We start from the raw sequence: 144,179 nt of genomic DNA, 5'->3' as shown, positions 1-144,179 counted from the left end.
ATGGAATAACAGACGGATAGGACTGGAGAGGTGAGGGATTCTGGGAATGGATGGAGTGATAGTAATGTGTCTCTCCATACACAGGATTACACAGTAGTGAAGAAGTCCTCTAGTGGGCGCTGTAGGGCCCCTGGGTGTGAAGGATGGAGAAGAACCCTGAGCCCAATCCCGGGGCCCCTGATACATGAGGAAATGGAGGAAGAGAAGATCCTAGAAGTCACCAACAAGATGGTGGAGCTGCTGAGTGGAGAGGTGAGACTGTGGCTGCTGGGAATGCTGGGACATTATACAGTAACACCACTGGAGGGGTGGGGGGATGACTGTGTGATCATTGTGTGTGTCAGGTTCCTATAAGGTGTCAGGACGTGGCGGTCTATTTCTCCATGGAGGAGTGGGAGTATGTAGAAGGACACAAGGATCAGTACAAGGATGTGATGCTGGAGGATCAGCAGCCCCTCCCATCAGCAGGTAATAGACAGGACTATATACACACCTCCTCTCTGTATTATCTGGATGGAAAGAATGAATTCAGTCTCTGTATGTGTTCCCTCCAGTCAGATCCAGTAAGAGAACAGCACCAGAGAGATGTCCCCGTCCTCTTCTCCCACAGGATCAGGATCAGGTAGATGGAGATGTTCCCTATGATCTGTACATCCCACCTGATTTCTCCTACAGTCTGTTGACTTTTACAATGTTTCTCTTACATCTTATGAATCAGGGGGAAGATGGAAACAATATTAATGCTCCAGAGACAGATGACAGCAGTGATGAGCAGTATAAGGAGGACATCACTACAGGGAAGGATCTGAACTTTATTAATGCTACAGACATAAGGACAAAAAAAGAAGAGGCAGAGTTAAGTGGTGATGAGCAGTTTAAGGAGGACATCACTACAGCAAAGAATCTGACTTACAGCAATGTTACAGAAGTAGTGGAACAAAAAGAGGCACATATGAGCAGTGATGAGCAGCATAAGGAAGTCATTTTTACAGGGAAAGATCCGAACAATCTTCAGGTTACAGACATAATGGTTAAAGGAAACAAAGAAGACACGGTTGTGAGTGGTGATGAGCAGTATGAGGAGGACATTTCTACAGGAAAGGATCTAGATTATAGCCATGCTACAGAACAAAAGGTACAAGAGGAAGAGATGGTTGTGAGCAGTGTTGAGCAGTATAAAGAGAACATTCCTACAGAGAAAGATCTAAACAATATTAAGGCTGCAGACATAATTATAAAGAAAGAAGAAGAGACAGATGTGAGCAGTGATGAGCAGAATAAGGAGGATATTTCTATGGAGGATGATCTGAATTATATTAATGCTATAGGCATAAGGATAAAAGAAGAACAGATGGATGTGAGCTGTGATGAGCGGTATATGGAGGATGTTCCTATGAAGCAAGATCTGAACTACGTTATTGCTACAGATAGAAGGGTAAAAGAAGAAGAAGAGACAGATGTGAGCAGTGATGAGCAGTATAAGGAGGACATCACTACAGGTAACCGCCCAGGTGAGTAGTGACCACTAAATGCAGAGAACACTGTAGGAAATTTTGTAATTGTTAGGAATTCCTATAATAGTAGATAGAGGAGACAATAACTGGCGCTCAGCCTCCCCCTCCATGTGGAATGACCTCTTCAAAACGTGAAAATAATAAAGTCAACTTACCCATCCTTCTACCTCCGTAGCATCACCCCGGGTCCTGCTGACCGCCACTCGATGTCATTTGTGCCCGAAATTCACACCACGGCCCTGCAGAGCAATTGCCTGCTCAGCCAGTCAGTGACTGATTAGCTGAGCAGGCAATCACTGATTAGCTGAGCAGGCAATCACTGATTAGCTGAGCAGGCAATCACTCAGCTGGGTATGTGACATTGCAGCTGGATGATCTGCAGGTGGCCAGCGGCTGTGATCTGGACCTGGGAGTGGCGCTACGAAGGCACAAGGACGGGTAAGGCATGATGGAAACCTTTATATATGTTATAGGAGGAAGAAGGGAAAGGAGGACATGATGGGAACCTTTATATATGTTATAGGAGGAAGAAGGGAAAGGGAGGACATGATGGAAACCTTTATATATGTTACAGGAGGAAGAAGGGAAAGGGAGGACATGATGGAAACCTTTATATATGTTACAGGAGGAAGAAGGGAAAGGAGGACATGATGGAAACCTTTATATATGTCACAGGGAGGAAGAAGGGAAAGGAAGGACATGATGGAAACCTTTATATATGTTACAGAAGGGAAAGGAGGGCATGATGGAAACCCTTATATATGTTACGGGAGGAAGAAGGGAAAGGGAGGACATGATGGAAACCTTTATATATGTTACAGGAGGAAGAAGGGAAAGGGAGGAACATGATGGAAACCTTTATATGTGTTACAGGAGGAAGAAGGGAAAGGGAGGACATGATGGAAACCTTTATATATGTTACGGGAGGAAGAAGGGAAAGGGAGGACATGATGGAAACCTTTATATATGTTACAGGAGGAAGAAGGGAAAGGGAGGACATGATGGAAACCTTTATATGTGTTACAGGAGGAAGAAGGGAAAGGGAGGACATGATGGAAACCTTTATATATGTTACAGGAGGAAGAAGGGAAAGGGAGGACATGATGGAAACCTTTATATATGTTACAGGAGGAAGAAGGGAAAGGGAGGACATGATGGAAACCTTTATATATGTTACAGGAGGAAGAAGGGAAAGGGAGGACATGATGGAAACCTTTATATATGTTACAGAAGGGAAGAAGGGAAAGGGAGGACATGATGGAAACCTTTATATATGTTACAGGAGGAAGAAGGGAAAGGGAGGACATGATGGAAACCTTTATATATGTTACAGGTTACAGGACTAAATAAGGGTCAGGAGGGAAGTGTCTTTAATGAAAAAAAAAATGAACTCAAGAACAAGAGGACACAGTGAGGGGTTACTGGGGGAAAGATCAGAAGCAACGTGAGAAAATATTACTGTACTGAAAGAGTAGTAGATGCATGTACAAAACTTCCAGCAGATGTGGTTGGTAAATCTACAGTAACTGAATGTAAACCTGCCTAGTATACATATATCTATAATGTCACAGTCTGGTAGAAGTCTCTTGAGTTGGGAAACTATAAAAATATTAAATTTTATAAAAGTGTATTACTTAAAAATGATCAAACCATCTTTCTTCTTGGCAGCTGAGTGTCCCCGGAGATCAGAGGGACATCAGATATCTCCAGATATTACAGCAGATGGTCAGATCACACAGGATACATATGAAGAACCTTCTATTCCCCCAGATATACCCCCAGCCCCTCACAGCATAGATCTGCCATCTCATCCTGTTATACACGTCCTGGCTACTGATTCACCAGAGATTCTCAAACAGATTTTCAGGACTGTTGAACATAAAAGCGCTAAGACAGAAGAAAACCAATGTCCATGTTCAAAATGTGGAAAAATTTTCACAGTGACTTCAAATCTTGTACTTCAGAGAACTCACACAGGGGAGAAGACATTTTTATGTTCAGAATGTGAGAAATGTTTTACTCCGAATTTGCCTCCTGTTGTACCTGAGAAGGTTTATTCACTAACCAAGCGGTTTTTATGCCAAGAATGCGGGAAATATTATAGTAGCAAATCAAGTCTTGCTAAACATCAAAGAATTCATTCAGGGGAGAGGCCGTTTTCATGTGGAGAATGTGGCAGACGTTTTACCGTGAAAAAAAATCTTGTTGACCATTACAGAACCCACACCGGGGAGAAGCCGTTTTTGTGTACAAAATGTGGGAAATGTTTTACTCAGAAATCATCTCTTCTTCTACATCGGAGACTTCACACAGGAGAGAAACCATTTGTATGCCTAGAATGTGGAAAAATATTTACAGTCAAATCGAAACTTACTGTTCATCAGAGAACTCACACAGGGGAGAAGCCATTTTTATGTTCAGAATGTGGAAAATGTTTTACTCAGAAATCACATCTTGTCCTACATCAGAAAGTTCACACAGGAGAGAAGCCATTTTCATGTTCAGAATGTGGGAAAAGTTTTGCTCTGAAATCCTCTTTTGTTCTACATCAGAGAACTCACCCAGGAGAAAAGTCATTTGTATGCCTAGAATGTGGGAAATCTTATAGTCACGAATCATATCTTGCGCATCATCAAAAAACTCACAAAGAGGTGAAGCCATTTTCTTGTTTGGAATGTGGAAAATGTTTTAAAGTGAAAGCAGAACTTGTTGGACATCGAAGAACTCACAAAGATGAGAAGCCATTTTTATGTTTAGAATGTGGGAAATGTTTTAATCAGGAATCTACTTTTGTTCTACACCAAAAAGTTCACGAAGGCGAGAAGCCATTTTTATGCACCGAATGTGGAAAAGTTTTTAGCCGGGAGTCATATCTTGTAGAGCATCAAAGAACACACACAGGAGAGAAGCCTTTTTCATGTTCAGAATGCGGGAAATATTTTAGTCAAAAATCAACGCTTGTTCAGCATCAGAGAATTCACACAGGGGAGAAGCCATTTCCATGTCCGGAATGCGGGAAACATTTTAGTCAGAAATCAATTCTCCTTCGGCATCAAGTAACTCACACCGGGGAGAAGTCATTTCCATGTTCAGACTGCGGGAAATGTTTTACTAGAAAATCATATGCCATTCGACACCAGAAAGCTCACTCGGGGGAGAAGCCATTTTCTTGCTCAGAATGCGGTAGATGTTTTGCTCTGAAATCAGATGTTCTTCGACATCAAAGAATTCACACAGAGGAGAAACAAAGCAGCGCAGATGAAACGCCGAACGTATTGGACACGTCAACACTGCAATGAACACCCCTTGATTTTCTGCCCAAAGGTGATGTTAAAGGTTTAAAGTGACGGCGTATCTGTCATGTGAGACTAAGGCTGAGACCAGAAAAGGCCGATCAGTGCTAGTTTGTTAGTGCTACATTGGGCCACGTGGAAGGGCCCTTATACCTGTGGACTTCAATGAGGGGTTGGCCTTAGGTGAATCCATAACGACTTTCATATTTAACATTGTACATGGCTTTGAATAAGAGTTTGATTTTTTTTTTCTTCATGTCACACCCAGCTATATAAAAAAAAAATTGTAAATCTAAAGGAAAGATGCTTTCCATTTTATTTGTTGTATTAATATATTGCTATAAGAAGGTATAATCAGCTTCTAATACTGTAATAATATTTTATTCGAGAATGTTGCTTGTATATAATTAGCGATCCGTTTTCTTGCACGTCATCCAGATCTTTATACTCCTAAATGTTTTTTTCGTTTTAACGCATAAACTTGACTTTCATTGAAGGAATAAAGATCCAGTAATGTTACATTCATAGATGTAATTTGTTTCTTTTACATATCTTCATTATAAGGTTTTATAATTCGTGCCAACACCGTCTGATTGGCATTTCCATCACTCGTACTATTAGGGATGTGATATTTTGTATATTTAGTGAAGCCATTACAATACAATTACAGACACGGAGAGATGTTACATTCTGTAAAGCTTAGGTAAGTAACACTTGTGCTAGGTAAGTAACACTTGTGCTATGCAAGTAATTCTTTTCATACCTTGGCCAATGAAGTACTGACATGAGTCTTAGTGGAAGAACACACGCCCTCAGGATAAATATACTGAATATAGGAGATCCACCTTACCCATCAGTGTGTTAGTGTGGTTACTTTTAATTCGGAGCAGACAATCAATATGACAGCCCTCTTGTGGTGCATCCATTACTATGCCCTCGACCCCGTGGTCACATAAAAATCCATCCGTAATCATAGACGGCCATGTGTTTCCATTTACACTGGAAGATATGTGGGGGACTAGTGACTATTTTAATTCCTCCACCAAAATGTGATCATCCAAGGAACGAGTGTTTTCACGTTGCTGATCTCTTGACCTTTCACACGGGCAGACTATCTGCCACAGGTTGCACCATAACAGCAAGGCCTCTATCTGCTATTAGTGTAACTATCATTTCAGGATGCAGTGTCCTGTGTATGAGGAGCAGAACTATATCCATTCTATCACTAGTTTAGGCCATGACTGTGCTCAGGCACAGTGTGTATGCAGTCTCAGGCCTTATACTCATCTCCTGTAATCTTCGGATCCGTATTTCTGTTCTCGAGTTGGTGCACATTGATGTCTATTGGGCTATTCACACGATCAGTAGATTACAAGGGTGCAAACCAATGCTGAAAAAAAAAATCACGTCGTAGTGTGGACCCAGATTTTTTTTTTTTTTTTTTACGGATTCTCTCATAGAAATCAATGGGAACCGCTATTTTTTACGGATTGTAACTTTTCTGAAGTCCGTGAAGAAAAAAAGGGTTGAGTCATTAGTCACACGTTGAAAGGTTGTGTTTCTTAAAAAATGCCCAATCTCTAATTTTTAGCGGGTGGATAGGGGGAGAAATCTACGGACATGAAACAAATACTGAAAGGAGTGCTCCGGCGCTGATTAAAAAACAACAACAATCAATCATAAACATAGTTTTCCCACTAAAGATCCCTCCGGAGTCTGTCCACGTTTGAATTTCCCGCTGTTTGCAGGTCCTTGAAGCTACAGTTGGTGGCTTAATTTTTTTTCTTTACTTCCCGGTTTGGGGTTTCCCATGATGCACTTTGTCTCCTGTGATGTCTAACTGCCTCTGTAAAACTGTTAGATGGCTTACAGCTTGTTCAGCCAATCAGCTGGGCAAACTGAGTCATCTGACAAAGGGAGGCTGGCCTAACAGGGCTTAGACCCGCCTCCCTCTTGATGACGTCATTGTCACAAAATGGCTGCCACAAAAAAGCCTGGGTTCAACAGCCATCAGGTAAGAATGAGTTTTGTGTTATGTTTTTTTTTTTTTTGCTGATGCACAAAAATGAAAGAACGTGGTTAATAATCTAGTCACTATTTATGGACTGCTGATAGATCGCGTAGGGTTCCATTGGTGCGTCCGTGGAGGAATTTCAGTCTGCACTATGGCCCTGTACACAACTACGGATGTGTGAATAGGGCCATTGAAACACATCTGGGGAGATTTCTCAAAGATGGTGTAAAGTGAAACTGGCTCAGTTGCCCCTAGCAACCAATCAGATTCCACCTTTCATTTTCCAAGAGTCTGTGAGGAAGGAAAGGTGGAATCTGATTGGTTGCCGGGGGCAACTGAGCAGTTTCACTTTACACCATGTTTGATAAATCTCCCCCATTGATCCTATTTTCTGTCCAGAATTGCGTACATGTGAATAAGGCCTAATTGTGAATCCAGTGTTTTCTGATCTTCCTCGGTTTTCATGTACAGTGCAGACCCATCTTCACACTGCTGTAGACGGCTTTCCCTTGATAATGGACATGATGTGTGTGTATGGATGGCAGCCTTGCAAGTCCAGAATAAGGCTATGTTCCCACTATAGAAACATAGCAAAGAAAGGCGTCAGTCTCGAATTATTGATGGCTGTTATAATGATACTGGGGGTCGTTCTGCCGCAGAATAGAGTCTGACTCTATTGGTGTATGATCAATAAGTATCGGCCCGGATTTCTTAACATTGAGGTCAGCACTTCTGACCAAACCCTTACTGTATTTGCTGAAATGCAGCCGGAGACGTCCAAGGAGCTTCCACCATGCTTCCCTTTTACCTGCAGACCCTCATCAGGGTACAGATCTCCAGCACTTGGGTGCACACTCCGCCTCTTACAGACTCTATTGCTTCTATTTATATGGCTTTGTAGCTGAAATTCTTCTGTGAACATGGGAAACACTTCTGGATAGATTTCCCTGAGCAGTAGATAGGTGTACCTGGTTTCTCCCAGTTATAAGCTGAGGACACTGCTTGAAAAGCAGTGATGGGTAAATAGAAGTATGGCTATAGAAGTATACAGTAGTTCACTTTGCTGGTACGGTTATACACTGCTGATTTTCTGCTGTTACAGAACTACTATGTGCTCAGTCTTGTCATGGTTTATGACCAGTGCCACAACCTCACCTTTGTAGCAGAGTTTGGCTATTCCTCGCCCACTTTTAAAGGGGAATTCTGGGAAAAATGTCAAAAACAGACAGGGGTGTGGGGAAACATAATAAAGAAGCTATGCTTACCTATCCCTATCCCCCATAGCACTGCTCACAGACCCCCACCGGCCTCCTGCAGCTGCTGCATCATCATGTCCTGGCACAGAAATGCCTGCTTAGCCAGTCAGTGACTGCAGCGGGAAACCGTTGCCATCACTGACTGGCTTAGCGGGTAATTAGTGCCGGGATGTGATGATGCAGGGAGCCACAAAAAACAGCAGCCCGGTGGCTGCGGGGACACGGGAATGGGTAAGCATAGCTTCTTTATTGTGTTCCCCCACACTTCTGCCCACCCTTGATTTATACATTTCCCCGGAGTTCCCTTTTAAGCCTCTACTGCTGCTGTTTCTGTTAATGGCTATGTTCACACATAGTGTTTCTGTCAGTATTTTTTTCAACAAAATCAGTAGTGGAACTGAAAGGGTAAAATTATAATGGAAAGATTTGCACAGCTTCTGTGATTTCAACCCAGTCCTGGTTTTGGTTTAACAAACCCTATCTGTATGTTGTGGGAGGAAACCGGAGTACCCGGAGGAAACCCACACAGACATGGAGAGAACATACAAACTCTTTGCAGATTTTGCTCTTGGTGGGATTTGAACCCAGGACACGAGTGCTGCAAGGCTACAGTGCTAACCACTAAGCCACCGTGCTAATATTTTTTCTATTTACGTTTGGTTATTTGATGAATATGCTTCTATTTCTGAAGGTGCACACCTGCCTATAACTTTTGCACAGTATTATAATCTATTCATTACCATTCCTGGAGATCTTGATGTTCCTTTCGAGGAAAAATTTTATTTCCCCATCCAATTCTGGAAGGGAACAACTTCTTCAAATTTTGGTTTTCCAAGTTCCTGAGGTTTGAGGTATGTTCCTCAAATTCTGAGTGAGGCATTATCAGTCTCGGGTGTCCTAGCTAAAATAAGGGCCCGTTCACACTACGGAAAACAGGCGGAAATTCCGAGCAGAAACCCTGCCCGCGAGACATCCCATTGAAACAGATAGCAGGTGGGACTACGAGCGGAGTGGACAGGCAGGGGTTCCGCTGGGAATTTCTGCCTGTTTGGACCCTAAGGTGCTCATACATTATCAGTGTCGGCTGGCAGTTTTCTCTCCTGTCCTCCCCATACACATGAATGATTTGCGTGGCCAAATGTTCCCTAAAAGGAGGGATAAGCCACAGCCAGACAACTCTGACGCCGGCTTATCCCGACAAGAACAATAGGGTCAGGCAGTGAAAATCCATCATGTCCGACTATTATCTTTTTTCTTGACATCATCTGTTGGTTGAGAGTTGGGATGCCCCCATACACCTTATATTGTTGGCCCAACCTGCCAGTGGCAAGTTTACTATAAGGAGTATAATATCAGATCTCTTATATTACGACTGATTTCACCAATTGTGCCAAGGGCTTTACCCCCTTCACGAGATCTGTTCCACTAGTTATTCACTAGTAGGTTCATGGTGATTTGCCATTGATGGCGCAGTGCTGAAGGGCATTATCCCCTTTCTCCATGTAATTAAAGGTCCAGCCATTCAAAAATATGACAGCGAGAAGTAGGACGCAATCTGTGGCAAAGTTCCCAAAAACCATTCTGACCTCAAGAGAATGCCGCAGCCCGGCTACCTCACCCAGGATATCCTGTCAGCAAACCCACTCTAGATCAACACCATGTCCGCAATTGGGAAATCCTGCAAGGGGGGAAATGGAGTGGAAGAAGCAATATGATATAATCCCAAAAGAAGAACCATGATGGACCAAATGTACTGTGTACACATACAGCTCAGCTACATGTACATTACACATATATACAGCTCAGCTACATGTACATTACACATATACAGCTCAACTACATGTACATTACATATATACAGCTCAGCTACATGTACATTACACACGTATACAGCTCAGCTACATGTACATTACACACGTATACAGCTCAGCTACATGTACATTACACACATACAGCTCAGCTACATGTACATTACACATATACAGCTCAGCTACATGTACATTACACACGTATACAGCTCAGCTACATGTACATTACACACATACAGCTCAGCTACATGTACATTACACACATACAGCTCAGCTACATGTACATTACACATATACAGCTCAGCTACATGTACATTACACATATACAGCTCAGCTACATGTACATTACACATATATACAGCTCAGCTACATGTACATTACACACATATACAGCTCAGCTACATGTACATTACACATATACAGCTTTAAGGCTGGGTTCACACTACGTATATTTCAGTCAGTATTGTGGTCCTCATATTGCAACCAAAACCAGGAGTGGATTGAAAGCACAGAAAGGCTCTGTTCACACAATGTTAAAATTGAGTGGATGGCCGCCATATAACAGTAAATAACGGCCATTATTTCAATACAACAGCCGTTGTTTTAAAATAACAGCAAATATTTGCCATTAAATGACGGCCATCCACTCAATTTTAACATTGTGTGAACAGAGCCTTTCTGTGTTTTCAATCCACTCCTGGTTTTGGTTGCAATATGAGGACCACAATACTGACTGAAATATACTGTGTGTGAACCCAGCCTTACTATGTACACATACAGCTCAGCTACATGTACATTACACATATACAGCTCAGCTACATGTACATTACACACATACAGCTCAGCTACATGTACATTACACACATACAGCTCAGCTACATGTACATTACACAAATACAGCTCAGCTACATGTACATTACACACATACAGCTCAGCTACATGTACATTACACATATACAGCTCAGCTACATGTACATTACACACATACAGCTCAGCTACATGCACATTACACACATACAGCTCAGCTACATGTACATTACACACATATACAGCTCAGCTACATGTACATTACACATATACAGCTCAGCTACATGTACATTACACACATATACAGCTCAGCTACATGTACATTACACATATACAGCTCAGCTACATGTATATTACACACATACAGCTCAGCTACATGTACATTACACACATATACAGCTCAGCTACATGTACATTGCACATATACAGCTCAGCTACATGTATATTACACACATACAGCTCAGCTACATGTACATTACACACATATACAGCTCAGCTACATGTACATTACACACATACAGCTCAGCTACATGTACATTACACATATACAGCTCAGCTACATGTACATTACACACATACAGCTCAGCTACATGTACATTACACACATACAGCTCAGCTACATGTACATTACACATATACAGCTCAGCTACATGTACATTACACATATACAGCTCAGCTACATGTACATTACACACAGGGCTCTGCTGCAGGCATATATAACACACACATACACAGCTCTGCTCCACACACATCACACACAGACAGCTCTGCTGCATACACATCACTTCAGCTCATCCAGCACAGCAGAGTCCTGCATACACTGAGCAGCAGCCCCTGATCATGTGACTCCTCCTCCTCCATGTGACTGATCACATGACTGTGACATCATGGCAGGTCCTGGAAGCACAGGGGAAGCACACGGCTCCTGTACAGCTCTGCAGGTGGAGGGAAGGAGCTGGGGGACAGCGGGAGGATTAGTCCCTTAAAGACTGGACCTTATTAGGTATGAAGTCTTTTTACTTTCTTTTGTCTTTTTTATTTATTCTGATATTATTATAATTTGTAAACAATTTTAACAAACAAAAAGACTGCACATATAAAAGCTATCTGCAAAGTTACATACCGCGCATAATGAATTGAAGTATGGTGTAGGCGCACAGGTGAATGAAACACAGAACAATAACGGAAACATAGGACCAAGCCCACTACAATAGTCCAGACAAAACAGCTGGGGGCGGGGAGGGTGAGAAAGAGAAGAGGGAAGGAGAAGACGAAAAAAACCAAAACAATGCATCCCTCGTTGAGCCACCAAAGTCTTATGTTCTTCCAATACCACAAATCGGTCCCAGTATACCGACATGTGGAAAAACTTAGCTGAGCGGTCGTACATCTGTAATCTCCTCCATGCATCTGATATTTTCGACTTTCCTCAGCCATAAGGATATAGGAGAAACAGACTGCTGAACTCGGGGAGACCAGCCAAACAACAACACTGCCGGCTGCTAGTGAAAGCGCTCAATGCAGTGAAGTCCTGGGTGCATTGCCCCCTGGGAAACATGAATATGCAAAAGACCCAGTTCCCGGAGGAATATCTGGCTAGTCCTGTGTTTTGAGACTCTTTAATGGGGCTCCACGGGCTCCTCTTTTGCATATTCATAAGGATATAGGAGGGGTATCTGGGGAGCGTCACATGGCTGGTATACATGCTCTAGCTTCATTGACCAGATGACGTAGGATGGTGGTATGTCTTCACTGAAATCTCAGAGATGTATAGAATGTGGGGAAGAAGGGTAACTGAAAATCTGTGAAGATGGAGGCTAAACGCCACACCTCCTTCCAGAAATGGGTCAGCTTTGGGCAACTCCAGAAGGTATGCAGGAACGTTCATTCTTTACCGTAATTCCTCCAGCACAGTGGTAAGACCTCAGGAAAGATCCTGTGAAGAAGAGTAGGGACCCAGTACCATCTGGTAAGCACTTTGTAACTGGCTTGCTGTAGGCAAGAGGAGGAGTGAGTGAAAGCAAAGATATGGAAGACCTGCCAATCCGAGAAAGAAGCACCCAGATCAGCCAGTTTCCCATTTGGACAAACATGAAGGGCAAGGCTGCTCCGGTGAGGAAATCCGGCAGATCTTTGAGTACAGAGGGGGGAGGCTCATGAGGAGAATTTAACCTCCTTGGACCAGTGTCTAAAGATGGAGTCATCTAAACCAGGAAAGAAGGCAGGGTTGCAAAGAATGGAAAAGAGTGGAGAAGGATGCAGGCGATGAACCCCGATGTGAGGTGTTTGTGGTAAATTTTTAGAGTAGAAATTATCGTGGGGTGGCACCCCATGTATTGCGGGGAAGAAGACAACCAGGAAGCCTCAAGGAGTGAGATTGAGGAAAGGGGGGATTCCCGTTTAACCCAGAGTTTAGAGAAGGGTTTCTATGCCAATCTAAGACTCTGACTCTGCAGCATTATATAGGTAAGGGTTACATAATCCTACCTCTTTAGGGCGATAGAAGATTGATTTGGCAGCCTGGCAGATTTATGCTCCCAGATACATTTTGTGAGAGTTGTCTGAAGGAGGGCAATGGTATAATAATTGAGAAGGCTTAAAGTAGATAAAGTATAGAGGGAGAATGTTCGTCCTAAAGATGGAGCAGAGGCCAAACCACATGATTGTACCCTTGTGTCATCTCAGCAAATCCTCAGTGATAGATTTGAGCAGGGGAGGGAAGTTTTCAGCAAACAGCGCCCCAGAATTGGCGATAAGCTGCACCCCTAAATATGTTAGTGAGGTTTATGAAGTGTTTTTTTTTATACTTTCAATGATACCTGATATATCACATTGTTTCCTCTTCTTTCCATTAATCTCCCAACACTACAGGATCCTCTGCTGATATCTTCTATATAAGAGACCGACCCATCAACCATGGAGAGAGACAGAGACAAGATGGCCGAGAGGATAATAACCCTCACCCTACACATACTCTTCCTGCTTACTGGGGAGGTGAGGGATTCTGGGAGTGATGTCATCATGACATCATTCTTATCTATGGAATAACAGATGGATAGGACTGATGTCATCATGACATCATTCTTATCTATGGAATAACAGATGGATAGGACTGGAGAGGTGAGGGATTCTGGGAGTGATGTCGTCATGACATCATTCTTATCTATGGAATAACAGATGGATAGGACTGGGGAGGTGAGGGATTCTGGGAGTGATGTCATCATGACATTATTCTTATCTCTGGAATAACAGATGGATAGGACTGGGGAGGTGAGGGATTCTGGGAGTGATGTCATCATGACATCATTCTTATCTATGGGATAACAGATGGATAGGACTGGGGAGGTGAGGGATTCTGGGAGTGATGTCATCATGACATCATTCTTATCTATGGAATAACAGATGGATAGGACTGGAGAGGTGAGGGATTCTGGGAGTGATGTCATTATGACATCATTCTTATTTATGGAATAACAGATGAATAGGACTGGAGAGGTGAGGGATTCTGGGAGTGATGTCATCATGACATCATTCTTACCTATGGAATAACAGATGGATAGGACTGGAGAGGTGAGGGATTCTGGGAGTGATGTCATCATGACATCATTCTTATCTATGGAATAACAGATGGATAGGACTGGAGAGGTGAGGGATTCTGGAAATGGATGGAGTGATAGTAATGTGTCTCTCCATACACAGGATTACACAGTAGTGAAGAAGTCCTCTAGTGGGCGCTGTGGGGCCCATGGGTGTGAAGGATGGGGAAGAACCCTGAGCCCAATCCCGGGGCCCCTGATACATGAGGAAATGGAGGAAGAGAAGATCCTAGAAGTCACCAACAAGATGGTGGAGCTGCTGAGTGGAGAGGTGAGACTGTGGCTGCTGGGAATGCTGGGACATTATACAGTAACACCACTGGAGGGGTGGGGGGGATGACTGTGTGATCATTGTGTGTGTCAGGTTCCTATAAGGTGTCAGGACGTGGCGGTCTATTTCTCCATGGAGGAGTGGGAGTATGTAGAAGGACACAAGGATCAGTACAAGGATGTGATGCTGGAGGATCAGCAGCCCCTCCCATCAGCAGGTAATAGACAGGACTATATACACACCTCCTCTCTGTGTTATCTGGATGGAAAGAATGAATTCAGTCTCTGTATGTGTTCCCTCCAGTCAGATCCAGTAAGAGAACAGCACCAGAGAGATGTCCCCGTCCTCTTCTTCCACAAGATCAGGTAGATGCAGATGCTCCAGACATAATAGTAATAAAAGAAGAAGAAGAGACAGATGACAGCAGTGATGAGCAGTATAAGGAGGACATCACTACAGGTAACCGCCCAGGTGAGTAGTGACCACTAAATGCAGAGAACAGTCACACATTCTCCTCAGTCACCGGCTGTAACTATTCTGTATGGAATATTATAAGCTCCGTGTCCTGTCAGTCTTTTCAGCTATATACGGCCCTATTTAGCCAACATACAAAACAACTTTTAAGACAATGGAGGACATTTACTATTGAGTCTATAACGTGCAATTTTTCTACAGAGATTTGTACTGTTTTTTACCCAACCGAATAGGACTAATTTAACAAAGTTTTCATACATTTGTGAATCTAATTTTCTCAGACTATTTGAAAAAAATTGCGCAAAAATATTCACCTGGCACTGACCATACGTAGGCCTGCATAAGTTTAAGCGACATTTTAAAAAGTTGCAAATGATAATTTTTTTGCATTAATCCTGGATTATGTGAATTCTTGGTTGAATACTCAAAACAGGCAGATTTAAAAAAAAAAATATTTTCCCGTCGAATACTGGTTTACAAATGGACCAAAATGGGCGGAAAATCCAATTATTCATCTATAAATAGGCGCAAAGCCCTTGATGAATGTCCCCTATTGTTTTGCTCATCTTTTGTAGTGACCATTACGCTTGTTCTTCTGGGGATTATTAGAGATTATATTATAGTGAGTCCGCAAACCAGATTGTAAAATGCTTAAAGAGAATTCACAGAAAAGTGTCTGATAGGTTAAGAGAGGAACATGTGTTAATAAGTGTAGATTACAGATGGATCAGTGGTTAGCAGCACCCAATGGGTCGGGAAGTTTTTTTCTCCCCATCTATAACCCCTTTCAGCACCACAATGTACACCTAATGGCACACGCTGCAGCCCATCGCCTGGTCTATGGTTGTGCCCACTATCTCGTACCTGCTGAGGTACAGGCACACAGAGGAGGAGATCCTGCACTGTCTCTGTGTGCAGCCTAAAAATCAGCATAGAGGCCACAATAAAGCTGTAGTAAGCAATCCAATCTGTGTAAAGATCAGGGGTGAGATCTCTTTCAGAGGTGTCCCTCTCAGCCTGTGCACCCAGGCTCTCTCCCTCCATAGCTACAGTCTGGTAAAAGCTGTATTACAAGGCCCAAAGAGCAGTGTAAGCTCACTGAGTATATTACATGGCTCAACGATCATGTAGCAAGGACTGTATATTTCATTAGCAATGTCCATGCAGCCTTTTTTTTTTTACATAGAAAATATTAAAGTTTATACTCCTGCAGCCTTTTCCCTGCGTGTTCTGCTTTGCGCAGCCGCCTCTGACACTTCTGTCCCCTTCTCTTCAGTTAGGGCCCTATTCCACGGGACGATTATTGTTCGGTTAATCGTTCGGAATGAAGAGATAATCGTTTGGTTGAATAGCTGTTAATGATTAAACGACGAACGAGAAATCGTTAATCGCTTAATGAGACCTGGACCTATTTTTAACGTTAATCGTTTGCATGGAATAAGACGTTGCTCGCAGTAGCGACGAATGCAATATTGACGACAAGACGAGCACAAGAGCAATCATAAGTAACGATCAAACGATCATTCGCAATACGGTCGTTTGAGATCCTTTATCGTTAATGATTATCTGAACAATAATCGTCCTGTGGAATAGGGCCCCTACCGACTCCCCTACGGACGTGTGAATACAGCCTTAGAGTCATCAGCCATTGGCTATGCATTGTTATTTAACATAGCAAAGCATGGTCGGAGTCCGATGATAATTGAATATACATTTTGCGGTGTTTGAAATATGCTTGAGTTTGTAGTGCCATAAGTTTTATTAAGATATATATGTTATAATATCGGCTTTCTTCTTGGCAGATGAGTGTACCCGGAGATCAGAGGGACATCAGATATCTCCAGATATTACAGCAGATGGTCAGATCACACAAGATATATATGAAGAACATTCTATTCCGCAAGATATACCCCCAGCCCCTCACAGCAAAGATCTGCCATCTGATCCTGTTATACAAGTCCTGTCTACTGATTCATCACAGGCTGTAGATGACAATAAAACTTACAGTAGGAATGTTGAATATCAGAGTACACATACAGAAGAGAATCCATGGTCATGTTCAGACTGTGGGAAATGTTTTACTGTGAAATCAAACCTAACTGAACATCTGGGAACTCCTACTGGAGAGAAGCCATATACATGCCTAGACTGCGAGAAGTGTTTCCAAAGTAAAGCGTGTCTTATTGAACATCTTACAATTCACAAACAAGCAAAGCCATTTATATGCTCAGAGAGTGGGAAATATTTTCGTCGCAAATCATATCTGGTTCGCCATCAAGTGACTCAAACTGAAGAGAAGCCACTTTTATGTTCAGAATGTGATAAATGGTTCACTCAGAAATCAGCTCCTGTGCTACCTCCAAGAATTCACAGAGAGGAAAAGCCATTTCCCTGCCCAGATTGTGGGATATGTTTTAGAAAAAAATCCCATCTTGTTATTCATCAAGGAATTCACACAGGGGAGAAGCTATTTTCATGTTCAGAATGTGGAAGATGTTTTACTTTTAAATCCCGTCTTATCCTACATCAGAGAACTCACACAGGGGAGAAGCCATTTTCATGCCAAGAATGTGGGAGTTCTTTTATTCAGAAATCAGATCTTGCCAAACACGAGAGAATTCACACAGGGGAGAAACCATTTTCATGCTCAGAATGTGGCAAATGTTTTAATTGGAAATCACATCTTGTTGATCATCAGAGAACTCACACAGGGGAGAAACCATTTTCTTGCCAAGAGTGCGGAAAATCGTTTACTTTGAGATCAACTCTTACTGAACATCAGAGAACTCACACAGGGGAGAAGCCATTTTCATGCCCAAAATGTGGGAAATGTTTTAGTGTAAAATCAACTCTAGTTAGACATTTAAAGACTCATAAAGTGAAGAAATCATATTCATGAACTATATATGGAACGTCTTATAAAATCTTGTTCTACATCAGAGACCTCACTCAGGGGAGAAGCCACTTTCATATCTAGAATGTGGAATATATTTTTCTTAGAAATCAAAACTTTTTAGACCTCAGATAATACATAGAGCTGATCAGTTGGGTGCTTGGGGTTGGATTGATGGAATATGAAAGGCAAATTCTGAAAACTGTTATACACCGTAGTGAATTAGATAAAATTATTTACACTTCATGAAATTTTGGCGCACGGCCTGTTATCTGTATTCATGTACAATAAAACATAATTCATAGAACTTTAGTTTTATTTTACTACTTTTGTTTATAATGATTTTGTATAAGGTTTTTAGAGAAGCATAAAACATGGTATAGAATGGAGAATGGCAGATAGAATCCTAGCTGATAAGAAAGTAGATGGACCCGAATCAGGTCAGAAAAGTTAGAGAATAAACGTCCTGGTCAGCGGAAGATCTGACTTTTACTTCATAGACTGTAATAAAGCGATAAAGTCGGATTATATTGACACCCTGGGGGAAGATGTTTGCAGTGGTTTACAGCAGTGAGACCCAACACAGAGGGTTAGGGAATGTGGTACAAAAGCATATGAAAACAAATGAAAGAAAACAAAACAAAACATAAAGGTGTAAAAGTGTATAAAACAACTAGATACTCATATAAATAGCCATATAGTCGTTGTACTGCAATGCTTCAAATATATAATCAGCACAAAAAGTGGTAGAACTGGTCTTTTGGTTTAGACCAAGAGGGGGATTCCCATCATCCTCTCACTGACTTGCAGTAGAATCACACAGTGAAAGCAAGCAGATGGGGGTAGTAGTCCTGGCTCACTGGACTGATCCCACTCTGTTGTTACAATTCAAAAGTCAGTTCGTTTGTAGATTACGATCCAAAGTAAATGAACTCCTTGTGTGGAGTGTATAGTTATTAGACCAGTATAATAGATATCACTAATCCCTGGTGTTCTGTCTGAGATGTACTGCAAGCACTGGATCTGAGATGTACTGCAAGCACTGGATCTCTCTGGCTCTATCACTGTTTGTTGTCATAGGGGAGGATTTATACACATTCACATAGTTTGGTGCATGTGCGCCGCTCACCCATACAGGATCTGCGTCTTCTCCGGGGTCACCGGCGTCCCGGTCTGCCCACGGTGAATACGGTGACGTCACCAGTCTTGTTCCTGGTCTGTGTCAAAGCGTGGCTCTGCTGCCAGTAGTGCAGTAGACAAAGTCACTGTTGAGCCAGCTCCTCCCAGAGAGATGGGGAATAGATCCAGGGGTATGTTCAGGTGACTGTTGAGGGGTGTAGGCCAATGTTAGGTGGCTTTCAGACGCGTTTCGAAGCTGCTAGCTTCTTCCTCAGTGGCTGTGAAATGGTGCTCACACCGTAAATTCTTTTTACGAAAATCACCTACTCTATGTAGATAGATCTTGATAGCTCTGGATACGTCCAATAAAGACAGATCCAAGTCTTCAGATGACTCAGCAGGAGAAAATACAGGCAACACTATAGGCTGGTTGATGTTGGCAAATGAAGCCACTTTAGGCAGGAATCCTGGAAGGAACCTAAGGATAACCTTGTCTTGGGAAAAAAAAAATCACATATGGGGGAGTTCTACTCTCTTAGCAGAGGTAAAGGCTAATAAAAAAAGAAACCTTCTATGTTAAAAACTACTTCCTCCAAAGGCTCAAAAGGAGGAAGACACAGGCGTCTCAGCACAAAGAACAAGTCCCATGAGTCTACCTGTCTTACCAGGTTAGGCCTTACTAAACCAAAAAAAACACAAAATTGAGTATTGTAGCATAAATTTATTTCAAACCATATTAAAATACGAAAAAAATCTAACAAAAATTAAATCAACACTAAAAACAGGGCGGCAATCCTGGAGAGACATCATATGTAACAAAAAAATGTAAGAACAATTCATGAAAAAGAACACTGAGACTGGACAACAAAGTGCTAAGTGCAAGATAGTAACGCTGGAACAATGTCCTAAGTATATGATACAAGTCCGTCCCACCCCATATCCGAACTGCATATATTACCAACAAGTCACAGGAATCAATACACTCTCCAGGACGCCACCACCCCGACGCGCGTTTCGTGTCCTTCGTCCGGGGGTGATGACATCCTAGCAGGGGGGGCCTTATATACTCCTATCCTCCAATAGTGTCTCGGTATTTAACAATCACCTGTGGCGTAGTAGCGCATGCACAGGTTAGGCCTTAGTCTGGTTACAGCCTTTACAAAATTTTTCACCTCCAAGATCTGAAAAAGACGTAAGTTTCGGTGTGCAGAGAGAGCTGCTATCTGCACTTTGATGGAATTAGGTTTTAACCCTTTATCAAACGCTACCTGTAAAAACTCCAATAGCTGTGGAGTAGAAGTTTAAGTCCATCAATACTCTTGCCCGCACACCAATCTTGAAAAAATCTTCCAAATGCGTGCATAAGATTTATTCGTAGTGCTGCTACGAGCATGAGACAGGGTATACAATACCTTCTCTGAAAAAACAGAGTTTAAAACGGTCCCCTCAATCTCCAAGCTGTCAAGCTGAGGCTGGATAGATCCCTGCACAGGTGCTGACCCTGGGATATTAGATCCGGATGCAGAGGTAACCTCCAAAATTCCCCTCTGCTCATATTCATGAGTAGGGTGAACCATTACCTCTTCGGCCAGAAGGGAGTTATTATTATTCCTGACAAATGATCTAATCTGATCTTCGTCAGAACTCTGGGAATCATTGCTATGGGAGGAAAGATATACGCCAGCTGGTATGTCCATGGTATTGTCATTGAATTCACTACTGTGGGATTGTACGCCCTGTAAAGGGAACAGAAACTCCTCAGTTTGGCATTGCTTGCTGATGCCATGAGGTCTATCAGATGAACCCCCCATCTCTGGGTTAACTGAATGAACACTCTCCTTGAGAGAGACCATTCCCCCGAAACTGTAAGGCCTCGACTCAGTCGATCCGCCAATGTATTGTGGATACCCCTGATATGAATTGCAGAGAGTCTGGTTATTTTGGTTTCTGCCCAACAGAAAATCTTCTCTAGCGCCTTGAGAAGAGATGGGGATCTGGTACCTCCCTGTTTGTTTAGGTACGCTACACAGGCCATGTTGTACGTCCGGATTCTTACTGCTCTCTGTAAAATAAGTGGAGGAAAATGAAGAAGAGCTAGGTAAATCGCTCTGAGCTCCCTCACGTTGGAGGGTAGAGCGGATTCCTGTTGGCTCCAAGATCCCGAGGTTGTGCTGTCTGACAGATGAGCTCCCCAACCTGTTCCTGAAGCATCTGTCGTGATGGTTACCCAGTGTGGTTCTGAAATTAAAACTCCATGTTTGACTTGTCTCCACCACATTAGGGAATGTCTTGTTTGAGTAGATAGAACATGCATCGCATCCAGGTCTTCCAGTCTTCGGTTCCATATTGTTAGTGTTTCTCTCTGAAAAAATCCCATGTGCCATAACGCCCATGGCACCGCATCCGCAGCTGAGGCAAGGAGCACATTACCGTCCTTATGGATACCTGACGAGGAGGGATTAGGAATTGCGCTCCCACCTGGATGCGTGTCACACTTGGAGTTGAGAGAAATAATCTCATTTGGGTTGAATCTATGAGGAACCCTAGAAAGATCTTGGTACTGGATGGAACTAGGTCCGATTTTTCTATGTTGATGTACATGTAAATTACATATACATTACACACATACAGATCAGCTACATGTACATTATACATATACAGCTCCACTACATGTACAGCTCAGCTACATGGACATTACACACATACAGCTCTACTGTGTATACATATGCAGTGTCCCAGAGCAGGTGTGGCATCTGATGTTTCCTGCCCACCTGTAATTATTTGCACTCTGAAACATATTCCCTATTTATATCTGTATTGTATACTTGTGCCTGCACTATCTATTTTATTCCACTAGATGTCACTGTGTCATGTGAATTGTATGCACAACTTTGAGGAAAGGGTTAACTGCCTAACTGGCAGTTGTGTATGAGGTGATGTTTACTATTTAATCCCCGAGCTAGGTGCCTCAGGCGATCTGGCCAATCCCTGTACAGTATTAGGTCCTTCCAGTCTGTGTTCAGCAAGTCAGAGATTACATTATTCCTCTGAGGGACTTAGATGGATTCCCCTGAGGGAAATCAGTTGAGTTATTATTTCCTATGAGAGAGGACTACACTACACAGAGATCCTGCTGAGGTTTTCTTTCAGGGCACCTGGCATAACTATGCCCAGTGCAGGGCTATGAGAAAAAGGATTATTTTATTTTTCATTTTCTGCAACTACTTCAGCTCATCCATGTCTGGCTAACAACACATAGAGAAGGCTGAGGTGAAACAGGACTAAAGTGATACCCTACCTACACTGGGCGGCCATTTTCTCTCCTGATAACTAAGACAGGACTACATGACAGTGAATAGGTAAAAATAGTAAGCTAAAAGACTTCACTGCACTCTGCTAGGTTCCTTAGAGGTCCCCCCGACGGCTAGCTCTACCCACTAGGTGGGGGTCTACGTCCCTGCTCTATGTAACAAGTTGTCAATAGACAGCAAAAGGTGGAGAATTCATACCCATGGGCAGGGTTGGCTCCAGGGTTTTGTGGGCCCTTGGGTGACAGAGCTTCAGGGGGCCCCTTTGTGGACCACTCACTTGGCGACAGTAAAACAGTTGGTCCCCCTCTGTTTAGCCCCCTTATAGATGCCCCCTCTGTGTAGCCCCCTTTTAGATGCCCCCCCCCTCTGCCACACAAACATCTTAGGCACTTCAACACCTTTCTCTATAAAAGCTCCCAACAGTAACTGGACCCTCTTTGTGCCTTTAAAGTTATTTCCTTTCTTTATGCCTCATTCTTTGTTTAGGGTCCCATCTGAAGTTGAGCCCCCTCTTTTTACCCCTATCTGTAGCTGTGCCCCCTCTTAGTGCGCATATCTGTAGTTAGGCCTTTCTGCCCTCATCTGTAGGTGAGCCTTGGGTTTCAATCTGTAGTAAGGCCCTCTCTTTGTCCTCTCAAAAAGAACTTTGCCCTTTTGAACTGTGCCACTGCGCCCCCCCCCCCCCACAGTAAACTTTCACTGCCCCCCATTAAATTGTGCCACTGCTCCCCAATAATCTGTACCACTGCTTCCACCTCCCCACAGTAAACGCTCACTGTCCCCCAATAATCTGTGCCACTCCCCCCCAATAAATTGTGCCACTGCCCACTAAGATAAATTGTGCCATTGTCCTTATAAATCAGTGTTTCTCAACCAGTGGCTCAACAGTTGTTGCCAAACTACAACTCCCACCATTTCCTGCCAGTAGTGGATGATGGAAGTTTTAGTTTTGCAGCAACTGGAGAGTCATATGTTAGAGAACACTGCACTAATAAACTGTCCCACAGGTCACTGTTTCCCAAAAAGTGACTCTTCAATTGTTGTCAAACTACAACTCCCACCATGGGGAAATTCAGTGTGTTACAGCAGCATAGATATTACACATACAAAAAGCTAAAAAGGTAAAGTAAAGGCATTACGATTAAAGTAGACAAAGAGAAGAAAAGGTAAAAAAGATACAATAAAAAAAAAAACACAACAGACTATTTTACTGATCTCTGCATGGGTCGGTGTTGGTTGTACAGCCTGACCGCTGCAGGAAGGAAGGACGTCCGATATAGCTCCTTCTCGCACTTTGGGTGAATTAAACGGTCACTGATAGTACTGCCCAGTGCTATCGCTATCACGGTCTCATGCATAGGATGGGAGTCATTTGCCAGTATGGAGCTGACCACTGACAAAATCCTTTGCTCCCCCACCACCTGCATCGGTTCCAGGGGGCTTCCAATGACAGAGCTGGCCCTTCTGATCAGCTTGTCCAGTTTGTTCCTATCGCTGGTTGATATGCCGCTCCCCCAACAGGACACTCCAAAGAAGATGGCTGATGCCACTACAGAGTTAAAGAAGTCCTAAGAAGTGCCCCCTGGCATGACGGGTGAGTATGGGCAACTAGCCTCATTTTTACGAACCTTGTTTCCGAGAGGCACGTACGTTGCCACACTCACGGACTTTGATAATCTGGTTGTTTCCACCTCTGCTATCCCACATTGCATATCTGCACTATACCAGATTCTGGGTGGTATTGCACACCCTGACAGGCCTTCCTTCTTTGACAAGAGGGAACGTGACTTGGATGTGTCTCTTGAAGGTCAGTCCTTCCAGAAAATCTGCGAACTTACCCATGGGGTTTCCATGGCCGCTAAGGCAAAAGAGAAAAATTACAAGATTCTTTCACGGTGGTATTATTGCCCAGTCTCCTTGCATACAATGTTTCCTGAGGTCTCTGACCGCTGCTGGAGATGCCTCACGGAGGCTGGCGATATGTTACACATTTGGTGGGCATGTCCCGGCATCCGAGAGTTTTGGGATAGAATCTTAACCATCTATACCGCATATTCTGGAAGGACCGTTGTTAATTCCCCACAGCTGACCCTATTGTCACAGATCCTGGGTTCCCTGGCCACCATCAAGAAAGGAATGTTGCGACATTTTTTAACCGCGGCTCGCATGGTTATTCCCCGACATTGGAAAACACCCGCAGTACCCACAATGGCAGAATGGCTTAGTGAACTTAGGGAGCTGGGTAGAATGGAGGAGCTGATGGCAGAGGCTCATGAGCAGTCTGCTAAATTTGATAAGGTGTGGTTTCCCTGGCGTCTGTTCATGGATTCGGAGGCCTTCCTGGCCCTCATCCGTTAGGTGTGGATGCTCCGTCCTTTTATAGCACTGTAACTGCTGCAGTGTTTGGTTCTGTTGTCTGCCCCCGCCTGCCTCCCCTCCCCTCTCCCTGTTATCCTGCTCTCCGCCTCAGCCTCTTCTTTTCTTTTCATCCTTTTTCTTACAACCTGCATGACATTTACGTTGCTCGATGTTTGCTAGGTACAGCACTGCCGTGTTGGTGGTGTAGATGTTTGGAAATGTTGACATTGCATTGTGCTTTTTCTTGTTCTTTATATTTTAAAAATTGTGACGCCAGGCGACTTGCAGGTCCCTATATACTAAAGCCTGATCGATTTTGTATATGCTGTTTGCTTGGCTGTCAATAAAATCAGATTACACATAAGAAGTGCCCCCTGGACTCCAAAGGCCCTCAGCCTCCTGAGCCTGCTGTGGCCCTTTCTGTACACTGTGTCCAGCTACAGCTACTAGCCCAGCTACACACCACCACCTAGCATCCCCTGGTCATCACACATACAGTTTAGCTACATGTACATTATACACATACAGCTCTACTGTGTACACATACAGCTCAGCTACATGTACATTACACATATACAGCTCAGCTACATGTACATTACACACATACAGCTCAGCTACATCTACATTACACACATACAGCTCAGCTACATCTACATTACACACATACAGCTCAGCTACATGTACATTAAACATATACAGCTCAACTACATGTATATTACACATATACAGCTCAACTACATGTACATTACACATATACAGCTCAGCTACATGTACATTAAACATATACAGCTCAGCTACATGTACATTACGCATATACAGCTCAGCTACATGTACATTACACACATACAGCTCAGCTACATGTACATTACACACACATACAGCTCAGCTACATGTACATTACACACACATACAGCTCAGCTACATGTACATTACACATATACAGCTCAGCTACATGTACATTACACACATACAGCTTAGCTACATGTACATTATACACATACAGCTGTACTGTGTACACATACAGCTCAGCTACATGTACATTACACACAGGGCTCTGCTGCAGGCATATATAACACACACATACACAGCTCTGCTCCACACACATCACACACACACACAGCTCTGCTCCACACACATCACACACACACAGCTCTGCTCCACACGCATTACACATACACAGCTCTGCTGCATACACATCACTTCAGCTCATCCAGCACAGCAGAGTCCTGCATACACTGAGCAGCAGCCCCTGATCATGTGACTCCTCCTCCTCCATGTGACTGACCACATGACTGTGACATCATGACAGGTCCTGGAAGCACAGGGGAAGCACACGGCTCCTGTACAGCTCTGCAGGTGGAGGTACAGTATATATATATATGTGGAGTCTCTGGTTTCTGTATCTATCAGCTGATGTCGCTGTATGAGGTTACTGCGGGTTTAGATATTTTTTTGATGATTATGAAACTCACCGAATAACTTTTTGCAGGATGAATGGAAGAAAGATCAGCTGATCCTCCATTGTTTTTGTTCTGAGCAGCTGACTAAACCCACATAGAATATACAATATACAGGTGAGTATAGAGCAGGGAGGGCGGATGGTGGGGAGTAGTAAGGATCATGGAGGATCAGCTCATGTTATTATTATTACCAATCCATCCGATAAATAACAAACATCCTCTTCATCCTATTTTTTGGACTCTAAGATACTTATCTGCATCTTATAGTGTAAAGGGGTTGGCCACTTTATAGTAAAATAGGTCAGTACAAAGTATAAGTAAGTGTGCTCAATGTATATACTGACAGCAGCTCCCTCTGTACCTCATAGAGCTAATATCAGACTCCTCTCCTCCAGGCTGGGCTGCCCTGCTCTGTTTTGTTTCAGTCCACAAAATGGCCGACATGGAGGAGCATGTGACCATGCCCTGTCCCCTGTGTCCTTCATAGACATATACAGGCTGTGTGGTGGACACTGGGGGGTGGGGCCTGGTCACATGCTCCTCCATGTCAGCAATCTTATGGACCAAAACACCACAGAGCAGGGCGGCCCAGCATGGAGGAGGGGAGTCTGATATTGGCTCTATGAGGTACACAGGGAGCTGCTGTCAGTATACACGGTGAGTACACTTACTAATACTGTACACTGAGCAATTTTACTATAAAGTGGCCAACCCCTTTAAGTTTTATGTATAAAGTGGGGGGGTTTTATGCTTTTAAGTGATACGAGATATATTACATTGTCTCCTCTTCTCTCTATTCATCTCCCAACACTCCAGGATCCTCTGCTGATATCTTCTATATAAGAGACCGACCCATCAACCATGGAGAGAGACAGAGACAAGATGGCCGAGAGGATAATAACCCTCACCCTACACATACTCTTCCTGCTTACTGGGGAGGTGAGGGATTCTGGGAGTGATGTCATCATGACATCATTCTTATCTATGGAATAACAGATGGATAGGACTGGGGAGGTAAGGGATTCTGGCAGTGATGTCATCATGACATCATTCTTATCTATGGAATAACAGACAGATAGGACTGGAGAGGTGAGGGATTCTGGGAATGGATGGAGTGATAGTAATGTGTCTCTCCATACACAGGATTACACAGTAGTGAAGAAGTCCTCTAGTGGGCGCTGTGGGGCTCCTGGGGGTGAAGGATGGGGAAGAACCCTGAGCCCAATCCCGGGGCCCCTGATACATGAGGAAATGGAGGAAGAGAAGATCCTAGAAGTCACCAACAAGATGGTGGAGCTGCTGAGTGGAGAGGTGAGACTGTGGCTGCTGGGAATGCTGGGACATTATACAGTAACACCACTGGAGGGGTGGGGGGGATGACTGTGTGATCATTGTGTGTGTCAGGTTCCTATAAGGTGTCAGGACGTGGCGGTCTATTTCTCCATGGAGGAGTGGGAGTATGTAGAAGGACACAAGGATCAGTACAAGGATGTGATGCTGGAGGATCAGCAGCCCCTCCCATCAGCAGGTAATAGACAGGACTATATACACACCTCCTCTCTGTATTATCTGGATGGAAAGAATGAATTCAGTCTCTGTATGTGTTCCCTCCAGTCAGATCCAGTAAGAGAACAGCACCAGAGAGATGTCCCCGTCCTCTTCTCCCACAGGATCAGGATCAGGTAGATGGAGATGTTCCCTATGATCTGTACATCCCACCTGACTTCTACTGTTTGATGACTTTTACAATATTTCTCTCACATCTTATGAATCAGGGGGAAGATGGGAACAGTATTAATGGTATAAACATAATAGTAAAAGAAGAGACGTGTACGTGGGGTGATAAGCAGTATATGGAGGACATTTATACTGGGAAGGATCTGGACTGTTTTAATGCTACAGACATAAGGGTAAAAAAGGAAGAAGAAACAGATGACAGCAGTGATGAGCAGTATAAGAAGGACATCACTACAGGTAACCTTAGAGGTGAGTAGATAACACGTAATATGGACATATAATAGACCTATGTGGATGAGGCTAAGGCCCCGTTCCCACTGAGGAAAGGTAGCGGAATTCCGCGACGGAATTGTCCGCCACGGAATGCTGTTAGCCTCCCGCTCATAATGGGAGTCAATGGGAGTCTATGGGAGGCGCGCGCTCCTGCCCTGTCCGCGCTGAAGAATGAACATGTTCATTCTTCAGCGCGTACAGAGCAGGAGCGCGCGCCTCCCATAGACTCCCATTATGAGCGGGAGGCTAACGGCATTCCGCGGCGGACAATTCCGTCACGGAATTCCGCTACCTTTCCTCAGTGGGAACCGGGCCTAATATCTAAATAATCTGCTGCCACTACTAATCAGGGAGAAATAATTGTCAGGTTGAATCCAAAATGGCTCCTTTGGGCCATTACATATGAGAAGAGACAGCGGGATTATTCGATACATTGTGTGGTACTTGGAATACGCTGGACTTTGTAGTACCATAAGTTTACAATTAGATGATAGGATAGTGAGAATAATTCTGTATACCAGTTGTAAATAAATGACATTTTTAAAACTTTTATATTACTCACAAATTATAAAATCGGATTTCTTCTTGGCAGATGAGTGTTCCCGGAGATCAGAGGGACATCAGATATCTCCAGATATTACAGCAGATGGTCAGATCACACAAGATACATATGAAGAACCTTCTATTACCCCAGATATACCCCCAGCCCCTCACAGCAAAGATCTGGCATCTCATCCTTCTATACAAGTCCCATCTGATTCACCACAGACTGTAAATGACAATATAAGTTACATCTGGAATGTTGAATATCAGAATGTTCCCACAGCAAAGTATCTATGGTCATGTTCAGAATGTGGGGAATGTTTTACTGTGAAATCAAAACTTGTTGAACATCAGAGAACCCACACAGAAGAGAAGCCATATACATGTCTAGAATGCGAGAAGTGTTTCCAAAGTATATCAAGTCTTGTAGAACATCAGAAAATTCACAAAGTAGCAAAGCAATATTTTTGCTTAGAATGCGGGAATTATTTTAATCGCAAATCAGATCTTGTTAACCATCAAATGACTCACACGGGGGAGAAGCCATTTTCATGTTCAGAATGTGGGAAATGTTTTAATCGGAAATCAACTCTCGTTTTACATGGGTCAACTCACACAAGGGAAAAGCCATTTTCATGCCCAGAATGTGGGAAGTCTTTCAAAAAGAAATCAGGTCTTACTGAACATCAGAGAATTCACACAGGAGAGAAGCCATTTTCATGCTCAGAATGTGGAAAATGTTTTGCTCGGAAAGCTCATTTTCTTGTACATCAGAGAACTCACACAGGGGAGAAGCCCTACTCATGTTCAGCCTGTGAAAAATGTTTTATTTCAAAACCATGTCTTATTCAACATCAAAAAGTGCACAAAGGGGAGAAGCCGTTTTCATGCACCGAATGTGGAAAAAGTTTTACTATGAAAGCAGCTCTTCTTAGACATCAGAGAGCTCACACAGGGGAGAAACCATTTTCATGTTCAAAATGTGAAAAAAGTTTTACTGAGAAATATGCTCTTGTTAGACATCAGAGAATTCACACAAAGGAGAAGTCGTTTTCATAAATCACATGGGGGAAATCTTTTAAAAAATAGTGAACTTAACCAGGGGAGAAGCCACTTTCATGCCCAGAATGTGGGAAATGTTTTTATTGTGAATAAAAACTTGTTATACCTCAGTTAGTACACACAGCTGATCAGTTTGGAGTGCTGGGAGTTGGATTGATCAGTCCTAGGCCATCCATGTAAAAATCTTGGATACTCTATTTAAGGGGAATCTGATTGACAACTCTAGTCCCAAGCAGGCACAGCTGGATATATGAAAGGTTCCCATGTGTGTATAAATATATACAGTACCTAGAAAATAAATATATACACACCACCCTCTTACTGGGTCTAGATTTAAGGTTAGGCCAGTAAATGAAATACAAGAGCGAGTGTAAAATAAATCATATATTTGTGTGGAATTGAGTGGAATTTTGCCTTTATAGTTGTAAAGTTGCATAAAGATATAAATAATAATTACAAAAATACAAAACAAATGAACGATAATCGTCCTGTGTAATTGCAGGCAACTATCGAAAAATCGTTTGTGTGTCGTCGATCTTTCATTTAGATCTGACCCTAAAATTATTACTCATTCGCTTTAGTGCTACATTTGTTCACTAATCGTTCAGTGTGATTGCACTCTGTTCCTTCTTTTGCTGGGATGAAATGGAGTAAACGATTGTAGTAAAGATCATAAATAACAACTATCGTTCTGTGTAATATGGTGAACGATTTCAGGTTAACGATAAACAATCTCGTTTGCGATAGTTTATCATTAATAGTTAAAAATTGCTTTATCTAATAGGACCCTTAAGGCCCTATTATACAAAGCGATTATCGTCCGTATTCGGCTGATGCCGTCAGTTACTGCCGATAATCTTTTTGTGCAATAGAAGACAATGATTAGCCGACATGCACAATGATTATCGTTAAATTGTTAGAATCTAAATGATAATCGTTGAAAAGCAATTAACGACCGAACAAGAATTTAATGATCTCTTTATAAGACCTGGACCTATTTTTATCGTTGCTCGTTCACAAATCGTTTGCATTGAATAAGACGTCGTTCGCAGTAAATACGAACGCAATAGCGAAGAATTAGCAAAGAAAGACGATCGCAAATACGATCATAAGTAACGATTATTGTTCCATGGAAATGGGTGAACGTTTTCAGGTCTTTCGCAATAGCTGTCGTTTGAGATCGTTAACGATTATGCGAACGATAATCGTCCGGTTGAATAGGGCCCTTAAAAGGAAGAGTCAGACTTGATTGACAGCCGGAAGAGACACGTGGGACCATGCCCCCTCCCCCCGACTGTATCTCAGTATTGAAGTGGGTTTCAGCAGTATTTGCCCTGTTACACAGGTCGATTATCGCTTGGAAAATTGTTATATTGTTCGAATTTAAACAATAATCGCCATGTGTTATTGCAGGCAACGATTGAAAAATCGTTTGTGTGTCGTCGTTTGTTGATTTAGATCTGACCCTAAAATCATTGTTAATAGTTTGCTGTAATTCCCCATTCGTTCACTAATAGTTCAGTATAATTCCACATCGTTCATCCTTTTGCTGGGATCAGATGGAGTAAACGATTGTAGTAACAATCATAACTTATGGTCTATTTACACGTAGCGATAAATCTCCCAATCAATCATTTAACAATTTTGAAGGTTTTTATGCCGATCAGCGTTTAGACAAAGAGATAAATTGTTTAATAAAAATCGCTCCCTGAAAACAGACCATAATGACTATTGTTCTGTGTAAAATGGTAAACTATTTCAGGTTAACGATAAACAATCACGTTTGCGATCGTTGATAGTTAAAAATCGATTTGTCTAATGGGACCTTGAGACCCTGTGTGATCAGTAAGTTATGACGTAGTAAAAGTTAGTACCGATGACAGTAATACTTTAAAGGTACCATGGAAAAAACCCTAAAATGCTCCAGAAATGTGACATGCATCATGGATCATGCATTAATAATGTCAGGGTCCTGGTTACTTGTTTCCCTTTAACTTATTTAACTTTATATTACTGTTAAATTTAAGTCAATGCGTTTTATGAAAAACCTGAAAAGTTTGAGAAAAATTGGGAAAAACTCAAGGCCAAATCAATGATTTATTGTAAAATTAATTTTTTTTTACACTAAAATGTCGTCTGCCTTGAATTTTTCATTATCATAAAGGGAAAAAATATATAAAAAAAAACACAAAATGTGTAGAGCAATTTCTCCAGGAATTATCAACCAAAAAAAAACAAAACCAAATAGACCAAAATAACGTCACAAATTATTATGAATCATATATCATCTTTATTATATATTTCCCAAATCACCCATAAAAACATATACACATTGGACAATTAAAATCAGAAAAAAACAAACAGTGCAGGGGCTTGTTCAAAAATTTCATGTAACATACCAATCGCTATGTCAGGCATTTTGCCAATTCATGTATATAATCAACAAACGCTGTGTGACCCGTAACACATCACCATAATAAATATAAAGTACTAATGCATTATCTCCCAAAGATACAACTTCCGAGATGTGAGAAAATTCTCCACACCAGAAAATGCCCAACAGTACAGACCTTCCACCTCACCCTCCAACGCATTTCGTCAGACCTTTCTAAAGGAGGAGAGGACAAGGATGACGCCGGAGCCCTGGCAGGTAAGTTGCTGACATTACACCCCCCCCCCCCCTTCAGGAGGAGCCTCAGGACCCTTATCCACTGGACCCAGCCTAGACGGGTTCAGTGTATGGTATTGCCAGACCAGGCGAGGAGCATGCATATCCCTAGCAGCAACCCACGTACGTTTTCCGGGCCAAAGCCCTTCCAATGGACCAGATACTGTAATAAGCCCTGTACCCAACAAGAGTTAAAAATCTTCTATACCTCATATTTCAGTTCACCTTGAATGATAATTGGAGCAGGTGGAGGCGACAGGGACACTGGAGGAACATACTTCTTTAACAGAGACTTATGAAATACATTGTGGATGCGTAGAGATACAGGCAGTTTCAATCTGAAAGTGACGGAATTAATGATCTCCACAATAGTATATGGCCCAATGTATTTGGGAGCCAGTTTACCTGATTGCATCCTCAACCTCAGATTTCTGGTCGAGAGCTAGACCTTATCACCCAGTACATACTGATGGCCAGATATGTGTCTTTTATTAGCATGCTTTTTGTATGACTCTTGGGTTTTAACCAAGTTCTGATGAGCTTGGGCCCAAACTGTGCACAGTTTAGAATATATGGCTTCGGCTGAAGGGTTCACAGATTCGACGGAGTTAGTGGATGAATATCTGGGGTTAAAACTGTAATTACAAAAGAACAGCGACATATTAATGGAACGTTGTTCGTGATTGTCAAGAAAAAATTCTGCATGTGAAATAAAATCTCTCCATCTATCTTGAGCATTAGCCACAAAAGACCTTCAGAAGGACAAAGAGGTCCCCAGTTCACTAGATCCGCCCCCTTCCTAGTCAGATCCGTAAGGGGTTTAGCTATAATTGAGAAGTTTTTGATAAACTTCCTATAGTAGTTGGCGAACCCCAAAAACCTCTGCAGGGCCTTCAGGTTATTGGGTCGCTCCCAGTTTTTAATGACTACCACCTTAAGGGGATCCATACCAAATGAGTTAGGGGTTATATTGTAACCCAGAAATGAGACCTCCTGGATACCGAACTGGCATTTCGATAACTTGGCACACAGACTATTTTGTCTCAGAAGCTATTAAAGGCGGTCTTCCACTCATCACCTTCCCTGATTCTGATAAGGTTATATGCCCCCCGTAGGTCCATTTTAGAAAACCATTTAGCTCCCACTATCTGGTTAACTCTGGAATCAGGGGTAACGGATGCTGATTCTTAATAGTAATTTTGTTTAACTCCCAGTAGTCGATACAGGGCCGAAGCCCACCATCTTTTTTGCCCACAAAAAAGAACCCGGCTCCCAATGGGGAGGATAAGGGCCGAATATGTCTTTGAGGGCTTGGCCACACTAGTGTTTTTCTTTTTTTCTAATGGATCCGTTCATATTAATTTAACGCATGAGCATAAACTGATGAGCAGACTGATTGCAAAAAGTTCCTCTTTTTTTAATGGTCCGCTTATATTCTGGCTTAAAAAACTGACTTTTGTACATCAGTTTGCATCAGTCAGCATCCATTTTTCTATCAGTTTATTTTTCTTCTTTGTTTTCTTGCTGCTTCTGCGCATGCTCAGTGCAAAAATGGATGAAAACTGTTAACTTGCGAATGTGAACGGAAATACCTTCCGTTTAGATCCATCCTCACTTACTACAATGTAAAAAAAAAACAGAAGTGCACTTTCCTTCGTGATCCGTTTTTTGAAACGGAAAGAAAAATACTGCAAACACTTTTTTTCTCCATTCAAAAAAAATCAATCTTGAACGGATTGCATGCAAACGGAGCACAATTAGGGCAAACAGAGCACACTAATATATCATGGGAACCTATGGGGATTATAACGGATTCGCCCTTTTTTGCTTACTCCAAAACGGAAAAGGTAGACGGAATGGTGCCGGATGGTCAAACGCTGATGTGAACGTAGCATTACATAGACTATCTTTTACATACTCTCGCATGGCCTCCCTTTCAGGACAGGACAAGTTAAAGCACAACTATAATTTACATGGCAAAAAAATTTAATGACTCACTTAAAAGCCCACGTGTTACCTTTTAAAAAGAGCCCTAAAATGTGTCGATAGCTTATGCGGTTGCTGAGATATCTCGAGTTGTTGAACTCAGAAAAATAAATGAATTTTTATCCTGGCTTACTGAAAGTGGGCGTGGTCTCCACTCTCCTCCCGCCTTATCTCCTCCCTCTTCCTCTCCCGCCCCGCCCTCCACTCCCTTATGAACATACACACTAAACATGTTGTCACACTACAGCTCCCATCATACCTTGAAAATCCACTAGTTGTCACAGTATGATGGGAGTTATCATTTTGTCACAGCTTTAGAGACACAGGGAGGGCAGAAATTATGCATTTATGCTGTTCTATCTGTTGCTCTACAGCTGGGGGAAAGAAATTACAACTCCCATCATTCACAGATAGCAAAAGGCTGTCCAGGCATGGTGAGAATTGTAGTTTTGTCACAGGTATAGAGCCACAGCTCCCTCTTATCATCCCTCTCCCTCACATCATCCCCTGTCTCTCTTAACATCATCATCACTGTCATCATCCCTCTTACTATCATAATCCCTCTCCCTCAAATCATCCCTCTCATAATCACTTTCAACATCCCTGTCATAATCACTTTTAATCATCCCTGTCATCATCCCTCTTCCTCATGATTATCATTCCTCTCATCATCACTCTCATCATCTCTCATGAGAGGGGACGGTCAGAGGAATGATGTGACTAGAGTGCATGATAGGGATGATGATGACAGGGGATCAGTTCAGGGTGCGGATAGTGGACGGGATCAGATCAGGGGCCGGTGACAGTGTGATACAGACAGCCTCTGGAGGTCGGGGTGCGGCCGGTGACAGGGACACACAGCCTCCGGGTGGGGGGGATGCGCCCGACACTGCAGCCGGTATCGGGGACACACAGGCAGCCTCCGGGGAGGGGTGCTGCGGCCGGTATCAGGGACACACAGATTGCGCCTGGCGACAGTGTGATACATATAGCTCCCGGAGGTCAGGGTGCGCCTGGCGCTGCGCCCGGCACGGGGGCACACAGACAGGCAGCTATGTGGGTTGGTGGGAAGAGGTGCTGGGTGTGCTAGTGTGATGCCAGGGGTTTAGTGAGGTTAGCCGACCACACCTACAGATGACCCACTATACGCAGGCCCGCTTCTGCCATGAGGCGGAATGAGTATTCCGCCTCAGGCGGCAGATTCTGCGCTCCTGCAGGGGGCGGCAGACAGCAGCCCTGCAGCCGCTTGCCTGTCCTGTCATCAGCGCTCACCACTGTACCCCGCCGGGCTCCCGCGCCGTCAGCCAGCATCTCCCTTTGCCCTTCAGCCTGTGGTGAGTGTCGGCGAGGGCTGCAGTCGGATCGGTGCGCGCGGGAGCGCCGGGGGGGGTATTCCTATAAGGGCTGCATTCCCATGTCGAGGAATGCCTGTAACCGGAGTCTCCCCCGCCCGGACAGCATCTGATAAGATGCTGAGAGCGGGGGAGAACTGTACTGATATGTGCGATGCTGTAATGAATCAGCCGCGCGTGGTGCTGTCATTACAGCGCGGCACATATCAATAGAGTTCTCCCCCGCTCTTAGCATCTTATCAGATGCTGTCCGGGCGGGGGAGACTCCGGTTACAGGCATTCCTCGACATGGGAATGCAGCCCTTATAGGAATACCCCCCCCCCCCGGCGCTCCCGCGCGCACCGATCCGACTGCAGCCCTCGCCGACACTCACCACAGGCTGAAGGGCAAAGGGAGATGCTGGCTGACGGGAGCCCGGCGGGGTACAGTGGTGAATGAGTGGTGGTGGTGGGGGGGGGGGGGGGGAGGCGGGGGGGGTCGCTAGTGTGGGGCGGCCGCCTGAGGTTTGCCTCAGGCGGCAGAGACCACAGAAACGGCCCTGACTATACGGATGGGCAGCGAGGAGGACAACAGTGCCCTGGAGGAGGAGAGCTTCTCGCACTGCTGTGGTACACTGTCCAGTGAAGGGGGAGGGATGTGGGCGGAACTGGGGCGGACCTATCTGAGAATCCGTACAAAGCTGCAGAGTAAGGATTCTTAGTAATGTAGGAGTTTTGAACAAGTAGCTCATAGCCACAGCTCTGAGGGGACATACATCTGCATGTATTTTGAAAATGGTTGAGTTTTTGTTATTGCTATAAATTACAAATATTCTTATTATGGCCTAGGCTAGCTGGAAATAAATAAAAAAATATTTTAGAGTTGCGCTTTCAATATTCGACCCCTGGGATACTTGGCACCGGGAGTTAACTCAATAGCACAGTTATATGGCCTGTGGGGCGGCAAACCATCCACAGCTTTTTCATCGAATACGTCAGCATAATCAGTAAGAAATTCGGGAATCTCCCCCTCCCTAGGGGAGCATGCCGCAATAGATACAGCAATACAGTGGGAGACACATTGTACAAGTTTCCTGCTGGACCAATTGAAAACAGGATCATGAGCCTCTAACCAGGGTAATCCTAGAATCACATCAGATGACAAATTATGCATGAGAAGAAAATCCATGTTTTCAATATGAATGGACCCCACCCTAACTTCTAGGCAGGGAGTTATGTACCGTACATCCCCTTGGGGAAAGGGGGCAGAGTCTGCTCCAGTGACATTAACTGAACACTTGAGCAGCAAGGGACATACCTCTAAACCTGAAAAAAACGTAGAATTATCTAAGTTTGCTGAGGACCCAGAATCGATCTGGGCAATACCCTGAAATGCTTTTCTCACCCAACACAAGAGAAATAGGCAACAATAACTTATTTTTGAAGGTTACGTGTGCGCCTGAGAGACCCCCTTCGATAGTCTCTTGGGCGCTGAAGTTTTCCGGAGGTGGTCCCGGCTTGGAAGGACATTGCCGAACTCGATGTCCTGCTTTCCCACAGTACAAAACACAGGTTGTTCTGCAGACGGTGCAATCGTCTGACCTTTGCATCGGTGGAGTCTATCTGCATAGGCTCCTCTGGTGTGGGTATGGCAGGACGGGAAGGTTTAGGGTAGGAGACAGGAGACAATGAGGGTCTGGTGTACCCTTCTCCCGCTGTCTGTCCCTCAAACGTCGGTCAACTCAGATGGCTAATGTCATACTCTCCTCAAGGGATTCAGGAGGGGAATAAGCCACCAGCATGTCTTTTAATCGGTCACTCAGCCCCGCACGGAACTGGAAGCGGAGGGCAGAGTCATTCCAAGTGGAGAAGCTGCTCCACTGCTTAAACTCCGAACAGTACTCTTCCCCTAAACGTCTGCCCTGTCTCAACCCAGTCAGGTGACGCTCAGCATTGGCAGCACTGTCAGGGTCATTGTTCAGCAACCCCAATGCCAAAAAAAACTGGTGCACTGTCAGTAACTCAGGAGAGTCAGATGGTGAGGAGAAGGCCCATTCCTGTGGTGGCCCTTGGAGAGGGACATGACTATGCCTACCTTCTGGGTCTCATCTCCAGAGGAGCGGGGACGTAACCTAAAAAATAACCTACATCCCTCCCTGAAGGCACAGAATTTTCTCCTGTCCCCCGTGAATTGGTCTGGGTGCTGGATGAGCGGTTCAGGAGGTGCTGGGGAGGTCACAGTAAGTTGCCGGGGGGCCGTTTCCTAATCTTGGACCCTTACAGCTAGCTCCTGAACCATAGTATTGAGCAGCTGCATTTGGTCCACTATATTGGCCATGGCAGTTCTGCTGTCCATGAGGCAAAAACTACAGTTTTTGGCTGGCTATTCTGTCAGGACAGGGAGGTATGGACACAACCAACCCACCCACTGTCCCTACCTATTTGCCTCAGTCAGCCCTAGCTGGCCGCGGACAACCACAAAGGCATTCCCTACTCTGAATAAGTGGAACACTCAACAAGACAGACAAACAAACAAACACAATAAAGGATGGTAAACAAGCCAAGTCAAAACCAAACGGGCAACGCGGTACAAAATCAGCAAACAATCGGATAGTTAAATAGTCAGGCAGGAGGTCGGATAACAAGTCAAGCAAAACAGAGATCGCAGGAATAGACAGGGGAGCTGGGACCAGGGGATTAACCTAATAGCCAGTGATTACATACTGGCTAAACCTTTACTTTATACTGGATCAGGTGCCCGGACCAAAAGCTGATTGGTCTCATGAATCCAGCCACACTGCAGCTGAGGCACTGCAGGCCGAGTGGCAGGGCGACCTGTCACTCAGCCTGAGTGCAATGCTCTTTAGCTGCACAGCCGGACGACTGTAACGCAAGACCCGCGGCTCCCTCCGGAGGAGAGGACGAGGACGACGCTGGAGCCCTGGCAGGTAAGTTGCTGACACATTCTCAGAAATATATAAAAAAAAAAGAAAAAAAAAAAAAGAGGAATGTATCTAGGGGTCATAAATATATTTTCCTGGATTAGATGCTGCAGTTGGTTAAAAAGTGACTACTTCAATTTATTTATGGATTTTATATCAAATCTTACATAAGGTTGGAAAAAGACAGCAGTCCATCAAGTTCAGCCTATAATCCTACTGCATTGATCCAGAGAAAGCAAAAAACCCTTCTGAGGCAGATGCCAATTGCTCCATCACAGGAGGGGGGGGGGGGATTTCCTTCCTGACTCCAAATTGGCAATCAGAATAATTCTGGATCCATCAAGGTAAAATAAGGATGAGGTGAATAACTTAAAAATATTAGAACTATAGACATATATAACTATTAGACGTATGGTACGCCTATGGTAATCCTCTATACAGAGGCCGGGGTGATCAGGGCAGGTGTCACACTGGTAAGTGGTGTCCTTTCTAATCCCCCTTTTATGGCACACTTCTGGGATCTCTTCTTTTCAGTGTGGGGGACTTCACCAGGAAAACGTTGCCCTGGTAGAATACAGGATCCGTCAGATCCAGAAGCACTTGGGCTCGCTTCTTCTTAGCTGCCAAATATTAGGACATTACTATTACCTAGAACTAAAGGTATTTCCTAGGATGGCCAACACAAAAGTGTTGTGCATTGCTGTTTGGAACACGTGAACTTCTGCTTTTTGTACCACGTTCTGGTCTTCCTCGTGGTGCTGTATGGTTTAAGGACTTGATGTGAAAGATCAACCCCTCCCATGTACCAATTCTAGTCCACAATACAATCAGGTTTCTGCGCCAAGGTGGTACCTCGCAAAGGGTCAGGTATGGTGCCATTACCATTAATTGAGGACAAAATATGGACATTTAGTTAGTCCTTATACTTGACCAACAACGTATTTTCACTGAAAGAAGCCCCTGCTCTCACCCCTTAGCATTGATTGTGTTCCTGGATGTCTTGGGAGGCCTCCAAATTTTTTTGACTTTTACCACAAGCTACAGTAGCTTGGGCAGCCAAGGACTGAAAGAGGGTAAGACTGCACACCTCAGTCCAACCCACCTGTACTGGAACTTGGACAGAGGAGGGCAGCAGTAAATCCATGCTGGTTTGGATCCATCGACTTTTTTTTTTTTTTTTTAAATCAGTTATCTTCTGTTTTTAGAAGTATTTCCATCCTTTTTCCTACTACAGATGTTAATCTAACTGGCCTGTACTTACTACACATACAGCTCAGCTACATGTACATTACACATGTACAGCTCAACTACATTACACACATACAGCTCAGCTACATGTACATTACACATGTACAGCTCAACTACATTACACACAAATACAGCTCAGCTACATGTACATTATACATATTCAGCTCAGCTACATGTAGATTACACACATACAGCTCAGCTACATGTACATTATACATATTCAGCTCAGCTACATGTAGATTACACACATACAGCTCAGCTACATGTACATTACACATATACAGCTCAGCTACATATACATTACACACACATATACAGCTCAGCTACATGTACATTACACTTACACATACAGCTCAGCTACATTACATATACAGCTAAGCTACATGTACATTACACATATACAGCTCTACTGTGTACACATACAGCTCAGCTACATGTACATTACACACATACAGCTCAGCTACATGTACATTACATATATACAGCTCTACTGTGTACATATACGGCTCAGCTACATGTACATTACACATATACAGCTCAGCTACATGTACATTACACATATACAGCTCAGCTACATGTACATTACACACACATACAGCTCAGCTACATGTACATTACACACATACAGCTCAGCTACATGTACATTACACACACATACAGCTCAGCTACATGTACATTACACACATACAGCTCAGCTACATGTACATTACACACATACAGCTCAGCTACATGTACATTACATACATACAGCTCAGCTACATGTACATTACACATATACAGCTCAGCTACATGTACATTACACATATACAGCTCAGGTACATGTACATTACACACATATACAGCTCAGCTACATGTACATTACACATATACAGCTCAGCTACATGTACATTACACATATACAGCTCAGCTACATGTACATTACACATATACAGCTCAGCTACATGTACATTACACACATACAGCTCAGCTACATGTACATTACACACATACAGCTCAGCTACATGTACATTACACATATACAGCTCAGCTACATGTACATTACACATATATATACAGCTCAGCTACATGTACATTACACACATACAGCTCAGCTACATGTACATTACACACATACAGCTCAGCTACATGTACATTACACACATACAGCTCAGCTACATGTAGATTACACACATACAGCTCAGCTACATGTACATTACACATATACAGCTCAGCTACATGTACATTACACACATATATACAGCTCAGCTACATGTACATTACACATATACAGCTCAGCTACATGTACATTACATATATACAGCTCAGCTACATATACATTACGCATATACAGCTCAGCTACATGTACATTACACACATACAGCTCAGCTACATGTACATTACACACATATACAGCTCAGCTACATGTACATTACACACATACAGCTCAGCTACATGTACATTACACACATACAGCTCAGCTACATGTACATTACACACATACAGCTCAGCTACATGTAGATTACACACATACAGCTCAGCTACATGTACATTACACATATACAGCTCAGCTACATGTACATTACACACATATATACAGCTCAGCTACATGTACATTACACATATACAGCTCAGCTACATGTACATTACATATATACAGCTCAGCTACATATACATTACGCATATACAGCTCAGCTACATGTACATTACACACATACAGCTCAGCTACATGTACATTACACACATATACAGCTCAGCTACATGTACATTACACACATACAGCTCAGCTACATGTACATTACACACATACAGCTCAGCTACATGTACATTACACATATACAGCTCAGCTACATGTACATTACACATACAGCTCAGCTACATGTACATTATACACATACAGCTCAGCTACATGTACATTACACATATACAGCTCAGCTACATGTACATTACACACATATACAGCTCAGCTACATGTACATTACACATATATACAGCTCAGCTACATGTACATTACACACATACAGCTCAGCTACATGTACATTACACATATATACAGCTCAGCTACATGTACATTACACATATATACAGCTCAGCTACATGTACATTACACACATACAGCTCAGCTACATGTACATTACACACATACAGCTCAGCTACATGTACATTACACACATACAGCTCCACTACATGTACATTACACACATACAGCTCAGCTACATGTACATTACACACATATACAGCTCAGCTACATGTACATTACACACATACAGCTCAGCTACACGTACATTACACACATACAGCTCAGCTACATGTACATTACACACATACAGCTCAGCTACATGTACATTACACACATATACAGCTCAGCTACATGTACATTACACATATATACAGCTCAGCTACATGTACATTACACACATACAGCTCAGCTACATGTACATTACACATATATACAGCTCAGCTACATGTACATTACACATATATACAGCTCAGCTACATGTACATTACACACATACAGCTCAGCTACATGTACATTACACACATACAGCTCAGCTACATGTACATTACACACATACAGCTCCACTACATGTACATTACACACATACAGCTCAGCTACATGTACATTACACATATACAGCTCAGCTACATGTACATTACACACATATACAGCTCAGCTACATGTACATTACACACATACAGCTCAGCTACACGTACATTACACACATACAGCTCAGCTACATGTACATTACACACATACAGCTCAGCTACATGTACATTACACACATATACAGCTCAGCTACATGTACATTACACATATATACAGCTCAGCTACATGTACATTACACACATACAGCTCAGCTACATGTACATTACACACATACAGCTCAGCTACATGTACATTACACACATACAGCTCCACTACATGTACATTACACACATACAGCTCAGCTACATGTACATTACACACACATACAGCTCAGCTACATGTACATTACACATATACAGCTCAGCTACATGTACATTACACATATATACAGCTCAGCTACATGTACATTACACACATACAGCTCAGCTACATGTACATTACACATATACAGCTCAGCTACATGTACATTACACATATACAGCTCAGCTACATGTACATTACACACAGGGCTCTGCTGCAGGCATATATAACACACACACACACAGCTCTGCTCCACACACATCACACACACACAGCTCTGCTCCACACACATCACTTCAGCTCATCCAGCACAGCAGAGTCCTGCATACACTGCGCAGCAGCCCCAGATCATGTGACTCCTCCATGTGACTGATCACATGACTGTGACATCATGGCAGGTCCTGGAAGCACAGGGGAAGCACACGGCTCCTGTACAGCTAGGGTTGAGACTAGAATGTAGTTGCCAGGGGTAGGTCCTACCTCTGGAGACCGGAATCTAGCCCATTCAGTGTGAGCAGGCTAGAATGTAGTTGCCAGGGGTAGGTCCTACCTCTGGAGACCGGAATCTAGCCCATTCACTATGAGCAGGCTAGAATGTAGTTGCTAGAAGTAGGTCCTACCCCTGGAGTCCAGCATCTAGCCCATTCAGTAGGAGAAGGCTAGAATGTAGTTGCCAGAGGTAGGTCCTACCCCTGGAGTTGCTAAAAAGTAATTTTTACCCCTGAAGTACAGAATTTAGACTGTTCTCTACTGAGCAGGCTAGAATGTAATTGCCAGAGGTAGGTCCTACCCCTGTAGCCCGTATTTGCCAGAAGTAGGTCCTACCCCTGGAGTCCGGAATCTAGCTCATTCACTGTGAGCAGGCTAGAATGTAATTGCCAGAGGTAGGTCCTACCCCTGGAGCCCGTAGTTGCCAGAAGTAGGTCCTACCCCTGGAGTCCGGAATCTAGCTCATTTACTATGAGCAGGCTAGAATGTAGTTGCCAGAGGTAGGTCCTACCATTGGAGTCTGTAGTTGCCAGAAGTAGGTCCTACCCCTGGAGTCCGGAATCTAGCTCATTCACTGTGAGCAGGCTAGAATGTAGTTGCTAGAAGTAGGTCCTACCCCTGGAGCCCGTAGTTGCCAGAAGTAGGTCCTACCCCTGGAGTCCGGAATCTAGCTCATTCACTGTGAGCAGGCTAGAATGTAGTTGCCAGAGGTAGGTCCTACCCCTGGAGCCCGTAGTTGCCAGAAGTAGGTCCTACCCCTGGAGTCCGGAATCTAGCTCATTCACTATGAGCAGGCTAGAATGTAGTTGCCAGAGGTAGGTCCTACCTTTGGAGTCTGTAGTTGCCAGAAGTAGGTCCTACCCCTGGAGTCCGGAATCTAGCTCATTCACTGTGAGCAGGCTAGAATGAAGTTGCCAGAGGTAGGTCCTACCCCTGGAGCCCGTAGTTGCCAGAAGTAGGTCCTACCCCTGGAGTCCGGAATCTAGCTCATTCACTGTGAGCAGGCTAGAATGTAGTTGCCAGAGGTAGGTCCTACCTTTGGAGTCTGTAGTTGCCAGAAGTAGGTCCTACCCCTGGAGTCCGGAATCTAGCTCATTCACTGTGAGCAGGCTAGAATGTAGTTGCCAGAGGTAGGTCCTACCCCTGGAGCCCGTAGTTGCCAGAAGTAGGTCCTACCCCTGGAGTCCAGAATCTAGCTCATTCACTGTGAGCAGGCTAGAATGTAGTTGCCAGAGGTAGGTCCTACCCCTGGAGCCCGTAGTTGCCAGAAGTAGGTCCTACCGCTGGAGTCCGGAATCTAGCTCATTCACTGTGAGCAGGCTAGAATGTAGTTGCCAGAGGTAGGTCCCACCTTTGGAGTCTGTAGTTGCCAGAAGTAGGTCCTACCCCTGGAGTCCGGAATCTAGCTCATTCACTGTGAGCAGGCTAGAATGAAGTTGCCAGAGGTAGGTCCTACCCCTGGAGCCCGTAGTTGCCAGAAGTAGGTCCTACCCCTGGAGTCCGGAATCTAGCTCATTCACTGTGAGCAGGCTAGAATGTAGTTGCCAGAGGTAGGTCCTACCCCTGGAGCCCGTAGTTGCCAGAAGTAGGTCCTACCCCTGGTGTCCGGAATCTAGCTCATTCACTGTGAGCAGGCTAGAATGTAGTTGCCAGAGGTAGGTCCTACCTTTGGAGTCTGTAGTTGCCAGAAGTAGGTCCTACCCCTGGAGTCCGGAATCTAGCTCATTCACTGTGAGCAGGCTAGAATGAAGTTGCCAGAGGTAGGTCCTACCCCTGGAGCCCGTAGTTGCCAGAAGTAGGTCCTACCCCTGGAATCCGGAATCTAGCTCATTCACTGTGAGCAGGCTAGAATGTAGTTGCCAGAGGTAGGTCCTACCCCTGGAGTCCCTGGTTGTCAGAGATTGGGGGTGGGGGGCTTTGGTAACCTACATGACAACTCATCACTCACTAAAAAGCTGAGCCTGACAAGCTCAGAGAGAGAGAGAGAGAGAGAGAGAGACAGCCACAGTCCTCCTTGCACCACACAGAGTGAACTGATCCATCTACAAGGAGAATGGGAGGTGGATGGAACTCACTGATCCATCTGCCCCATTATACAGGCAGGAGAGATGTCAGCACATGGGTATTGTAAGGGTTAGTGCCAGAGATATGTAATTTCCTTAACAAACATCCAACCTTCCAGTATATATTAGCTGCTGTATGTCCTACAGGAAGTGATGTATTCTCTTTAGTCTGACACAGTGCTCTGTGCTGCCACCTCTGTCCGTGTCAGGAACTGTTCAGAGCAGTAGAAAATCCACATAGAAAACCTCTCCTGCTCTCCAGACTGGAAATAATAAAGTAATCTAAAAGAGGTTGCAGGACCATTCTATGGCCTCCCTTCCCTGCTTGCGCTCGCTTTGTGGGGTTTGTGGTCACTGACAGACAGTGTGTAGTGTAGGGACTCAGGGGACCTGCACGTGGTACACGAGGCAATATGGTTTAATCAAATTATCATCCTGGCGTTGGTTTTTAAATGTAGCCGAGAAGCATTAGGGCCTATTCACACAGAGCAAGAACGGCGGAATGCCGCCAGCCTCAGTGTCTTAATGCACACTGCATCTCTCGGCGCTGAAGAATGAACATGTTCATTCTTCAGCGCAGGGAGAGGAGCCGCACGCGCCTCCCATACAAGGTCATTATGACACGGAGGCTGGTGGCATTCCGCCGTTCTTGCTCTGTGTGAACAGCCCCTTAGTGTCAGCCATAGGTGTGAGGTGCAGCAGCTCCTTTCTCTCCATGCCGTATAATCTAAAAGAGGTTGTTTCTGATAGGCAGGCTTTACAGGGAATCTGTCAGCACCGGGCCAGACCCAAGGTGCTGACAGTGTAGTATAGGTGTGCATGGTCACTTTCTACAAAGCCTCCCTGCAGTAATTTGTTTAAACTCCCACAAACGCACTCTAACCAAGTGTCACAGAGTACTGGCTTGGCATTTGGGCCACACCTCGGCCCGCCTCACCCCATTTTCATGCATTTTACCCATTAGCCTGCCTCTTGCTCCCCGTCGTAGTCACGTTGTTGCACGTCTGCCCAGACAATTCCCTCTGAGGGTGTGCTCCTGATAACACCATTCCTGCATGCACCATAGGGCGGAAGAGGAGGGTGCAGAGGGCATTGGCTTCAGGCCCTCAGCATGTGTGCACCGCATTTCTGCCCAACAACGCATGCACGATTAGCAACATAATGATATCGGGGAGCAGGAGGCAGGCGAATAGGTATATATGCATTAAAAAGGGGAGGAAGTAGTGGTGAGGCGGGCCGAGATGCGGCACAAATGCCAAGCCACCACTCCTCTTTGACGCTTGGTTAGACTGTTTGTTAAGTGGAATAATCCCACTGCACAGAGGCTTTGTAGACAGGTTCAATGCACACAAGGGGATACACACTGTTAGCACCTCGGGTCCAGTCACTGGCGGATTCACTTTGGGGCTATGTTCACACTGCGTATTTTTCCGTCCGTAGTGCAAACCGCGAATATACGCACGTAGTTTTGAGGTTGATGCGTTCGCTTGGAAGTATACGATATACGCCCGCACAATGCACACTACGTATGAGCTTACGGCCGGATCGTATACGGCGCCATGAAAAATGAACAAGACCATTGTTTGAGGACGGAAATGTTGAAACTCACGGCCGTGGATTTCCATGCAGTCCCGTACGAAGTACTTATTTCAGCCAATTTTGAACTTGATTTTTCGATCCAAAAGGTTCTGTGAGTTTTATTGGGCCGGGAGAAGATTTCCAAGTAAATGACTTGTTTCAGATCACTACGAAACAAGCTAGGGAAGCATAACTCTACTACGGGCGTATGTTCGCAGTTTGTATCATCCGGCCGCATGCCGATTTTTCCCACGCCCGTAGTTTCGGCCGCACATGTACGGCGGCGTACGAACTACAGCCGGATTCATACGCAGTGTGAACATAGCCTAAAGCTTAAAAATGTAGAAAAATAAAAGACGGGGTACTGGGGTAATAATGGGGGAAGGTGGGGTTAGTGTTAGCCATTTTATTCCAGCTAACACTAAGCCCTGACTCATGGATGCCATCTGTCAACCTGTAAAGTAAAGATGACAAATTGAAAAAAAAATAATGTTTTATTCAAAAAATAACCCCCCCCCCCCCCCCCCCCCCCCCCACACACACACACACACACACACACACACACACTCCTCGTTGACCACACTGGTCATTGACATTGTCCACCGAATCAGTCACAAGCCTGTTTACCAATATCTGAAAAACAAAAGGGGAGACACAAAAAAGGGGCAGGAGCAGAACACCCATCATTTTGACAGGTGTTTTGCACCTTACAATATACAGCATCTTGCCAGATGCTGCTTACACTCCGGTACACAAGGGGTTAAGTGAGGATGCATCGCATCTCCACTTAACCCTTTTGGTGCCATACTGAACAATGTGGCCCACGATGGGGTCGTGAGGATGCACTGTATCCACACCAACTCCCTAGTGGCCAGACCATCCCCGCAAGGAAGGGGGGTTAAACGCCCCCTTCCTTTCTGGGATTGGTGCAGTGCGGGTAAAGCGTCCATACTCACCTTCAACATCTTCCTCCTCCAGAGCCCAGCACACTGAGCTTTTAGTGTGCTGTGCTCTGTCTCTTCAAATCTACCATCAGCCACTTAGCGGCTGAGGCGGGGCATTGCTGCAGGCGATGACTGGCTGAGCAAAGACTTGTGCAGTGTCAGCTCAGCCAATCAGCAGCTGATCACCTCTACCCCACCCCAATAAACACAATGAAACAACACCCCCAGCTCTCCCCCACCCCAATAAAAACATGAAACCATTTTTTTTTTAAATAAACTTTTATTACAAACAATTTAAAGATTAATATTGCACAGTGATCTGTCAGCAGGTTCTGGTTGTATAAACTAATAGTGTGTACAAGGCTTTTTATGCAATCAATATTATACCTTTATTTTGAAAATTAAGGTTATATTCACAGTTTTTTTTTGTATCTGATGCAGGGATATGTCGCAAAGATGTCTGAGACAGCCCATAGAGGTCTATGGGAGTGCCGGAATTCTGGACACTTTCCTGATGCACATCAGGAAAGTGTCCGGAATTCTGGTGACAGGCCAGGCTGGGTGCATGTGACAGGCCGGGGTGGGCGCCTGCATGGAGCTGCAGGCACCAGCACCCCCTCCCAGGTGATCGCTAAGTCCCCCGGGACCGCAGCAGTGAGGTTTGCAGCCCCACCCATCTCATTCTCGCCAGCAGTGATAATTGCTAAGAAACAATTCCTCCCCCCCACACACCTATCATGTGTCACAAATCCAGAAAATCTGTCCAGATTTCCAGACCCATAGGGGTGCATTAGTCATGGACACCCTTCAGGATTTTTTCTGAAGGGCGTCTGTTCCGGAAAATAGGTCAGGATTTTTCACATTCTGTCCTAATTTCATCCGAAATTCTGGCACAGACGCCCCCGTAGAACTATACGGGAGCACCAGAACTCCAGATGCTTTCCTGATGCACACCAGGAAAGCATCCAGAACTCCTGATTTGTTGCCCCAGTGTTCCTTTTACAGACCTCACTGTGCAACGATGAGTTCCCCTTACCCACCCTCACCCCTGCCACCCGGACCCTACCCTGCAATAATGAGCGCACCCCGTACCCTGATTGAGTAGCACCCCTTGTATCTCCCGGCTGTGTCAACGCAGAGCACAGCGCACTACTCACTCTCCCCTGTGTCCCTGCCGATCCACAGCAATCCTCCACCCTGGACCCTTCAGAACCTTAAAAGTGCTCCCCTACTTCCCCTTCCCCTCAGGAGTAATCCCACCAGGACCTCAGGAGTGATCCTCCACATCCCAACTGTCCCCAACTACCCCACCTCAGATCTTAGCAGTGAAGACATCAGCAGTGATGGACAGCCTGATCGAACTGGAGGTGGCCTGACCAGGAACCATGAGAGCAGAAAATACCCCTTCAGCTGGGGGCGACAGGGGGGGGGGGGGCTGGGGCAGCTGGGGGCGACAGAGGGTGGGGGACTGGGGCAGCTGGGGGGAACAGAGGAGACTGGGGCAGCTGGTGGGGACTGGGGCAGCTGGTGGTGACAGAGGGGGACATCTGGGGGGAACAGAGTGAAGTGGGGCAGCTGGGGGAGGGGCTGGGGGTGCCAGATGGGACTGGGGTAGCTGGACACACCTCCTCCCGGCCGCACATGGAGCTCCTCGGTCTCTGGAGGCCGCGGGAACTGCAGGGTAAGGTGATCGCATTGCTGCAGGTTATGGGGCTGTACAGCAGGATTGGGGGTTTACACTGCACCCCCTGATCCTGCTGTAAAGCTCCAGGACTCGTAGCAATGCGATCACCTTACCCTGCAGCCTCCTCCAGAGACCGGGGAGCAGGGCTGTATTTACCCGTTCCGCTTGCTCTTCCCCCGGCTGCCAGTGTGCTGTGACATCTGGGGGCGCTCCGCTGCCGGCTGTACAGGGAGGCGGTAGTCCCCATGTGGCCGGCACTCCCTGGGACATGTCCTTCACCCCTGCAGTACGGAGTGCACCCTCTGCTCCCGGGCACCGCCCACCTCTGAACCCGCGCACTGAACTTCTGAGGTTCAGGGGAAGGGGGAGTGTGGAGGTGGACAGAGGGGAAAGCAAGCAGGGCGCTATACAAGGGGCACCACTCCATCGGGCTCCCGGTCAGAGGGGCACTCATCACTGTGAGGTCCCCCCATCTCACCCGCTGGGGCCTTCCTTTAAAGCTGCAGTTGGGCACCATGGCAACAATCCAGGAATGGGGGGCCCGATCATTAATCATTACAGCTGTCCAGGAGCCCAGGGCCCGTCTTCATCAGTGAGGGGGGAGCTGTGCCACTCAGGGGGGGGGAGGGTACAGGCTGGTTAGGGCCCTATTCCACGGGACGATTATCGTTCAGATTATCGTTAAATCGTTCGAATCTGAACGATAATCGTTCGGTTGAAATGCAGTTAACGATTAACGACCGAACGAGAAATCGTTGATCGTTTAATAAGACCTGGACCTATTTTTTATCGTTGCTCGTTCGCAAATCGTTCGCATTGAATAAGACATCGTTCGGTCGTTCTCAATAGATACGAACGCAATAGCGAATAAATAGCGAAGAGAAACGATCGCAATTACGATCATAAGTAACGATTATCGTTCCATGGAAATGAGTGAACGTTTTCAGGTCTTTCGCAATAGCGGTCGTTTGAGATCGTTAATCGTTAACGATTATCCAAACGATAATCGTCCCGTGGAATAGGGCCCTTAGGGGCTGTGACGGCCAGCACCGTAGAGGTCCGGGGGGGGGGGGGGGGGGGGCATAGTCGATCATTACAGCGATTCAGGAGCAGAAGCCCAGAGCCCGTCTTCATCAGTAAGTTCGGGAGGGGGGGGGGGGGGTGTAGTTGTGCCACTCAGAGGGCCGGATCATTACTGCGGTCCTGGGTGGGGGTGGTTGATGGTGTCCGGTCTTTGTGATCATCACTGGGGGGGGGGGGGGGTCCAGGTGGCGGGGGGAAGGGGAGTTGGGGGCTGTGGTGGCCAGCACTGAAGGTCCAGGGGACAAAGGGGTACGGTCAGTGCCACAGGGTGGGGGTATCACTGCTGGCGGCTGGGGTGCACTGGGCTTTCAACCAAAGCAATGCACCCACACACCCCTGACCCTGCAGATCATCTCACAACAGTGCATCCACACACCCCTGACCCTGCAGAACATTGCATACCAGTGCACCCACACACACCCCTGCAGACCATCTCATAACAGTGCACCCACACACACTGACCCTGCAGAGCATCACATAACAGTGCACCCACACACACTGACCCTGCAGAGCATCACATAACAGTGCACCCACAAACCTGTCCCTGCAGAGCATCACATAACAGTGCACCCACAAACCTGTCCCTGCAGAGCATCACATAACAGTGCACCCACAAACCTGTCCCTGCAGAGCATCACATAACAGCGCACCCACACACCTGTCCATGCAGAGCATCACATAACAGTGCACCCACACACACTGACCCTGCAGAGCATCACATAACAGTGCACCCACAAACCTCTCCCTGCAGAGCATCACATAACAGTGCACCCACACACACTGACCCTGCAGAGCATCACATAACAGTGCACCCACACACACTGACCCTGCAGAGCATCACATAACACATAACAGTGCACCCACAAACCTGTCCCTGCAGAGCATCACATAACAGTGCACCCACAAACCTGTCCCTGCAGAGCATCAAACAGTGCACCCACAAACCTGTCCCTGCAGAGCATCACATAACAGTGCACCCACAAACCTGTCCCTGCAGAGCATCACATAACAGTGCACCCACAAACCTGTCCCTGCAGAGCATCACATAACAGTGCACCCACAAACCTCTCCCTGCAGAGCATCACATAACAGTGCACCCACACACACACTGACCCTGCAGAGCATCACATAACAGCGCACCCACAAACCTGTCCCTGCAGAGCATCACATAACAGTGCACCCACAAACCTGTCCCTGCAGAGCATCACATAACAGTGCACCCACAAACCTGTCCCTGCTGAGCATCACATAACAGCGCACCCACAAACCTGTCCCTGCACAGCATCACATAACAGTGCACCCACAAACCTGTCCCTGCAGAGCATCACATAACACATAACAGTGCACCCACAAACCTCTCCCTGCAGAGCATCACATAACAGTGCACCCACAAACCTCTCCCTGCAGAGCATCACATAACAGTGCATCCACACACCTGTCCCTGCAGAGCATCACATAACAGCGCACCCACAAACCTGTCCCTGCAGAGCATCACATAACAGCGCACCCACAAACCTCTCCCTGCAGAGCATCACATAACAGTGCACCCACAAACCTCTCCCTGCAGAGCATCACATAACAGCGCACCCACAAACCTGTCCCTGCAGAGCATCACATAACAGTGCACCCACAAACCTGTCCCTGCAGAGCATCACATAACAGTGCACCCACAAACCTGTCCCTGCAGAGCATCACAACAGCGCACCCACAAACCTGTCCCTGCACAGCATCACATAACAGCGCACCCACAAACCTGTCCCTGCAGAGCATCACATAACAGTGCACCCACAAACCTGTCCCTGCAGAGCATCACATAACAGTGCACCCACAAACCTGTCCCTGCAGAGCATCACATAACAGCGCACCCACAAACCTGTCCCTGCACAGCATCACATAACAGCGCACCCACAAACCTGTCCCTGCAGAGCATCACATAACAGTGCACCCACAAACCTGTCCCTGCAGAGCATCACATAACACATAACAGTGCACCCACAAACCTCTCCCTGCAGAGCATCACATAACAGTGCACCCACAAACCTCTCCCTGCAGAGCATCACATAACAGTGCATCCACACACCTGTCCCTGCAGAGCATCACATAACAGTGCACCCACAAACCTGTCCCTGCAGAGCATCACATAACAGCGCACCCACAAACCTCTCCCTGCAGAGCATCACATAACAGTGCACCCACAAACCTCTCCCTGCAGAGCATCACATAACAGTGCACCCACAAACCTCTCCCTGCAGAACATTGCACCCACACACACTGACCCTGCAGAGCATCACATAACAGTGCACCCACAAACCTGTCCCTGCACAGCATCACATAACAGCGCACCCACAAACCTGTCCCTGCAGAGCATCACATAACAGTGTACCCACAAACCTGTCCCTGCAGAGCATCACATAACAGTGTACCCACAAACCTGTCCCTGCAGAGCATCACATAACAGTGCACCCACAAACCTGTCCCTGCACAGCATCACATAACAGCGCACCCACAAACCTGTCCCTGCAGAGCATCACATAACAGTGCACCCAAACCTGTCCCTGCAGAGCATCACATAACACATAACAGTGCACCCACAAACCTGTCCATGCAGAGCATCACATAACACAACAGTGCACCCACAAACCTCTCCCTGCAGAGCATCACATAACAGTGCATCCACACACCTGTCCCTGCAGAGCATCACATAACAGTGCACCCACAAACCTGTCCCTGCAGAGCATCACATAACAGCGCACCCACAAACCTCTCCCTGCAGAGCATCACATAACAGTGCACCCACAAACCTCTCCCTGCAGAGCATCACATAACAGTGCACCCACAAACCTCTCCCTGCAGAACATTGCACCCACACACACTGACCCTGCAGAGCATCACATAGCAGTGCACCCACAAACCTGTCCCTGCAGAACATTGCACCCACACACACTGACCCTGCAGAGCATCACATAACAGCGCACCCACAAACCTGTCCCTGCAGAGCATCACATAACAGTGCACCCACAAACCTGTCCCTGCAGAGCATCACATAACAGTGCACCCACAAACCTGTCCCTGCAGAGCATCACATAACAGCGCACCCACAAACCTGTCCCTGCAGAGCATCACATAACACATAACAGTGCACCCACAAACCTGTCCATGCAGAGCATCACATAACAGTGCACCCACAAACCTGTCCCTGCAGAGCATCACATAACAGTGCACCCACAAACCTGTCCCTGCAGAGCATCACATAACAGCGCACCCACAAACCTGTCCCTGCAGAGCATCACATAACACATAACAGGGCACCCACAAACCTGTCCATGCAGAGCATCACATAACAGTGCACCCACACACCCCTCAAAACAGTGGTTTACCTCCTGCTGATCATATACACTGCACTCACTATACTGCTGCCTCATGAAAAGCGGGAAACCAGCCGCCTCATAGAAAACCGAGCAGAGGAAGATAGCTCCTCCCACACATGAGGCTGGTCACATGGGCATGACATCATCAAAGGTCCTCAAGACCTACCTCTGGCAACTACATTCTAGCCTCCACCGTACAGCTAGTTCTAATAGTTTTGTAGTTGCCAGTTGTTATTGTCTGTGAAGCAAGATCAGCTTCTGAGCTAAATTGATAAAGTAATAGGAGAAGTGTATATTTCCAAAAAGTTAATAGTTTGGACATTTCTAGATGCAGCAATAACAGATGTATTACATTGTTTCTTCTGTCTATACAGGATCCTCTGCTGATATCTTCTATATAAGATGGAGAGAGACAGGAACAAGATGGCCGAGAGGATAATAACCCTCACCCTACACATACTCTTCCTGCTTACTGGGGAGGTGAGGGATTCTGGGAGTGATGTCATCATGACATCATTCTTATCTATGGAATAACAGATGGATAGGACTGGAGAGGTGAGGGATTCTGGGAGTGATGTCATCATGACATCATTCTTATCTATGGAATAACAGATGGATAGGACTGGAGAGGTGAGGGATTCTGGGAGTGATGTCATCATGACATCATTCTTATCTATGGAATAACAGATGGATAGGACTGGAGAGGTGAGGGATTCTGGGAGTGATGTCATCATGACATCATTCTTATCTATGGAATAACAGATGGATAGGACTGGAGAGGTGAGGGATTCTGGGAGTGATGTCATCATGACATCATTCTTATCTATGGAATAACAGATGGATAGGACTGGGGAGGTGAGGGATTCTGGGAGTGATGTCATCATGACATCATTCTTATCTATGGAATAACAGATGGATAGGACTGGAGAGGTGAGGGATTCTGGGAATGGATGGAGTGATAGTAATGTGTCTCTCCATACACAGGATTACACAGTAGTGAAGAAGTCCTCTAGTGGGCGCTGTGGGGCCCCTGGGTGTGAAGGATGGGGAAGAACCCTGAGCCCAATCCCGGGGCCCCTGATACATGAGGAAATGGAGGAAGAGAAGATCCTAGAAGTCACCAACAAGATGGTGGAGCTGCTGAGTGGAGAGGTGAGACTGTGGCTGCTGGGAATGCTGGGACATTATACAGTAACACCACTGGAGGGGTGGGGGGGGATGACTGTGTGACCATTGTGTGTGTCAGGTTCCTATAAGGTGTCAGGACGTGGCGGTCTATTTCTCCATGGAGGAGTGGGAGTATGTAGAAGGACACAAGGATCAGTACAAGGATGTGATGCTGGAGGATCAGCAGCCCCTCCCATCAGCAGGTAATAGACAGGACTATATACACACCTCCTCTCTGTATTATCTGGATGGAAAGAATGAATTCAGTCTCTGTATGTGTTCCCTCCAGTCAGATTCAGTAAGAGAACAGCACCAGAGAGATGTCCCCGCCCTCTTCTCCCACAGGATCAGGTAGATGGAGATGTTCCCTATGATGTGTAGATGTGAAGCTCATGGTCTCAGTCTCGGTTTATTTGTGTATTGAGGTTCTTTAGGGTGTCATTGATGCTTTTATAATATTTTATCACATCTTATGGCTCAGGATGAAGATCTGATGTATATTAATGCTCCAGACTTAATAATAATAAAAGAAGAAGAGACAGATGACAGCAGTGATGAGCAGTATAAGGAGGACATCACTATAGGTAACCGCCCAGGTGAGTAGATAATATGTAATGTTCATGTGGACATATAATACGTGTAATAGGCTCAGTAAACGAGTGTTAATCTAGCAGATCGGTGCTCATTTACATTATTAATCAGCCCGTCTAGTAGGACCCTAAAAGATGATAGCTCCTTAAAGTCATTACATATTACAAGAGACAGAGCAATAATTGGATATATTGTACAGTATTTGAAATATGCTGGACTTTGTAGTGCGCGAAGTTTTGTTAAGATAGGTAGATAATAAAACCATCTTTCTTCTTGGCAGCTGAGTGTCCCCGGAGATCAGAGGGACATCAGATATCTCCAGATATTACAGCAGATGGTCAGATCACACATGATACATATGAAGAACCTTCTATTACCCCAGATATACCCCCAGCCCCTCACAGCATAGATCTGGCATCTCATCCTTCTATACAAGTCTTGTCTACTGATCCATCACAAACTCTAAATGACGGTAAAAGTTACAGCAGGAATGTTGTATATCAGAATATAGACACAGAAGAATATCCATGGTCATGTTTAGATTTTGGGAAACGTTTTTCTGTGAAACCAAAACATCTGAGAACTCACACAGGAGAGACTCCATTTACATGCCTAGAATGCGAGAAGTGTTTCCAAAGTGAAGCGTGTCTTGTAGAACATCAAAAAATTCACCAACGAGCAAAGCCATTTTCATGCACAGAATGTGGGAAATGTTTTACTTGGAGATCGCATTTAGTTGAACATCAGAGAAGTCACACAGGGGAGAAGCCATTTTCATGCCTAGTATGTGGGAAATGTTTTAGTGTGAAATCAACTCTTACTGAACATCAAAGAATTCACACAGGGGAGAAGCCATTTTCATGCTCAGAGTGTGGGAAATGTTTTACTTGGAAATCACATTTTGTTGAACATCAGCGAACTCACACAGGGGAGAAGCCATACTCCTGTTCAGACTGTGGAAAATGTTTTATTTCAAAATCACGTCTTATTCACCATAAAAAAATGCACAAGGGGGAGAAGCCATTTTCATGCGCCCAATGTGGGAAATGTTTTGCTTGGAAATCAGATCTTGTTGTACATCAGAAAACTCACACAGGGGAGAAGCCGTTTTCATGCCAAGAATGTGGGAAATGTTTTACTGTGAGATCAACGCTTATCGAACATAAGAGAATTCACACAGGGGAGAAGCCATTTTCATGCCCAGAGTGTGGAAAGTGTTTTACTGTGAAATCAACTCTTGTCAGACATCTAAAAACTCACTGAAGAGAGAAACCATTTTTATGAACTGCTGTACATGTGGGAAATCTTTTAACCAAAATTGATGTCAACCAGGGGAGAAGCCACTTTTATGCCGAGAATGTGGGAAATAAAAACTTGTTATACCCCAGTTAGTACACACAGCTGATCGGTTTGGGGTGCTGGGAATTGGATTGATGTAATAATGGTCAGTCCTAGGCCGTCTGTTTTAAAATCCTGGATACTCTATTTAAAGGGAATCTGTCATCTGTAATTTATGGTCCAAACTGCTGACCCTGTTAGGTCAAGGAGACACATATCATATATCCAGCTGTGCTTCCAGAATGTAGAAAAATGCTTTTCTTTTCTGAAACAAGGAAAAAGTGAAAGAGGCTTTTCCAAGCTCCTAAAAGCTGTAAGCTGGAACGACTCCTTCATACTATAGACTAAAAATATTTTATTGTGTTGTGGAAGCACAGTTGGGTATATGAAAGGTACCATGTGTGTCCTTGTCCTTACAGCATCTAAGGGGCCACTCACACGTTCACAATATGTGGTCAATTAATATCTGAACAGTTTCTGAGCTCCCAACATCATAATGAATGCTGATGGGAGCACTGAGCGCCGGTCCGCAGTATACTGTCCGTGTACAGAACGTATATTGAATGGATTCTCACAGTGTCAGCAGTTTGGAACCTGAATTGTAGCTTACGGATTCTCCTTTAAAATATGGCTAACAGCTTCCCACCTCTGTGGATAATGTTCCTCTTATTCCCCCGGCACTGCCTCTTTGTCCCACTCAGCTGAAGATCTCACTTTTCCTTAATAGACTGTAATAAAGCGAGAGTCACATTTGATTGACAGGAAGAGACTCTTGGTGCTGTGTACCCTTCACCCGGCTGTATCTCAGGATTGCGGTGGGTTTCAGCAGCGAGACACCTGGTGCGATCAGTAAATTATGTCGAAAGTTAGTACAAATGACAGTAAGACTTGAAAGTGTCACTGTGATATTTTTTTATTGTAGAAATCAAAAGTACAGACGATTTTAAGAAACTTTGTAATTGGGTTTATTAAGGCACTATTCCACGGAACGATTATCGGCCAATATACAGGAATAGAAGGTAACGATCAGCCGACATTGTTCATGTCGGCTGATCGTTGCAGTCGTTTGTTTTTTAACATGCTAAAAAACAAGCGACTGATATAGTAGTGATCTGCTGCTGTTGCTCTGATCACCCGGGCAGCCCCCCACAGCTCCCTGCGGCCCCTCCCGCACTCACCTGCTCGCTGCCGCCATGTGGGGTAGCGGCGGCTGATTACCCTATGTAATCTATGGAGGGGGGAGGAGGAAGGAGGGAGATTAGTCGCAGCAGAGAACAAAGCAGGACCTGTGTGAAAGCCGGTATTCAGAGGTCAGAGAGGTCAGTGCTGACTTCAGAGGAGATAGCCTGGTGATGTAGCTGTAAATTAACTCTTTGTTGTCCTGTTTTGATGCCTTATCTCCCTCAACCCTACCTCTCTCTATAAGAGAACCATGGAGACAGGGGGGAGAGCTTCAATATGCTTTTTCATGATAAAATGCAATTTTTGGCTAATAAACACAATTACAAAGTTTCTTAAATTCACCTGTACTATTGATTTCCGCAAAAAAAATTTAAACAACGTTACACTTTATAGGTAACTCGGTAGAAACCCAAAAATGCCCCCGAAAGGTGTAGGGGGGGGGGAGCGCAAAGTAATGGCACCACCATCCAACCTCCTGTCAAAGGAATCCTGTCAAGCCCTACTGAAGGTAGGATATCCAAGGTCCCCAGACTTTACAAAAGGTATCAGGAACCATAGAGTGTAGGCAATCATTTACCATTATCCAGTTTCATTTCATCTTCATCAGTTCAAGTGAGATTGTAGATTTCTTCTATTCTGCCTCTAAGATAAAGAACCACATCTTCAGAATGATTGGAAAGATTGGTTGAATCTTTCTCAAAAGGCCAAAGTCGAAGAGAAGACGGAAGATAATATGGTTGAATGAGAGTTTAAACAAAGGAGTCCGGAAAATTCATCGACATTTTGGCAGGAGACCCAGGAGGACCCCAGTGCTGAGACAGAGACATAAAGATGTATGTATGTAAGTGAGCCAACATCCTTCTGGGAAAACATCTTGTGAACAGATGAGACCAAAATAGAGCTTATTGGTAAAGCACCTCATTCTGTGCGTTTACACAGACAGATTTATCTGACAGATCTTTGAAGCCAAAACCAGGAACATACTATAAACAGGGATCAGGTCATAAAGGAAAGACTGGGATCTATCCTCTTTTCAAATCCATTCCTGGCTTTGGCTTCCAAAATCTGTCAGATAAATCTTTCTGTGTAAACGCACCCTAAGACCAGACAGTCCTGATGGGAGGTAAGGTAGGTTTTTTTTTTTGCAAGATAGGGCCTGCAGTTTACCAACTTTTTTAGCTGATACAATAGCGACTTATAAAAAAAAAAGTTTTTACTAATAGTAGCTTTATTGAAGCTTCTTCAAGGGGCTCAAATGAACCAGAGGATAGAACTAGAGATGAGCGAACCGGATTCGGGTTCGAGTCCATCCAAACCCGAACAATCGGCATTTGATTAGCTGGGGCTGCTGAAGTTGGATAAAGCTCTAACGTCTGGAAAACATGGATACAGCCAATGACTATATCCATGTTTTCCAGATAGCCTTAGGGCTTTATCCAACTTCAGCAACCACCGCTAATCAAATGGAAAAAGTTTGGTTTCGGATGGACTCCAGCATGCCCGAGGTTCGCTCATCTCTAGATAGAACCTCTAAAACTATCGATAGGTCCCAGGGTTCAGAGGCTGGTTGGAGAACTTTCCCTCAAAGGCCCCGTTCACACTGAGCAAGAGTGCATTTTTACGCTATTAATTATCTTTTTGGCCCCGTTCACACTGAGCAAGAACGCCACTCTCTGCCGTGGAATCCAGCCATGCTCAGTGTCCTGCTTTGAGTGAATGAGAGGGCACGTGCGCATCCACTTCCTCCCCTCTCCGCTCAAAGAAATGACATGTCACATCTTAGAGCGGAACGCAGCAGAGCACCCTCTCATTCACTCAAAGCAGGACACTGAGCACGAGAATTCCGCCGTTCTTGCTCAGTGTGAACGGGGCCAAAAAGATCATTCACAGCGTAAAAATTTAAAGACATCGGAGAGCTATGGAATACCAAGATATTCATGACATCATCATAAAAGCCCGTTTGCAACAAGCTTAACTGGTCAGTCTCCAAGCTGTGAGGTGGAGGTTCTCTTAACAAGGATGGAAGATACTTTTCTGGCTAAGAAGGTCTGGCTAAATTGGAATCTCCTCGTAACAACCCTTTGAAAGTTCTAACACATGAGGGAACCAGGCCCTCCTGGGCCAGAACGGGGTGGTTGCAATGGCTGTCCCTGTTCTTCCTGAAACTTTCCCTTGGTGGGAAAAGCAAAGTAATACATACATCAATTTGTTTTTCCAGTTAATTGACAGACCATTTACAAAGTCCGAGGAACCCAACCTGTAGATCGAGCAAAATGTCTTGATCTTGTTCTCTCTTGTGGCCCATCACATCATTTTCTGGGAGCTGGAAAGGAGGTCTCTTACTGCCTGAGACAAGTTTTGTCGTCTCATGACCAAGGAATCCATGATGAAGCCAAGGAATTTGCATCTTTTGGATGTTTTATGATTTCCAATGGTTTAAGAAGACGCCATGGCGTTCTATAATGTCTATCATGATCTTGATGTGACGAAGGACTTCTTGAAATGGGGCCTTGATAAAAAATTGCACACGCATTTTCATCTGGTACTGACCAGTCGTAAGCCTTCACCTAATTTAAAAAGTCGCAAATGATAAATTGGGCGCTAATCCCGGATTATCTGAACTTTTGGGTGAATATTTAAAATAGTTGCAAAAAAGTTGCATCTAAAAAATAATCACCTTGAATACTGGTTCATAAATAGAACTTAGACCAAAAACCTGTAAAAATCTAATTATTCACCAAAAAAATAGGTGCAAAGCCCTAGATAAATTTCCCCCATAGTCTTTTTCTTTTGCATTATTGCTACTCGTAGATATGATATTTCTAAGGAGCTTTTAATATCAGGATATGAAGATACGTTTAAATCCAGAGTAGTGGCAAAGTCGTCTTTTTAAAGGATAGAGATGACTGAATGAATTGTCTCCTTTTATGAACCTGTTTAAGAAGGACAGGTCGGTCTCAAGATGCCAGTTTCCCTCTTTGTTTCGGATGGCAAAAATACTGGAATGGACTCCAAAACCTCTGTGATGTACTGGAACATCTTCCAGGGCTCCTTAAGAGATGAATTCATGTAACAACTTCAATGCAAGAAAATTTCCGGGATTTATTAAAAAAAAAAAATGTTTGGAGTTTGGGAGGTTCTATGGAGTATACCCCCTTGTCACTACTGACCTAACCCAGGCTTGGCCTACTGTACTTCTGGCGCCAAGACTTTTGTTTGTTATTGTTAGAGGACTGCTTGATTTTTTTGTGTCCAGAAGCATTGCCACCTCGGGGCTTGAATTCACCTTGTCCTCTTCGGGGACCGGCTCATCAACCCCTCCGACCCGGAAGTTCTGCCCCCTCTCTGTGCAGCGTAGACAGGGCCGGCTCCAGGTTTTTGTGGGCCCTTGGTCGACAGGGCCTCAGCCCTTGTATAGCAAATTATATGGCATCATTGTTATAGGGTCTCTGTCCCTCCGTTCTGTGTGGGTGATCAGCGGTGTGTTGTGTGCTTGTTGTCCTCCTGTATGGGTGTGTATTAGGTATATGGTGCCTGCACGGAATGGAGAGATGTATGCACACTGATACAGGAGGGATGGTAAGTATGTGGTACGCTGCTGGTTGCCTGCACAGAGTGGAGAGATGTGTATGCACTCATGCAGGGGGATGGTAAGTATGTGGTGTGCTGCTGGTCACATACACATAAGTATATAACGCACTGCTGGTTACATACACATAAGTATATAACGCACTGCTGGTTACATACACATAAGTATATAACGCACTGCTGGTTACATACACATAAGTATATAACGCACTGCTGGTTACATACACATAAGTATATAATGCACTGCTGGTCACATACACATAAGTATATAATGCACTGCTCGCATACACGGAGTGGAGAGAGGTGTATACACTCATACAGGGGTTAATGGGTATGTAATGCACTGCTAATCACCTGCACAGAATGGAGAAAGATGTGCACACCCGGACGGGAGGGATTATAAGTATATAATGCACTGCTGATCACGTCAGTTCTGGCAACACACACACTTGAGACACCCCCCCCCCCCCCCCCCCCGGTTACAATACTCACCAACTTGCATCAACGTCCTGGTCGCCGTGATGTGAAGAAAGCGAACCGCCGGGTAACTTCCGGGAGCATGTCTGGTGGCAGGAGAAAGGCTCGGCAGGAGCGTGGCTGCGGCGTGCATCCGATGCACAAGTGACGGGTGACGTCACTGAAGCAGCCTCTGAGCGCTACGTGAGGGCGGGCAATCTAAATTGCGGATCAGGCCAGGGATGAGAGCCCACTGCTGCTGTTATTTCGGCGGGTGGCGGGAGCAAATAACTTTTGGCAGAATCATGCCTAGCGACGCCACTGTTCCGGTGACTAATTATTCCGGGCATGGGCAAGTGCCGGGGGGCCCCTTGCGGGGCTGTGGGCCCTGGCACTTGCCCGAGTAAGCCGGGTGCTAACGCCGGCCCTGAGCGTAGACACTCCATGGAGCATGTTGGACATCCCATTACACAGTACATGGGATGGGAACAGCGCTAGCAGGAACAGGTCTGGGAACATGGATGATATAAAGTCACTACCACCAGTGGGCAGCCATATCGGAAAGCTGCAGAACCCTACAGCCAGAGCTGGCAGGCATCCCTGGTCACCAGATGCCACTAAATCGGGACAATTCAACTGAAAAAACATGCTGTGTGGTCTCTGTAGGTCTTTTATGGTACTTGTTTAATTTAAAATTATAATTATATTTGTTTCTTATGCCTGGCAGGATGAGATAGCTAAGGTAACCCCTATTGTTATGTGCTTCCATAGGACAAAATGAACATATATATATATATATATATATATATATATATATATATATATATATATATATATATTGAGCCTCTAGCACTGATCTGAATATCAATACCGTTTCTAAAAAAAAACAAAAACTAAACCCTACCCCAAAAATAAGCCCTAGCTTGATTTCCCAGGCTTTCTAAGTAGGCTTTGAAATATAAAAACTACTCATGTCACATGATGTCACAGAGACGGAAAATGGACAAGTGCCACCCCTACCTCCCAAATATTACGTTGAAGGGGCCAACAATTTTGTCCGGCCTATTTTTTTTTTTTTTCTATTTTTTTTTGTGTTGTTCCATGTATAATGGCAACTATTTTCTAGAAGAAATACAAACTTTTCAAGAAAAATTTCAGGAGTGCCAGCAATTTTGGCCATAACTCATTGAAACATAGAAGATTGTTGGCAGAAAAAAATACCCCCAGTTCCATATATTCTGTTCTATTAGTATTTCCCATCTTATTATCTTAGGATAGATATATGTATATACCAAGCAGGTTTACAATCAGTTATTATAGATTAACTAACCACATTTGCTGGTAGTTTAATCCAAGCATCTACTACTCTTTTAGTAAAGTAATATTTTCTCATGTTGCTTCTGATATTTCCCCCAGTAACCTGTGACTGTGTTCTCTTGTTCTTCAGTTCAGTTTTTTTGTATTAAAACACTTCCCTCCTGAACCTTATTAAGTCCTCTAACATATTTGATGGTTTTGATCATGTCCCCCTTGTTCCTTCTTTCCTCCAGACTATACAGATTTATAACCTGATATGTTTAATGCCTCACCCCCTCACCCATTTTTGTATCTGTCTTTGGACCTGTTCTATGTTATCAGTATCTTTCTGTAGGTGAGGTCTCCAGAACTGGTCACACTATTCCAGATGTGATGTCACCAGAGCTGTATACAGCGGGATCACAATCTTCTCTTACTACTGGTTATACCTCTAGCTATACAGCCCAGCATACCATTATATATATATATATATATACAGCACAGCATACCATTATATATATATAGCCCAGCATACCATTACATATACAGCCCAACATACCATTATATATACACAGCCCAGCATACCATTATATACAGCCCAGCATACCATTATATATACAGCCCAGCATACCATTATATATATACAGCCCAGCATACCATTATATATATACAGCCCAGCATACCATTATATATATATACAGCCCAGCATACTAATATATATATATATATATGTAGATTACACACAGCTCTGCTGCAGGCATATATAACACACACATACACAGCTCTGCTCCACACACATCACACACACATCACACACATCACACACAGCTCTGCTGCATACACATCACTTCAGCTCATCCAGCACAGCAGAGTCCTGCATACACTGAGCAGCAGCCCCTGATCATGTGACTGATCACATGACTGTGACATCATGGCAGGTCCTGGAAGCACATGGTCCTCCCAAACAAGTCACATGGGCGTGATGTCATCAGGTTCATAGATTCACTTGGAAATAGCATCTACCAATAAAACACGGCTCCTGTACAGCTCTGCAGGTGGAGGGAAGGAGCTGGAGGACAGCGGGAGGATTAACCCCTTCAGCACTGGGTAGTTTTCTGTCCTGTACTGATACGTTACTGGAGCCAGAACTTTTTTTTCTCAGGCCTGTGCTGAGTTGTGTTACATTGTTTCCTCTTTCTTCTATTCAGATTCTTACACTCCAGGATCCTCTGCTGATATCTTCTATATAAGAGACCGACCCATCAACCATGGAGAGAGACAGAGACAAGATGGCCGAGAGGATAATAACCCTCACCCTACACATACTCTTCCTGCTTACTGGGGAGGTGAGGGATTCTGGGAGTGATGTCATCATGACATCATTCTTATCTATGGAATAACAGATGGATAGGACTGGGGAGGTGAGGGATTCTGGGAGTGATGTCATCATGACATCATTCTTATCTATGGAATAACAGATGAATAGGACTGGAGAGGTGAGGGATTCTGGGAGTGATGTCATCATGACATCATTCTTATCTATGGAATAACAGATGGATAGGACTGGAGGGGTGAGGGATTCTGGGAGTGATGTCATCATGACATCATTCTTATCTATGGAATAACAGATGAATAGGACTGGAGAGGTGAGGGATTCTGGGAGTGATGTCATCATGACATCATTGTTATCTATGGAATAACAGATGGATAGGACTGGGGAGGTGAGGGATTCTGGGAGTGATGTCATCATGACATCATTCTTATCTATGGAATAACAGATGGATAGGACTGGAGAGGTGAGGGATTCTGGGAGTGATGTCATCATGACATCATTCTTATCTATGGAATAACAGATGGATAGGACTGGAGAGGTGAGGGATTCTGGGAGTGATGTCATCATGACATCATTCTTATCTATGGAATAACAGATGGATAGGACTGGGGAGGTGAGGGATTCTGGGAGTGATGTCATCATGACATCATTCTTATCTATGGAATAACAGATGGATAGGACTGGAGAGGTGAGGGATTCTGGGAATGGATGGAGTGATAGTAATGTGTCCTTCCATACACAGGATTACACAGTAGTGAAGAAGTCCTCTAGTGGGCGCTGTGGGGCCCCTGGGTGTGAAGGATGGGGAAGAACCCTGAGCCCAATCCCGCGGCCCCTGATACATGAGGAAATGGAGGAAGAGAAGATCCTAGAAGTCACCAACAAGATGGTGGAGCTGCTGAGTGGAGAGGTGAGACTGTGGCTGCTGGGAATGCTGGGACATTATACAGTAACACCACTGGAGGGGTGGGGGGGATGACTGTGTGATCATTGTGTGTGTCAGGTTCCTATAAGGTGTCAGGACGTGGCGGTCTATTTCTCCATGGAGGAGTGGGAGTATGTAGAAGGACACAAGGATCAGTACAAGGATGTGATGCTGGAGGATCAGCAGCCCCTCCCATCAGCAGGTAATAGACAGGACATCACTACAGGTAACCGCCCAGGTGAGTAGATAACACGTAATATGGATGTGGACATATAATATGTGTGGATGAGGCCGATATCTCCATCATGTGTTGTCACTACTGATAGGGGAGAAGCAATTGGTTGTTGGTGTTGAATAACTTTTGAGAGAATAGAGAACATTTACTATTGAGTCTAAAATGTGCGGGGTTTTTTCTGTTTTTTTTTTTTTACCCATCCAAATAGGACTAATTTAATCAAATTTGTGAATAGAATATTCTCAGAATATTATCAAAAAAACTGCACATATATATTCCCCTGGTACTGATCAGACGTGGACCTGCACCAGTTTGTGCGACTTTAAAAGATAAATTTGACGCAAGTCCTGGTTTATGGAAACAAACATGGGCCACGTCTGTCTTGTTTATAATGCAATGATTCACATTAAAGTCAATGAAAACTAAGTTGTTTCACACAATTTAATGAACTATGGCCGTTGTTTGGCTACAGCTGTCGAAATGATCTTCACGTAATTTATTTTCGGTCGTTGTCCATAGACTTCAATGCAATTCTTCATTGTTTTGAGTGCCATATAATGGCCATTGTTTATAAGTAGTGGGAACATAGCCTAAAGCTCTAGTGAGCAGCCTAAGGTTTGTGTATAAAGGCCTGGGCTGAGATCTTTCTTTCAGAGCTTTCCCTCTCTGCCTGTGTGCCTATCTTCCTCTTCCCCCCCTTGATCTGAGCTACAGGATAGTAGGGAGCAGAATTTGCAGCATGAGACAGTTTAACAAATTACAGGGGGAGGGTGTGATGTACTTGATATCATGAAAAGGAAGCATTTTGTCTGATAAGATATATTACTTGTACTTTTTATCTATGCAAAGTTCACAGGACCGCAGCGGCCAGTGATTGGCTGAGCAGCCTGTCAGCTCAGAGAAGCTGCAGCGTACGGTATCGGGAAGGCAGGAGAAGACCACGAGCGCAGAGAGGTAATGTATGTACAGTTTAGGGCAAGGGCTGCACGGACATCGCTAACAAGATATGTATATGTATACAGCCCTTGCTAAGCGATTATTGTGCTATGTAATAAACTCAGTAAACAGGCGCCTATCTAGCAATAATCAGATATATTGTGCAGTGTTTAGAATATGCTGAACTTTGTAGTGCGAGAAGTTTGGTTAAGATAAATATTAAAATCTGCTTTCTCCTTGGCAGCTGAGTGTCCCCGGAGATCAGAGGGACATCAGATATCTCCAGATATTACAGCAGATGGTCAGATCACACAAGATACATATGAAGAACCTTCTATTACCCCAGATCTACCCCCAGCCCCTCACAGCAAAGATCTGCCATCTCATCCTGTTATACAAGTCCTGTCTACTGATTCATCACAAACTCTAAATGACAGTAAAAGTTACAGCAGGAATGTTGAAAATCTGAATACACACACAGAAGAGAATGCATGGTCATGTTCAGACTGTGGGAAATGTTTTACTGTGAAACCAAGACTTGTTGAACATCTGAGAACTCACACAGGAGAGACACCATTTACATGCCTAGAATGCGAGAAGTGTTTCCAAAGTAAAGCATGTCTTGTAGAACATAAAAAAATTCACAAAAGAGCTAAGCCATTTTCATGCACAGAATGTGGGAAATGTTTTTCTTGGAATTCACATTTGGTTGAACATCAGAGAAGTCATACAGGGGAGAAGCCATTTTCATGCCAAGTATGTGGGAAATGTTTTAGTGTGAAATCAAGTCTTACTGAACACCAGAGAATACACTCAAGGGAGAAGCCATTTTCATGCTCAGAATGTGGGAAATGTTTTACTTGGAAAACACATTTTGTTGAACATCAGAGAATTCATACAGGGGAGAAGCCATACACATGTTCAGACTGTGGAAAATGTTTTATTTCAAAATCATATCTTATTCACCACGAAAAAATGCACAAAGGGGAGAAGCCATTTTCATGCCCCGAATGTGGGAAATGTTTTGCTTGGAAATCAGACCTTGTTAAACATCAGAGAACTCACACAGGGGAGAAGCCGTTTTCATGCCAAGAATGTGGGAAATGTTTTACTGTAAGATCAACTCTTATCGAACATCAGAGAATTCACACAGGGGAGAAGCCATTTTCATGCCCAGAGTGTGGAAAATGTTTTACTGTAAAATCATCTCTTGTTAAACATCTAAAATCTCACTGAAGAGAGGAACCATTTTGATGAACTACTGTACATGTGGAAAGTCTTTTAACCCCTCAAGGACAGAGCCAATTTAGATTTTTGCGTTTTCGGTTTTTCCTCCTTGTGCTTAAAAGGCCATAGCACTTGCATTTTTCCACCTAGAAACCCGCATGAGCCCTTATTTATTGCGTCACTAATTGTACTTTGCAATGACGGGCTGAATTTTTGCATAAAGTACACAGCGAAACCAGAAAAAAATTCAAAGTGTGGTGAAATTGAAAAAAAAAAAGCATTTTGTTTATTCGGGGGAAATGTGTTTTTACGCCATCTGTCCTGGGGTAAAACTGACTTGTTATATATGTTCCTCAAGTCGTTACGATTAAAACGATATGTAACATGTATAATTTATATTGTATCTGATGGCCTGTAAAAAATTCAAACCATTGTTAACAAATATATGTCACTTAAAATCGCTCCATTCCCAGGCTTATAGCGCTTTTATCCTTTGGTCTATGGGGCTGTGTCAGGTGTCATTTTTTGCGCCATGATGTGTTCTTTCTATCGGTACCTTGATTGCGCATATGCGACTTTTTGATCGCTTTTTATTACAATTTTTCTGGATTTGATGCGACCAAAAATGCGCAATTTTGCACTTTGGGATTTTTTTGCGCTGACGCCGTTTACCGTGCGAGATCAGGAATGTGATTAATTAATAGTTTAGGCGATTACGCAAGCGGCGATAGCAAACATGTTTATTTATTTATTTGTTTACTTTTATTAATAACCTGGGAAAAGGGGGGTGATTCAGACTTTTATTAGGGGAGGGGGCTTTTTACTATTAACAACACTTTTTTTTTTTCTTTTACACTTATACTAGAAGCCCCCCTGGGGTTAGGGTTATTCCCCCCTGGGGTTAGGGTTATTCCCCCTGGGGTTAGGGTTATTCCCCCTGGGGTTAGGGTTATTCCCCCCTGGGGTTAGGGTTATTCCCCCCTGGGGTTAGGGTTGTTCCCCCCCCCTGGGGGACTTCTAGTATATACACTTTGATCTGTCATAGAGATCTCTGCAGCATAGATATGCTGCAGAGATCCATGAGATAGGCACTCGTTTACTTCCTGCTGCTGCAGACAGAAGTAAACGAGTGCCGAGCCGGCGCCATCTTGGAGCGGTCCCCGGCCGGCTTCAGTTACGGAGATCGCTCCTCCGGGATAACATCCCGGAGGAGCGATCTACCCATTAGACACCAGGGATGACGCTGCGTCCGGTAATCGGATGCAGCTGTCAACTTTGACAGCTGCATCTGATTACTGTATTAGCGGGCACGGCGATCGGACCGTGCCCGCTAATACCTGCGGTCCCGGGCTACAAGCGGCACCGGGACCGCCGCAGTTCAGAGCACGGCCCCGCTCTGAACGTCCCTAACGGCATCAGGGCGTAAATATACGCCCTATGTCGTTAAGGAGTTAATCAAAAGTGGACTCAACCAGGGGAGAAGCCACTTTCATGCCCAGAATGTGGGAAATGTTTTTCTTGTAAATAAAAACTTGTTATACCCCAGTTAGTACACACAGCGGACCATTGGGGGTGCTGGGAGTTGGATTAATGTAATAATGAAGGTCGGTCCCAGGCCGTCCATGTTAAAATCTTGGCTGCTCTATTTGAAGGGAATCTGTGATCTTTAATTCCTGGTCCAAACTGCTGATGCTGTTAGGTCAAAAAGATGAGAGATACATATTACTTTTCATATATCCAGCTGTGCTTCCAGAATGTTTCTTCTCTGGGGAATGAGGCTTTTCCAAGCTCCTTTAGGCTATGTTCACACGTAGAAAGAGAACGGCCGGTATTTGAGAAGATCATCCCGGCCAGTACTGCAGTACCAGCCGGATGATCACTGCCCCTGGATTCAGATGCGGGTGCATCTGTGCACACCTGCATCCGAACTCCCTGCTGCACACAATGGAATGTGCGGCCAGAGCCGCACACTCCATTGTGTGAAATTACACTGAATAGTGGCCACAGAAAACTGAAAGGTCAGTTTCTTGCCGCGACGCTAGGGATCCCGGCCAGAGTGTATAGGTATCATTACGTAACCTCCCTAGTAATATTGTTACAATGGCCAAGATTATTACGAAACTTACGCAGTGGGAGCATGGCCTAAAGCTGTTAGCTGAAATGTCTCCGCTCCCTCCTCCCTGCTTGATTGACAGCTCTAGTCCCCAGCAGGGTCAGGTATGGGGGGGGGAGGTGTTACAGCTTCTCTGATTCTTCATACTATAGAATAAAAGCTTTTTTTCTATGTTGTGGAGACGTGCGGTTTACTGCACTGCACACTGTATCTCAGGATTGCGGTGGGTTTCAGCAGTAAAACCCCCTGTGATCAGTAACTTATGACATGTTAAAAGTTAGTACAAATGACTGTAACTCTTTAAAGGTAACGTGGTAAAAAAACAATAAATGCATGAAACGATTAACATTCAAAAATTCGTTAGACTGTTCATAATTGAACGATGATCGTTTTGTGTAATAGCAGACATCGAATAAACGACCAACGAGAAATCGTTGGTTGCTTGATAGAATTTGGACCTATTTTTATCATCATCATCGTTTGGTGTGATAAGACGTTGTTTTCAGAAGTGACAACAGGACGACCGCACGAGTGATCATAAATAAGGATCATCGATCGTGTAATTGGATGAAAGATTTCAGGTTCTTCGCAACAGCGGTCATTTGAGATTGTTAATCGTCGAAAAATTTTGGAATAGGACCCTAATAGTGTCACTATCCTATCTCCTGTCAAAGGAATTATTGTCCCTCTTTAAGGTAGGATATCCAAGGCCCCAAAATTTAAAGGGGAACTCCAGGAAGAGGTTAAAAAATTAACCTTCTGCAGAAGCATATAGCATTACTTATCTATTTATCCAAGTTTTGAAACCACCAAAAATCCATTTGTTTTGGGGGTCTTTGTTTTGTATTGTGCGGCTGTACTTCCTGGTTCAGCAGTTGTACGCAGTACTACAGGTTCCAGAATGCAGAGCTTTCCCTCAGCTGATCATTACAGTCTTCCATCATGCTCATTCCCCACCAAAATCTGTTGCAGATCATCTAGGCTGTGTTTACACATTGCAGTTTCATTGTGTTCCTGAATTATTTGCAGTGCTTTATCATTTCATTGTGGTCCCACCCACACACAGCACGCTGTATTCTCTACCTGTAACACCACACAGCACACAGTTACTACCTGTAACACCACACAGCACACTGTATTCTCTACCTGTAACACCACACAGCGCTGTATTCTCTACCTGTAACACCACACAGCACGCTGTATTCTCTACCTGTAACACCACACAGCACACTGTATTCTCTACCTGTAACACCACACAGCACACTGTATTCTCTACCTGTAACACCACACAGCACACTGTATTCTCTACCTGTAACACCACACAACACTGTATTCTCTACCTGTAACACCACACAGCACACTGTATTCTCTACCTGTAACACCACACAGCACTGTATTCTCTACCTGTAACACCACACAGCACGCTGTATTCTCTACCTGTAACACCTTACAGCACGCTGTATTCTCTACCTGTAACACCACACAGCACGCTGTATTCTCTACCTGTAACACCACACAGCACGCTGTATTCTCTACCTGTAACACCACACAGCACACTGTATTCTCTACCTGTAACAGCACACTGTATTCTCTACCTGTAACATCACACAGCACACTGTATTCTCTACCTGTAACACCACACAGCACGCTATATTCTCTACCTGTAACACCACACAGCACTGTATTCTCTACCTGTAACACCACACTGTATTCTCTACCTGTAACACCACACAGCACACTGTATTCTTTATCTGTAACACCACACAGCACGCTGTATTCTCTACCTGTAACACCACACAGCACACTGTATTCTCTACCTGTAACACCACACAGCACACTGTATTCTTTATCTGTAACACCACACAGCACGCTGTATTCTCTACCTGTAACACCACACAGCACACTGTATTCTCTACCTGTAACACCACACAGCACGCTGTATTCTCTACCTGTAACACCACACAGCACACTGTATTCTCTACCTGTAACACCACACAGCACTGTATTCTCTACCTGTAACACCACACAGCACGCTGTATTCTCTACCTGTAACACCACGCTGTATTCTCTACATGTAACACCACACAGCACGCTGTATTCTCTACCTGTAACACCACACAGTACACTGTATTCTCTACCTGTAACACCACACAGCACACTGTATTCTCTACCTGTAACAGCACACTGTATTCTCTACCTGTAACATCACACAGCACACTGTATTCTCTACCTGTAACACCACACAGCACGCTATATTCTCTACCTGTAACACCACACAGCACTGTATTCTCTACCTGTAACACCACACTGTATTCTCTACCTGTAACACCACACAGCACACTGTATTCTTTATCTGTAACACCACACAGCACGCTGTATTCTCTACCTGTAACACCACACAGCACACTGTATTCTCTACCTGTAACACCACACAGCACACTGTATTCTTTATCTGTAACACCACACAGCACGCTGTATTCTCTACCTGTAACACCACACAGCACGCTGTATTCTCTACCTGTAACACCACACAGCACTGTATTCTCTACCTGTAACACCACACTGTATTCTCTACCTGTAACACCACACAGCACGCTGTATTCTCTACCTGTAACACCACACAGCACACTGTATTCTCTACCTGTAACACCACACAGCACACTGTATTCTCTACCTGTAACACCACACAGCACACTGTATTCTCTACCTGTAACACCACACAGCGCTGTATTCTCTACCTGTAACACCACACAACACTGTATTCTCTACCTGTAACACCACACAGCACACTGTATTCTCTACCTGTAACACCACACAGCACTGTATTCTCTACCTGTAACACCACACAGCACGCTGTATTCTCTACCTGTAACACCTTACAGCACGCTGTATTCTCTACCTGTAACACCACACAGCACGCTGTATTCTCTACCTGTAACACCACACAGCACACTGTATTCTCTACCTGTAACACCACACAGCACGCTGTATTCTCTACCTGTAACACCACGCTGTATTCTCTACATGTAACACCACACAGCACGCTGTATTCTCTACCTGTAACACCACACAGTACACTGTATTCTCTACCTGTAACACCACACAGCACACTGTATTCTCTACCTGTAACAGCACACTGTATTCTCTACCTGTAACATCACACAGCACACTGTATTCTCTACCTGTAACACCACACAGCACGCTATATTCTCTACCTGTAACACCACACAGCACTGTATTCTCTACCTGTAACACCACACTGTATTCTCTACCTGTAACACCACACAGCACACTGTATTCTTTATCTGTAACACCACACAGCACGCTGTATTCTCTACCTGTAACACCACACAGCACACTGTATTCTCTACCTGTAACACCACACAGCACACTGTATTCTTTATCTGTAACACCACACAGCACGCTGTATTCTCTACCTGTAACACCACACAGCACGCTGTATTCTCTACCTGTAACACCACACAGCACTGTATTCTCTACCTGTAACACCACACTGTATTCTCTACCTGTAACACCACACAGCACGCTGTATTCTCTACCTGTAACAGCACGCTGTATTCTCTACCTGTAACACCACACAGCACGCTGTATTCTCTACCTGTAACACCACACTGTATTCTCTACCTGTAACACCACACAGCACTGTATTCTCTACATGTAACACCACACAACACACTGTATTTCCTACCTGTAACACCACACAGCACACTGTATTCTCTACCTGTAACACCACACAGCACGCTGTATTCTCTACCTGTAACACCACACAGCACGCTGTATTCCCTTCCTGTAACACCACACAGCACGCTGTATTCTCTACCTGTAACACCACACAGCACGCTGTATTCTCTACCTGTAACACCACACAGCACTGTATTCTCTACATGTAACACCACACAGCACACTGTATTTTCTACCTGTAACACCACACAGCACTGTATTCTCTACATGTAACACCACACAGCACACTGTATTTTCTACCTGTTACACCACACAGCACTGTATTCTCTACCTGTAACACCACACAGCACACTGTATTTTCTACCTGTAACACCACACAGCACTGTATTCTCTACCTGTAACACCACACAGCACACTGTATTCTCTACCTGTAACACCACACAGCACGCTATATTCTCTACCTGTAACACCACACAGCACTGTATTCTCTACCTGTAACACCACACTGTATTCTCTACCTGTAACACCACACAGCACACTGTATTCTTTATCTGTAACACCACACAGCACGCTGTATTCTCTACCTGTAACACCACACAGCATGCTGTATTCTCTACCTGTAACACCACACAGCACTGTATTCTCTACCTGTAACACCACACTGTATTCTCTACCTGTAACACCACACAGCACGCTGTATTCTCTACCTGTAACACCACACAGCACGCTGTATTCTCTACCTGTAACACCACACAGCACGCTGTATTCTCTACCTGTAACACCACACAGCACGCTGTATTCTCTACCTGTAACACCACACTGTATTCTCTACCTGTAACACCACACAGCACTGTATTCTCTACATGTAACACCACACAACACACTGTATTTCCTACCTGTAACACCACACAGCACACTGTATTCTCTACCTGTAACACCACACAGCACGCTGTATTCTCTACCTGTAACACCACACAGCACGCTGTATTCTCTACCTGTAACACCACACAGCACACTGTATTCTCTACCTGTAACACTACACAGCACACTCTATTCTCTACCTGTAACACCACACAGCACGCTGTATTCCCTTCCTGTAACACCACACAGCACGCTGTATTCTCTACCTGTAACACCACACAGCACGCTGTATTCTCTACCTGTAACACCACACAGCACTGTATTCTCTACATGTAACACCACACAGCACACTGTATTTTCTACCTGTAACACCACACAGCACTGTATTCTCTACATGTAACACCACACAGCACACTGTATTTTCTACCTGTAACACCACACAGCACTGTATTCTCTACCTGTAACACCACACAGCACGCTGTATTCTCTACCTGTAACACCACACAGCACGCTGTATTCTCTACCTGTAACACCACACAGCACGCTGTATTCTCTACCTGTAACACCACACAGCACACTGTATTCTCTACCTGTAACACCACACAGCACGCTGTATTCTCTACCTGTAACACCACACAGCACGCTGTATTCTCTACCTGTACCACCACACAGCACTGTATTCTCTACCTGTAACACCGCACAGCACACTGTATTCTCTACCTGTAACACCACACAACAAGCTGTATTCTTTACCTGTAACACCACACAGCACGCTGTATTCTCTACCTGTAACACCACACAGCACTGTATTCTCTACCTGTAACACCACACAGCACTGTATTCTCTACCTGTAACATTGATATTGGAATAAAGTAAATAACTTTTTGAGTTGAATTTAATTTGTTTTTTCTTTTCATCAATAAGGACTTTATCCTACCTACCTCACTAAAATATTCAACCTTTCCCTCCTCATTCAAACACTATTATATTACACTTCAAACCTATAGACCCATACTGTGCAGCCAACTATTGACCTGTCTCCAATCTGCCTTTCATTTCTAAACTCCGAGAACGTCTGGTCTATTCCTGCCTAACCCGCTATCTCTCTGATAACTCTCTTCTTAAATCTCTACAGTTCGGCTTCTGATCCCTTCACTCCACTGCAACTGCTCTCACCAAGGTGTCAAATGATCTCCTGAAGATCAAGTCACAAGAAAACTTCTCCTTGCTGATTCTCCTGGATCTCTCAGCAGCGTTTAACACTGTGGACCACTAGCTCCTCCTCTCCATGCTCTGCTCTCTTGGCCTTAAAGGGGTACTTCGGCCTGGGGGCATTTTTTTGATATGGCTGGGGAGAAGGTGGCTGAGGGCTACAATGTCCACTCACCTCCCCGGTTCCAGCGGCAGGTCCCGTATCGCGGCACTCCGGTCCCCGCTACCCGGCTGCTTCCTGGTGTCTGACACGGGCTCGAGGCGTGACGTTTCAAGTCCGCTCAGCCAGTCAGTGGCAGGGGCGGGATGCGCTAAAACTGAACTTGTATTCCCTCCCTCTAACCAACCCAAACCCAACATCTCCCTCTGTCTGTGGTACTAGCATAACTCCTGTATATCAATCTCCATGTCTGGGGGTTATGCTGGACTCAGATCTATCTCTCACTCCCTATATCCAAGCTCTTGCAGCTCCTGTCACCTACATCTCAGAAACATCTCCAGAATCCGCCCATTTCTCACCACTGACACTGCTCAGACTCTTACTGTTGCCCTGATCCCTTCCCGCCTTGACTACTGTAACTCCCTACTAATCGCTAGAGAAAAAGACAACAAAGACAGCGCTCCATTTGCAGGACCAGTTGCAATGGGACGGACAGAATTCCAGTACCGGAGTAAAAACCGGGTCCCCTCTCACCTGGCTAAGTTGTGCAAGATCGAGGCCCAACTCTTCATGCGTATACTCAAGAAGGGAACCAGTGTGCAGCCTTCCTGCAAACCCACGCCAGGGCCATAACAAGATGCAGACCTCCTCTCCAAATTCCAGCAGGATGAATAGGCGCAGCTACTCCGAACAGATGATGGGAGTAGCTGCGCCTATTCATCGTGCTGGAATTTGGAGAGGAGGTCTGCATCTCCCTACTAATTGCTCTTCCTTTCTCTAACCTCTCCACTCTCCAGTCTATCCTGCATGCAGCAGCCAGGCTCATCTTCCTCTCCAGCCGTTACACTGACGTCTTCCCCCTGTACCAGTCACTCTCACCCATAAAGCTCTCCACAACTCTGCCCCTCCATACATCTCCTCCCTCATCTCCACCTCCCATCCTACCCGCGCTCTACGTTCTGCTAATGATCTTACACCAACATTTTCCATAATCAGAACCTCTCACTCCGGCCTCCAGGACTTCTCTCGTGCTGCACCAGTTCTCTGGAATTCATTACCCAAAGACCTCAGACTCCTTTCTAACACTCACTGTGTCAAGCACGTCCTGAAGACTCATCTCCTCAGGCTTATAACATTCCTTAAACTTGTCTCCCCTCTGCTATCCCTTCTCTGTCTCCTCTTTAACCTCCTCAGTGTCCTGTACTTTGAAATTTCTACCTGAACTTAGACAATGATGTGTGACTGTCTCACCCAATCGCCTATGAGAAACAGATTGCTGAACTCAGGGAGACCAGCCAAACGACAACACTGCCGGCTGCTAGTGAAAACGCTCAATGCAGTGAAGTCCTAGGTGCATTGCCCCCTGGGAAACATAAATATGCAAAAGAGGAGCCTGTGGAGCCTCATTGAAGAGTCTCAAAACACTTTGCGAGACTATGTATAATGGCTGGACCATCTCCAAATTAAGCACTTGTTGCCTCTCGTGTCCCGCTAGTCTGTAAGCTCTTGAGAGCAGGTCTCTTACTCCTTTCTATATTTATTTATTTTTATAAATGTATTTTATAATGTCATATAAATATAACCTTATATTGTGTAAAAAAAATAAAAAAAAAGGCGCTTCAGAATCTGTTGGCGCTATACAAATAAATATTATTATTATTATACGATATTATCTTACACTGGATATACTGTTTATGCCTCGTTTTTTTCTCCAGGTGGGATTGGCAGTGCCGTCTCTTATCCTCTCTGCCGTTTAGCATAATTTACTTATGTTACTGCATCATTTATGTGAATCTGCTGCAGTACTGCAATGAAACTCCAACTTGTACGAACACAGCCCTAATTTCACTGCAGACTTTTGCACAATCAGTGAAGTTATGGCAGCTGCTTCTGACCGGTCAGAGATGGGAAATCACTCAGGGGATTGGGGGATCCAGCCGCACCTCCTGTGACATCAAGCCCTGCCCCCTGTCTGCATCATCAGCCTGTGCTTAGCAAACACACACAATGTGAGACAGAAGCATGGAAGATTTGTCTCCTAAGGAGGGAGAGCAGTGGGAGAAGACAATGTGGATTGGCGCAGAGGCCATTTTTCTTCACTTCCTGGATGTCAATCAGCTACCAGTGTGACAGAACCGCACAGATACAGTAATACAATGTATAGACACATCTATATAACTTTTAATGTTTTTTTGATTAAAAAAACAAGTTTTCCCTATGTGGAGTTCCCCTTTAAAGATTCAAATCCTTGAGTCTGTGGACTCCTTTCTGCCTCACACCCTCCACCATTTTTTTTAGCCATCTTTGGACCAATTCTATTGTATCAATATCTTTCTGTAGGTGAGGTGAGGTCTCCAGAACTGGACACAGTATTCCAGATGTGATGTCACTAGAGCTCTATACAGTAGGATCACAATCTCCCTCTTCCTACTGGTTATACATCTAGCTACACAGCCCAGCATACTAATATATATATATGTATATATATATATATATATATATATATGTAGATTACACACAGCTCTGCTGCAGGCATATATAACACACACATACACAGCTCTGCTCCACACACATCACACACACACAGCTCTGCTGCATACACATCACTTCAGCTCATCCAGCACAGCAGAGTCCTGCATACACTGAGCAGCAGCCCCTGATCATGTGACTCCGCCGCCTCCTCCTCCTCCAAGTGACTGATCACATGACTGTGACATCATGGCAGGTCCTGGAAGCACAGGGAAAGCACACGGTAGAGCCTAGAATGTATCCTCTCCTTTGAGTTTCTCACTGTAGGGGATACATTCTAGCATCTTCAGTAGTGAAAACGCTAGAATGTATCCTCTCCTTTGAGTTTCTCACTGTAGGGGATACATTCTAGCATCTTCAGTAGTGAAAACGCTAGAATGTATCCTCTCCTTTGAGGCTCTCACTGTAGGGTATACATTCTAGCATGTTCAGTACTGAAATGGCTAGAATGTATCCTCTCCTCTGAGCCATCCTCTCCTTTGAGTCTCTCACTGCAGGGGATACATTCTAGCATGTTCAGTACTGAAATGGCTAGAATGTATCCTCTCCTCTGAGTTTATCCTCTCCTCCGAGTCTCTCACTATAGGGTATACATTCTAGCATCTCCAGTACTGAAATGGCTAGAATGTATCCTCTCCTCTGAGTCTCTCACTATAGGGTATACATTATAGCATGTTCAGTATTGAAATATTTAGAATGTATACTCTCCTCTGAGGGTATACATTCTAGCATGTGTAGTATTGAAATGTCTAGAATATATACCCTCTTAGTACTTAACATGCTAGAATAAATCCCCTATAGTGACTCAGAGGAGAGGATACATTCTAGCCATTTCAGTACTGAACATGCTAGAATGTATCCCCTGCAGTGAGAAACTCAAAGGAGAGGATATACTCAGAGGAGAGGATACATTCTAGGCATTTCAGTACTGAACATGCTAAATGTATCCCCTGCAGTGAGAAACTCAGAAAGGAGGATACACTCAGAGGAGAGGATACATTCTAGCATGTTCAGTACTGAAGTGTCTAGAATGTATCCTCTCCTCTGAGTTTCTCACTGCAGGGTATACATCCTAGCATGTTTAGGGCTATGTTCACACATAGGGAGGCATTTATTAAGTCCGGCGTTTTTTACGCCGGACGTAAAAATGCCCCCGCGGACTGCCTCTACATAAATCCCGTGCGCGCCGTTGCGCACCGCCGAAAACCTATGCCAGCTGAGGACTGGAGTAGGTTTTCGGCGTACATTTTGGCGGAACGGATGATAAATCGCGCGGACTCTGAGTCCGCGCCCTCCGTTCCGCCCACTCTCCGCCCCTTTTTCGCCCCCTGGCGTACTCGGCGGAAAGTGCCGATTTGCGAATATTTTATTCGCAAATCCGCCATGTTTGCTTAAAAAAAAGACGCAAATCGGCACTTTCCGCCGAAAATCATCCATTCGCCGGATGATACATGTGGCCCATAGTATTTCGGTCATTCTTTCTTCAACCAAAACCGAGTGCTGTGTTTTATGTGTGAACATAGCCTAGTAATGTAAAGTCCATCGAGTATCCTCTCCTCTGAGAGGGCATACATTCTAGAATGTTTAGTACTGAAATGTCTGGAGTGTATCCTCTCCTCTGAGAGGGCATCTCCACCAGGTGTACCCTCTCCTCTGAGAGGGCATCTCCACTAGGTGTATCCTCTCCTCTGAGAGGGCATACATTCTAGCAAGTGCAGTTTTGAAAGGTCTAGACCACAGGTGTCAGACTTCATCCCTCGGCTGTTACAAACTACATTTTCCTTCATGCCTTACTTGTCCAGACATGGTGGGAATTGTAGTTCTGCAACTGCTGGAGGGCCTGAGTCTGACATCTCTGGTCTAGAATGTTCTCTTTTCTAACTGCAGGGTATACAGTCTAGTATGTATCCTCTCCTCTGAGCGTATCCTCTCTTCTGAGCTTCTCCCTGAGCGGGTCATATTATACAGCATGATTAAGAGGTGAAAGCGAGCGGTGATATTTTAGGTCAGTGCTCGCTTCCCCTTTGTTCCCTGCACATTTTCTGTGTTATTACACACACAGACAGTGACTGGGGGAACTGCGGGCAGCTGCGGGAGGGGCAGCCCAAAAAATCCTTAGATTGTTCAAGCTGCCCATTGTAGACAGCAGCACTATCGTGATCTGGATTACTCGACCAGTTTGAAGACCACAATCAGCTGATAACATGGATTATTACACCAAATGATTATCAGACGTAACGGCCAGGAAACCTTTGGTGTAATACACCATTGTCTGTACAAGGAACAGGACTGGTGTGTGCGGTCTGTATACAGGGGAGAGGACTGGTGTGTGTGGGGTCTGTATACAGGGGAGAGGACTGGTGTGTGGGGGGGTCTATACAGGGGAGAGGACTGGTGTGTGTGGGGTCTGTATACAGGGGGAGAGGACTGGTGTGTGTGGTCTGTACACAGGGGGGAGAGGACCGGTGTGTGGGGTCTGTATACAGGGGGAGAGGACTGGTGTGGGGTCTGTATACAGGGGGAGAGGACTGGTGTGTGTGGGGGGTCTGTATACAGGGGGAGAGGACTGGTGTGTGGGGTCTGTATACAGGGGGGAGAGGACCGGTGTGTGGGGTCTGTATACAGGGGGAGAGGACTGGTGTGTGGGGGGCTGTATACAGGGGGAGAGGACTGGTGTGTGTGGTCTGTATACAGTGGGAGAGGACTGGTGTGTGGGGTCTTTATAATGGGGGAAAGGTCTGGTGTGTGGGGTCTGTATACAGGGGGAGAGGACTGGTGTGTGGGGTCTGTATACAGGGGAGAGGACTGGTGTGTGGGGTCTGTATACAGGGGAGAGGACTGGTGTGTGTGGTCTGTATACAGGGGAGAGGACTGGTGTGTGTGGTCTGTATACAGGGGAGAGGACTGGTGTGTGTGGTCTGTATACAGGGGAGAGGACTGGTGTGTGTGGTCTGTATACAGGGGAGAGGACTAGTGTGTGGGGTCTTTATAATGGGGGAAAGGACTGGTGTGTGGGGTCTGTATACAGGGGGAGAGGACTGATGTTTGGGGTCTGTATGCAGGGGGAGAGGACTGGTGTGTGCGGGGTCTGTATACAGGGGGAGAGGACTGGTGTGTGGGGTCTGTATACAGGGGAGAGGACTGGTGTGTGTAGTCTGTATACAGGGGGAGAGGACTGGTGTGTGGGGTCTGTATACAGGGGGAGAGGACAGGCGTGTGTGGGGTCTGTATACAGGGGGAGAAGACTAGTGTGGGGGGTCTGTATACAAGGGGAGAGGACTGGTGTGTGGGGTCTGTATACAGGGGGAGAAGACTAGTGTGGGGGGGTCTGTATACAAGGGGAGAGGACTGGTGTGTGGGGTCTGTATACAGGGGGAGAGGACTGGTGTGTGTGGGGGGTCTGTATACAGGGGAGAGGACTAGTGTGTGGGGTCTGTATACAGGGGAGAGGACTGGTGTTTGTAGTCTGTATACAGGGGGAGAGGACTGGTGTGTGGGGTTCTGTATACAGGGGGAGAGGACTGGTATGTGTTGTCTGTATACAGGGGAGAGGACTGGTGTGTGTAGTCTGTATACAGGGGGAGAGGACTGGTGTGGGGTCTGTATACAGGGGAGAGGACTGGTGTGGGGTCTGTATACAGGGGGAGAGGACTGGTGTGTGTGGGGTCTGTATACAGGGGAGAGGACTGGTGTGTGTGGGGTCAGTATACAGGGGAGAGGACTGCTGTGTATGTAGGGTCTGTATACAGGGGAGAGGACTGGTGTGTGTGGGGTCTGTATACAGGGGAGAGGACTGCTGTGTGTAGGATCAGTATACAGGGGGAGAGGACTGGTGTGTGTGGGGTCTGTATACAGGGGAGAGGACTGGTGTGTGGGGGGTCTGTATACAGGGGGAGAGGACAGGCGTGTGTGGGGTCTGTATACAGGGGAGAGGACTGGTGTGTGGGGGGTCTATATACAGGGGGAGAGGACTGGTGTGTGGGGTCTGTATACAGGGGAGAGGACTGGTGGTGGGGGGTCTATATACAGGGGAAAGGACTGGTGGTGGGGGGTCTGTATACAGGAGGAGAGGACTGGTGTGTGGTCTGTATACAGGGGTGAGGACTGGTGTGTGGGGGTCTGTATACAGGGGGAGAGGACTGGTGTGTGTGTGGGGTCTGTATACAGGGGAGAGGACTGGTGTGAGGGGTCTGTATACAGGGGAGATGACTGGTGTGTGTGGGGTCTGTATACAGGGGCAGAGGACTGGTGTGGGGGGTCTGTATACAGGGGAGAAGACTGGTGTGTGTAGTCTGTATACAGGGGAGAGGACTGGTGGTGGGGGGTCTATATACAGGGGAAAGGACTGGTGGTGGGGTCTGTATACAGGAGGAGAGGACTGGTGTGTGGGGTCTGTATACCGGAGGAGAGGACTGGTGTGTGGGGGTCTGTATACAGGGGGAGAGGACTGGTGTGTGGGGGTGTCTGTATACAGGGGGAGAGGACTGGTGTGTGGGGGTGTCTGTATACAGGGGATAGGACTGGTGTGTGGGGGTGTCTGTATACAGGGGATAGGACTGGTGTGTGGGGGTGTCTGTATACAGGGGGAGAGGACTGGTGTGTGGGGGGTCTATATACAGGGGGAGAGGACTGGTGTGTGGGGGGTCTATATACAGGGGGAGAGGACTGGTGTGTGGGGGCTGCATACAGGGGAGAGGACTGGTGGTGGGGGGTCTATATACAGGGGAAAGGACTGGTGGTGGGGGGGTCTGTATACAGGGGAGAGGACTGGTGTGTGTGGGGTCTGTATACAGGGGCAGAGGACTGGTGTGGGGGGTCTGTATACAGGGGAGAGGACTGGTATGTGGGGTCTGTATACAGGGGGAGAGAACCCCTGTACACAGACACCCCACACTGGTCCCCTCTCCCCCTGTATACAGACCCCACACACTAGTCCTCTCCCCCTGTATACAGACCCCACACACCAGTCCTCTCCCCTGTATACAGACCCCACACCAGTCCTCTCCTCCTGTATACAGACCCCACACACCAGTCCTCTCCCCTGTATACAGACCCCCCACCACCAGTCCTTTCCCCTGTATACAGACCCCACACCAGTCCTCTCCCCTGTATACAGACCCTACTCACCAGTCCTCTCCCCCTGTATACAGACCCCACACACCAGTCCTCTCCCCTGTATACAGACCCCACACACACACCAGTCCTCTCCCCCTGTATACAGACTCCACACACACCAGTCCTCTCCCCCTGTATACAGACCCCACACACACCAGTCCTCTCCCCCTGTATACAGACCCCACACACCAGTCCTCTCCCCTGTATACAGACCCCACACCAGTCCTCTCCCCCTGTATACAGACCCCACACACACCAGTCCTCTCCCCTGTATACAGACCCCACACACACACCAGTCCTCTCCCCCTGTATACAGACTCCACACACACCAGTCCTCTCCCCCTGTATACAGACCCCACACACACCAGTCCTCTCCCCCTGTATACAGACCCCACACACCAGTCCTCTCCCCTGTATACAGACCCCACACCAGTCCTCTCCCCCTGTATACAGACTCCACACACACCAGTCCTCTCCCCCTGTATACAGACCCCACACACACCAGTCCTCTCCCCCTGTATACAGACCCCACACACACCAGTCCTCTCCCCTGTATACAGACCCCACACCAGTCCTCTTCCCTGTATACAGACCCCCCACACACCAGTCCTATCCCCTGTATACAGACCACACACCAGTCCTCTCCTCCTGTATACAGACCCCCCACACACCAGTCCTATCCCCTGTATACAGACCCCCCACACACCAGTCCTATCCCCTGTATACAGACCCCACACACACCAGTCCTCTCCCCCTGTATACAGACCCCACACACACCAGTCCGCTCCCCCTGTATACAGACCCCACACACCAGTCCTCACCCCTATATACAGACCCCACACACCAGTCCTCTCCCCCTGTATACAGACCCCACACACACCAGTCCTCTCCCCCCTGTATACAGACCACACACACCAGTCCTCTCCCCCTGTATACAGACCCCACACACCAGTCCTCTCCCCCTGTATACAGACCCCACACACCAGTCCTCTCCCCCTGTATACAGACCCCACACACACCAGTCCTCTCCCCCTGTATACAGACCCCACACACCAGTCCTCTCCCCTGTATACAGACCCCACACCAGTCCTCTCCCCCTGTATACAGACTCCACACACACCAGTCCTCTCCCCCTGTATACAGACCCCACACACACCAGTCCTCTCCCCCTGTATACAGACCCCACACACACCAGTCCTCTCCCCTGTATACAGACCCCACACCAGTCCTCTTCCCTGTATACAGACCCCCCACACACCAGTCCTATCCCCTGTATACAGACCACACACCAGTCCTCTCCTCCTGTATACAGACCCCCCACACACCAGTCCTATCCCCTGTATACAGACCCCCCACACACCAGTCCTATCCCCTGTATACAGACCCCACACACACCAGTCCTCTCCCCCTGTATACAGACCCCACACACACCAGTCCGCTCCCCCTGTATACAGACCCCACACACCAGTCCTCACCCCTATATACAGACCCCACACACCAGTCCTCTCCCCCTGTATACAGACCCCACACACACCAGTCCTCTCCCCCCTGTATACAGACCACACACACCAGTCCTCTCCCCCTGTATACAGACCCCACACACCAGTCCTCTCCCCCTGTATACAGACCCCACACACCAGTCCTCTCCCCCTGTATACAGACCCCACACACCAGTCCTCTCCCCCTGTATACAGACCCCACTGACCAGTCCTCTCCCCCTGTATACAGACCCCACACACCAGTCCTCTCCCCCTGTATACAGACCCCACTCACACCAGTCCTCGCCCCCTGTATACAGACCCCACACACCAGTCCTCTCCCCTGTATACAGACCCCACACACACCAGTCCTCTCCCCTGTATACAGACCCCCCACACACCAGTCCTCTCCCCTGTATACAGACCCCACACACCAGTCCTCTCCCCCTGTATACAGACCCCACACACACCAGTCCTCTCCCTCCCTGTATACATACCCCACACACCAGTCCTCTCCCCCCTGTATACAGACCCCACACACCAGTCCGCTCCCCCTGTATACAGACCCCACACACACCAGTCCTCTCCCCCTGTATACAGACCCCACACACACCAGTCCTCTCCCCCTGTATACAGACCCCACACACACCAGTCCTCTCCCCTGTATACAGACCCCACACACACCAGTCCTCTCCCCTGTATACAGACCCCACACACCAGTCCTCTCCCCTGTATACAGACCACACACACCAGTCCTCTCCCCTGTATACAGACTCCACACACACCAGTCCTCTCCCCCTGTATACAGACCCCACACACCAGTCCTCTCCCCCTGTATACAGACCCCACACACCAGTCCTCTCCCCTGTATACCCCTCCATGCTACTATGGATATTGCAGCTTCCTTCACTCTGTTTCTGCACAGTGAATGGTGCAGCAGCTCACTACTTCCTACTTCCGGTCGAGGCCCCGCCCCTCCTGGTGACATCACACCTCAAAGGAGAGGATACACTCTAGCATCTACCGAAAGCACACGGCTCCTGTACAGCTCTGCAGGTGGAGGGAAGGATCTGGGGGGCAGCAGGAGGGTTAACCCCTTAGGGTAGCTTCACACATAACATATCAGCAGCAGATTTCTCACTGCAAATTTGCAGCGAAATCTGCTGCGGATACTTGCCCATTCACTTCAATGAGCTGACATACTCGCACATACTGTACCGGGTCCCCGCTCCGACTTGCTTTGGGGGCTTTAGGTGATGCCCGGTGCTCAGCCAATCAGTGCGCTGCGGCGGGGCAATGCACTGATTGGCTGGGCGGGAGAACAGGAAGCTGAGACCCCATGCTGTCTTCGGACTGAAGACAGGTAATGTATACGCTGGCAGCCTGTTAAAAGGTTGGGGGGGGATTTACATACTCACAGCAGTCTGAGAGATCTGCAAGTATGTATTAACAAGGAACTGACAGGACCTAGGATTGTAGCGGATGTCGCTGCAAAACTGGCAGCGAGATTTCCGCTGCGATCCGTCTTGTGTTGAAACCACCCTTACTTACATTGTTTCTTCTTTCTATTTAGGTTCTTCCACTCCAGGATCCTCTGCTGATATCTTCTATACAAGAGACCGACCCATCAACCATGGAGAGAGACAGAGACAAGATGGCCGAGAGGATAATAACCCTCACCCTACACATACTCTTCCTGCTTACTGGGGAGGTGAGGGATTCTGGGAGTGATGTCATCATGACATCATTCTTATCTATGGAATAACAGATGGATAGGACTGGGGAGGTGAGGGATTCTGGGAGTGATGTCATCATGACATCATTCTTATCTATGGAATAACAGATGGATAGGACTGGGGAGGTGAGGGATTCTGGGAGTGATGTCATCATGACATCATTCTTATCTATGGAATAACAGATGGATAGGACTGGGGAGGTGAGGGATTCTGGGAGTGATGTCATCATGACATCATTCTTATCTATGGAATAACAGATGGATAGGACTGGAGAGGTGAGGGATTCTGGGAATGGATGGAGTGATAGTAATGTGTCTCTCCATACACAGGATTACACAGTAGTGAAGAAGTCCTCTAGTGGGCGCTGTGGGGCCCCTGGGGGTGAAGGATGGGGAAGAACCCTGAGCCCAATCCCGGGGCCCCTGATACATGAGGAAATGGAGGAAGAGAAGATCCTAGAAGTCACCAACAAGATGGTGGAGCTGCTGAGTGGAGAGGTGAGACTGTGGCTGCTGGGAATGCTGGGACATTATACAGTAACACCACTGGAGGGGTGGGGGGGATGACTGTGTGATCATTGTGTGTGTCAGGTTCCTATAAGGTGTCAGGACGTGGCGGTCTATTTCTCCATGGAGGAGTGGGAGTATGTAGAAGGACACAAGGATCAGTACAAGGATGTGATGCTGGAGGATCAGCAGCCCCTCCCATCAGCAGGTAATAGACAGGACTATATACACACCTCCTCTCTGTATTATCTGGATGGAAAGAATGAATTCAGTCTCTGTATGTGTTCCCTCCAGTCAGATCCAGTAAGAGAACAGCACCAGAGAGATGTCCCCGTCCTCTTCTCCCACAGGATCAGGATCAGGTAGATGGAGATGTTCCCTATGATCTGTACATCCCACCTGACTTCTCCTACTGTCTGATGACTTTTACAATATTTCTCTCACATCTTATGAATCAGGGGGAAGATGGGAACAATATTAATGGTATAAACATAATAGTAAAAGAAGAGGGGTATACGTGGGGTGATGAGCAATATATGGAGGACATTCCTACTGGGAAGGATCTGGACTGTTTTAATGCTGCAGACATAAGCGTAAAAAAAGAAGAAGAGACAGATGTGAGCAGTGATGAGCAGTATAAGGAGGACATCACTACAGGTGAGTAGATAACACATATACATAACAATATGGATGTGGACATAGAATACACCTATGTGCAGGAGGCCGATATCAAGCCCTATGGAGCCCTAATAAGGGTGACTGTCCTTACAATTCCCATACTTTTAAGCATAAGCTTCTGTTTGCGTACATGAGGAGCAGTGCTGTATCCATATGACCCTGATGTAAAAATTTAGGACTTGGGAGGTAAATGTGTAGATAGCAGGAGAAGGAAACATTTTTGTCTGATATATATTATATATATATATATATAGAGAGAGAGAGAGATATATTAAAAAGTTTCTTTCACTCATACAATTGATCTATGCAAAGTTTTGTTGAAACAACATGGCCTGTTTAACAAATGCAAAACAAAAAATCTTAATGGAGTGACCTATGGTCCAAAGGCCCCCATACACTCTATAGTGAAGTTGGCCTAACCCACCCCTGGTATAGGGGGAATGGGAGCCTCCTGTGTCCCCACCGACAGGTAATATTGGTGGCTGTAAAAGATGATAGATCCTTAGGGCCATTACATATAAAAAGAGACGAGAGAGTAATAATTTGGCATATTCTGCAGTGTTTGGAATATGCTGGACTTTGTAGTGTTATAGCTTTTGTTAAGATCTATATGTGAATGAGGGAGTGTATACTCAGATGGTGGGACAGTGAGAATAATTCTGTGCACTTATAAAGTTGCAAAAAATATGTTAATATATGCAATAAAAAAATAAAAAATACATATTACTCAAATGATAAAACCATCTTTATTCTTGGCAGGTGAGTGTACCCGGAGATCAGAGGGACATCAGATATCTCCAGATATTACAGCAGATGGTCAGATCACACAAGATATATATGAAGAACATTCTGTTACCCCAGATATACCCCCAGCCTCTCACAGCACAGATCTGCCATCTCATCCTGTTATACAAGTCCTGTCTACTGATCCATCACAAATTGACAATAAAAGTTACAGAAAGAATGTTGAACATCAGAATGCTCACAAAAAATATAATCAATGGTCATGTTCAGACTGTGGTAAATGTTTTACTGTGAAACCAAAACTTGTTCTACATCAGAGAATTCACACAGGCGAGAAGCTATTTTCATGCCAAGAATGTGGTAAATATTTTACTCAGAAATCAGATCTTGCTAAACACCAGAGAATCCACACAGGAGAGAAGCCGTTTTCATGCTCCAGATGTGGGAAATGTTTCACTTTGAAATCACATCTTGTTGTACACGAGAGAACTCACACAGGGGAGAAGCCATTTTCATGCCAAGAATGTGGAAAATATTTTGCTCAGAAATCAGATGTTATTAAACACCAGAGAATCCACACAGGGGAGAAGCCATATGCATGCTTAGAATGTGGGAAATGTTTCACTTGGAGATCACATCTTGTCGTACATCAGAAAATTCACACAGGGGAGAAGCCATTTTCATGTCCGGATTGTGAGAAAAGTTTTACTGTGAGATCGTCACTCGCTCAACATCAGAGAATTCACACAGGAGAGAAACCATTTTCATGTACAAACTGCGGAAAATGTTTCACTGCAAAATCAACTCTCGTTAAACATCTAAAATCTCATATATAAAAAAAAATTCATGAAACCAAAGAGAACTCAAAAGAGAACTTTTTGGATATAAAAACATGTTGGACCTCAGATAATAGACACAGCTGATCGGTAAGGATGCTGGGAGTTGGACTGATGTAATATTGATGGCCAGTCCTCAGGATAGGCCACCATTTTTAAAGGGGAACTCCGGAAAATAGAAACTTGTTTTCTATTAAAAATACATTATTAGTTATATAGATGTGTCTATACAATGTATTACCGTATCTGTACGGTGATTGACATCCAGGAAGTGAAGAAAAATTGCCTCTGTGCCAATCCACATTGTCTCCTGCTTCCACTGCTCTCCCACCTTAGGGCCCTATTCCACTGGACGATTATCGTTTGCATATCATTAACGATTAACGATCGCAAACGACCACTATTGCGAAAGACCTGAAAACGTTCACTCATTTCCATTGAACGATAATCGTTACTTATGATCGTAATTGCGATCGTTTTTTCTTCGCTATTTATTCGCTATTGCATTCGTATCTATTGCGAACGACCGAACGATGTCTTATTCAACGCGAACGATTTGCGAACGAGCAACGATAAAAATAGGTCCAGGTCTTATAAAGCGATCAACGATTTCTCGTTCGGTCGTTAATCGTTAACTGCATTTCAACCGAACGATTATCGTTTAGATTCGAACGATTTAACGATAATCTGAACGATAATCGTCCAGTGGAATAGGGCCCTTAGGAAACAAATCTTCCATGCCTCTGTCTCACATTGTGTGTGTTTGCTGAGGACAGGCTCATTATGCAGACAGGGGGCAGGACGTGATGTCGCAGGAGGCTTGGCTGGATCCCCTAATCCCCTGAGTGATTCACCATCTCTGACCGGCCAGAAGCAGGTGTTGCACAGATTTCACTGATTGTGCAGAAGTGTGCAGTGAAGTTAGGGCTATGTTCACACATGTTGGAGTTTCATTGCAGTACTGCAGCGTATTCACAAAAATGGTGCAGTAACACAAGTAAATGATGCTATAAATAAATGATTTTCTATGAGAAGACATCCCGCTGCGAGTATGTAAGTTAAACACAAACTGAAGGATACTGTACCCGCTCCGCTTGCTACGGTGGTTCCTGGCGTCTACACATCCTGCTCAGCCAATCAGTGGCTGCGGCTGGGCAGCACACTGAGGGGGACGTCCAACCGGGAACCCCCGAAGCAAGCGGAGCAGGTACAGTATCCTCCGGCTGTTGGTTAACTTACTTACTCGCAGTGGGATGTCTTCTCATAGAAAATACAGGGTAATGGATCCGCAGTGGATTTCGCTGCAAATTCGCATCATGAAATCCACTGCGGATCCTGTACGTGTGAAGGCACCCTAAAGGAAACTTTCGGGGTAATTAAGAATTTGTATGCTGACAGGGACGGGGGGAACATAGTAAACAAGCACTACTTACCTCTCCCCGTGCCTCCGCAGTACCGCATCACAGGCTCCAGGATATCTGCCAGAACTTATTTCCCCCCCCCTAGAGTTTCGATGTCATCATGACTCGAGAGAAAAAGTCTGACCCTGCCGATGGATCGCACACTCAGCCGGTCAGTGACTTATACTACATCCGGCTCTAGTCACTAATTGACTAAATGGGCAATCGCTGGAAGAGATCCCCGAGCCCCGCTGGAGTTCCTGAGCAGTGAGACAGTGCTGGGCACAGTGCTTCACTTATGTCTATTGTGATAGTTGCTATTTTTGTGGTTTCAATGTTGTTTTGTCCAGATTCATGTAATAAAGGATAATTGTTTCTGTACATTTGATTGTGAACTGCGGTCCATTGTAGCCAGATCTTTGATACATTTGGGTCGGATCTGATGCGGACTAGTACTCTTTTGATACATTTTGGTCGTGCCAACTCACGTAGTATAGAATTTTCAAAGTCTTTTGGTAGGATGCTATTTCTAGGCTGAGAAATGACTCAGGGTCCTACAGGAGTTAGTCCACCATAACAAAAAGAGGTGGAGTTGAGTGAGGACAGTCAGTGGCGCCGCAATGATGAGGCGACCTGAGTCGTCTGCCTCAGGCGGCGCCACTAGCTGTCATCATGGGGGCGGCATTCAGTGGCAGATTATAACATGGGCGGTTCGGGCGGCCGCCCACATTATAATCCGCCACTGATTGTACCATGTACCGGAGTCCCCCCGCGCCCGGACAGCATCTGTAATTAGATGCTGTGAGCAGGGGAGACTGTATTCATAAGTGCAGCACTGTAATGAATCAGCCGCGCGGTGCTGTTACTACAGCGCGGCGCTTATGAATACAGTCTCCCCCGCTCCCAGCATCTAATTACAGATGCTGTCCAGGCGCGGGGGGACTCCGGTACATGCATTCCACGTCCGTGATCCTTCAGGATCACGGAACGTGGAATGCAACCTTAGTCCCCCGGCTGATGTGCGGCTGCCGGGGGTGTCCCATCCTGTCCCCGGCAGCGCGCGCATCAGAGAGCATCAGGGAGCTCTCTGATGCGCGCGCTGCCGGGGACAGGACGGGACACCCCCGGCAGCCACGCATCAGCCGGGACCAGACCAGAAGGGCTCGACGGGGGAACGGATGGCAGGTGAGTTATGTGCTGTTTTTTGCTTTATCTGCTGTGCAGGGGGGGGGGGGGGGGGTCTGAGGGGAGAGGGGGACCATCTATAAGGGAAAGGGCAGAGGGGGACCATCTATAAGGGGGAGGGGAAAGAGGGGGACCATCTATAAGGGGGGGGAAAGAGGGGGACCATCTATAAGGGAAAGGGCAGAGAGGGACCATCTATAAGGGGGGAGGGGAAAGAGGGGGACCATCTATTAGAGGGGGACCATCTATAAGGGAGGGGGGAAAGAGGGGGACCATCTATTAGAGGGGGACCATCTATAAGGGAGGGGGAAGAGGGGGACCATCTATAAGGGAGGGGGACCATCTATAAGGGAGGGGGGAGAGGGACCATCTATAAGGGAGGGGGGAGAGGGACCATCTATAAGGGAGGGGAGAGAGGGGGACCATCTATAAGGGAGGGGGGAGAGGGGGACCATCTATAAGGGAGAGGGGACCATCTATAAGGGGGGGAAGAGGGGGACCATCTATAAGGGGGGGGGAGAGGGGGACCATCTATAAGGGAGGGGGGAGAGGGGGACCATCTATAAGGGGGAGGAGAGGGGGACCATCTATAAGGGAGAGGGGACCATCTATAAGGGGGGGAAGAGGGGGACCATCTCCTAAAAGATCAGCACCCTCCTCTCCTGACATCCTCTGTGCTGCTGGGACTTCTCCTATAGGATTAGCACCCTCCTCTCCTGACATCCTCTGTGCTGCTGGGACCTCTCCTATAGGATTAGCCCCCTCCTCTCCTGACATCCTCTGTGCTGCTGGGACCTCTCCTATAGGATTAGCACCCTCCTCTCCTGACCTCCTCTGTGCTGCTGTGACCTCCCCTATAAGATCAGCCCCCTCCTCTCCTGACATCCTCTGTGCAGCAAGGGACCAAACATTATGTTTATTGGGGACAGCAGTGGGGGGGGGGGGGCAGTAGTGGATTATAATGTGGGCGGATTGACGGGGGGGGGGGGGGGGTGTCATCCTATAGTTCGCCTCGGGCAGCAGAGAGGCTAGAATCACCCCTGAGGACAGTCAGCTGGTAAATTGGGTGGAGGTGGAAGTGAGACACTGGAAGGTGGTAGTGGCAGCCACCTGGATGGTGCAGCTGAACTGGATGATTACTACTGGGTCTACTAATAAGTCATAGGTCTAGGTTCCCCTACCCGTCCCTTCTCCGTATGTCTCCCCCATTGTCTTGCCGATGTGTGTCTGCCGTCTGTACACAGATGGTGATTGAATTTCTTTTTTGAGGTTGTGTGAGCCGGATGGCTTATTTATTGTTATAATTTTATTTTCTGAAATACATATATCTGAGGAACCAACAACTGGCCAGGTATAAGTACTGAGTGTGACACCACCAGCATCGGGTGGGGATGAACATGAGTGGGCACTTGGAAGAGCTGGTCGGAATGTCCACATGTATGCTATGATGCCTGAAGAATGTATCATTACCGCGTCATTAGGCGTTGTCTAAGCACATCTTCGGTTCTTTACAAGATACTCCTGATGGAGACAGGCTTTCCCGGAGGACATGCCAGAGCACTACCGCTTGAGACAAACGGAACACGTGGCAGCTGGTCCGGGCAGAACAGATGGTAAGGGTGGTCAAACAGACAGTACAGGCAAATAGACAAAGGACATACCGGATGCAGGTGACAGATGCTGGAGACGAAGACACAGGTGAATGCAGGTAATTTGGTTCAGGAACGGGGAACTGGTACAAACACGGGTTGAGTCAGGTTCATACTCAGGAGGGGAACATGCAGGGCATAGGGCAAGATAGCAGGAACACTAGGACACAGGAAATAGAACGGAAAATGTAGGATTACTGGGGATTCTGCTGCTTGGCTATCTGGAGGTAGGTCAAGTTCTTATGGTCGGTGTAGATTATTACCAGAACCTCACCCCTTCATCAGGTATCTCTATTCCTCCCGGGCCAACTTGATTGTAGGTAACTCCCAGTCCCCGATGGTGTTGTTCCTCTCAGCAGACAGCAGTAACACTAGGAATCAGAAGGCTGCATTCCCACGTTCCTTGATCCTGACGGATCACGGACATGGAATGCATGTACCGGAGTCCCCCCGCGCCCGGACAGCATCTGTAATTAGATGCTGGGAGCGGGGGAGACTGTATTCATAAGCACAATTCATAAGCATAAGAATACAGTCTAATTACAGATGCTGTCCGGGCTCGGGGGGACTCCGGTACATGCATTCCATGTCCGTGATCCGTCAGGATCACGGAACGTGGGAATGCAGCCGAACAGAAAATGTAGTAACACCGGAAAAGGTAAGAACAGATACAGAAACTCAAGAATACCTGCTCAGCAAAATAGCAGAGGGACCTTAGCAGGACCGTATGACTTCAATGCTTAGGGAAGGCACATGTGCAGGAAGCCTCCTTATATACCTAAGCCACAGGTGGGGATAATTAAGGCACTGAACCTTTAAATCCAGAGAGGGTGCCCATGTGTGCCTTGGTGGTGAGCAAGAGGATGGCAACTGGCCACCGTTACAGTCCTCCCCCTCTTTGGTGCAAGGAAAAGAACTTCAACAGAGCATGAGCATGAATGTTCTACTCTGGCTCCGACAATGTCTTTTCTGGGCCACAATGTTTCCAATCCACAAGGAGGTACCACTTGCTTTTGACAACCTCAAAGTCCAAAATATCCTTGTGTGAGGAAAAGGGAGTATGGTTCATCAATATATTGATATAACTATATATCAATAAAGCCCATGGCTCACCATCTGCCAGGAAGCCATACTCCGCAGGGGGGCCTAGTGTCCAGAGCCCTCCAGGTCCCTAAGTGTAAAAATTATCACTCCTGAAGGCCAACAGGCATCCAAAAACTCTGATAATAAATCCCCCTACCTAGATCAGAGCAAATATCTCCAGACTGAGTGGCACCATAATTCCATAATGAGTTATAGAATTTCCCTGCAGCCTGGCCATATTGAAAAGTATATTTTCTGAATCGTCTGACCCACCCGAACGTCCCTCTGCGTCTTACTCCTCTCTGGGAGCCCGGGATAGGGAGATACGGAGAACTGGTAGACCGAGCTGGGTAAAGGAGTCGTGTTTGGTCTCCAAACGTCCTAGGGGCCCAGCCAGACCCAATGGTACCAGAACCATCTCCCTATGACCCGGTGTTAGGAAGATATGACTCACTTTGGGGTTATAGGGGTTTTGGGCTGTAAGCCCAAGGGGGAGTAGCTGAGACCAGCCCACACCTGGGAGGGGGGCGTGTCGGCCAGGTGTATATATCCCAGGGGCTAGGCAGGACCCATTGTTCTTTGTCCAGGGAGGCCATGACGATAGGTCGGAGAAGTTCCTGAAAAACCAACGCAGCAAGCACACGCCTCCCATGCTTCACTTTACCACCCAAATTACGGTAACGACCAATTGCTAAAACTGTCTGTGCTACCACCTGTACTTTGTCTCTGACCACTGTATATATTATTCTGTGTATATTGTGTGTTGTTTAGTGCGCCCTTAAGGCAATTAAATATCCTATTTAATCTGTGGTCGTTCTTTTGTCTCGATCAACGTACCCACACGCCCTTGTTCGCAAGCTAACGCTATCACTCGGGGCGGGCTTCTGGCCCGATATAGTATTATTATATCTTAACGAGAAGCTGGTGGCAGCTTTACCAGTCTTCCTGTGCCCACGTGGACAGGGTGGCAGTGTAAATCAATACCCAGCTGACCTCCCGTACTCCGGGTGGAGTGTGGGACGTCACACCTTGACTTTAAACTTCTCATCAGGACCAACTGAAACTGGAACATCTGTAGGTGAACCTGGAGAACCTGTTATGGATTAGCAGTTTGAGCAGTGATACGTGAAAGGAGTTAGGAATCTGCAAGGTGGGTGGTAGCTTCAAATTGTAGGTGACCAGATTTATCTTTTGTAGTACCTCAAAGGGGCCTAGAATGTGTCAAGCACACTGGCCGATGGCACATGCAGTCAAATGTTCCAAGAGGAGAGCTAGACCTTGTCTCCTGGCTGAAACTGGGGAGCTGGCCTCATTTTGATATCCACATTCCTTTTTTTGTTGGCCACGGACTTTGCCAAGATGTTCATAGTCAATGCCAAATTTGTAAGAATTCTTGAGCTTTGACATTGGCATCTGGGAACTGGCACAGGTAGTGGAACCTGAGGTTAAAAACAGAGAGGCGCCAGATGACTCAGTTGAAGGTAAGCCTTCAACTCATGATTCACTCGGTCTACTTGGCTGTTGGTCTGTGGATGGTACACCGAGGAATAGTCCAGCTTTATATCCAAGAATAGACAAAGTACTCTCCAGAACCTAGACGTGGACTGGATGCCACAGTCAGACACAATGGTGAACGTCAGACTATGCAACCTAAAAATTTGCTCCACAAATAGATGGGTAAACTTGATAGCGGACGAGAACCCTTGCAAAGAGATGAAATGTGCTATCTTAGAGAACCGGTCTACCACTACCCAGATCACTGTATAACCGGTAGAGGGGGACAGATCGGTAATGAAATCCATCCCAAGATGTTACCAGGTAGTCTCTGGAAGCAGAAATGGTAAGAGAAGACCAGAAGGTTTGGCTTGAGGGGTCTTATTTTGAGCACATACTGCAAAAGCAGAGACGTAGTCCAGCACATCCCTCTAGACTAGGCTACCAGAAATGCCTGGAGATGAGTTTCAGAGTCTTGCGTTGACCTGGATGACCAGTGATCTTGGAGTCATGTCTCCAGACCAGAACTCGCTTTCTCCTATCTTCCCAGATTAAACGTCCCTCAACTATGCCGGGTGCAGCAGTGACGATCCGGGGAGGGTCTATAATGTGTTGTTGTTCCTCCTCTAGATATGACACACCAAAGGACCGGTACAGAGTATCTGCTTGGGTATTCTTCTCTGCAGGTTGATAATAGAGATCATAGTCAAAGCACGAGAAAAATGGGGCCCTTGACACGGATTCAGGCACTTGGCTGTCTGTAGGTACCGTGTTTCACCGAAAATAAGACTGTGTCATATCTCTTTCCCCCAAAAAGCAGGCCGGAGGGAGAGAAATAAGACGTCCTGCCTGGAATACTCACCGGAAGAGAACATCAGCAGCATAACATGCGGCGTGCTAGTGGCCTGACGTGTGGTGGGGTGACGTATGGTGGCAGAGCTGAGCTCCAGGACGTGCGGAGGATCTGGGGGCCATGGACCAGGCTGTCTGCGGTGCTGGTTTCAGAGGTCCACAAGTGGATTAGGTGAGTCCTGGGTGGCGGCAGGCAGCCTTACTTTCGGGGGGTTGCCCTAGTTTAGAGTAGGGGGGTGCCTTAGTTTAGGCTAGAGGGTAGAGTAGCTGGGGCAGTGCTTCTCAAACATTTTCTACTGGAGCCTCACCCAACAGACCAAGGCAATGCCTGAGCCTCACCGGACTGACCAAGAGGATTCTGGGCCTCACTATCTGTGGCAAAAGTCCATTTAAAAGCTGAAAATAATTCTAGGGCTACCTTTTACCCATCTCCCAAGCTCTATATACTTATAAATTAGTACAAAATATATTAATAATGTTGCTAAAATGGAGATTTTTGCAAACAGCAAAAGGACTGTGCAGATCATTGTTGCTTTTGTGAAAACTGCCTCTCCAGCTGGGCCTCACCAACAACTAGAGGGCGCCTCACTGTTTGAGAAGCACTGAGCTGGGGTGTCTTATTTTAGGAGGGTGTTCTATTTTCGGGGAAACACGGTAGGTCAAGTTCTTATTGTCGGTGTAGATTATTACCAGTACCTCGCTCCCTTCAACAGGTGGGTGGGCCTGGTCTTCTTCCTCTTTGCTGTCTTCTACAGCAGTAAATGGCAGAGGAAAAGGCTGCTGGCATCACATGGGGGGAGATTTATCAAAGGATGTAAAATTTAGACTGGTGCAAACTACTCACAGCAACCAATCACAGCTCAGCTTTAGGCAGTGCTGAAAGGAAAGCTGAGCTGTGATTGGTTGCTGTGGGCAGTTTGCACCAGTCTAAATTTTACACCCTTTGATAAATCTCCCCCATGGTGTCCAGCTTGCTCAGCCCTGATTGGCTGAGCAAGCTAGAAGCCATGTGATGCGCTCCATGAAATTAAAAGGCTGCAGGTGCTCATGCACACCAGCATCCTTTTCTCTCCCATTCACTGCTCCGCAACCTGGAAGTGAGGGAGATCTAAAGACAGCAGAGGGAGAGGACAGGGACGCGGACGGCGGGAGATTCAAGCGGCGATAGTCACTGGAGGGATGGTAAGTATATACGCTGTGTGTGTCTGTGTTTTTTTGGTCTGCTGGAGTACTCCTTTAAGAATACGCTGGCGTTGCCCCAATGTCCCAATCGGCTGAAGAGTAGAGATGAGCGAGTACTGCTTGATCGAATAGGTATTCGATCAAGTAGTACACTATTCAAAATACTTGTTTTTAATCAAAAGCGAAGTAAAAATTCGATTCCCCTCCCAGCTGGAGGGCTCAACTCAAGGGCCTAAACTCCATTTTGGAGGGCTCAACTTATTTTTTGTGAATGCTCATCCCAATTGGTATTAATAATTTTGGTGCCTTCTGGCTTTCCTACCTTCAATAATTAGGCTTTCATGCACAATTACATCAGGGTGTGGCATTTCAACTTTCAATCAAAATCTTGCTATTTTAGTAGGATCCTTGTGTTGTCCATTTAGAACTATTTTATCTCTGGATAAAAACTTCTTGAGGGTATCCACTGCCTTCCTGTCATTTTGTAGCTGTTTTAAAGGCAGAAGCCAGTAGGTCGGTAAAGGCCACTTTATCGGCTGTTTTTTAAATCTTCAAATTAACTTGAATTCAACTCAATCTTTCATTTACCTTTTTCTTTTATAAATCAAATCGAATGGGAATGTTGGAGGGATCACCTCAAGGGCCACAAAATAAATTTTTGGAGGACTCACTTCAAGGGCGTGCTAATTTTCTTTATGCATTTAGGTTAAAGAAGTTACCGTTTAGCAGGCAGGATCAATCAGGTTGGTAGAGGCGGTAGTAGTGGGTGGTTTTTCCATGAAATTCAATTTAAATTGGCCTTCTCTTAGATACTCCTTAAGGCTATGTTCACACTACGTAAGTTTCCGGCCGTAGCGCGCTCCGTGAATAAGCGGACGGTGATTTACGTAGTTTGCGTACAATGGAAAGTATAGGATCTACGGCTGCACAGTTCACACTACGTAAGAACTTACGCCCGGATCGTACGTGGCGGCGTAAAAAATGAACCAGACCATTGTTTCGGGACGGAAATGCTGTAACTTACGCCTGTAGCATAACATGCCGTACGTAGTGGCGATTTCTTCATTTTTACACTTTGATTTGCCGATCCAAAAGGTTCTGTGGGGTGTCCGGGGCTAGCCGAAGATATCCAAGTAAAATACCGCTGTCAAGATCGCTACGTACGCTGCAGACAATGGAGTCTCGGCAGATGACAGAGAGGCAGCTGCTCTATTCACTGTCTATGGGCACTTTCCTCTGCTGTATCTGGTGCTCCCATAGACCATGCACATGTGCAACCTGCCATTCCATTCCTACTGAAGACTTGGGTTCCCACTCTGGGGATCTAAGTAGTCGGATACAGATAGAAAACAAGTGCTTTTACTTGGCATACTACTTTAATGTCTGACAAACCATACGGGTTAAGTTACTTTTATTCTTACTGCATTTCTTACCAAAAATAACCTGTGAATTCTTTGATGAATTTAAACATGAAAGACATTTTCCATATATAAAACATCAAACCGACTTCTCCGCGGTGTGAATTCTCTCGTGTCTAACAAGATAGGATTTATCGGAAAAACATTTTCCACATTCTGAACATAAATATGGCTTCTTCCCTGCGTGACTTTTCTCGTGTCTAACAAGAGCTGATTTACATGAAAAACATTTACCACATTCTGAACACGGATATGGTTTCTCACCTGTGTGACTTCTCTTATGTATAGCGATACGTGATTTTCTAGTAAAACATTTCCCACATTCTGAACATGAATATGGCTTCTCTCCGGTGTGACTTCTTTTATGTTTAACCAGATCTGATTTACTTGTAAAATATTTCCCACATTCTGAACATGAATATGGCTTCTCACCTGTGTGACTTCTCTCATGTAGAGCAAGATTTGATCTATCTGTGAAACATTTCCCACATTCTGAACATGAATAAGGCTTCTCTCCTGTGTGATATCTCTGATGTATCACAAGATTTGATTTATCTATAAAACACTTACCACATTCTGAACATAGATATGGCTTCTCTCCTGTGTGACTTCTGTGATGTATAACAAGATGAGATTTACTTATAAAACGTTTCCCACATTCTGAACATGAATATGGCTTCTCTCCTATGTGACTTCTCTCATGTCTAACAAGATGAGATTTATTTGTAAAACATCTCCCACATTCTCTACATGAAAATGGTTTCTCTCCTGTATGACTTCTTGCATGTTTAATAACCTGTGATTTACTTATAAAGCATTTGCCACATTCTGAACATGAATATAGCTTTTTCCCTGAGTGACTTCTCTCATGTCTAAAAAGAGCTGATTGAGTTATAAAACATTTCCCACATTCTAAACATGAATATGGACTCTGTCCAGTGTGAACTCTTCTGTGTGTAAAATAAGCTGATCTTTTTGTGAATCCTTTTCCGCATTCACCACACTGAATCCTTTTCCCCCTTTTCTGACCCGTCCTTGTGGTAATACTGTGTGATTGGTCAGGAGGATTATATGATAGATCTGTAGTGTGAGGTCCTGGATCTACAGTAAGGGGGAGGAGGGTTTCTCCTGAAGAGTGCTGCTCCACAGCTTCAGCTTCTTCTTTATAATTCAGACATAACATGGAGTCTCCCTCAGAGATATAACCGTGATTTCCTGTCAGGGTAAAAAATAGATTTTAATTTTTTTTCAAACCACAAAAAGTAGTGAAGTTTATGAAATGATGTAGTGGGTGGAAGCACATGTATAATGTAAGGGCAGAGGAGATGGACAGAGTGGAAGCACATGTATAATGTAAGGGGGGAGGTGATGGAGCGGGTGGAAGCACATGTATAATGTAAGGGGGGAGGTGATGGAGCGGGTGGAAGCACATGTATAATGTAAGGGCAGAGGAGATGGATGGGTGGAAGCACATGTATAATGTAAGGAGGAGGATATGGAGGGGTGGAAGCACATGTATAATGTAAGGAGGAGGATATGGAGGGGTGGAAGCACATGTATAATGTAAGGAGGAGGAGATGGAGCGGGTGGAAGCACATGTATAATGTAAGGGGGGAGGAGATGGAGCGGGTGGAAGCACATGTATAATGTAAGGGCAGAGGAGGTGGATGGGTGGAAGCACATGTATAATGTAAGGGGGGAGGAGATGGAGCGGGTGGAAGCACATGTATAATGTAAGGGGGGAGGAGATGGAGCGGGTGGAAGCACATGTATAATGTAAGGGCAGAGGAGGTGGATGGGTGGAAGCACATGTATAATGTAAGGGGGGAGGAGATGGAGGAGTGGAAGCACATGTATAATGTAAGGGCAGAGGAGATGGATGGGTGAAGGCACATGTATAATGTAAGGGGGAGGATATGGAGGGGTGGAAGCACATGTATAATGTAAGGGGGAGGAGATGGATGGGTGGAAGCACATGTATAATGTAAGGGGGGAGGAGATGGAGGGGGTGGAAGCACATGTATAATGTAAGGGGGGAGGAGATGGAGGGGGTGGAAGCACATGTATAATGTAAGGGGGGAGGAGATGGAGGGGGTGGAAGCACATGTATAATGTAAGGGGGGAGGAGATAGAGGGGTGGAAGCACATGTATAATGTAAGGGGGGAGAAGATGGAGGGGGTGGAAGCACATGTATAATGTAAGGACGGAGGAGATGGAGCAGGTGGAAGCACATGTATAATGTAAGGGGGGAGGAGATGGAGGGGGTGGAAGCACATGTATAACGTAAGGAGGGAGGAGATGGAGCGGGTGGAAGCACATGTATAATGTAAGGACAGAGGAGATGGAGCGGGTGGAAGCACATGTATAATGTAAGGACGGAGGAGATGGAGGAGTGGAAGCACATGTATAATGTAAGGACGGAGGAGATGGAGGGGGTGGAAGCCAGTGGCGGATTATAATGTGGGCGGTTTGGGCGGCCGCCCGGGGCCCACGCCGCCCACATTAAGATCTTGCATAGCAGCGCCAGCAGCACATCACTTTCGGGGCCCAATGGGCCCCCGAGTGATGTTCTGCTGTGGCGCGCTGTCGTCGGAGTCCGCCGCGGCACCGCCCCCTCTCTCCGTTCCCGTCTTTGCGGTGCCCGTACTTCTCTCCTGGCGGCGTGATGACGTCACATCCTGCGCGCCGCCAAGCAGAGAAGTTCGGGCGCCGCGGGGCTGCACTGTGAGCTTCCGGCCTGCTCTCTCTGCCGGAAGCTCACCCTGGCTCCCTGCCGCCCGAATATACCCCCTGCCACCCGGCTGTACCCCTTGCCCCTTAGCTGCTCTCCATGCCGCCCCATCTTCTCCCCCTGCTGCTACCCCCATCATCTTCTCCCCCTGCTGCTACCCCCATCATCTTCTCCCCCTGCTGCCACCCACATCATCACCCCCTGCTGCCACCCCCATCATCTTCTCCCCCTGCTGCTACCCCCATCATCTCCCCCTGCTGCCACCCCCATCATCTTCTCCCCCTGCTGCCACCCCCATCATCTTCTACTCCTGCTGCTACCCCCATCATCTTCTCCCCCTGCTGCCACCCCCATCATCTTCTCCCCCTGCTGCCACCCCCATCATCTTCTCCCCCTGCTGATACCCCCATCATCTTCTCCCCCTGCTGCCACCCCCATCATCTTCTCCCCCTGCTGCTACCCCCATCATCTTCTCCCCCTGCTGCTACCCCCATCATCTTCTCCCCCTGCTGCTACCCCCATCATCTTCTCCCCCTGCTGCTAACCCCATCATCTTCTCCCCCTGCTGCCACCCCCATCATCTTCTCCCCCTGCTGCCACCCCCATCATCTTCTCCCCCTGCTGCCACCCCCATCATCTTCTCCCCCTGCTGCCACCCCCATCATCTTCTACTCCTGCTGCTACCCCCATCATCTTCTCCCCCTGCTGCCACCCCATCATCTTCTCCCCCTGCTGCCACCCCCATCATCTTCTCCCCCTGCTGCCACCCCCATCATCTTCTCCCCCTGCTGCTACCCTTCATCATCTGCTGCCACCCCCATCATCTTCTCCCCCTGCTGCTACCCTTCATCATCTTCTCCCCCTGCTGCTACCCTTCATCATCTTCTCCTCCTGCTGCCACCCCCATCATCTTCTCCCCCTGCTGCTACCCCCCATCATCTTTTCCCCCTGCTGCTACCCTTCATCATCTTCTCCTCCTGCTGCTACCCTTCATCATCTTCTCCTCCCGCTGCCACCCCCATCATCTTTTCCCCCTGCTGCTACCCCCATCATGTTCACCCCCTGCTGCTTCCCTGCCTTCCCAGCTTCCCCCCCCCCCTCCCCGGCCTCATTTGCCCCAGCTTCTCCCCCTGTCGCCCCAGCTGCCTCCCTTCCCCAGTCACCCCCAGCTCCCCGCCTGCAGTTGAGTTGGGGCCGGAGAAGTCTTCATGATGCTGCGCCAAATAGAGAGGAAAGGAAAAAGTGAGCGACGGCAATCGGAGAAGACGTCACCTGTGAGTCATTAGTAACTGCACTGTAATCACTTATAGGCTGGGTTCACACACAGTATATTTCAGTCAGTATTGTGGTCCTCATAGCAACCAAAACCAGGAGTGGATAGAAAACACAGAAAGGATCTATTTACACAATGGTGTAATTGAGTGGATGGTCGCCATTTAATGGCAAATATTTGCTGTTATTTTAAAACAATGGCTGTTATATTGAAATAATGGACGTTATTTACTGTTATATGACGGCCATCCACTCAATTACAACATTGTGTCAACAGATCCTTTCTGTGTTTTCCATCCACTCCTGGTTTTGGTTGCTATGAGGACCTGACATGAGGACCAAATACAGCCTGAAATATACATAGTGTGAACCCAGCCCTATAGTGTGCAGAGCCTGTGTACCATTGGGGTCTAAATGGGTCAGTGTTTTGTTTGCGGTAGTGTACTGACACAGCCCCGGGGTCACTACAGTACACTAGCGAAAACTTTTAAACTAGAACCCAACTACAACTGCAGGCACTACAACTCCCAGCATATTATGAGGGCTGCAGACTGTCAGTACATGCTGGGAGTTGTAGTGCATGTAGCTGTTGTAGTTTGGTCCTAGGTGCATTATACACTGGATTCTTTGTGGCATATAAGAATACATAGATCTGTGGGGGCTCAGTGCAGGGAAGTGACCCCAGAACATCACTAATAGGGGATAGAACAAAAACATCCCCCCTATCCCCTATTAGTGATGTTCTGGGGTCACTTATATATACTGATCCCCCTCAGACCTCTGTATTCTTATATACCCCACACAGCCTGCTGGGGTGGCTGGGGGGGGGGGGGGGGGGCCCAGGTTGGGTGGACAGCCCGGGGCCCAGGGTACATTTAATCCGCCACTGGTGGAAGCACATGTATAATGTAAGGACGGAGGAGATGGAGGAGTGGAAGCACATGTATAATGTAAGGACGGAGGAGATGGAGGAGTGGAAGCACATGTATAATGTAAAGGTGGAGGAGATGGAGGGGGTTGAAGCACATGTATAATGTAAGGACAGAGGAGATGGAGCGGGTGGAAGCACATGTATAATGTAAGGGCAGTGGAGATGGAGGGGGTGGAAGCACATGTATAATGTAAGGGGGGAGGAGATTGAGCGGGTGGAAGCACATGTATAATGTAAGGGCAGAGGTAAAACTGACCTGTTATCTATGTTCCTCAAGTCAGTACAAATACAACAATAGGAAACTAGTATAACATTTATTTAATTTGACGGCCTTTAAAAAATTAAAACCTTTTTAAGAAACTAAATGTGTTTAAATGTCTATTCCCTCCTTATAACGCTGTTATCTTTTGCTTTATTCCCTCCTTATAACGCTGTTATCTTTTGCTTTATTCCCTCCTTATAACGCTGTTATCCTTTGCTCCATTCCCAGGCTTATAGCGCTTTTATCCTTTGGTCTATGGGGCTGTGTGAGGTGTCATTTTTTGCGCCATGATCTGTACTTTCTATTGGTACCTTGATTACGTATATTCCACTTTTTGATCACTTTTTATTACAATTGTTCTGAATTCTATGGAACCAAAATTAGCAATTTTGCTCTTTGGCAGTTTTTGCCTCTTACCCCGTTTACCATGTGGGATCAGGAATGTGATCATTTAATAGTTCTGGTGATTCCACACGCAGCAATACCAAACATGCTTATATTTTTATATTTATAAAATGGGAAAAGGGGGGGAGGGTGATTTAAATTTTTATTATGGGATGGAATTTTTTTGTTAATGATTTTGTTTTTTTGTTAATGTTTTTATTTACTTTTTTAACAGTAATTTGTAGCCCCCTAGGAGACTTCTGCACTGATCTCCCATAGCTAGTATATACACACTGCATTGATCCATGAGATCAGTGCTCTATTACTATGGGCTGCTGGAGCTCAGAACAATCGAATGACGAGTTTGGATCGGAGTCAGTACGATGCTGAGGCCCGGCCCGGGCAGAAGTATGGATCTGCCGCTCTGCGATCACATTGCAAGGGGGCAATCCCTCCACTAGGGATGGGGCTTTTGCAGGCACTTAAATGTCTAAAAAGCAGGTGCAGCTAATAGCCTCTAGGAGCATGGCAGTTGAAACACGGGTTTCCGCATGATGCCCTCTCTGAATCCCCCCCAAGGGTGTGATAAGGTACGGGTACGTTATCGGTCTTTAACAGGTTAAAAAAAAAAATCTTACTTTAGTGCCCCCAGTGGACTAAAGTGAGCAATACCATGATTGCTTATAGGGATCAATGCAAAATATATGTATCACACTGATCCATCATAAAGCGGCTGCAGCAGACAAGAGGAAGCAATGTCGGGTGTCAGGCAGCCCCGGAGGACACAAATGCAGGTTACACAACGCTATCAGATTATATAGCGGCAGCTGCCACAGCTAGTGACAGCAGCGGGAGAAGAGAGCGCACCATTTTTACAGTGAGTCTAGTGCCGCTCTAGAAAGGAAAAAAGGTAGGTGGAGGTCCCTGGTAACTCATTACTGCCCAGTGATCGAGAGGACGGAGGCTTCTCACTGTGTCACCCACCAGGAGATGAGAAATCTGTGATGCTAGAGGATATAGGGGGATGAGAAGTGTGTAATATACCCTGCTCCATCCATTATACCATACCTGGGGTAGCAGCTCCCGGCATCTCCTCTTTCACCTCACGCGGGGTATCGGCCCTAAACCTCTCTTCTTCTGCTTCATCCCCCACTTTAATATTAGTCACCTGATCTCCCCCCTGATGGGACATATAGAACAATTCAGTACAATCCAGCAGACTGGAGGGAAAATCTAACACATCAACATAAGAAACCAGCAAAATATATCTATCAGCATCACATCTATTAGTGCAGGAGCAAAAAGCTGCCAGCTTTACCCCAACAGGGGGCGCTATAGAGATATAGTGCTTTAGGATCGGCCTCATTTACCTGCTGATTGTCTGCTGAGACATTTCCCTCTGGACAGTCCTGGGAATACATAGGACTGGGACATCTCTCTGGTGGATTTCTGTCACTGCCTCCATCTGTAGAGAACACACAGGGAGCCAATCCATTATACACTGCTACATGTGATAAGGAGGAGCAGAGGATGATGGGAAGAGTAGTATCTAGGGGACCCTCACCCCTGCTTTAGAATCAGAAAGGTCTCCTCTTACCTTGTGATGTGAGGCCAGGCCGCTGATCCTCCATCATGAGCTGCTGCTCCCCCCCGGTACAGATCCTTATGTCCTGATTCAGAAAGGGAAAAGTTATATCACACATATCACAATGTAACATCCGTCCTCCTGTAAGCTTATCTTACTGTTGGGGGGGGGGGGGGGGGGGGGGGTCACACACTGATAGTGACACAATGTAACATCCCTCCTCCTGTAAGCTTACCTTACTGCTGGGGTCACACACTGATAGTGACACAATGTAACATCCCTCCTCCTGTAAAATTATCTTACTGTTGGGGGGGGAAGGTGTCACACACTGATAGTGACACAATGTAACATCCCTCCTCCTGTAAGCTTACCTTACTGGTGGGGTCACACACTAATAGTGACACAATGTAACATCCCTCCTCCTGTAAGCTTACCTTACTGCTGGGGTCACACACTGATAGTAACACAATGTAACATCCCTCCTCCTGTAAGCTTACCTTACTGCTGGGGTCACACTGATAGTAACACAATGTAACATCCCTCCTCCTGTAAGCTTACCTTACTTCTAGGGTCACACTGATAGTGACACAATGTAACATCCCTCCTCCTGTAAGCTTACCTTACGGCTGGGGTCACACACTGATAGTGACACAATGTAACATCCCTCCTCCTGTAAGCTTACCTTACTGCTGGGGTCACACACTGATAGTAACACAATGTAACATCCCTCCTCCTGTAAGCTTACCTTACTGCTGGGGTCACACTGATAGTAACACAATGTAACATCCCTCCTCCTGTAAGCTTACCTTACTGCTGGGATCACACTGATAGTAACACAATGTAACATCCCTCCTCCTGTAAGCTTACCTTACTGCTGGGGTCACACACTGATAGTGACACAATGTAACATCCCTCCTCCTGTAAGCTTACCTTACTGCTGGGGTCACACACTGTAAGTAACACAATGTAACATCCCTCCTCCTGTAAGCTTACCTTACTGCTGGGGTCACACACTGATAGTGACACAATGTAACATCCCTCCTCCTGTAAGCTTACCTTACTTCTAGGGTCACACTGATAGTGACACAATGTAACATCCCTCCTCCTGTAAGCTTACCTTACTGCTGGGGTCACACACTGATAGTGACACAATGTAACATCCCTCCTCCTGTAAGCTTACCTTACTGCTGGGGTCACACACTGTAAGTAACACAATGTAACATCCCTCCTCCTGTAAGCTAACCTTACTGCTGGGGTCACACACTGATAGTAACACAATGTAACATCCCTCCTCCTGTAAGCTTACCTTACTGCTGGGGTCACACTGATAGTAACACAATGTAACATCCCTCCTCCTGTAAGTTTATCTTACTGTTGGGGGGGGGGGGGGGAAGGTGTCACACACTGATAGTGACACAATGTAACATCCCTCCTCCTGTAAGCTTACCTTACTGCTGGGGTCACACACTAATAGTGACACAATGTAACATCCCTCCTCCTGTAAGATTACCTTACTGCTGGGGTCACACACTGTAAGTAACACAATGTAACATCCCTCCTCCTGTAAGCTAACCTTACTGCTGGGGTCACACACTGATAGTAACACAATGTAACATCCCTCCTCCTGTAAGCTTACCTTACTGCTGGGGTCACACTGATAGTAACACAATGTAACATCCCTCCTCCTGTAAGCTTACCTTACTTCTAGGGTCACACTGATAGTGACACAATGTAACATCCCTCCTCCTGTAAGCTTACCTTACGGCTGGGGTCACACACTGATAGTGACACAATGTAACATCCCTCCTCCTGTAAGCTTACCTTACTGCTGGGGTCACACTGATAGTAACACAATGTAACATCCCTCCTCCTGTAAGCTTACCTTACTGCTGGGGTCACACACTGATAGTGACACAATGTAACATCCCTCCTCCTGTAAGCTTACCTTACTTCTAGGGTCACACTGATAGTGACACAATGTAACATCCCTCCTCCTGTAAGCTTACCTTACTTCTAGGGTCACACTGATAGTGACACAATGTAACATCCCTCCTCCTGTAAGCTTACCTTACTGCTGGGGTCACACACTGATAGTGACACAATGTAACATCCCTCCTCCTGTAAGCTAACCTTACTGCTGGGGTCACACACTGATAGTAACACAATGTAACATCCCTCCTCCTGTAAGCTTACCTTACTACTGGGGTCACACACAGATAGTAACACAATGTAACATCCCTCCTCCTGTAAGCTTACCTTACTGCTGGGGTCACACACTGATAGTGACACAATGTAACATCCCTCCTCCTGTAAGCTTACCTTACTGCTGGGGTCACACTGATAGTGACACAATGTAACATCCCTCCTCCTGTAAGCTTACCTTACTGCTGGGGTCACACTGATAGTAACACAATGTAACATTCCTCCTCCTGTAAGCTTACCTTACTGCTGGGGTCACACACTGATAGTGACACAATGTAACATCCCTCCTCCTGTAAGCTTACCTTACTGCTGGGGTCACACTGATAGTAACACAATGTAACATCCCTCCTCCTGTAGGCTTACCTTACTTCTAGGGTCACACTGATAGTGACACAATGTAACATCCCTCCTCCTGTAGGCTTACCTTACAGCTGGGGTCACACACTGATAGTGACACAATGTAACATCCCTCCTCCTGTAAGCTTACCTTACTGCTGGGGTCACACACTGATAGTGACACAATGTAACATCCCTCCTCCTGTAAGCTTACCTTACTGCTGGGGTCACACACTGATAGTGACACAATGTAACATCCCTCCTCCTGTAAGCTTACCTTACTTCTAGGGTCACACTGATAGTGACACAATGTAACATCCCTCCTCCTGTGAGCTTACCTTACAGCTGGGGTCACACTAATCAGCAATGACTTCCGTCTCTATAATGTTCTACTTGCTGGGGATGTGATGTTACAGGAAGGGGTGTGGCCTATAGAGGAAAGAATGTAGTTTCCTAGGTTACAGAGCTGTCGCTACAATGAGGAGGATCAGGTGATTTTCTCATATTATGTGACATGGAAAATGTGAAGGGAGAGAAATGATGTTATTTACATGGGACTGTATGTTGGAGGAGATGAAGGGAGAGGAGTGATGTTAGTTACATGGGACTGTATGTTGGAGGAGATGAAGGGAGAGGAGTGATGTTAGTTACATGGGACTGTATGTTGGAGGAAATGAAGGGAGAGCAGTGATGTTAGTTACATGGGACTGTATGTTGGAGGAGATGAAGGGAGAGCAGTGATGTTAGTTACATGGGATTTGTAATCATTTACTTATCTCCTCATACACTACATACATGTTAAGTTTCGTGATAGTGGCTCGTCTCTTTCTGGGTGCACTTTTTTTTGTGACCGACTGTATATAATGGTATGCTGGGCTGTATATATATATATATATATATATATATATATATATATATACTCACCGGCCACTTTATTAGGTACACCCTGCTAGTAACGGGTGGTCTTCTGCTGCTGTAGCCCATCTGCCTCAAAGTTGGAGGTACTGTGCGTTCAGAGATGCTCTTCTGCCTACCTTGGTTGTAACGGTTGGCTATTTGAGTCACTGTTGCCTTTCTATCAGCTCGTACCAGTCTGCCCATTCTCCTCTGACCTCTGGCATCAACAAGGCATTTCCGCCCACAGAACTGCCGCTCACTGGATGTTTTTTCTTTTTCGGACCATTCTCTGTAAACCCTAGAGATGGTTGTGCGTGAAAATCCCAGTAGATCAGCAGTTTCTGAAATACTCAGACCAGCCCTTCTGGCACCAACAACCATGCCACGTTCAAAGGCCCTCAAATCACCTTTCTTCCCCATACTGATGCTCGGTTTGAACTGCAGGAGTTTGTCTTGACCATGTCTACATGCCTAAATGCACTGAGTTGCCGCCATGTGATTGGTTGATTAGAAATTAAGTGGTAACGTGCAGTTGGACAGGTGTACCTAATAAAGTGGCCGGTGAGTGTATATATATATGTAATGGTATGCTGGGCTGTGTATATATGTATATATACACAGCCCAGCATACCAATATATATATATATATATATATATATATATATATATATATATTACAGCCCAGCATACCATTTATATATATATATATATATTGGTATGCTGGGCTGTATATATATAATGGTATGCTCGGCTGTGTGTATATATATATATATATATATATATATATATATGTATAATGGTATGCTAAGCTGTATATATATATATATATATATATATATATATACACACACACACACACACACAAAGTGGTACCTTGGTTTAAGTGTATCTTGGATTAAGGGTCAGTTCACACGTACAGACTCATAGCGTAAATCTGGCTGCGAGTCTGTCAGGTCCTGGCAGTTCACTGTCACTACATACTTGCAGCTGTCTAAACGACCGCTGTGTGTATGTAATTCTGCCGGCCCCTTAACCCCTTCTGCTGCCGCCCGGCTCCCGCTCTGTATACATTACCTCTCCTCGCTGCACGGGGTCCCGGCGTACTGCTCTCCCGCCCTGCCAATCAGTGTGTTGCCCAGCCGCAGCCACTGATTGGCAAGGCGGGAGAGCAGTACGCCGGGACCCGTGCAGCGAGGAGAGGTAATGTATACAGAGCGGGAGCCGGGTGGCAGCAGAAGGGGTTAAGGGGCCGGCAGAATTACATACACACAGCGGTCGTGACAGTGAACTGCCAGGACCTGACAGACTCGCAGCCAGATTTACGTTACGAGTCTGTAGGTGTGAACTGACCCAAAGAGCGTTTTGCAAGAAGAGCTCACAGTTTTAAAAATTTTTTCTTTGATTTAAGAGCATTGCTTTGGTTTAAGAGCTCCCTGTACTGGGTGGGAGGGCGAGTGGGGGAGGGACATGGCCTGCACAGGGTGGTCTAAAGCCCTATACTCTGACCCAGGAAGGGTCCTATTACACGGGGCAATTTTAACAATAAACGATTGCAAACAAGATTATTTATAGTTAACCTGAAATTGTTCACCATATTACGATCATTACTACGATTGTTATTGCGATCGTTACTATGATCGGTTTATTCCTTCTGATCCCAGCAAAACAATGAGCAATTACACTGAACGATTAGTGAAAAAATGCGGAACTTTAGCGAACGATTAACTATAATTTTAGGTTCAGATCTAAATCAACGATCAACGACATATGAACGATTTTTCGATTGTTGCCTGCAATTACACAGAATGATTATCGTTTAAATCATTTAATCATTTAAAGATTTAAAGGGAACCATTCACCCCGTAGCCCCCGGCAGAAACTGACATACAGTGACATAAAGGTCAATATACTTACCACATCGCTCCCGGTCCCGTCCCGGATCCCGTTGTTGACACGGAGAAATCGCTGATTCTTCTTCTCGCGCCCATTATGGTAATGAGTGCCGCCGGGTCCGAAGTCCAGCCTTCTCCCCGCCTCTGACACTTGATTGACGCCGGGTCCTCTTCCTCCTCGTCTTCTTTCTTCTCGCCGGATCCCGCGCAGGCGCCGTGACAGTCGTTTTCGGCGCATGCGCAGTTCACAATTGAAGCGGCTCCGCAGCCTCACTGTTTACTGCGCGTGCGCCGATTGTCTTGAACACGTATCCTGTTTAACGCACAGGCGCAGAAGAGGTGACGAGACCATCGCAACGGCGCCTGCGCGGGAATTCGTCAGAAGACTGGAGACTGAAGACGTCAATCAAGCTCCAGGAGGCGTGGATAGGCGGCAACGAGAAGAGGACCTCATGAATAAGTTGGACTCGTCCATCGTTTCCTATGGATGTTGGACTCATCTCAGCTCATTACCATAATGGGCAGGAGAAGAAGAATCAGCGATTTCTCTGTGTCAACAACGGGATCCGGGACGGGACCGGGAGCGATGTGGTAAGTATATTGACCTTTATGTCACTGTATGTCAGTTTCTGCCGGGGGCCACGAGGTGAATGGTTCCCTTTAACGATTTTTCGCACAATAATGTCCCGTGTAATAGGGCCCAAAGTCTCCCTCACCTTCCAAATCATAGCAGATCCAATTCAGGCTGGGGTTTGTATCAAGGGACAGGACTGTGGAGATGATCTCTCCACAGCTGTAACCCCTCTCTCCCCGGACAGAGAGTGCTGCTATACTGTGCCCACATATGTCCTGCTCATTCCTTCATTCTCCCTGCTGTCTCTGTCCGCCCTTGTGTTCCCATCCTCTCCATTCCTGCTATAATGTGCCTGCACTTACACTCAGCTATACACACTGCTGCTATAATGTGTCTGCACTTACACTCAGCTATACACACTGCTGCCATAATGTGCCTGCACTCACACTCAGCTATACACACTGCTGTATATAATGTGCCTGCACTCACACTCAGCCATTCACACTGCTGTATAGAAAAGTTTCTGTCGCTGTCCTCCTGCACAGCTCTGTGATTCTCACTTCCAGATTGTTCCATGCTGAGCACCCACCCCCTTCCCTATTGCTGTCATGTGACCACACAGACCTCTGACAGCAGCCCTGCTTCTCTATTCTAGCCTGTTGTACTACGCTACTGCATTTTTGGGATTTGCAGTTTCAGGCTGGGTTCACACTACGTATATTTGAGGCTGTATAGCAACCAAAACAAGGAGTGGATTGAAAACACAGAAAGGCTCTGTTCACATAATGTTGTAATTGAGTGGATGGCCGTCATATAACGGTAAATAACTGCCATTATTTCAATATAACAGCCGTTGTTCTAAAATAACAGCAAATATTTGCCATTAAATGGCGGCCATCCACTCAATTACAGCATTATGTGAACAGAGCCTTTCTGTGTTTTCAATCCACTCCTGGTTTTGGTTGCTATGAGGACCTGACATGAGGACCAAATACAGCCTCAAATATACATAGTGTGAACCCAGCCTCATCCTGTATCTACAAACTGCTACTGCAGCTGTTTTTTTTTTTTCTGGATTATGCAGTTATATATTATACACCACATGCTGATTGCTATACTGTACAGTAACTTATAATATGACACATTCAGCTGTTTGTTTCATTTGTTTTACATGTTTTTCAGAATAAAAAATCATTATTTTTTGGGTGTGGAACCAATTGTCTGCATTTTAGTTTCTTATGGGAAAATTTGCTCTAGTTTAAGAGATTACAAGCACCGTCCTGGAACGAATTAGGATTGTAATCCAAGGCACCACTGTATATATATATATATATATATATATATATATATATATATATATATTATATATGCAGCCCAGCATACCAATATATATGCAATACAGGAGAGAAAAGAGTGCTGCACCTCACACCTATGGCTTACACTAGTGCCTCTCGGCTGCATAAAAAACATCAGAATTTTGTGTATGAATTGATCAAGCCACACTGCCCCATGTACCTCGTGCAGGTATCTGAAACACATGGGTCCCTACACTAAGTCCACACTGTGCCAGTCAGTGACCACCACCCCCGCAGGCGTGCACAGTCAGGGAAGGGAGGCCATGGAACGGCCCTGCGACCCCCATATCACAGGACCAGACCCAAAAATGCCACGGCAGAACCCAGCCAGCACCGCCGGTGGAGGAAGCTGCCCCCAAACAGCACGAGTCTGGATAAGGTATTGCGCTCACCATAGCTACTGCAGGCGCTTCTTCTTCAGGCTTCTTCTTCAGGCGCTGTCCCCGGCTGATGCGCGGCTGCCGGAGGTGTCCCATCCTATCCCCGGCAGTGAGCTCCCTGTACGCGGGGGCTGTGACTTCTGACACAGGAAGCGTCTCTGACGTGTGCTTCCTGTGCCGGAAGTCAGGGCCCCAGGCAGCTCACTGATGCGGCGCGCTGCCGGGGATAGGATGGGACACCCCCGGCAGCCGCGCATCAGCCGGGGGCCCGGACGAGCACGCTCTTGTGATTGTGCATTGATTTGCTTGCGGTCACAAGAGTAATTTAAGGGGGGAGCAGTGCAGTGGCAACGGGGGGCCCTCGCGGGCCCCCCCTCGTAGCGGGCCGGGTCGCAGCGGCGACCGCTGCGACCCTGGTAGCTACGCCACTGGACCCATGTGTATCAGATACCTGCACGCGGTACATGGGGCAGTATGGCTTGATCAATTCATACACAAAATTCTGATGTTTTTTATGCAGCCGAGAGGCACTAGTGTCAGCCATAGGTGTGAGGTGCAGCACTCTCTTCTCTCCTGTATTGCATACCTATATATATATATATATATATATGTGTGTATATTATACATATTAATAATATATTATACAAACCTAGAGAAAAAGAAATGGCTGCACCTCACACCCATGGCTGACACTAATGCCTCTGCTTTGTACATTCGGACTCTCTTCCCAAGGGCTACTTATACATCAACACTCACGGATTTTGATCGCCTGGGTTGTCGCAACTTCTGCCATTTCGCACTGTATTTCGGTTATCTACCAGATTCTGGTCAGTATTGCCAACCCTGACAGGGCCTCCTTTTTTAATAGGTGGTAGAGCGATCTCGACATTTGTGAACTTTGGCATGGTATCTCCATGGCTGCTAAAGCGAAGGAGAAAAATTACAAAATCATTTCAAGGTGGTACCATTGTCCAGTCACCTTGCATAAGATGTTTCCCGAGGTCGCTGGTGGCGATGCCTGATGCCGGAGACGTTTCGCATGTTTGGTGGGCCTGCCCAGGTATTCCTGATTTCTGGAACTAGGTCCTAGCAATTTATAATGCAGATTTCAGAAAGGGTGTTGTCAATTCTAATTCAATTGACCCTGTTGTCAAAAATACCGGGCTCTCTGGCCACAATTAAAAAAAGGGATCCTGCTGCATCTTCTGACAGCTGCTCATGTTGATGTTCCCCGACTCTGGAAAACACCCATTATACCCACAATTGCAGAGTGGATAGGGGAACTTAAGAGAACTTGGCAGAAGGGAGGAAATAGTGGCGGAGGCCCATGACCGCTCGGATAAACTCTTGTTTCCTTGGCGCACGTTCATGGATTCAGAGGAGTTTCTACCTCTCAGGCTGGGTTCACACTGCGTTTTTGCAATCCGTTTTTTTTTTTGTGGTTTTGTGGGTCTGTGTACGCAGCTGGCCTTGGCATCTGCACCCCCCTCCCTTGGTGTCGCTGCGGGAAGCTTCCTGAACTCTCTAGCTCTCTTTTCTTTCTTTACCTGCTCGGACGTTTGTTAATGTTTTTACGGAATTATCCATTACTGACAGTTTATGTCTTCTTACTCTTTTCTATTATTATAGATAAAATACCTGACACCGTGCGACTTGCAGGTCGCTCTTCATTACATTTTGTTTGCTATGTAATTATCGTTTTTGTATGGTTGTCAATAAACTCACATTACACACAGGGCTCTGCTGCAGGCATATATAACACACACACACAGCTCTGCTCCACACACATCACACACAGCTCTGCTCCACACACATCACACACACACACAGCTCTGCTCCACACACATCACACACACACACACACACACAGCTCTGCTCCACACACATCACACACACACATACACAGCTCTGCTCCACACACATCACACACACACAGCTCTGCTCCACACACATCACTTCAGCTCATCCAGCACAGCAGAGTCCTGCATACACTGAGCAGCAGCCCCTGATCATGTGACTCCTCCTCCTCCATGTGACTGATCACATGACTGTGACATCAACCATAAGCACAGGCTCCTGCAGGTGGAGGGATGTGAGGAGTCACCGCAGGGAAGGAGCTGGGGGACAGGAGGAGGATTAACCCCTTTAATGTAAGTGATTTTATACGCTATTAGTCCAGATAGTTCAGCAGCTTCTGGTTGCCATGACAGCAGCCGGTACTCATGGTCTGTGAAGCAAGATCAACTTCTGTGCTAACTTCAAAGCGTAATAGGAAAAGTGTATGTCACCAAGGGGTTAATAGCTTGTACATTTCTAGATGCAGCAATAACAGATGTATTACATTGTCTCCTCCTCTTCCACTCCAGGATCCTCTGCTGATATCTTCTATATAAGAGACCGACCCATCAACCATGGAGAGAGACAGAGACAAGATGGCCGAGAGGATAATAACCCTCACCCTACACATACTCTTCCTGCTTACTGGGGAGGTGAGGGATTCTGGGAGTGATGTCATCATGACATCATTCTTATCTATGGAATAACAGATGGATAGGACTGGAGAGGTGAGGGATTCTGGGAGTGATGTCATCATGACATCATTCTTATCTATGGGATAACAGATGGATAGGACTGGAGAGGTGAGGGATTCTGGGAGTGATGTCATCATGACATCATTCTTATCTATGGAATAACAGATGGATAGGACTGGGGAGGTGAGGGATTCTGGGAGTGATGTCATCATGACATCATTCTTATCTATGGGATAACAGATGGATAGGACTGGAGAGGTGAGGGATTCTGGGAGTGATGTCATCATGACATCATTCTTATCTATGGAATAACAGATGGATAGGACTGGAGAGGTGAGGGATTCTGGGAATGGATGGAGTGATAGTAATGTGTCTCTCCATACACAGGATTACACAGTAGTGAAGAAGTCCTCTAGTGGGCGCTGTGGGGCCCCTGGGTGTGAAGGATGGAGAAGAACCCTGAGCCCAATCCCGGGGCCCCTGATACATGAGGAAATGGAGGAAGAGAAGATCCTAGAAGTCACCAACAAGATGGTGGAGCTGCTGAGTGGAGAGGTGAGACTGTGGCTGCTGGGAATGCTGGGACATTATACAGTAACACCACTGGAGGGGTGGGGGGGATGACTGTGTGATCATTGTGTGTGTCAGGTTCCTATAAGGTGTCAGGACGTGGCGGTCTATTTCTCCATGGAGGAGTGGGAGTATGTAGAAGGACACAAGGATCAGTACAAGGATGTGATGCTGGAGGATCAGCAGCCCCTCCCATCAGCAGGTAATACATATCATTATACACACAGGTCTTGTAACTATATCTATCCATTCATTCCAGTCTGTTCAGGGGGGAGGACATCACTCCATGATCTGTTGGTCTTTAGGCCAGAAGAGATTAGAGTCAGCACCTCATTCTGTTACCATATTAGACTCTATATTGAGTCCTATATGGGGCACTCTCCTTAATAAGCATAAGCTGCTGTTTGTATATAAGGAGCAGTGCAGTATCTGGCCATCATATATCTTATATACGGCACACTAAATCTATAATTGTCAGTTCTCCCAGAGCTGCTGGGCGGAGCCTAATGTCTATGGTGTCAGCACACACAGAGGAGGAGATCCTGCACTGTCTCTGTGAGTAGCCTGCCTATCTCTCTGCCTGTGTACTCTGGCTCTCCCTCTCCTATCTCCATACCCCATAGACTTAGGATCCTCTTAGATGAAACAATTTTTGTTTAGCGATAAATGATTGCGAATGATCTCAAATCGCTTACCATAATGCGAGGAACGATAGTACACGAACAATGGTAATAACGCACTGTGCGTGCACTGAAAGATTTGCGAACGATTAACACAGATTTTTATGGTCAGCTCATGTTGTTGCAATCAACAACATGCGAACAAATTTTCCTCAGTTGTTTGATTGTTACCTGCATACACACGCTTAAATTCAAATTATATTTTTCACGATAATCTTTCCATGTAATAGGGCCCTTACATTACTTGTTACTCAATCCCTGACCTAGTTATAGGATGGGACAGTGCTGATTTTTAGATAGTTTCACATTTTTGTCTGATAAGATATATTACAAAGTTTCTTATAGTCACTTGTACTATTGATCTATACGAACTCTTTGAAACATGGCCTTTTTAATACAGTTGATAAAAAAAACAACTTACTGACGACACCTATGGCCCCTGTAAACATTACATACCACACTGGACAGAGTGATATATAGATCTTTTCGTATGTGTGATATGTAATGTCTCTAAAGAAGTGTATGGGGACATTAAGGTGTCTTCAGTAAGTTGTTTTTTATCAACTTTATTAAATAGGCCATGTTGTTCTGCATCGATCAATAGTAGAAGGGACTATAATAAACTTTGTAATATATCTTATCAGACAAAAATGCTGGGCTTTGTAGTTCCATAATATTTCTTAAGATCTACATGTGAATGATGGATTTTATCATCCTAACAGATGCTGGGATGGTGAGAATTAAGGTATCCGCTGCTCCAACAGATGTGGGTAGAGATAGGGGTCGAGCATGATGCAAAACAATTGCCTGGGCCCTTTGTTGCAGGAGAGACCCTTTACTTCCCCATAGAGAATACAGGAACGTTCAGCCATGCCAACCTTTCCTGTGTATGGGGAGGACAGGGGCCGGACGGCCAAACGATTGCTTGGTCGTAAGTTATTGAAAGCGTTTGACCTTCTTAATCCTGTGCACTTGTAATGTTGCAAAAAAGACTGTAAAACTGTAAATATATGCAATTTAAAAAAAAAAAATTTACTCAAATGATAAAAGTATATTTTGTTCTTGGCAGATGACTATAACGGAATATTACGGGGAAATCAGATCACACAAGATACATATGAAGAACCGTCTATTACCCCAGATACACCCCCAGCCCCTCACAGCAAAGATCTGCCATCTCATCCTTCTATACAAGTCCTGTCTACTGATTCACCACAGATTCTAAATGACAATAAATGTAACAACAGGAATGTTGAAGATCAGAATACACACACAGAAGAGAATCCATGGTCATGTTCAGACTGTGGGAAATGTTTTACTGTGAAATCAAAACTTGATGAACATTTGAAAACCCAGACAGGGGAGAAGTCATTCACCTGCCTAGAATGTGCCAAGTGTTTCCAAAGTAAAGCGTGTCTTGTCCAACATCAAAAAATTCACAAACAAGCAAAGCCGTTTTTATGTTCAAAATGTGGGAAATATTTTAGTCGGGAAGGTGAGAAGTCATTTTCAGAATGTGATAAATGCTTTACTCAGAAATCAGCTCTTGTTTCAAATCAAAGAACTCACACAGGAGAAAAGCCATTTCCGTGTTCAGAATGTGGTAAATGTTTCCGAACGAAAAAAGGTGTAACTGAACATCAGAAAATTCACAGAGGAAAGAAGCCATTTTCATGCCCAGATTGTGGGAAATGTTTTAGTACAAAATCACATCTAGTATCCCATCAAATAATTCATACAGGGGAGAAGCCATTTTCATGTCCACAATGTGCAAAATGTTTTAATTTGAAATCACATCTTAATCTACATCAGAGAACTCACACAGGGGAGAAGCCATTTCCATGCTCAGAATGTGGGAAGTGTTTTATCCAGAAAGCACATCTTGTTAGACATCAACGAATTCACACAGGAGAGAAGCCATTTTCATGCTCAGAATGTGAGAAATGTTTTGCATGGAAAGAAGACCTTTTTAACCATCATAAAACTCACACAGGGGAGAAGCCTTACTTATGTTCAGAATGTGGAAAATGTTTTATTTCAAGATCACGTTTAATGCGCCATCAAAAAACGCACAAAAGGCAGAGGCCATTTTCATGCCCAGAATGTGGAAAACGTTTTTGTTGGAAATCAACTCTTGGTAAACATCTAAAAACTCACAGAGAGAAACAATGTTTATGAATTATATGTAGCAAGTCTTTTTAGAAAGGTGAACTCACTCAGCGGAGAAGCCAGATTCATGGTCAGAATGTGGGAAATGTTTTTCAAAACTTGTTAAACCTGATCAGTGGGTGTGCTGGGAGTTGAATTGATGTAATCTCAATGGCCAATCCTAAAGATAAGCCATGCATTCTGAAAGCTTGAATCCCCCTTTTAATATTGCATAGATAGGGGGAGATTTATCAAACATGATGTAAAGTGAAACTGTCTCAGTTGCCCCTAGCAACCAATCAGATTCCACCTTTCATTCCTCACGGACGCTTTGGAAAATGAAAGGTGGAATCTGATTGGTTGCTAGGGGCAACTGAGCCAGGTTCACTTTACACCATGTTTGATAAATCTCCCACAGTGTGTTTCTTAACCTAACATACTGTCAGGAAAAACATTTACCAGACGCCAATTAACAAATATTAAAACCAATATAATTTGGCTAAGAATTCTTAAAGGGGCACTCTGGAAAAAAAAATCTAATAAACTGGTGTCAGAAAGTTATATACAAATTCGTTTGTTACTTCTATTTAAAATCTCCAGTCTCCCAGTACTACTTAGCTGCTGTATGTCCTGCAGGAAGTGATGTATTCTTTTCAGTCTGACACAGTGCTCTCTGCTGCCACCTCTGTCCATGTCAGGAACTGTCCAGAGCAGGAGAGGTTTTCTATGGGGATTTGCTACTACTCTGGACAGTTCCTGACATGGACAGAGGTGGCAGCAGGGAGCACTGTGTCAGACTGAAAAGAAGAGACCACTTTCTGCAGGGCATAAAGCAGCTGGTAAGTACTGAAAGACTGGAGATTTTTTTCTTAAATAAAAGTAATTTACAAATCTGTATAAATTTGACACCAGTATACTGTGACACTGTATAACTTTGACGCCCCTTTAACAAGGTTTACCTTTTGATCATACATGCCATTGCCAAAAACCTTCACTTAGACTGCGTTCACACATTCACTTTCATTGCGTTACTGCATCAATTACTGCTCTCCAGTGTTACTTCAATAAATACTGCAATGTGTGCAAACCTACCCTTACTCTGTATCAGGGATGGGGAACCATTGGCCTTCCAGCTGTTGCAAAACTACAATTCCCATCATGCCTGGACAGCCAAAGCTTCGCTTTGGCTGTCCAGGCATGATGGGAATTGTAGTTTTGCAACAGCTGGAAGGCCAAAGGTTCCCCATCCCTGGTCTATAATAATAATAAGCAATAGCAGAAAAGTGGGTCTTGTCTTTCAGGGGACACAGGGAATAAAGTGTAAATGGATTTTTTGACGACCAAATGATTTTACGTATTTATCGATAAATAAATCTGTTACATAACGAAAAAGAAGGAATCATAACGCTGCCGGATGATATCGCTGATCAGACACTGACTCACCACCACCACCGCCGCCCTTTCCACTCCTCTGCTGTACTCCGTGCTGATTCTGGAGCTGCTTGTCTCCGCCAACGTCCTCGTATCTTGCTGTGTCTTATTCCTCCTTCAGGTCCTCGCTGCAGTGACACCTCTGCCCACTAACGTGTGCCAAACCAGAGTGTTGTTGCATTGCAGCATTCTATACAGAGATACCTTTTTATGATTCTGCTGACTCTATGTATTCTGACCTGTGCCTATTCTTTGCTAATAACATGGCCCTGTAGGTGGAAAAATGAAGGTGTTATGGGTCTTAGAAGGCTCCCTGTGTGCCTGTGGATGTGATTTCCGGTACAGGGAGCGCATGTTAGAGATGCTCCTTGTGCCGAAAGTCCCAGCCCCGGCGCACAGGGAGTTCTCTGATGCGTACGCCGCCCGGGGATAGGACAGGATACCCCAGGCTGCCGCACATTATCCAGGGGCTAACGGAGCCTCTCTGCTCGCCAGAGGAACGTGTTACTAGGTGAGTTGTTTTTTTTAAATCTGCTTTGCACAGAGGGGAGAGGGGGCCATCTATAAGGGGGGGGGAGACATAATGGAGAGGGGGCCATCTATAGGGGGGGGGGCAACATAAGGGAGAGGGGGCCATCTATCGGAGGGGCAACATAAGGGGAGAGGGGGCCTATAAGGGGACAACATAGGGGGAGAGGGGGCCTATAAGGGGACAACATAGGGGCAGAGGGGGCCATCTATAAGGGGAAAACACAGGGAGAGGGGGCCATCTATAAGGGGACAACAGGGGGAGAGGGGGCCATCTATAAGGGGACAATATAGGGGGAGAGGGGGCCATGTATAAGGGGACAACATATGGGGGGCATCTATAAGGGGGACAACATGGGGGAGGCTTTTATAAGTGGAACAACACAATGGTAGCCGTCTATAAGGGGGACAGTAGGGGGGGCATGTATGTCAGTATGTGGTGACATTAGTCAGTATGCAGTGACACTAGTCAGTATGTGGTGGTATTAATCAGTATGTGGTGGTGGTGTTAACCCTTAGGCGACCCTGGACGTACCCGTACGTTCAGGGCCGCCTCCCCGCGTACAGAGCGGGGCCGCGCGGCAGCAGCGCTCTGAACCGCCGCGGTCCCGCTTGTAGCCCGGGACCGCGGCTATTAGCTAATAGAGTAATTGGATGCAGCTGTCAAAGTTGACGGCTGCATCCGATTACCGAATGCAGCCATTCTCTGGTGTCTAGTGGGGGGACCGCTGCTCCAGGATGTTGTTCCGGAGGAGTGATCCACACATCCTTCCCCGTCCTGGGTCAGCGCCGTAATGGCGCTGATCCCAGCTCGGCACTCGATTGCTTCGGGCTGCAGCAGCCGGAAGCAATCAATGTGCCTATCTCATCGATCTGTGCTGCATATCTATGCAGCACAGATCTCTATGAGAGATCAGTGCACTTATACTAGAAGTCCCTGAGGGGGCAATAACCCTTACCCCAGGGGTGAATAACCCTAACACCAGGGAGAAGAATAACCCTAACCCTAGGGGGGCTTCTAGTATAATTGTAAAAGTAAAAATAAAAGTGTTGTTATTAGTAAAAAGCCCCCTCCCCTAATAAAAGTCAGAATCACCCCCCTTTTCCCAGGTTATAAATAAAAATAAACAAATAAATAAATAAACATATTTGCTATCGCCGCTTGCGTAATCGCCTGAACTATTAATGAATCACATTCCTGATCTCGTACGGTAAACGGCGTAAGCGCAAAAAAATCCTAAAGTGCAAAATTGCGCATTTTTGGTCGCATCAAATCCAGAAAAATTGTAATAAAAAGCGATTTAAAAGTCGCATATGCGCAATCAAGGTACCGATAGAAGGTAAGCATCATGGCACAAAAAATGACACCTGACACAGCCCCATAGACCAAAGGATAAAAGCGCTATAAGCCTGGGAATGGAGCGATTTTAAAGAACGTATATTTGTTAACAATGGTTTGAACTTTTTACAGGCCATCAGATACAATATAAGTTATACATGTTATATATCGTTATATATTTTAATCGTAACGACTTGAGGAACATGCATAACAAGTCAGTTTTACCCCAGGGCGAATGGCGTAAAAACACATTCCCCCCCAAATAAAAGAAATGCGTTTGTTTGTTTTTTTCAATTTCACCACACTTTGAATTTTTTCTGGTTTCGCAGTGTACTTTATGAAAAAATTCAGCCTGTCATTGCAAAGTACAATTAGTGGCACAAAAAATAAGGGCTCATGTGGGTTTCTAGGTGAAAAAATGCAAGTGCTATGGCCTTTTAAACACAAGGAGGAAAAAACGAAACCGCAAAAATTGAAATTGGCCGGGTCTTCTAAGGGTTAAACTCAGGGCCGGCGTCAGCACCCGGCTAACTAGGGCAAATGCCGGGGCCCACAGCTCCTCTAGGGGCCCACTCCCGTTTGTTACTACATTTTTTTGTTAGTAAAAAAGAAAAAAAAGTGTAGTAACAAAGGGGACTGGGCCCCTAGAGGCCGCATGTGACAGTTAGGGGCCACGCCGATACATACTGGGGCCCCCGGGCACCTGTCTTCCTTAACAAATCTTTCCTACAGTCGAGTAGGAAAGGACCTTTGAGTGTGTAGGACCTTTGATGATGTCACGGGTCATGTGATCGGACACCTGACCTGATAGAGGGCAGCACGGTAGGCTCTGCAAACTAAGTGTTCTGTATGTGCTGGTTTCTAGTTGTTTTGTGTATAGAGGTCCTGCTGTAAAATATATGTATATATATATATATATATCTATTACAGCAGGATATATATATGTTACAGCAGGACCTCTATACACAAAACAACTAGATATCTGTATCTATCTATCTATCTCCTATCTATCTATCTCTTATCTATCTCCTATCTATCTATCTCCTATCTATCTATCTATCTCCTATCTATCTATCTATCTATCTCCTATCTATCTATCTATCTATCTATCTCCTATCTATCTACCTACCTATCTATCTCCTATCTATCTATCTATCTCCTATCTATCTATCTCCTATCTATCTCCTATCTATCTATCTATCTATCTATCTATCTATCTATCTATCTATCTATCTATCTATCTCTTATCTATCTATCTCCTATCTATCTATCTATCTATCTATCTCCTATCTATCTATCTATCTATCTATCTATCTATCTCCTATCTATCTCTTATCTATCTATCTATCTATCTATCTATCTATCTATCTATCTATCTATCTCCTATCTATCTATCTATCTATCTATCTATCTATCTATCTATCTATCTCTTATCTATCTATCTGTCTATCTATCTCCTATCTATCTATCTATCTATCTATCTATCTATCTATCTATCTCCTATCTATCTATCTATCTATCTCCTATCTATCTATCTATCTATCTATCTATCTATCTATCTATCTATCTATCTATCTATCTATCTCCTATCTATCTATCTCCTATCTATCTATCTATCTATCTATCTCCTATCTATCTCTCTATCTATCTCCTATCTATCTATCTATCTATCTCCTATCTATCTATCTCCTATCTATCTATCTCTCCTATCTATCTAACTTCTATCTCTCTCTGTCTCTATCATATAAACATGGTGAGACCCCTAGTTCTCCTATATACAGGTCCTGCAGTGATGTTCAGTGTGTATGTGTATATATATATATATATATATATATATACACACTGTATATCACTGCAGGACCTGTATATAGGAGAACTAGGGGTCTCACCATGTATGTATATATATATATATATATATATATATATATATATATATATATATATATATATATAAAATCATGCTGGTGCTGCTAGTTCTCCTGTATACAGCTCCTGCTCTGTGTGTGTGCGCGTGTATATATACACATACACACATACACACACACACACACACACACACAGCAGGAGCTGCATGCAGGAGAGATCAGGAGATACGGGAGGAGAAAGATATGCAGCAGCCGCATGTTTCTTTTGCTGCAAATCTTTCCTCGCCTGTCTCTCCATGATTTGCTCCTCAAAGGGGCCCGCCGAGGCTCTGTCGCCCAAGGGCCCACAAAAAGCTGGAGCCGGCCCTGGTTAAACTCAACACGATCACTGGGGCTGAAAACAGTTTGTCTCTGTACACTGTGGGGGAGATTTATCAAAGGGTTTAAAGTTTAGACTGGTGCAGACTGCCCACAGCAACCAATCACAGCTCAGCTCTCACAGCAACCAATCACAGCTCAGCTTCTAGTCCTGGTGAAAGGAAAGAGAAGCTGTAATTGGTTGCTGTGGCCAGTTTGCACCAGTTTAAACTTTACACCCTTTGATAAATCTCCCCCACAGTGTACAGAGACAAACTGTTTTCGGCCCTAGTCATCGTGCTGAGTTTAACACCACCACCGCATACTGTTCACAAAACGTATATTTTTGTAAAAGTACGGCCGTTGTTGCTGACTGCAACAACGGCCAAGCTTAATACTAAAATATACATTACCTTGCCTTCTACGGAATTCCAGTTGGGGCGTATACACAGCAGGAGCGTATACTATGGGGAAGATTTATCAAACTGGTGTAAAATAGAACTGGCTCAGTTGCCCCTAGCAACCAATCAGATTCCACTTTTCTTTCCTCACAGATAACTTGGAAAATGAAAGGTGGAATCTGATTGGTTGCTAGGGGCAACTGAGCCAGTTTCACTTTACAGCAGTTTGCTAAATGCGCCCGCATCAGAACTCTGCGGTGCTAGAGATCATACAGCCACTACTGCAATACCGGCCGGGATGATCTTTAATGAGGCCGTCACGGAACGGCCGGTCTCATACAGCGTGTGAACATAGCCTGTAGTGGTGACGGCCTGTAACTGCAGCACTGCGACATAGTACAGAGACAGAAGCTTCTGACCCCATTTACTGTGTTATATGTATATAATTCCAGTCATGGCCGTGATGATACAACATGTAGTCATGCTGCACTCACAGCATCGTCTCATAACTTATGGCGAGTACCAGCACAGCAGAGTCCTGCATACACTGAGCAGCAGCCCCTGATCATGTGACTCCTCCTCCTCCATGTGACTGATCACATGACTGTGACATCATGGCAGGTCCTGGAAGCACAGGGGAAGCACACGGCTCCTGTACAGCTCTGCAGGTTGAGGGATGTGTGGAGTTACCGCAGGGAAATAGCGCTGGGGGACATTAACCCTTTCAGGACTGGACTGTAAGCCTTAGGTATGAAGTGTTTTTTTTTCTCTGCTTTCAAGTGATAGGAGATATATTACATTATATCCTCTTTTTTTCTATTCAGCTCCAAAACACTCCAGGATCTTCTGCTGATATCTTCTATAGAAGATGGAGAGAGACAGGAACAAGATGGCGGAGAGGATAATAACCCTCACCCTACACATACTCTTCCTGCTTACTGGGGAGGTGAGGGATTCTGGGAGTGATGTCATCATGACATCATTCTTATCTATGGAATAACAGATGGATAGGACTGGAGAGGTGAGGGATTCTGGGAGTGATGTCATCATGACATCATTCTTATCTATGGAATAACAGATGGATAGGACTGGGGAGGTGAGGGATTCTGGGAGTGATGTCATCATGACATCATTCTTATCTATGGAATAACAGATGGATAGGACTGGAGAGGTGAGGGATTCTGGGAGTGATGTCATCATGACATCATTCTTATCTATGGAATAACAGATGGATAGGACTGGAGAGGTGAGGGATTCTGGGAGTGATGTCATCATGACATCATTCTTATCTATGGAATAACAGATGGATAGGACTGGAGAGGTGAGGGATTCTGGGAGTGATGTCATCATGACATCATTCTTATCTATGGAATAACAGATGGATAGGACTGGAGAGGTGAGGGATTCTGGGAGTGATGTCATCATGACATCATTCTTATCTATGGAATAACAGATGGATAGGACTGGAGAGGTGAGGGATTCTGGGAATGGATGGAGTGATAGTAATGTGTCTCTCCATACACAGGATTACACAGTAGTGAAGAAGTCCTCTAGTGGGCGCTGTGGGGCCCCTGGGTGTGAAGGATGGGGAAGAACCCTGAGCCCAATCCCGGGGCCCCTGATACATGAGGAAATGGAGGAAGAGAAGATCCTAGAAGTCACCAACAAGATGGTGGAGCTGCTGAGTGGAGAGGTGAGACTGTGGCTGCTGGGAATGCTGGGACATTATACAGTAACACCACTGGAGGGGTGGGGGGATGACTGTGTGATCATTGTGTGTGTCAGGTTCCTATAAGGTGTCAGGACGTGGCGGTCTATTTCTCCATGGAGGAGTGGGAGTATGTAGAAGGACACAAGGATCAGTACAAGGATGTGATGCTGGAGGATCAGCAGCCCCTCCCATCAGCAGGTAATAGACAGGACTATATACACACCTCCTCTCTGTATTATCTGGATGGAAAGAATGAATTCAGTCTCTGTATGTGTTCCCTCCAGTCAGATCCAGTAAGAGAACAGCACCAGAGAGATGTCCCCGTCCTCTTCTCCCACAGGATCAGGATCAGGTAGATGGAGATGTTCCCTATGATCTGTACATCCCACCTGACTTCTCCTCCTGTCTGATGACTTTTACAATATTTCTCTCACATCTTATGAATCAGGGGGAAGATTGGAACAATGTTAATGGTATAAACATAATAGTAAAAGAAGAGCCCTATAGGTGGGCTGATGATCAGTATATGGAGGACATTCCTACAGGGAAGGATCTGGACTGTTTTAATGCTACAGACATAAGGATAAAAGTAGAAGAGGAGACAGATGTGAGCGGTGATGAGCAGTATAAGGAGGACGTCACTACAGGAGAGAATCAGAATTATTTTAATGCTATAGACATAATGATAAAAGAAGAAGAGACAGATTACAGCAGTGATGAGCAGTATAAGGAGGACATCACTACAGGTAACCCTCTAGGTAGATAACACACCAGCACTTCACTCTCCTACCCTGATAGACTCCATGTTGAGCCCTTTATGGGGCACCTGGTGTGTGTGTATACATGAGGAGCTGCGCTTTATCTGCCCATTATATAACATATACGGCAAGCTAAATCTATTGCGTTCCGTTTTCCCAGGGCATGTCTGTGGTGTCTGTACACACAGAGGAGGAGATCCTGCACTGTCTCTGTGCACAGCCTAAATAGCAGCAGCATGGAAGCTTATTATAAAGTTATATTAAACTGTCTAAACAATGTATAAAGACTTGGTTGATATCTTTTATAGAGCTGTGTCTCTCCCCCCTATATTCCTCCACCCTTCTCCATAGACTTACATTACTTGTAACTTCTTCCTTGACTGGTGCTAAATTTTCTTAGTGGAATATAGTTTCACAATTTGGGGGGAGAGAGGTGCTAGATAGCAGACGAAGGAAGCATTTTTGTCCGCTAAGATATTTTATAAAGTTTTTATATTCGTTAGTACAATTGCTCTCGGCCACAGGGGTCAAACTCAGGCCCTCCAGCTGGTACAAAACTACAATTCCCATCATGCCTGGACAAGCCAAAGCTTTAGCTATGGCTTTTCAGGCATGATGGGAATTGTAGTTTTGCAACAGCTGGAGGGCCACAGTTTGACAACCCCTGATTTAGGCAAAGTTTCTTGAAACAACATAGTCTATTGAACAAAAAAAAAAAAACTTATTGAAGAGACCTAAGACCAGAATGGGGGAAGAAGATGATTCCTTGGAGACATTACATTTGACGAGACAGAGTAATAGCTGGTCTTTGTAGTGCCATAGGTTTTGTTACGATGTACATGTGAATAGGGAATGCATGATCAGGTGGTAGGATAGTGAGAATAATTCTGTGCACTTATAATGTTGCAAAAACACTGTAAAAAAAACTGTAAATATATGCAATTTTTTAAATTTACATTATTTTCTATCTCGGGATATTACAGCAGGTGATCCTATCACAGAAAATACATATGAAGAACATATACCCAGCGCCCATCACAGCAAAGATCTGTCCTCTGATCCTGTTATACAAGTCCCATCTTCTATAAATGATAATAAACGTCGTAGAAGGAATGTTGAATATCAGAATCCTCCCACAGAAGAGAATCCGTGGTCATGCTCAGACTGTGGAAAATGTTTTACAGTGAAATCAAAATATTTTAGACATCGGAGAACTCACACAGGGGTAAAGCCATATCCATGCCAAGAATGTGGGAAATGTTTTAGGCAGAAATCAGCTCTTGGTAGACATCTGAGAATTCACACAGGGGAGAAGCCATTTTCCTGCTCAATATGTGGAAAATGTTTCACTCATAAAGCACATGTTATTACCCATTATAAAATTCACACAGGGGAGAAGCCGTTTTCATGCTCTGAATGTGGAAAAAGTTTTATCGCAAGATCAACTCTTACTAAACACGAGAGAATTCACACAGGGGAGAAGCCATATTCATGTCCAAAATGTCCGAAATGTTTTGCTGTGAAATCAAATCTTGATAGACATCTAAAAACTCACTGAAGAGAGAAACCATTTTCATGAACTACTGTACATGAGAGATATCTTTTAACTAAAAGTGTACTCAACCGGGGGGGGGGGGGGGGGCACTTTCATGCCCAGAATGTGGGAAATGTTTTTCTTGTAAATAAAAATTTGTTAGACCTCAGATAATACTCACAGCTGTTGGGGTGCTATGAGTAGGATTGATGTAATAATGAAGATCAGTCCTAGGCCGTCCATTTTAAAAGCTTGGATACTCTATGTAAAGGGAATCTGTCATCTGTTATTCATGGTCCAAACTGCCGAAACTGATAGCGCCCTATTAGACGGAGCGATAATCTGCCGAATCAGGCCCATTTGACATATTATTGCTCTGTGTAATAGAGACATTAACTCTATTGACTCTACCTGTAATAGCAATACACAGCCAATGGCTGATGACTGTGTAAAGAAAATAATATTTTATATATGTTACCGCTCCACACCGCTGCAGGGAGAGAGGCCAGGACGACACCGGGGAGCATGAAGAGGTAACGCATATAATTTATTTTTCACTTTTAAAGCAAGAAGTGCACGGACATCGCTAAATTTATATATATATATATATATATATATATATATTATATATACACAGTGGTTTGCAATAAATTAGAATATCAACAAAAAGGTTTTTTTTTTCAGTAATTCAATTCAAAAAGTGACCTCATATATTCTATAGAGTCATTACATGCAGAGTGAACTTCTTCAAGCGTTTATTTCTGTTAAAGTTAATGATTATGGATTACAGCCAAGAAAAACCCAAAAGTCAGTATTTCAGAAAATCAGAATAATTAACCCAAAACATCCGCAGTGGCTTCCTAAGTGTAATAAAAGGTCCCTAATGCTGGGTTTACACGGAGCGATAATTCGCCCGATCGTACGATTAACAATTTCGAAGTTACATTTTTTTTTTTTTAATAACGATCAGCGTTTAGACGGAATGATATATCGTATGGAAAAATCGTTTTGTGATCGCTTAAGCCTATTTCGCACATAGGTTAAATTGGTGAACGATCTGCGAATTTTTTGCGAACGACCAACGACGATTTGAGAACATGTTCAAAGATCAAAATGAACGATTTCTCGCTCGTCGTTTGATTGTTCGCTGTGTTTACACGTACGATTATCGTTCAAATTCGATCGTTATTGTGCAAATTCGCACAATAATCGTTCTGTGTAAACGCAGCATTAGTCTGGTTCAGTATGCAACACAATCATGGGGAAGACTGCTGACTTGACAGGCAGTCATTCACACACTCCACAAGAAGGGTAAGCCACAAAAGTTCATTGCTAAAGAAGCTGGCTGTTCTCAGAGTGCTGTATTAAAGCATATTAAGGGAAAGTTAAGTGTAAGGAAAAAGTGTGGTAGAAAAAGTAGCACAAGCCTCAGTCTTAACAGGATTGTAACGAAAATGCCATTCAAAAATTTGGGAGAGATTCTCAAAGAGTGGCCTGCTGCTGGAGTCTGCTTCAAAAGCCACAAGCACATCCAGACGTCTGCAGGACATGGGCTACAAGTGTTGCATCCCATGTGTCACTCCTGACCAATAAACAAGGCCAGAAGCGTCTTATCTGGGCCAAGGAGAAGAAGAACTGGTCTGTTGATCAGTGGTCCAAGGGGCTGATTTCAGATAAAAGTAAATTTTGCATTTCATTTAGAAATCTCGATCCCAGAGTCTGGAGGAAGAGTGGAGAGGCTGTACACAATCCAAGCTGCTTGAGGTCTAGTGTGAAGTATCCACAATCAGTGATGGTTTGGGGAGCCATGTCATCTGCTGGTGTAGGTTCACTGGGTTTCATCAACACCAAAGTCAGCGCTGCCGTCTACCAGGAAATTTTAGAGCACTTCATGCATCCCTGGGCTGAAAAGATTTTTGAAGATGGAATTTTTATCTTCCAGCAGGATTTGGCCCCTGTCCACACGGCCAAAAGTACCAATCCCTGGTTTACTAACCACAGCATCACTGTGCTTGATTGGCCAGTAAACTCGCCAGACCTTAACCCCATAGAGAATTTATGGGGTATTGTCAAGAGGAAGATGAAAGACACCAGACCCAACAATGCAGACGAGCTGAAGGCCGATATCACAGCAACCTGGGCATCAATAACTCCTCTGCAGTGCCATCAGCTGATCGCCTCCATGCCACATTGATGCCGTCATTCATGCAAAAGGTGCCCCGACCAAGTATTGAGGGCATTTACTGTACAGACTTTTCATTTGGTCAACATTTCTATGTTAAAAACATTTTTTTTTTTCAGTTGGTTTTACATAATATTCTAATTTTGTGAAATACTGACTTTTGGCTTTTTCTTGGCTGTAATCCATAGTCATTGACTTTAACAGAAATAAACACTTGAAAAAGTACACTCTATGTAATGACTCTAGAATATATGGGGTTATTTTTGAATTAAATTACTGGAAAAAAAATTTTGTTATTCTCATTTATTGCAAACTAATGTGTGTGTATATAAATATATATATATATATATATATATATATATATATATATATATTGCTCAAAAAAATAAAGGAAACACACAAATATCGAATCCTAGATTTGAATGTATGAAATCTTCTCAGTGATACTTTGTTCTGTATAAAGCTGAATGTGCTGACAAGAAAATCACACAAACATTATCCATGGAAACCCCATGTATTACCCAATGGCGGCCTGGATTTGGTGTCACACAAAACATTAAAGTGGAAAAACACCCTCCAGGCTGATCCAACTTTGCTGTAATGTCCTTGAAACAATTCAGAATGAGTATTGTGTGTGGCCTCCACGTGTCTGTATGAGCTCCCTACTAGTAATGATCGAACAGTAAAATGTTCAAGTCGAACCTCGAACAGTAGTTCGAACGCAAACCCCATTAAAGTTAATGGGAGATGTTTGGGTTAATTTTGACACCTATATGTAGTAGAAGAAACTGTAATTATCATCCAGAAGAGTAAACTGGAAACATGGAACAACTTGAAATTTGGCTTTAAAAATGAAAGGGAAAAAAAAAAAAAAAAATACTGCTAGAGATGATCGAATAGTGAAATATTCGAAATTTGATTCGAAGAGCTCCCGATAAATCCCATTATAGTCTATAGGAGAAAAACACTTGGGAACTCCTCTGTACGAAACATCGATACATCTATCAGATGAAGAGAATATTTTTTAAAAATTAGTTCTGCAAGGCAGACTGTCAAATATGGGCTCTGTACCCACTGAGGATAAATTTAACCAACAACTCCTCTGTACGAAACATCGAAACATCTAACAGATTAAGAGATTGATTTAAAAAAAAAAAAAAATTAAAAATTACTCAGCAATGTAAACTGACCACTCATGAAAAATTGGTACCATTGGTGGCAGCAAGAAGAGCCCAGCGGGGAACACGGAGGCTGCGGTAGCAGAACATGGCAAGAGAGATGGAGACATTTAAAAAATAATAATTTGGAAGCCTATAAAAAGGATAAGGAGAAAGAGGTGTATGCAGTGCACATCAAGCTCATACGGGTGTATTTTTCACAAATACATTCAGCTGTAACACTTGGAACACTAGCTGTGGGCAGCAGTAGAATCCAATTTTTAGAAGCAGCAGGCATAGGAACTACAGACGTGAGATGTAGTGTAGTAGAAATGTGTATTTCACATTTTCAAGAAGACATGCTACAGTTTACTAGTCATTGACATCGGCAACCGAGGCAACAAAATGGTCAGAGATCCACGCTTGATTCATTTTTAGAAATGTCAAACGATCCACATTGTCAGTGGATAGACGGATACGTTTATCAGTTATTGTTAAATATGATGTGTTTTACAATGAACAATATCTTGGTATAATATAATGTAAGTCATATATATACTGCTGACCTCACCATAATAGCACAACACTATTCACTGTATAAAGTGATTGTAATACTGACATTATAATATCATATTCTATACTAAGGAGACGTGTATAAGTTGGAAATAGATACATAAGTGTACACAGCACTGTACACAGCACTATTCACGGATCCATGACTATGTAGGGTGTTAAGGCTGTACACAGCACGATAACTATACATCCATGAGTGGAAACAGGTTATGCTGATGTATAGAGAAAGAGTTCTATATTTGTTATGGTCATATATGTGCAGACACAAACACTCAAGTATAATGAACACGCCCACACATGACATTGACAGTGAGTCATGAACCTATATAAGATGGGAGTTACCAAGATGGAGGTTGGTTGGATCAGGGCTGTACAGAAGGTATGAGCTCTATGTCACAAGAAGGATCCAGAGCCTTCAAGGAGAAGGTTGTGATGTAAGCGTGAGGAATCCATGGTGGAAGCGTGAAGGAAGGAATGTCTCCCAGGATGCTTGAGTGAAGCAACAGCTGCCTGAAGCTCGTGACGATTTGTAAGACAAACCCTTCACTTCAAAGGATATATGAACTATGGACACTATACACTAAAGACTGTAAGCTCTGATATTCTTTTATATTCATTTCTGTAACTTCCACTACTTTTAAAGAAGAAGCAATAAATCTCCATTTTATAAAGAAACCCTCTGATGTCATCCTATTGCGGCGAGCCATAAACTACAGGTGCCAACGCCATTTTCTACAGTTGGCGTGCCAGCCATACCAAGCTCCTTTAGCTTGAACAGGGGGGAAGAGTCGAGACCCCAGAGACATACGTTTCAAGCTTTCGGAACACGGAGAACCTAAGGACAGTAGGAAGGACAACGGGAATCCAGCCACGTGACTGTGCTGATGATCACAAACAAGTTTGTAAGTATGGAAACTTTATCTTCTATTGGGAAATGTACTGTAGAATGTACAGTAAAGTCTAGTGATAAGCCAGATTTAAGTATAGCATGGATGCATTTGTATTCACAATGTAGTGCTATGAATAGAAACTTAGATGAAGATTTAAAATTAAGAAACATTGCACATTTGGTGAATGTTTATCATTCTTTTGTTGAACAATGTATGGATCCTAGTGTAACGACTGTAACTGCTCCAAAAATAGACACAGCTACGCAGTGTAGTATTTCTGAAGAGAATGTGTCAATGGGCCATGCTGAAGACAGTTCTTTTCAGAAGAAACTTTTAAATATAAAGGAAGCCAGCTTAAAACTGAAGTTACAAGGGTACTTGATAAACCTAAGTAAGGATTTACCTGCATATGATGAGAAAGTGCATGTATGCAGGAATGCAGACATTTTTGAGAGTTTTGCTGAGAAATTTGATCTATCAAATGAGCAAAAAAACCAATTGTTTAGACTTTGGCTACCAGTAAATATAAGTAGATGCCTAGAAGTAAAAAAGTGTTTTGACAATGATGAATGGTTACATTGTGATGACGTAGGACGGTTAAGGTTACTCTGCAATGCTACAGAGGTTCTTACTTTGGACATTTTGAATAAATTAAGAATTGGCTGGAACGAATGTACTTTTACATTCATGTCTATTTACCAAAGAGCATATAAAGCAATTTGTTCTAACTTGTTCAATTTAAAAGATAACTTTATACAGAAGTTCAATTTCTTAGATCCTGTAACCAGAGTATTGGCATCTGACAAGGAATCTATTTTGGAAGCTGCCAAGGTAATCGATATCGCCAGACGGCAGGAGTGGCAGAGTAAGTCAAAGTCCCACAGAGAAATCCCACAAATTAGTCAAAAAGAGATTAAAATGTCAAAACAGCCATGCATCTCTAAGACATATTTCAATGATGAAATTTATTTAGAGAGACGTAAAAAGATTCATGTAAAACCCAAATCTTACTTTGAGACAATGTCAAAAGTAAATGATTCAGGAGTGAGTGTGACAGCTGTTCAGACACCTAAAAGTAGGGAGAGACCAAGGATACGTGATCCTCGGCCTGTCACAGAGCTGTCAAGCACAGACAGATTGGTACCAAATGGTTCCAAAGCTGACATGCTTGCACTCATAAATAACAAGATCAGGAAAATGCATAAATTAGGAGAACCTCAATATTTGAGAAATGCATTTCATATAGTCAATGATTTTCTAAATCATGAAGTGTTCAGACCTGGAATAGGGATTGGCTAGATGTTTCATATGATATGTGAAAGATATTAATTACTGGTAACGGACCCGGCTTTGTACTAAGGACTTGAGTTATTTAATTACGGAATAAAAGTAGTAATTATGTATTATTAGTAATATATGAGATATTATTAATATGTATAATGCTATGCAAATTAATACATAATAAGGATAATAATAAAAATAATATTTTTTATTTTTATAGCACCAGCAGATTCCGGAGCACTTATAATCATAGTTTAGTTCCTGAGAACATAGAAAGGGAATTAATGACAGTTTTAAAAGTGTAACTGGTATAGTTATATACAGTGTATATGGTTTAAGCTAATAACCTTTCTCCCCCTAGGAATTCTTTTTAAATGTCAGAGGCTATAAATAAGTTTATGGATTACTTCTCAGAGGTCAGGATATGTATGTACAGGGATTCTGTATTGTACTTATTACCTTTCCATTTGTTATTAACTTTAGTAGTTAATTTCAAGAATCACTCCCAATGGCTAAATTCTTAAATGTATGATATGTGATTCTAATGATATTTTCTCTCATTATAGAGTCTTCACAAAAAAGAGTATGAGCATTTTTGTGGTTAATGATGAAATGTAAAGTAATAGTTTTGTGTTAGCTTGCAATGCTTTTTAATGATGTAGCTAATTTGTCATAACAAAATCTGTCACTAATATAAGAGGAATTGCATTTGCTGAGATTAAACAATGTATTGTACTGTTGCATGTTATTCTCATTCAGTGCAAGTATTAAGGCATGTGTTTGGATAAGTGATTGATGGGAACAGGAGGGCCTGGAATGTCCGTAGAGTTATAAGAGATAAATACAGATATATGTTTTCTCTCTCTCCCTCTCGTGTTTCATGTCTATATGTTTTCGTCTGTGAAAACAATATTTTAAAGAAAGGCCTATATTTTTCTTCAACATGGAAGAATCGGTATATTGAGGTACAACCAATACACCAAGACTTGTTGGATCCATTAAACATCTATTTTTTAGAAGTATCCTAGGAATATACTTAAGGTTTTTATGCGCATTATTTTTTAAGAAGAGACTAAATGTGAAAATCCTCTGAGATGAATGAATGTACACATGTCAGGAATAAGTGATGTGTGACATGTGTTATAGCAGCTGCTCAGTATGTGTATGGTACCGCGTGTGTGTGTGATGGGATGTATCATGTTACTAAGGTAAAGTGTCTTATTTGTTAAGAAGGTTAAACATGAGATAATATTAGGAGAAATATTAAGTGTACAATATTTTATCCTGGGTATCATCATAAGAACACTGATATATATATATATATTTGATGTTTATCCAAATAATATACAAAGACACATTTTCAGCGATACATTATGGTTTAGGGGTTATATTTAATCATGTCATTATAAATATGTTATTATCAGAAGGTTAAGTTCATTCTTTAACAAATGTTGTTTCAGTTTCTTACAGGACTATTTGATGGTGTCATTTCAGTTCTTTCAGTTGAGAAGTCCAATACACAAACACAAATGTGTGAACACACAGTGTGTGCATATATCTACGAGCATATGTGTTTGATAACAGTATGAATATATACACACACATATATACACACAACTTTATGTTTCATTTGGGTATGTTTATTTTTAATGTGTTCTCATTAGAACTACGATACTACTGATGTCTGCCTCAGATTACAAGAAGATAACTGTCTGCCAAGAATAGCAAGACATATCACATAAAATATTTCATTCACTCATACAAATATGGTGGTTATAGAAGGTGAATAATATTATATTGCGGTATTATTTATAATAGATAGCAAATACATGTGGTGATAGTGTTCCAGTAAATAAAGGAAGTAGTATATAATATAAGAACATGTGAAAGCACACTGACTTTTAACAAAACAAGGTCTATAACAATAATATTGTTTCATTGATTAGGAATGGTGTTTTTTTTAAAGGTAAAAACATTCAAACTATATTTTTGGTAAATTGTGGTAATGCTTCTTCACTGAATATGGTTACAATAGTCTGCATTTTTGATAATATTATTTTTGTGACATATTCATTGAATGAAACATTATGTTATTATTCTATCTGAATAATGTTGAAAACATCTTTAGGTATAAGGACACCAAGTCATATTGAAATTCATACTTAAAGATAATTTAAAGTGATCTAACTATTGCAAGACCATATTCTATTCTTACTGAATACATACATGAACATTCTAGTAAATGAGGTTTTTGAGTAAAATAGATATGGGAATAGTTAAGGTAAAATAGAGTGATATGCTATGGTACACTGTGATTATCATAGGATAGTAATAATCACCAAGTTTTTGGTGTAGGGTAGGGAAGAAAAAGTAGATCTTCAATCAAGACATCAAAGCCTAGAATTTTTTGTATAGATTTTTGATTTTTTCCAGCGTTGATCAGTAGCCAGAGAAAGAGACTGAGCTGTAATTCTTATCCAAGTAAAGCACTTGAAGGGAACAGATAAATCATGGACTGTTTTACTATTCTTTTCTTTGATCAACTGGCATGCTGAGACTTCTAGTACTACAAGCTTCTAGATGGCTATTGAACTTTCTTCAGGTGATCTATCCTGGGACTATGCTAAAGTATCTTCATGATTGACATTCTTTTGTTTGTTACATTTTTAACTATGTCAAGCCAACTACAGATGCCATGACCGGAAGTCGAGTGGGCAGAGTGTGAGGGAAGCTTAAAAGTCTGCACAATCCTCTTCTGCTTGCACAATCCTCTTCTGCTAACAGCAAGTCTACAAGTGAGTTTAAAAGACTTTGTTCATTTCATTAAATCTCCTCCAGTGGTCATGATGGCAAAGGACAAAAGATGGCATATGTAAGTGATTGTTGCTGGACTATGCTTTAATCAAGTGTAAGTTATACAAGATTCTATCATCCTCAGTGAGATGTTGGAAAAGATTGCTCCTAAAGTCTGAGAACAATGGACTTTGTGCTATAAGCTAAATCTTTATCTCCACAATCTGGATGAGAAATGACTGTGTTATGTTACAAGATGTCTGCTCTAGGTACTGACGTTACAGAGTTAAAGATGACCCTTGTAAAGACTACAGAAGTCAGATGAAATGAGGAAGTCGTTTGCACAAACAAGGGGGGTCAAGAAGTGCTAACTCTTTGTGTTTTTTTCAGTAGCCTAGCAGGTGTCAGCTGACAGCTTCAATTCCAGAGAGACAAAGACTCAATGACTCTTTACCATGCAAAGGAAAAGAGATGGATTATTGCATGAGGGATAATATCAAGACATTCATTTTGTTGTTTACTTTTTCAGTGAAGGAATTATTTTTCAAAAGACTTTGCCAATCTTATTTTGATTAATTAACAACAAAGGGATGTATAACCTAAAGACTTAGCTACACCAAGAAGAGTAAAGTCATCTGAACCATTCCAGGTTTCCATGGATCCAGATGAAGACAAGAAGATACATTTTTTAGACTAGGCCTAGCTAGAATTCTATCTTTTTATAAAATCAAATCACAGTTTCTCATAACATAATAATTTAAATGCTACAAATCTATTATGGGTAAATTGATAATTTCCATAGACTTGTTATTAAAGTGATAGACGTTGTCTGTGTGTTTATAAGAAGAATGAAGAAAGAAGATTCCGTGATCTCTAATGTATAAAAGGTATTGTTCATTGGAAAGTCTTGATACTTTGAGGAGTCAATACAATGTATTTCATCCTCAAGAGGGGGAAATGTTAAATATGATGTGTTTTACAATGAACAATATCTTGGTATAATATAATGTAAGTCATATATATACTGCTGACCTCACCATAATAGCACAACACTATTCACTGTATAAAGTGATTGTAATACTGACATTATAATATCATATTCTATACTAAGGAGACGTGTATAAGTTGGAAATAGATACATAAGTGTACACAGCACTGTACACAGCACTATTCACGGATCCATGACTATGTAGGGTGTTAAGGCTGTACACAGCACGATAACTATACATCCATGAGTGGAAACAGGTTATGCTGATGTATAGAGAAAGAGTTCTATATTTGTTATGGTCATATATGTGCAGACACAAACACTCAAGTATAATGAACACGCCCACACATGACATTGACAGTGAGTCATGAACCTATATAAGATGGGAGTTACCAAGATGGAGGTTGGTTGGATCAGGGCTGTACAGAAGGTATGAGCTCTATGTCACAAGAAGGATCCAGAGCCTTCAAGGAGAAGGTTGTGATGTAAGCGTGAGGAATCCATGATGGAAGCGTGAAGGAAGGAATGTCTCCCAGGATGCTTGAGTGAAGCAACAGCTGCCTGAAGCTCGTGACGATTTGTAAGACAAACCCTTCACTTCAAAGGATATATGAACTATGGACACTATACACTAAAGACTGTAAGCTCTGATATTCTTTTATATTCATTTCTGTAACTTCCACTACTTTTAAAGAAGAAGCAATAAATCTCCATTTTATAAAGAAACCCTCTGATGTCATCCTATTGCGGCGAGCCATAAACTACAGGTGCCAACGCCATTTTCTACAGTTATCACCCCGCCAGCTGTACTGAATGTGCATTCCGAAATAACACTGGCTGCTGGGCAAGATAACACTTCTATGGCGTGTCGAGCAAGCTCAGGACATCCAGTTTGGACACCCAGAAGTTGAATGGGTCAAGACCAAGTCCCAAAACATCAATGTTAAGGCGCAGATAGTCATGGACCATGCTCTTAAGTCTGTCTCTGTGTGTCATAATGCTTCCCTGCCTTGCCGGCGTTGGTGAGGTGTTAAAAATTGATTGCCAAATGTCGCCCAGTAGGGTTCTGCCACACTGCCTGCTGCTGCAGCTACTTGTGATTCTACTGCTGCATTGCTAAAGCTGTTCCACCGTGACATTAGAATGTAAAGACCTAAAAGATGTCTTGAGTTGGTCAATGAGCACTGTCTCAAAATCCTGCATTCTACTATTAATTTCTGTGGGTGGAAGGAAATTGCTCGCTTTGGTCTTGTAATGTGGATCAAGGAGGGTTGCCACCCAGTAATCACTGTTCATTTTTATTGCCTTGATGTGTGGATCATGTTGGAAATAATGTAGCATCAGAGCACTCATGTGTGAGATGCTACCGGGATCTCCCAAGCCTCGGGGTCGAGGGGCACTAACAGGATCTTCATCATCTCCCTCCTCCTCCTCCTCCCACTGTAATCTGTGGCAACGTCTTACCAGTGAAAGGGAATCAGTACCAGTGGTATCCACCCCTGCCTCCTCATCCTTCTACACTTCTTCCTCCTGACCGTCACCAGAGGCCTGGATAGCCTCATGCGCTCTACCATGGGAGCTGTACTGCCGGCCTGCCCTCAACCTAGAACCAGTGCCTTAAGGAGACCTATACAACTGTGTAACAGTTAGGTCCTCTACATTCTCTGGTGAGTAAGGTTCTGTGTCTGCCTCCTCCCCCATCACCGATGAGACCTGGTGCCGCAGAGTGCCTAACGGTTGTTCTAGTAAAAATATCACCAGAACGGTGATCCTGATAAGGGCATTGTCTCAACTGACTATTTTGGTGGCCTCTTTAAAACTGGCAAGGATGGTGCACAGATCTTTCACCTGTTTTCACTCTCAATGAGTGAACAACCCGAGGTCCGCACCACTGCTAGTCAGGCCATGCGACATTTCGTACAGCATAATGGCATTACGCTGCTGCCACAACCGTGTGAGCATGTGGAGCGTGGAATTCCAGCATGTTGCCACATCACAGATGAGACGGTTGACGGGGAGGCCAGAATCCCGTTGCAACGATGCCAGTCGTGCCGAAGCAGGGTGAGAACGTCGGAAGTGGGAGCAAAGACCTCGAGCCTTCTTCAGGAGACCGTCAACACCAGGGTAGCACTTAAGAAATTTCTGCACAACAAGGTTCATGACGTGTGCCAGACAAGGCATGTGCATAAGTCTGCCGATCTTAAAGGCAGCAAGGAGATTGCTCCCGTTGTCGCACACCACCTTACCTGGTGCCAGGTTTTTAGCACCCAGCCAGTGGTCTGTCTGAGTGCGCAGAGCCCTCCACAGCTCTTGACCTGTGTGTTGATGGTCTTCAAGACAAATTAATTTAAGAACGACCTGGTTTCTCTCAGCATGTTATGCTACCTGTCGAGGTTGGGAATCCTGGCTGTGCACCATCCCAGCAGTTTTGAAGACTGTCGTCGGAGACCCAGAGGCAGTGTCAGACACCAAAGTCACCCAGTGAGCAGTCAGGGATATGTAACTACCTTGACCATTCTTACTGGTCCATGTGTCTGTAGTCAGATGGACCTTGGTGGACACAGATGCAGCCAATGGGCTTGAGATATTTACTGCAACGTTCCGGGCCAGGGCAGGGACAGCTTTACTGCCTGCTAGGCATCTGATACTGGGGACATGCCAGGGCCAGAACGTGGCCGAAGCCATCGGTGTCCACCAGGCAGCAACATTTCCAAAGCTAACAGCCTGGCAATGCTGACAATACGTTTTTTGGCTTTGGAATGGTTGGGGTGAAAGCGTCATGCTTTCCCTGCATGTGCCTGTTCATGCTCGTGGTACATAAACACTTCATTTTTCCCTTTACTGACGCATTGCCGGGAAATACAACATATCACCTCAGTCGGAGAATCAGAGGCTTGATAAAAAAAGGCCCAGGCTTCACAGGTTCGGGACCTCCTAGACAGCGAAAACCTAGTCCCGGTCTCGCTGCTGCTCCACTGACCATGGCTGGCGCAGTAATATCAGCGGACTTGTGCGACTGCCCTCTCACTATCTTACGTTGGACCCGCCCTGTAATTACCCCATCATCCTCATCCTCCACTGATGATGCCATCGGCAGCTGTCGCTCCAAAGACCAGGTTGGATCCGCAATGTCATCATCATCATGACAGGTGATTTCCTCTATCTGACCGTCTATATCCTCAAACTGCGGGCTAGAAGCCACAGGCACTTTCAGGCATTGCTGACCACTCGGTATTTCTAACGACAGACCATCTTCCTGATCCTCCTCTAAGGGCATTAGCAATTGGTCAGAGCAGACTAAATCATCCTCTTTGGCTTCTTGATCTTTTGAATCGCCTTCTGACCCCAACTGCATTG

At 45.0% G+C, this 144,179-nt stretch overlaps 6 protein-coding genes across 8 annotated transcripts in view; 5 read left to right on the top strand and 1 right to left on the bottom strand.

Moving 5' to 3' along the window:
• The window catches only part of LOC138786714 (oocyte zinc finger protein XlCOF6-like), an 11,698-nt gene extending 6,423 nt beyond the window's left edge, over positions 1-5,275 (top strand). The window contains exons 3-5 of one of the 2 annotated variants that reach the window (XM_069963714.1): positions 85-622; positions 719-1,511; positions 3,183-5,275. In XM_069963714.1, coding sequence (XP_069819815.1) covers positions 953-1,511; positions 3,183-4,813 — 2,190 coding nt within the window. In that variant the 5' untranslated portion in view covers positions 85-622; positions 719-952 and the 3' untranslated portion in view covers positions 4,814-5,275. Of the gene's footprint in view, positions 623-718; positions 1,512-3,182 lie in introns of both variants that reach the window. The other variant, XM_069963715.1, reaches the window with a different exon arrangement.
• A 6,306-nt stretch (positions 5,276-11,581) lies between these two features.
• On the top strand, positions 11,582-30,188 carry LOC138786630 (zinc finger protein 420-like). The gene is made up of 9 exons (XM_069963612.1): positions 11,582-11,695; positions 13,564-13,686; positions 14,392-14,776; positions 14,863-15,030; positions 16,836-17,926; positions 24,442-24,654; positions 27,764-27,856; positions 27,950-28,160; positions 28,777-30,188. Exons 3-9 carry the CDS (start codon positions 14,692-14,694, stop codon positions 29,784-29,786), a joined length of 2,871 nt encoding a protein of 956 aa, XP_069819713.1. The 5' UTR covers positions 11,582-11,695; positions 13,564-13,686; positions 14,392-14,691; the 3' UTR covers positions 29,787-30,188.
• Positions 30,189-54,858: 24,670 nt separating this feature from the next.
• Positions 54,859-90,377, top strand: LOC138786629 (zinc finger protein 665-like). The gene is made up of 9 exons (XM_069963611.1): positions 54,859-55,466; positions 55,553-55,614; positions 55,745-55,859; positions 56,135-57,068; positions 67,472-67,489; positions 68,013-68,376; positions 88,052-88,144; positions 88,241-88,439; positions 89,220-90,377. The coding sequence occupies exons 1-9, from the start codon at positions 55,382-55,384 to the stop codon at positions 90,038-90,040; spliced, it is 2,691 nt and encodes an 896-aa protein (XP_069819712.1). The 5' UTR covers positions 54,859-55,381; the 3' UTR covers positions 90,041-90,377.
• Positions 90,378-100,242: 9,865 nt separating this feature from the next.
• On the bottom strand, positions 100,243-107,717 carry LOC138786765 (oocyte zinc finger protein XlCOF22-like). The gene is made up of 5 exons (XM_069963800.1): positions 107,705-107,717; positions 107,482-107,554; positions 107,255-107,349; positions 106,953-107,064; positions 100,243-101,518 (listed from the first exon to the last, which is right to left on the bottom strand). Exons 2-5 carry the CDS (start codon positions 107,516-107,518, stop codon positions 100,383-100,385), a joined length of 1,380 nt encoding a protein of 459 aa, XP_069819901.1. The 5' UTR covers positions 107,519-107,554; positions 107,705-107,717; the 3' UTR covers positions 100,243-100,382.
• An 8,425-nt stretch (positions 107,718-116,142) lies between these two features.
• On the top strand, positions 116,143-121,271 carry LOC138786782 (gastrula zinc finger protein XlCGF57.1-like). Of its 2 annotated transcripts, none has more exons than XM_069963830.1 (3): positions 116,143-116,165; positions 117,472-118,408; positions 119,956-121,271. In XM_069963830.1, the coding sequence occupies exons 2-3, from the start codon at positions 118,324-118,326 to the stop codon at positions 121,062-121,064; spliced, it is 1,194 nt and encodes a 397-aa protein (XP_069819931.1). In that variant the 5' UTR covers positions 116,143-116,165; positions 117,472-118,323; the 3' UTR covers positions 121,065-121,271. The 2 variants fall into 2 exon arrangements, with proteins under 2 accessions (XP_069819931.1, XP_069819930.1); XM_069963829.1 differs by lacking the exon at positions 116,143-116,165 and adding an exon at positions 117,167-117,255.
• A 6,314-nt stretch (positions 121,272-127,585) lies between these two features.
• Positions 127,586-131,132, top strand: LOC138786815 (gastrula zinc finger protein XlCGF67.1-like). The gene is made up of 5 exons (XM_069963880.1): positions 127,586-127,703; positions 127,780-127,901; positions 128,481-129,018; positions 129,115-129,412; positions 130,408-131,132. The coding sequence occupies exons 4-5, from the start codon at positions 129,193-129,195 to the stop codon at positions 130,980-130,982; spliced, it is 795 nt and encodes a 264-aa protein (XP_069819981.1). The 5' UTR covers positions 127,586-127,703; positions 127,780-127,901; positions 128,481-129,018; positions 129,115-129,192; the 3' UTR covers positions 130,983-131,132.
• The last annotated feature ends 13,047 nt before the right edge of the window (positions 131,133-144,179 follow it).

The sequence above is a fragment of the Dendropsophus ebraccatus genome, chromosome 3 (genome assembly GCF_027789765.1).
Source record: "Dendropsophus ebraccatus isolate aDenEbr1 chromosome 3, aDenEbr1.pat, whole genome shotgun sequence".
Classification (NCBI taxonomy): domain Eukaryota; kingdom Metazoa; phylum Chordata; class Amphibia; order Anura; family Hylidae; genus Dendropsophus; species Dendropsophus ebraccatus.
Note: the sequence above shows the minus strand (reverse complement) of the source record. Positions and strands in the feature narration are given on the sequence as shown.

Bases quoted from the DNA above. Each gene is read 5' to 3' on its own strand.
- LOC138786765 (XM_069963800.1), bottom strand. From the start codon at position 107,518: ATGATGGAGGATCAGCGGCCTGGCCTCACATCACAAG. The intron at 107,350-107,481 runs GTAAGAGGAGAC...TGTTCTCTACAG, and splicing joins GCCTGGCCTCACATCACAAG to ATGGAGGCAGTGACAGAAAT. The intron at 101,519-106,952 runs GTATGGTATAAT...TTACCCTGACAG, and splicing joins GCCGGGAGCTGCTACCCCAG to GAAATCACGGTTATATCTCT.
- LOC138786782 (XM_069963830.1), top strand. From the start codon at position 118,324: ATGGAGGAGTGGGAGTATGTAGAAGGACACAAGGATCAGTACAAGGAT. The intron at 118,409-119,955 runs GTAATACATATC...TGTTCTTGGCAG, and splicing joins GCAGCCCCTCCCATCAGCAG to ATGACTATAACGGAATATTA.
- LOC138786815 (XM_069963880.1), top strand. From the start codon at position 129,193: ATGGAGGACATTCCTACAGGGAAGGATCTGGACTGTTTTAATGCTACA. The intron at 129,413-130,407 runs GTAACCCTCTAG...GGGATATTACAG, and splicing joins TAAGGAGGACATCACTACAG to CAGGTGATCCTATCACAGAA.
- LOC138786629 (XM_069963611.1), top strand. From the start codon at position 55,382: ATGGAGGAGTGGGAGTATGTAGAAGGACACAAGGATCAGTACAAGGAT. The intron at 55,467-55,552 runs GTAATAGACAGG...TGTTCCCTCCAG, and splicing joins GCAGCCCCTCCCATCAGCAG to TCAGATTCAGTAAGAGAACA. The intron at 88,440-89,219 runs GTGAGTAGATAA...TATTCTTGGCAG, and splicing joins TAAGGAGGACATCACTACAG to GTGAGTGTACCCGGAGATCA.
- LOC138786630 (XM_069963612.1), top strand. From the start codon at position 14,692: ATGGAGGAGTGGGAGTATGTAGAAGGACACAAGGATCAGTACAAGGAT. The intron at 24,655-27,763 runs GTGTGGTTTCCC...AAAGAATGAATT, and splicing joins AGTCTGCTAAATTTGATAAG to CAGTCTCTGTATGTGTTCCC. The intron at 27,857-27,949 runs GTAGATGGAGAT...CTTATGAATCAG, and splicing joins TCCCACAGGATCAGGATCAG to GGGGAAGATGGGAACAGTAT.